The sequence below is a fragment of the Emys orbicularis genome, chromosome 6 (genome assembly GCF_028017835.1).
Source record: "Emys orbicularis isolate rEmyOrb1 chromosome 6, rEmyOrb1.hap1, whole genome shotgun sequence".
NCBI classification, from domain to species: domain Eukaryota; kingdom Metazoa; phylum Chordata; order Testudines; family Emydidae; genus Emys; species Emys orbicularis.
In genome coordinates, this window is record NC_088688.1 from 12300868 (window position 1) to 12445046 (window position 144179).

Below are 144179 nucleotides of genomic sequence, written 5' to 3' on the forward strand. Positions count from 1 at the left end.
CACGTTTTAACCTGAAGTTTCCTTTGTCCTTTTCACAGCCTTCTTTGGTGCCTATCTGGGAGCAGCACTTGCTAATTCCCTCTCTGTGGTAGGTATTTTTTTTAGTGTTATTTTCTAATTTTCAGTTCCCAGGACTGTTCTGAGGCTGCCAGCAAGTATGAGATAGGACACTAGAGAGGCAAGGTGGGTGAGGTAATATCTTTTATTGAAATAACTTCTGTTGGTGAGAGACAAGCTTTTGAGCTACACAGAGCTCTTCTTCAGGTCTGGGAAAGGTACTCAGGGCAGGTCTACACTTAAACACTGTATCGGCACAGCTACAACACTTTAATGAAGGCCCTCTAAGCCAACGGGAGAGAGTTTCTCCCACTGGCTTAGTTAATCCTCCTCCAAGGAAGGTAGTAGCTATGTCAAGAGAAGGTGTTCTCGCGCCGACATAGCACTGTCTACACTGGCACATAGGTTGGTATAACAGTGTCGTTCAGGGGCTTGGATTATTCACACCCCGGAGCAACATAGGTATACCGAAGTAATTTTGTAGTGTAGACAGGGCCGGCTCCAGGTTTTCTGCTGCCCCAAGCGGCAAAAAAAAAAAAAAAAAAAAAAGCCGATCGGCGGCACTTCGGCTGCAGCTCAAAGAGGAAGAGAGGGACTGAGGGACCCACCGCCGAAGACCCGGCCATGCCGCCCCAATAGCTCATGGAGTGCTGCTCCTTTGTATTGGCTTCCTTAGCTGGTGCCTGGAGCCGGCCCTGAGTGTAGACCAGCGCTCAGAGTGTCACCGCTAAATACAAGTTCAAATAGTTTAGCATAAGTAGTTATCACATATTCTAAGGGTCCATTCAAGGTGAAGTGGCCTGTTATCACTCCTGAAGTCATAGGACAAAATGGGGGGTTAGTGAGTTAGATTGTTGTAATAAGCCATAAATCCAGTTTCATACAACGTAGGAACACGAGTCTATTAGGAACTGGATGAGACAGCCAACTCATTTCACATTGGACACTGAGCAGCCATTTGGTCAACAGCAGCCTAAGGCTCTGTAGCCCATCATACAGCCTGTATGCTACAGTCTGTGTGCACGCGCGTACACACCCACACACCCACACCCACACACACACCTCTCCCTCCCTGCCTATTTAACAACGGGCTTGTTTTGAAGCTCCATGGTTCTTTGCTTTGCATCTATCTAAGGTTGAAGAATTAAGAAACTAGAGCGGTCAAAATTGTGAGTGGAATGATCAAGATCCTTTTTCTTTCAGTTTGGATTACCAGCCTGCACCTGGCCTTTCTGCTTCTCCGCATTTCTCTTCCTGCTACTAACTACAGACAACCCTGCCATCTACAAGCTGCCACTCTGCAAAGTCACTTACCCAGAAGCCAACCGAGTCTATTACCTGGCAGTGGAAAGAAACAGGAAGGCAACAGTGATGACAAAATAGCCGTCTAACATGGCTTCCTAATGCAGTTGCACAGCTCTGCTCCAAATATGTGAACTAAATCCTCCTTGGGACATTTCTAAACAAAACAATACTGCATTTTGTTTACTGAAGATGATGATTTTCTTTTGTGTATCATGAAATGGATGTAATTATAATGGATTTCATTTTAGAATTAAGCTGTCTTGCTTAAAGCCTTTACACACTCATTTCCTATAACACAGAGAGCGGTAAGAATGGCTGAGTTGGAATGCTGATTAACTGCTGACCCAGAACATTTGGTCTGCGTCATGCATGGAGATAGGTGAAGGAGGTAATGCTGGACAGATCTGTACTAGGTTGAGATTAGCTTTTGTGAGTGCAAGCATTTGGGCATAGAAATGGCTGAAATAGCCCAAGATCCATTGGTCTCAGGGGATGGTGTAAATCTTACTAGACTAACCATTCTCATGAAGCTCTTGCCTTTCTGAGGTAGAGCAGTAAAATAGAAAATCTTCCCTAGAACCAAAAGGACGGGGACAGCTATATAAGGGGGGGTGATGCTGTATGATTGAATATGACCATTTATATTATTGATATTGCCACTGTTATACAGTTGCAACAAATCTTGTACAGGGTATGTCATGTAAGGTGTCAATGGCAGGGGCGGCTCTATGTATTTTGACGCCCCAAGCACGGCAGTCAGGCGGCTTTCGGCGGCGCGCCTGCGGGCGGTCCGCTGGTAACGCAGATTCGGCGGCATGCCTGCGGGAGGTCCGTCGGTCCTGCGCCTTCGGCGTGCCTGCAGCCGAATTGCCGCCAAAGCCGCGGGACCGGCGGACCTCCCGCAGGCATGCCGCCGAAGGCAGCCTGACTGCTGCCCCCCGCGGCTTGCCGCCCCAGGCACGCGCTTGGTGCGCTGGTGCCTGGAGCCGCCCCTGGTCAATGGAAAAGTTATGATTTGCTAAGTATGAATACCCTGTTTATATGCATGTATCATCTTTGTATTTGAAGTTATGAACATTGGCTATATACTGGCATTATACACATGTGTTGTATTCCCGGGTAACACCCACCTGGTAAAATTTACATAAAGGCCAGACAGCTATGTATTGAGGGCCCATCAAGAACACTTAGCTCTCACAGTGGGCCATAGAAGAAACTCATTCCACCCAGATAGCTCTGTGGATACCTCAAACTCCAAGGGGCCAATGGCCATCCCTTGTGAGTCTTCAAGCCATGTAAGGACATGTGATATGCTCGTGTGACCTTGGACTCCATCTTGGGCCAGTAACTTTCCACAAACAAAGGCCGTGAGCTTTGTTTGAGACAGTAAATTTCCAGATACATGGCAGAAGATACAAAAGACCCCTGAGATATCTCCATTTTGCCTCTTTTCCTGTCCTGATTCTATGGATGTACAACAAAAAGGAGCATTTTGAACTATGGACTCAGGACCTTCCAATCTTTTGGAAGTTACCAGAGGGGCTTTACAAGCCTGCTACAAACCTGATATAAGGACTTTGCAATTATTTGTATGTATATGATCTATTAACCATTACTAACTCTCCTCTTTTCTTTTTTTATTAAACCTTTAGTTTTTAGTTACTAAAGGATTGGCATCAGTGTGATTACCGGGTAAGATCTGAGTTATATATTGACCTGGCTAAATGGCTGATCTCTTGGGATTAGAGTATAGGCACCGACTCTGTGGGCGGTTCAGGGCTCAAGCACCCATGGAAAAAAAAAATTGTGGGTGCTCAGCACCCAACAGCCATGGCTGCTCAGTGGTGCCACTGATCAGCTGTTTGGCAGGGATGCCTATCAGCTGTTCCATGGGGCCACTGATCAGCTGTTTGGCAGATGCGCTCCGGGGAGGGCGGAGAGCAGTGGGTGGGGGGCAAGAGGAGGAAGGGGCAGAGTGGGGGCGGGGCTCACGATGGAGTGGGGGTTGAACACCCATGGAAAAAAATAAAAGTCAGCATCTATGGATTAGGACTATATATTTGATTAAATTTGTTTTCAGTAACCACTCATCACAGAGTCCAGTGTCTGGCTGGTGAGTCAAGAGCTGGAATACCTAAGGAGACTGCATTTTTGGCTTCTTGTTAACCAGTATGGTGAGACAGATGTTTACTTTTGTTACTGGCTTGATATAATCTAATGTTAGAATAATCACCAGTTTGGGGTGAGTCTGCCCTATTTCTCAGCAGTTTGTCCTGAATTTGGCATCCTCAGCTGTAATCCACCGAGGCTCTGTGATGGGGGGCGTTGAATTCACAATTCAGAGTTACTTGGGTTGGTGTTTCTGGTTCGGTCTCATTCTTAAGTAAAAAAACCCAGTTCCAGATTAAACACATGGTTCCACTTTGTAGCCCAGTGGGCCATCTTACCTGTATTATATTCATTGCTTTGTTATTCTGCTTTATTATATTTAGTAGCAATGCAAGGAACCTACAGGCTTTTATCCTGTAAGATTTGGCTTTAGCAGATAGTGTGAGGTTTGAGGCCTATAACCTTTGGAATAGATAAATTTAAGTAACTCATGAGTTATAGGGAACGGAAAGTAGCATGCAAGAGGGGGAATTTTGTCCAGAATACCAACATCAGCCACGCACAGAACATAGCTGACACCAGCATCTGGAAGGTTCCGGACAGAATGTCCGACCGCAAAGGTGCCATGTCCACAAATTGACGTGTATGCTAATAGGGTAACATCATACATATACTAACCTATAGAAAACTGACACCTTAAGAGGAGGAAATACAAATAAGGACCTCTATTGAATATACATTGGACATGGTAACATCAGCATAACCTGCTATAAAAAGTAGCATCCCAGGGGTAGCAAGGAGAGAGATGTAGACCTTGGGAGGGGCCAGAATAATGGCCACCGGGGAAGATGAGGACGGTGACAGTGATAAAAAAGATAATGGTTAACATTCCAGGGTGTAAGTATGGCCATCCAGATGTACTTTCTGTATTATCTCTATCCGCTTTGTTAAGTTTAAGTGTGTGTATAACTTTGCTAAATTATAAAGATAAATGATTTATTAATAAAGAGTTCCTATAATGTAAGTATTAGAGGGGTAGCCATGTTAGTCTGGATCTGTAGAAAGCAACAAAGAGTCCTGTGGCACCTTATAGACTAAGAGATGTATTGGAGCATAAGCTTTCATGGGTGAATACCCACTTCATCAGATGCACGATGCGTCTGACGAAGTGGGTATTCACCCACGAAAGTTTATGCTCCAATACATCTCTTAGTCTATAAGGTGCCATAGGACTCTTTGTTGCTTTTTATAATGTAAGTGTTGCACCTGTGCATATCGGGGTTCCCAAATTATATGTTAATTTTACAATAATCTAACTGGGCCTAATCTTGGGACAACACCCAGTTAATTCTCAAATTACAATTGTATACACCCAACTTTGTATACACCCAATTATATACACCCAATTTTGGGTCAGGCTACAGATGGCACCCCAGATGGGACTTTTGGTGTTTCCACTCTGTGTTTGGGGATGTTTGAATCTGGTGTTTTTGTTCTGGCTCATCTAGAGCTACGAGTGACTGGGATAATGGGCATCCTGAAGCTTCTGACTAGAGCAAAGGAGAATGACGTTAACAAACACTGGCTCCTGAGACTAGCATTCCTGAAATGAAGACATGCCTGATCTGAGGACCCAGTCACATTGGTTGAGCTGGTCCTCAGTCACAGACAGCCAAAAAAGGAATGTGAAGAACAGGGGTTTTAAGGCATTTGAGGGAAAACAGCATTATACCCAAGCCCCATGCATTCCTGCCACATGGCTTTTACCTCATGCAGTAGAGCAGGCCTGCACAACATGCGGCCCGGGGGCCGCATGCGGCCCGCGTGGGCTCACTGTGCGGCCCGCGGGGGGTGAGTAGGCAAGCGGTGGGTGAGGGAGGGGGGCTGAGTAGGCGAGCGGGCGGGCAGTGGCGGGGAGTGAGTAGGTGAGCAGGGGGAGTGGGGGGCTGAGGAGGTGAGCGGGCAGGCAGTGGCGGGGGGGGCAGGTGAGCCGGCGGCGGGGGGGGCGCTGAGGAGGCGAGTGGGCGGGCAGTGGCGGGGGGTAAGTAGGCGAGCCGGAGGGGTGGGGGGCTCAGGAGGCAAGCGGCGAATCGGTGGCTGACCTGTTCTACTGATCTGGTCTGGCTCCCATCCCCTCTCCAAGGGTTGCAGCTGTCTGGAGGTGCCTGCCTTCCATGCCTACCTCATTCAGTCAACAGGGCAATTGATTACAAAGTGCGGGGAAGATCTTATTCTACTTCTAGCAAAAAGACATTTTTCTTTTACCTTAATTATACTACCTTAGGGGCCCGCTATAACATATTACCGAGGTCCAATACTGCTGTTTCGGTGGGGTGATGCTGGGGAAGGAGGGTTTGTGTTTCTGCGGGGCAGGCGGCACTGGGGGGGGGAGTGTTTCGGCGGCGCTGAGGGGGTTGTTTCCGTGGGGCGGGCGGCGCTGGAGGGGAAGGTGTTGTGTTTCGGGGGGGGCTGGGTGGCACTGGGGGGGGTTTTTGGCGGGGCCGGGGGGGGGGGGTTGGCCCTCAGCTGTTTTCTTTGGAGTAATATGGCCCTTGCCGCTTTACGAGTTGTGCAGGCCTGCAGTAGAGGCTCATGCACTAAGCTCCAGAGGTCCAAAGTTTGATCCTGCCCGCCGACGACTGGGGTCTGTCGGTGTTACAAACACACACACACCGGAAGAATACAATGAATACTGGAAAGGGAAATATTTATTTACAGAGGGCTGAATGGAGAAAAACAACAGGGGGAAAGATGGGGTGGTTGGTAAAACAGGGTTACATTCAACACAAGGCCCCACAGACCCAGTGGCACCACAGTCTGAAAAGGCAGACACCGAGCAATGCGTCTGCACTCAGAGTTCAGGAGTCCTCCATAAAGTCCCAGTCCAGTGGTGTGTCTTGGGTGCTCCTGGTCGTCTTCAGCACCAGGAATCTTTCCCCAACAAACCCCTCCATTGCCCTCTTCTACTGTTCTCTGCAAAGCCACACGCGACAACCTTCCCACTTAGCTAGCTACAGCCTCCCTCTTTATTCCCAGTGCAAAGTCACAAGCCCCAGTACTCATGGCCCCATACAGCTCTGGGCAGCAATGATAGTGGGTCCAGCTCTGGTTTGTCATTCTTGGGTGATTCCTCCCTGGCATGGTGCTCTTCCTGGCTCCAGTCCTGGGGTGATCCTGTCGGCCACTATGTCCCTCCCAGGTAGGGTTACCGCCTTTGAAATGCAAAAATACCCAGCACGCCCGCCCTCCTCAAGGCAAGTCCGAGGCAACCCGAACCACAAGGCAACTCCGCAACCCCCACCTTCAACAATCACTTATAGTATCTAGAGAGATAGCACATATAGATAAGATTGACCACATCAATGATAACTCACCAGGGTATGTTTTATCAGCACATTTTGCCATCTAGGCTTTGTAGTCTAGTTTGTTTAACCAGTTAATGGGCTGTTTCTGATGCAAACTTTTTTTCCAGGGGTCTAGTAGGATCACTGGCACCATAGCACTGCTCTTCCATTATTTAATATGCCTTGCACGTCTCCTCACACTCACATGGCCCTCTCTCAACACACATGCAGTGCTCTTGCCTGTTGTTGGGCAGCCAGCTGCTGTATTTTCAACCGTTTTGATCTTCACTTAAACTGTGGAAGTGGGAACACGGCAGCATCTTTAGCTGGACACAGAAACTTTTAACATTAGCTATCTCAGTGTCTTGTGATAATAACGCAAATCCTTACACCCACATTAAAAAAAAACCCGGCAGAGTAAATCATTTTCCTTGCAACTGCAAATCCATAATAAAACCAGCTACACACACACTCTCTCTCTCTCTCTCTCTCTCTCTCGAACAAGCAGCACTTCCTCCCCTCATGATTTAAAGGGGCCATGCTCGCTAAACCCCCAAAGGGTTTCAGAAACAGTCATCCATGGGGAAATCCTGTCACCATTGCTGGAGCAGGTGTTCTTTGCTTGTCTTTGTGTCTTTAGAAGGTACAGAGAAAGCAGGACTAAGGCCTAGATCCTCAAAGGGCTTTAGTCACCTATTTGAGGATCTAGACCAGGCCTGCACAACTCGTAAAGCGGCGAGGGCCATATTACTCCAAAGAAAACAGCTGAGGGCCAACCTCCCCCCCCCGGCCCCGCCAAAAAAACTCTCCAGTGCCACCCAGCCCCCCCCGAAACACAACACCTTCCCCTCCAGCGCCGCCCACCCCACGGAAACAACCCCCTCAGCGCCGCCGAAACACTCTCCCCCCCCCCCCCCCCAGTGCCGCCTGCCCCGCAGAAACACAAACCCTCCTTCCCCAGCATCACCCCACCGAAACAGCAGTATTGGACCTCGGTAATATGTTATAGCGGGCCCCTAAGGTAGTATAATTAAGGTAAAAATGTCTTTTTGCTAGAAGTAGAATAAGATCTTCCCCGCACTTTGTAATCAATTGCCCTGTTGACTGAATGAGGTAGGCATGGAAGGCAGGCACCTCCAGACAGCTGCAACCCTTGGAGAGGGGATGGGAGCCAGACCAGATCAGTAGAACAGGTCAGCCACCGATTCGCCGCTCGCCTCCTGAGCCCCCCATCCCCCCGGCTCGCCTACTTACCCCCCGCCACTGCCCGCCCACTCGCCTCCTCAGCCCCCCCCCCCGCCGCCGGCTCACCTGCCCCCCCCCCGCCACTGCCTGCCCGCTCACCTCCTCAGCCCCCCACTCCCCCTGCTCACCTACTCACTCCCCGCCACTGCCCGCCCGCTCGCCTACTCAGCCCCCCTCCCTCACCCACCGCTTGCCTACTCACCCCCCGCGGGCCGCACAGTGAGCCCACGCGGGCCGCATGTTGTGCAGGCCTGATCTAGACCTATGAGTAGGGCCCTACCAAATTCACAGCTGTGAAATCTGGTCTCCCCTGTGAAATCTGGTCTTTTGTGTGCTTTTACCCTATACTATGCAGATTTCAAGGGGGAGACGAGTGTTTCTCAAACTGGAGGTCCCAACACAAGAGAGTCACGGGGGGGTCACAAGGTTATTGTAGGGGGGTTGTGGTATTGTCACCCTTACTTCTGACCTGCCTTCAGAGCTGGGTGGCCGGTTCTAAAGGCAGCAGCTGTTGGCTGGGCGCTCAGTTTTGAAGGCAGCACCTCACCAGCTGCAGAGCAGAAGTAATGGTGGCAATATCGTACCATGCCACCCTTACTTCTGCGCTGCTGCCTTCAGAGCTGGGCGGACAGAGAGCGGCAGTTGCTGACTGAGGGCCCAGCGCTGCAGGCAGCAGCACAGAAGTAAGGGTGACACTCCCATACCATACCATACCATACCATACCAGGCCATCCTTACTTCTGAGTTGTTGCTGGTGGTGGCGCTACCCTCAGAGTGGGGCTCCTGACCAGCAGCTGCTGCTTTCCTGCTGCCCAACTCTGAAGGCAGCACCAGCAGCAGTGCAGAAGTAAAGGTGGCATTATGGCGACCTTCCTATAATAACTTTGTGATTCCTCCCCCCACCCCCCAAAAAAACCCTCTTTGGGGTCGGGACCCCCCACGGTTACAACACCGTGAAATTTCAGATTTAAACATCTGAAATCACTAAATTAACTATTTTAAAAATTCTATTACCATGAAATTGACTGAAACGGATTGTGAATTTAGTAGGGCCCTACCTATGTGATGAGGTCTTAGTCAGGAGCAGCAGAAGGTCCCTCAAAGTGTGGGGGGGCACTGGCGCCTGACCTGTTTTTCCCCCCTGCATTACCGTTTCTACCTGAGGCCCTGCCTCCCACACCACCCATTCCCCCAAGGCCCCGCCCCCACATCGCCTCTTCCCCCAAGGCCCCATGCCCGCACTGCCTCTTCCCCCCAAGACCCTAGCCCGCCACGCGTTCCTCTCCACCACCACCCCGGTCACTCACCCTTATGGCTGATAAAAAGTGATGGAGCCACGGTCCCCAGCCCCCCTCCCCGTTCTGGTGAGCCTGGGCTGCGAGGCCATGGAAGGGAGCTCAGGACAATGGTGGAGAACAGCAGGGTCCAGGATAGTGATGGGAGGGTTGGGGGGAGACAGGGCAGGGCTAGGGGGATCTGTGGGGGGCAGCAGGAGCCAGCACCAAAATATAACTGTACAGTATTGTTATTATTGTTATTATTGAGTCTGTAAAAAAACCAACCTACATAAACTCCGGCAGATTAGCCAATGGGACCCGTGCCCAGGGGCCCAAGCCAATTGGGCGGCCACTGGAAAAATGGTCACACCCATGTCCCAACCACTTGGTGCTCCTGCTGGGGAGTGGGGGAAGCATCTGTGCCCCAACCCTGCTCCTGACCTTATTTCCCGGCAGGAGCGCTGGGGGAGGGAGTGGGGGACCGCAGCTTGAAGGGGTGGGAGAGGGCCTCCACTTGCTCTGGCCCAGGGCCCCCAAAACCCCTAATCTGCCTCTGTACATAAATAAAGTACAATGATTTGGCCATGTCTGTGTGCATATTTATTTGTTTTTCCTAAAGTTAATTAAGTATTTTAGAAAAAGTTGTCAGAGCGGCCACCAGCAAGAGTTGGTGGCCATACTCTGAGGCCACCAAAAATTTTGTTGTGTGAACCCCTGGTCTCAAAAAATCCAAGACAGCCAGCTAGCCAGCCTCCTTTTGTAAACCTCCAGTGAAGGAGCGTCCACAACCTCCCAAGGCATCTGTTCCATTGTCCTACTGTTCTTACAGCTAGGAAGTGCTTCCTGTCATTTAGTCTAAATCTGCTATGCTGCAGTTTGAACCCATTGCCTCTTGTCCTGCCCTCTGTGGCAAAAGAGACCAACTTTTCTCCATTTTTATGGAAGCCTTTCAAGTATCTGAAGCCTGCTATCATGTGCCCCTTAATCGCCTCTTTTACAAACAAAACATACGTGGTTCCTTCATAGAATCATAGAATATCAGGCTTGGGAGGGACCTCAGGAGGTCATCTAGTCCAACCCCCTGCTCAAAGCAGGACTAATTCCCAACCAAATCATCCCAGCCAGGGCTTTGTCAAGCCTGACCTTAAAAACCTCTAAGGAAGGAGATTCCACCACCTCCTTAGGTAACCCATTCCAGTGCTTCACCACCCTCTTAGTGAAAAAGTTTTTCCTAATATCCAACCTAAACCTCCCCCACTGCAACTTGAGACCATTACTCCTTGTTCTGTCATCTGCTACCACTGAGAACAGTCTAGATCCATCCTCTTTGGAACCCCCTTTCAGGTAGTTGAAAGCAGCTACCAAATCCCACCTCATTCTTCTCTTCTGCAGACTAAACAATCCCATTTCCCTCAGCCTCTCCTCATAAGTCATGTGCTCCAGCCCCCTAATCATTTTTGTTGCCCTCCGCTGGACTCTTTCCAATTTTTCCACATCCTTCTTGTAGTGTGCGGCCCAAAACTGGACACAGTACTCCAGATGAGGCCTCACCAATGTTGAATAGAGGGGAATGATCACATCCCTCGATCTGCTGGCAATGCCCCTACTTATACAGCCCAAAATGCCGTTAGCCTTCTTGGCAACAAGGGCACACTGTTGACTCATATCCAGCTTCTCGTCCATGGTAACCCCTAGGTCCTTTTCTGCAGAACTGCTTCCTAGCCATTCGGTCCCTAGTATGTAACAGTGAATGGGATTCTTCCGTCCTCAGTGCAGGACTCTGCACTTGTCCTTGTTGAACCTCATCAGGTTTCTTTTGGCCCAATCCTCCAATTTGTCTAGGTCCCTCTTCAGCCAAGATGTTAGTCCAGACTCACTTCCACCACCCCCATGAGTCATCTCACTTGGGTTGATAAAAAGCAGGCTGATACTCGTTCACACAGCACGTGTAAGAAGTTATAGCAGTTCAGTAGGGCCTGTGCCAAGGGATATGTATGCATGGGAATTGTAGCTATGCCAGGAATGGCGCATCAGCGTTTACACATCCACACACCGAAGGATTTCACAATGGCTCATGTTGCTATTTTTGGAATATGCCACCAGAGGGAGCCAAAACATCAGAGCATAACAAGACTACCTTAAGGTTGGTATTTTTTTAACCACACTAGATCCTCCGGAATGGAGGTTGTTGGTAACTCTGAAATATCCCTAACTCTGAACAAAACATTATGTTGGTTCTTTCAAAGGTTTACAACTGAACATTGACTTAATACAGTTTTGAAACTTTACTGTGCAGTACTCAGAAGAACAATGCTGCTTTTAACCATCTTTATTCAAATAAAACTAGCACAGAAACAGTTTCCTTACCTTGGCAAATCTTTTATTTAAACTTGCCCTTTATTTTGTAGTAGTTTACATTTAACACAGTACTGTACTGTACAATAGTTGCTGCTTCTTTGGTCTCTGCTGTTGCCTGATTGCGTACTTCCGGTTCCAAGTGAGGTGTGTGGTTGACCGATCCATTCGTAACTCTGGTGTTTGCAACTGAGGTTCTACTCTACAGAAGAAATTAAAGTGCAAATCCACACTAATGACATCCAGGGTTTTCACATCCATTGAAGCCCTTCCCAGCGCACACTGAGCAATGGAGGGAGGGGGTTTTAATATGACGTGCCTCACTGCACCTAAGCACGTCATGCAGAATTGATGTTACAGGTGCACAAGCCTTGTGCTCCATTGAGAAACACACTAAAATCGAGAAACCAGGAACCTCACAGGCTGCTACAATGACCCAACTTGCAATATGGCCTAATGGGAATAATGGACTGTGGTGGATGACCTATAATTGAATGCTTTATTGTTCATGTAGTGAAAAATGACAGCTTTGCAGCCTTTGAATCCACATATAAGCTAGACTCCAGCAGTGCCACACATCGCCCCAACTGCCGCGCTGCCTTCTCCCTGCCATATCTCATCCCATCCCCTCCTGAAACTGCCTCCACAGAGATCAATATAGTGGGGTTGCTGCCTGGGCACTCGGGACATCAAATGATCCAGCAGATTGCCAAAGAGAATTTTATTATGGGCCAGTTTCAAGGGATGGATTCTCAGCCCCACTTACACCAGATTATGGGCACTCCCACTGTATATACATAAAGCACTATTCCCCTCAACAAACACGTGCAGGATTGTGACAGACCTGTTGTGTGCACTTTTTCACTCTGTCTCTGATGTGCTCCTAAACAGAAATGGCTTGCGGTAATGTGGCCTAGGACATGGAGAGCCACAAAGTTGTTGATGGACGCTCCTCTTGTGACATGTTGCATCACTGGTTGTGGCAGCCTGACCTGCCCCCTCAGAGCTGATCATACCACAAGGCCACTGAAAATGACCATCCATGTAGCTATCGTGTGACCTTCCTCAGCGTTCCACTTCTTAGGAGTCTGACTCCATCTGAGTCACATGGGGCAATGCATTAGGCTGGGCATAGTAATACAGCCAAAATGTGACGTCAGCCCAGGCCAGTGGAAATCTACTGCTGCATGCACCCCTCAGAGCTGTTGGTAGCTAGGTGGGATGTGGCGGTAGAGCACTCAGCCCCAAGGGAAGAGATCACAGCACACCTGAAGGAACAGCTTTGATGGCATCTGAGGACGAGCGGGCCAGACTTTATTAACTTATGGTAGGGCACTGTTATAATGGGTCTTTGCGAGCAGGGGATTCCACCTCCTCCTCCTTCTAAAACCGTCTGAGCGCTAGTAATTTCAAGTAAAGCCAGTCACCCCTATGCTCCTGATGATCTCGCTGGTGCCAGTTAACCTGGCGGCTGTGGGGGTGCGGAATGTACTTGGTACAGTCTCTTGACAGCTCATGGGATTGGGGGTTAGAATGGGCAGCTCCACACTGGTTTTGCTCTCCCTTACGCTGGTCTCACGCAGGAGTCAGTGGAGATACGATGGTGTGAAGCTGGCACAAGTGAGATCTGCAGTCACATACTCATGGCTTTTTCAAGCCAGCAGGGACCATTATCATTATCTAATCTGACCTCCTCCATGACCCAGGCCACAGACCTTCACCAAGGCCCGGGGTCATAAAGGTATTAAGGCATTGCAACACCTAGCCCCTAGGCAGCCTGCTGCCCTCTGGCGTTTTCAGCCCAGAGCTGGGTGTCCAGGCTCTCCATTCAGTGCATGGGGAGAGTTAGCCAGCCAGGCAGGGATCCTCAAAAGCCAGCCAGCTGAATGGGGAGCCACCGACGGTAGCCAGGAATGCAATGCCGAGAAGACAGGCTTAGCTGGCTGAGCTGGTGTATCTGGCTGATGGGCTGGAGATAGGTATCTCCCTCTGCTCAGGAGCCTCAGTTGTGAACCCTCTCCTGGAGTTAGGACCTAAGCCAGGTCAGCCACTTAGGTAGCCCATGTCCTACCAGCAAAAATGTCTCCCTCTCTCGCTCTCTCTTCCCCCACCCCACCCCTCCTCTCACCTCTCTCATGCACGCCTTGCATTTCCCCCTTCCTACAGCTGTCTTTTGTGTGGGTGCTGGGCTCCTTTCCTCACCCATCAATCAGCAGCTTGAGTCCGGCCCGCCTGCTGCCAGGTCTGATTGGTAGAAAGTTAAAATGCCGACCAGCAGAAAGTTAGGGGGCTTAGGTGTTTATGAGGTTAGGCAATGGCTCTGAAAATGCCAGTGGTACTGAAATGGTGGAGTTAGGCACCTAGGGCCTTTCTGGCTCTAACCACAAGTGTTTCCTGCATCAACTCTATGCTGTCTGGCTGAGCAAAAACTGATCTTTCCAGACAACATCCAGTCTTGCTTTAAAGACCTCACGTGACAACTAGGTAAGTTGTTCCAGTGGTTAATTATGCTCATTGTGCACCATATTTCTAGTCTAAATTCCTTAAACTTCAGCTTCCAGCCACTGGATCTTGTTAATTCTTAGTCTGTTAGATGGAAGAACCGACTACTGTCAGAAATCTCTTCCCTCTGAAGGAATTTATAGACCATGATCAAGCTACTTTTTGAGAAGATCTTCTATTTGATAGCTAAACAGCTAGAGTCTTGCAAAGACATGTATTCCAGGCATCTGATCATTCTTGCAGCTCTTTTCTGAACCCTCTCCAGTTTGTCACGCTCCCTTTTAAAGTGTGCCTCCGCCCCCCGCAAGACCTGAACATGGTATGCCCAAATTAGCCCTAGAGATTTTTGTTCGGATGAACTTGACAAGGACGCTTGTGAACATTTTGCTGAGAAGTGCATTTCCTCTTTGATTCTCCTTAATGCTAATTAGCTGTCTAGTAGCATAGGGGGTCTGGGGTCATTGTGCAGGGGCAGTCCAAAGGAATGAGGGAGAGGGTTGCAGCACCTTTGTACTCTAGCACATAGTACCTAGGAGGCCTGGGGCAGTGAAAATATAATACAGACAGCCTGCTTTACATTACACCAGGAGCCAGGTTTGCATCTGAACACCCCCAGAATGTGGGAAGTACAAAGGTGGCTTAGAGGTTAGGTCCTGGAACAGAGGTTCCGGGGTCAAACTCTTTATATGAGGACCGTCCGCCCAAATCCTTTTTCTTCCTCTGAGCACCTGGTGTTTGTTGAACAGGAAAGAAAAGGAAAGGGCTCAAAAGGAGTAACAAACAATGAGAAAAGGCAAACAAAATTATTACTGGGCACTTCCTAGAAAAACATCACACTATCTTATGTAACACATGTGCTGTGAGACACAGCTTCAGTTTATCGCACAGTCTGGCATTGTCCCAAGGATGGTGCCTGGGAGATTAAACAGAGAGCAGCTCACACTGATGAATTGAAGCTGACAACTGCGAGCATAGACCCAGCTAAGAAAAAGTAAGAGCATTCTACCGTTAAAAATGTCTTTGTCAGAATACGGTGAATGTGATTCGTAGGCATCCCAGGGATGGGCATCTATAATATATATAAATAGAATACCCTCCTTTCAGTTACTGCAGGGCAAGAGCTTGTATTTCTACGGGTTAGGACGCAAAGCCAGAAAACCAGATGTGGTCTATACTTCAACTACAAGCTGGTGAGCTCGATGCAGGGATCCCTGGGTGAGATACTATGGTCTGTGTTCTTCTGACTAGATAATCACAATGGTCTTTTGTGGCCTTAAAATCTATGAAACTGGGGCTTTAATTCATGTGAAAGATATCTAAGCAGAGCTGGTTGGAATTTTACATCCGAAACAAAGCGTGTCAGAGAATGCTGATTCATCCAACATGAAACCTTCAGTAAATCAAAGTCGGGGTTCCATGGAAAACCTGTCAGCTCATTGGGGTGCTCAGGACCTCCGTTTTCCAGGGAATACAGCTCTGAGGGGACTTCTGGTGCTTTCACACTCCCTGCCATAGAGTTAGGAACCGGAAGCCCTGGGGTGGGCTCCCAGGATCAGCTCTCCTAGGGCAAATCCACCATGCAGACTGCCCCCCGATAACAACAACCGTGAAATTCACAAGAATGTATGTTTCTCTCAGCAGCTGTGAGGAGTAGCTTTTGTGTCAGAAGCACCATGTGTCAGTGTTTCTTAAATGAATTTGTTTTCGAGATTTCCAGTTTGCAGGAAATGTTAAAAAAAAACATTACAATAATAGATTTATTCCCTCGGGCACTGAACCAAAGCAAAATTTCCTGTGAACTGCAAATCCTGCATTTTGGCAAGCTCTAGATCTAAGTTCATGGGGTTTTCACTGTCCTTTCTTGCACTATTCACCCTTCTTAGATTCCCCTCTGGTACCCTCTTTCTACCTTTCACAACTATGTATGTTTGCCTTATAAACGTCTCAAAAATGCCAATGTTCTACTATGCTAGATTCCTCCCACAGGCCAGGGGGTCCCAGTGGAAAAAATAACTTGAATTTCTCAAGTGACTAGAAAAAACCCAGTTCACAAAATAAAGGTCGTAAGTGTGCTAAGCATCTGGAGCAGAAGCGCCGCATGTTACAGGATTGGGCTCCTGGAATGCTGCTGAGAAGCAGATCTGAGCCCAGAGCAGTTTCATATGGCCTTAGAATTTGGGGTTAGGGTGGGAAGGTTTCAAAAGCCAAATCCATATATCGTAACCGGTTCTTATCATTGGACTTGACCAAAGTGAAACCCTGGCTCCGATTCCCTCCTCAGGCTTGGGTGGTTCCGATTTTTGCAATTGATGCCCCTCTCTGCTAAGAAGCCATCTACGCTGATGTGTGTTTTGATGCATTAAAATGCACAATCATTTATTTCTTGGACAAAGCGTTACCACAGAAACAGCCAGTTCAGACTCCTCCGGATTCTTCTTTAGTGACCTAAAAGGCAAAGTAGCACAATTAAGTAATTGGATTTTAATGTGGAGTGGAAAAGCGTAGGAAAGATGGGATTTCTTAAGATATTTGGCAAGAAACCAAGACAAAAGGTGGAGCAGGTGGCTACTGTCTAGCATTTCTTTCCAGTCCACAGTGTAACATGAAATGGTAGGAGGAGTGCTCTAATTTGTTGCGTTATGATAGGAGCTGTTCTAGCTATATAAACTGGTGGGGCACTTGTTCTACAATCTCTAGCTCAGCACACATTCTTTAATAGATAGTCAGATACTGCATAGCAACAGCTGCCTTGCTGGACTCAGCTGGAAGGTAAGAAGAGTTTGTTTTAATGCAGAGCTTGAATGTCTTACGTATCTGTGCATTTTCCCCGCGAATAGGAAAATACAGACAGTTAAAAAAACTCTTGAATGGAAGTAAATGAAAGTAAATAAAGCAGATTAGAGTAAGTGAAACAGCACCTGGGGACTGCCTCAACCATATTCATTACCAGCAGTTTTCTGCTAGGCACTGTAATTACATTTATTAACCCGACTGACTGTACCTTTGATAAATGCATCGTTTCTCTCTTATCTGTTCTGTTTACTGCCTTTTAATTTTGCAAATGAAAAATGACAAGTCAAAACTGATCAGGATGAACTGTGATAGCAAAGCCAGAGATATTCTAATATTGGACAGATCTTTGCAAGGTGAACGATGGGTGGATTTAATGAGTGTTTGATTGTCACAGTTGAGCTACATTTGAAATGTGTGTTTTAAGAAGGCATTTATCTATGAGCAATGTGCTGGAATTTTTAAAAGGCAGCAGGTTTAAAACAAAGAAAAGGAAGTACTACTTCACACAATACACAGTCAACTTGTGGAACTCATTGCCAGGGGATGTTGTGAAGGCCAAAACTATAATTGGGTTAAAAAAAGAACTACATAAGTTCACGGAGTTTTCGATCATCAATAGTTACTAGCCAAGATGGTCAGGGATGCAATCCGATGTGCTGAGTGTTCCTAGTCTCTGATTGCTGAAAGCTGGGCGTGATTGACAGGGGATGTATCACTGGATGATTGCTTGTTCTGTTCATTCCCTCTGAAGCAATTGGCATTGGCCATTGTCGGAAGACAGGATACTGGGCTAGATGGACCATTGGTCTGACCCAGTATGGCCGTTCTTATGGGAAATCACCAAACACCAATTTAACCATAAATTCCTTTATTAAATCCAAAGGCCAAATGATACTTTATGCAGTAGCTCTAAATATATCTAAGAACCTAAAAATGAGCAGTGTCTACACCCAATACAGTAACAGAGTATTCTTAAGTATGTGATTAGTATTCTTACAAGTAGGCCAGACCTTGGGCTGACCCTCTCAGCCAGTACGTGGGTTTACCATGGCGCCACTGGCACCATAGTGCCGGGCCCAGGCTCCAAAGGGGCCCCGGCTCAGCCCGCTCTGCTTGGGCTACAAGGCCCCGAACACTCTTCTCTGCCCCGCCCCGCCCATCGCTCTCTCCTGCGGGGGCAGATGCTTGGTGCTGCTAGCTCCTGGGGAAAGACAGGCTCCGCCTGCACCCACCGACAGCAAAGCTCCCCCGCATCTTCTCCCGAGAACACCACGTTCCCACCCCTTCCCCTCCCTCCCAGCGCTTCCCCCGCTGCCAAACAGCTTTTGCCAGCGCTCTGGGAGGCAGGGAGAGGAGGGCTGCACCCTAACTCCTGGCCAGACCCTGCACCCCAACCCCCAGCCCACTCCTGCACCCTAACTCCCTCCAAGACCCTGCACCCCTGCTCTGACTCCTGCACCCCCCCTCACACACACCCAGCCCCTGCCCTGACTCCTGCACCCCCCCTCACACACATGCACGACCCCAGCCCTGACTCCTGCACTGGCCCACATCCCCACCTACACCCCTCGCACCAAACAGGAGCTGCCCCAAGTAAGTGCTCCACACGCCAACCTCCTGCCCCAACCCTGAGCCCCCTCCCTCATCCTAACTCCTGGCCAGACCCTGCACCCCAACCCTCAGCTTGCTCCTGCACCCTAACTCCCTCCCAGACCCTGCACCACCAATATTTGGAAAGATCATTAAGTGGTCCACCGAGACCCCCAGCGATTTTTCAAGTGGTCTGTGAAAAAATAAGTTAGACTACAAAACAATCAAAGTACCGCACTTTATTTCCATTTACTTGATCAGTTGGCAAGAGCAAACAGGATAAATGCCCGTTTTTGTCAAAAAAGTCAGGATGGCAGGGACAGAGCTTAAAAAGGGAACTGTCCCGGCCAAACAGGGATGTATGGTCACCCTATCTCCAGGCAAGTGGGTCTTGAGGGAGTCCGGCCAGGATGGGGGCAGCCCGACCCTGGCTAATCACGCCACTCCCAAGAGGCCGGAGTGATTCCCCAGCCTGGCACTGGACTGGCCCTGGCCGCGCTGCCAGCTCAGCCTGGCAGATGCTGTCACCTTCCAGCAGGGCCGGTGAGTGTGGCCAGGGGGCAGGGAGTGGGTCTCTGGAGGTATGTGAGGGGCTGTTGGCCAGTGGGGGGTCTCTGAAGGTGTGGGGAGGTCTGTGTGTTGGGATGCTGGGCAGTGGGGGGGCTGAGTAGGGTGCTGTGTAGTTGTGGTGGTGGGCTGTGGGGAAGTGCATTGGGCTGTAGTGATGCGGCTCTGTGGAGGTACTGGGCGGCAGGGGGTGCAGGCCTCTGTGCATTTGTGGTGGAGGGTCTGTGTGGGGGACTGCTGGGCATAGCAGTTCCAGGGGACACTGGGCATAGGGAGTCAGGGGCTGTGTGGCATGGCATGGGCCCACCCCCGAGGGGAAGGGGCATGCTGGCAGCACAGGGCTGGGCGGGCCAGTGTGCGTCTGGCAACTGCGGGTTTGTATACGGTGCCCTTGCACTGGGCTGGGTGGAGTGGGGCCAGCCCCACCATGCTATGCCCCATTGCCCCTGGTTGGCCCCTTGCTCTGGGGACCGACCTCCCCACGCCATGCTCCTTTGCCCCCATGGGGGCCCACAAATATGTTTGGCGCTGGGCCCACAAAAGGTTAATCCGTCCCTGACTCCAGCATGATCAGGTAGGGTCTGACCAAGAACTTTCAGATTCATGGCTCTCTTTATACCCTTCAGCTAACTTGATAGCTTTAACAAAAACCCAGTTTGAGGCCCTTTATCCTTGCCACTTTCCTTCCTCCAAGCCTCTCTTTCTTGTCTTCTCCCCCCATTCTTGCTTGCCAGCAGAACAGTGGAAAAGTTTGGGCTTGTTTCTTTGAAGACAATTTTCCTTTGTCTTGTTCGTGCAGCTCTTTGTTAGTTTTGGAATCACACATTCTTCCCACATTACAAATTACACTACTTATTATGTTCACAGCGTTCTTTTATTTGCTTTTTGAGGCCCTCTCCGTATTAGCCAGAATCCATAAAGCAATTACATTATTTTCTTAACCAAACTTATGCTAACTCTAATTGTTTAGGTTTCAGAGTAGCAGCCGTGTTAGTCTGTATCCACAAAAAGAACAGGAGTACTTGTGGCACCTTAGAGACTAACAAATTTATTAGAGCATAAGCTTTCGTGGGCTATAGCCCACTTCTTCGGATGCATCCAAAGAAGTGGGCTGTAGCCCACGAAAGCTTATGCTCTAATAAATTTGTTAGGCCTGGTCCACACTAACCCCCAGCCCCTTCGAACTAAGATACGCAACTTCAGCCAACTTCAGCTACGTTAATAACGTAGCTGAAGTCGAAGTACCTTAGTTTGAGCTTACCGCGGGTCCAGACGCGGCAGGCAGGCTCCCCCGTCGACTCCGCGTACTCCTCTCGCGGAGCAGGAGTACCGGCGTCGACAGCGAGCACTTCCAGGATCGATCCCAGAAGATCGATTGCTTACTGCCGGACCCGGAAGTAAGTATAGACGTACCCTTAGTCTCTAAGGTGCCACAAGTACTCCTGTTCTAATTGTTTAATTTCATAATTATCCTACATTCACCACCTTAAAACTCTACATAGTACATGGGGTTTACTACATTAAGCATTTTAAACATTCATCTATGATTTTGCAACATCTTGTACAACTAATAAACTTGACAATACAAAATCAAGATTACAATTACCACAATCACGCTGATAACGATCACAGCTTTGAATGACAATCTGCACAATGGATGTAATTCCACTTTGCATGCTTGGTCCCACCAGGTGGAGCTAGTTAATTGCCAAATTCTCTGTGCCTGGCTATTAAGCTTTTAAGATCCAGGTTCAAGTGAAGATAGAATGCCCAAACTTGGGTATTGTTTTTAAAGCATCCTCCTGTAACCTGAATTCAGCCTGTCATTCAGTTACATTACGGAAAATGGGTTTGGGATGTAAAGTCTTTCCATTTATCACTGCAGCGAATTTTGGTGGGGTACAAAACATTGGCCAATCAGAATAACAATTTTTGGATCTATACCGAAAGTGGTTATTTCCAGCCACCAAGCAACATTTACCATTCCCAGCATAAGCAGTTTTTACTTCACCAGTTCCCCAGCATCTCAACCGTACTGTGCAGTTTGGAGATTGTTCCTGCAGAGTGAACTCACACGCCAGCAGCTCTGTTGGTAAGACATTACATGGGCATATGTGGGTGTCTCCCAGGTGCAAGCAACAGGAAAAGGTGAGGGATAGCTCAGTGGTTTGAGCATTGGCCTGTTAAACCCAGGGTTGTGAGTTCAATCCTTGAGGGGGCCATTCAGGGATCTGGGGCAAAAATCTGTCTGGGGATGGGTCCTGCTTTGAGCAGGGGGTTGGACTAGATGACCTCCTGAGGTCCCTTCCATCCCTGATATTCTATTCTAGGGCTTTCCAGATCTTGTCCTTATCTCACAACAGTATTTGAGGAGGAGAATCAAACTTTATAAGTTACTGTATCTTCCAGTACTCCGAGAGGTTTAACAAGGGTTTGAATGACCTGATGTTCTGCAATTTCTGGGATGGATAGCGTAGGTGGGATAAGGAGTCCTGTATTCTTTTCATGGTATTGGAGCCTGGAGAGGTTTTGTTGTTATAGTTTTACACCAATCAGGCTCATCACATTTTCAATTTCTCTGGGGTTATAAAAGAGGGCAATTTCCCTTATTCCATATCAGTGAGAGTGGCCTTGATTTTGTCTAGTACATTCTCTCCCGGCATAGAACAGGGTATGGCTCTGGCCATTGCCCCGCTTTGATAACTTTAATTGGTTTGGTTAACTTGTTCATTGACTTTGTGCTGTACTTCCTTAAACAAACTGCATATTATATACATTCAAAAGTTATTGATTAATGAGTTCTTTCCTGTGCTCATTCCTCGGGCTCAGGATGTCCTGGCGTTGGAATGCTTGGTCATGTTCCCACCAGGGCTCAATGGCTGCGTGGTTTCAGACTGATGCTCTGGCTCCAAACCACCCTGCTACATCACTGGCAGATAGGCTCCATCGGCTTCGCCTTTGAATTGATTCGGGTGCCTTTACTTCTGCATTTGTCTCAACAAAGTCTTCCCAATAGTCCTTTATCGTTTTGCCATACAATTGGCCAAGCTCCGGCAGACAGAATTCTTTTGGCAAAGGCAATGAAATCAAATTAAACAAAGCGGTACATGTCTACATTGAACATCATTGTATAGCACTTCTTTAAGGGGCCTTAAAACCAATCCATTACCGGGTCCTGCCTCTGCCTTGAAGCACTCTGAGTTTTTCTTTTCAATGTACCTTTGTGCCACCCTTATTTCTACCCTTTTCGATACCCAGAAAGGTACATATTGATAAGCCTTTGTTTGCGTAAACTTTACAGGAAACTCAAAACCTGTATAATGCCCCTCAGGCCTAGCATACCCATATGGAAAATTCAAGGTACCATTCCCTAAATAGGGATTGATGCGACAACTGTCAATTCTTACACAATTATCATGGTTTGCTTGTTCTTAGACCACTTACAGAATTGAATGCGATATCCAGTGGCATTGTTTATTTCACCCCACCACTGACCTGGGCTTCTGGCCCTCACCTCAGTGACAGAGACTTCCTCATAGCCCCAAACTTAGATTGTTATTTCTGTGTTTATTGAGTTGCATTTTCCACATACCGCAGTGGTAGACTTCTTATGCACGATGACACCAGCTTCGCCATACACTGACAGTAGCCTGAAAAATCCAACCCAATTTCTGGTGTTCCCTTCATGGGAACCTTTGTGCAACTTTAACTGAGTAGGAGGTAGCCATCGATCCTTGCTTTTAGGTCCTGCTTCTATTTGTACCAAATAAACTGCAGGGCTGAGTTTTTGTATTATATAGTATGGACCTCCCCATCCAGATGCCAAAAATGGGGGGTTGTCTGGGGTTAACTGCACCATCATTCTGTCCCCTGCTTGCCAGTCTACATTTTGGGCTTGTTTGTTAAAGCATGCCCTCATTTTGGCATGATCCTGCCCCCGCTGCTGTGCAATAGACACATACGTGTCTCATAAATTTTCTCCTCGCAGTCTTACCGGCAGAGCTGTGACCAACCCTTCCTTCATTAGGTTTGGCAACAGGATCAGTGAACAAATGTTCTGGGAGTCTCATCTCTCCACCCATTCTGGCAATGAAAGGAGTGACACGGGCTGGTTTACTTTGGCTTCCTCCTTAAATACAAAAGAATCAAAGGCCACTTTTCATCCCAATCTTTGCCTGATTCACACACCACATTGTTTTGATTGTTCTGTTTGTCCTTTCCACCAAGCCAGAAGCCTGGGGCTGGTAGGGTATGTGACATTGTTGCTCTTTTTCCAGCATGATGAATGCACCTTTCATTACCTTCCCTGTGAAAGTTGTTCCTCGATCGCTGTCTACAGCCTGGGACATTCCCACCTAGAAAAGACATGCTCCACCAATAGGCTTGCTGTAACAGGTGCAGTGGCTTTTCTCGTAGGCAAGGCTTCTATCCATTTAGTAAAGGCATCAACAATCACAGGCTATGGCTACACTACAGCGCTTACAGCTTTCCACTGTAGCACTGACAGTCAATGAACAATAGCTTTCCCACCAACATAGCGCTATCCACACCAACGCTTAGGTCAATGTAACTTACGTCGCTCGGGGGGGGGTGGCTTATTCACACCCCTGCGTGACAGAGCTTAGACCGTCTTAAGCTGTTGTGTGTACATAGCCACAAGTAAATATTGGTTGCTGCTTCTTGTCAATGGTAACTCACCTGCACAATTGGCAATCTTTCCAAGGATCCCTGAAGTGCTGGGCCTAGATAAATCCACGTTTTGTATTCCTTGGTGGATTGTTTTTAGCACAAAACATGAAGTTTTACTATTGGGCCACCTTACTTAGTCGCTGATAAGTGGCATCAGCGTTTTGGTGGGCCCCCCAATGGCACATCATGCACCAGTCTTAACATTTCCCTTTGAAGGGGCAATGGTGGAATCCAGAGCGGGTCATGTAAATCATCCCCTTCACTAAGCAACAAGTTTTCCCTGACAAGGAGCCATTTACCCTTCAGCTGGTTTAGCTCCCCGTGAGTTACTTTGGGTGTAAAAGCGGATAGCCCTGGATCAGACTCTTGCAATGTTACTAAATCACTGTTTGCTGCTTGCGCTCAGGTGGTACCAGCAAGGACTGGCTAATTAGGGGCTGGACTCACCCAAAAAGCAAATCCTGGGCACTTCTCAGCTTGGCAGGTCATAGCCCAGCACCTCTGGGCTTGTGGTGTCAGTTATGAAAGCAAAAGAATTGCTTGGGCCCAGCCCCTAATTGCTTGAGCCCCTTCTTTCATTACAAATTAAGCATTGAGCAAATCCTGTGAGTGGGTCCCGGCCTACCATCAGCCGCTCAGGGTGAAGACCTTCAGAAGTTAGATTCTGTACTGCATTGGGATAAAAGGGTGAGGGGGGGCCCCCTGGAGAGGGAATTCCTCCAGAACATTCCTCTGGAGCACCATCAATTAATAGTCCCATGCTGGCAAAGGTGAGGGTTCTTTAAGAGGACAGACTGCAGTTGGCTGCTCTCAGCAGCCAGCGACTGTGTTAAACTAGGACTAGATACTGGCCCGGCATTACAGTTTCACATGTCCCAAGCCCACCCGACATCTGAAACGTGTCCCGGCCCACCGCACAGCCAATACGTGTTTTTCACAGAGGCTCTACTGCTTTTCAACTCCCGTTCAGTACTCTGGAAGCATAAGCAATAGGGTTTTCTCTGCCGTGATAGATAGCCCTGAGTGAACACGGCTGAAATGGCTGGGTCCCTGGTTGCTACAAATAGTTCAGAAGGTTTTATATAATTTGGGGCACTAGGGACTGGAGCTGGTGTCACCTTTTTGAAATGATACACTACCTGGATATGCTGGAGGCTCCATTCCCACTCTAGCTTTTTCTGCTGCAGCGGGGAGAGGGGTGTGTGCCGCAGTGGCTGAGGTAGTCAAGGACAAAAATCCCAACAAAAGCTTGTCATGCCAGTGCTGTTTCTGAGGTAGGGCAGGGCAGCTCCAAAATCACTTTAATATTTTGTTTGTCTCGAGCAGTGTTTCCCAAACTTGTTCCGCCGCTTGTGCAGGGAAAGCCCCTGGTGGGCCTGGCCGGTTTGTTTACCTGACGCATCCGCAGATCCGGCCGATCGCGGCTCCGACTGGCCACGGTTCACCGCTCCAGGCCAATGGGGGCTGCGGGAAGTGGCGCGGGCCAAGAGACGTACTGGCCGCCGCTTCCAGCAGCTCCCATTGGCCTGGAGCAGCGAATCGTGGCCAGTGGGAGCAGCGATCGGCGGGACCTGCGGACGCGGCAGGTAAACAAACCGGCCCAGCCCGGCAGGGGCTTTCCCTACACAAGCGGCGGAACAAGTTTGGGAAACACTGGTCTAGAGCTTGCTGGCTGGGTTGCAGGGTGGTTAGTCCCAGGAAGGAAACCTCCTACTTCACTAGCTGGACGGTTTAGCGTGAGTCGAGCTTTCATCAAAACCTTAAATAGGGCTTCCAATACTTTTAAATGGCTTTCCCTGTCAGTAGGCTGCACCAGCATATCGTCCACACATTGCACAACGTTTTCTTCATAGGTTTAACCCTAATTAGTTGAAGTTGTTTTCAATCTAGGGCATTTTAATCTTTTCTACTGTTGCTTTAGTTTCAATACAGTTATTCTTTTTCACTTACAAAACACCACCATCTAGATTTTTCGCTCCCTAATAACATTTACTTTACACCACAGTTAATCATACTTTTTAGATACGATTTTTCATGGTGAAGCACCATTTTTTTTTATATTTGCTGATCTTTCTTGGCGCTGGGTTGTGGTTCCAAAGCACACAGCAATCTGAAAAAGAAAGCACGGCCTATCATGACTCCTCTCTGGAGCCCTCATGGGACTTTAATTAAGTAGCATGTTTTGTTTACATTTCTTTTACCCCCGCATATGAGGTGGGGAAATGCACATTCCTCCATAATTTACCATATACTGTTTATTTACTATGATGTTCGTCCATCGTTATCGATGAAGACCTCAACAACTCATTCTTTCGATGACCAGGCTTTGTGCGTCCGAAGATGACTGATCAGTCCGATTCGGGCGTGGAACGTCCTGTCACACGTCGGGCAAACATGTAATGGCACTGTCGATGATGTATGAGCAGCTCTGGACTTGCGCAGCTCACGCTTTTTTTCAGCCTCAGCAATACGCCTCGCCTCAGAGGTATTACTGCCTGTGTGAATGAGGCTGTGCCATGCTGAACGGTTCAGTGCGAAGGTTTCCCATGTGGCGGTGTTGATCTCGAAGGACTTCAAAGAGGTCTTCAGCGTGTCCTTGAGTCGCTTCTTTTGACCTCCATGGGAGCGCTTTCCCTGAGTGAGTTCTCCGTAGAAGAGCTGTTTAGGAATGCGTTCATCTGACATTCTCACAACATGTCCGGCCCACCTGGTCTGGGCTCTCATCAGCAATGTGTGAACTGACGGCAGACTGGCTCTAGTAAGGACATCAGTATCGGGTACTTTGTCCTGCCATCTGATTTTTAGAAGCTTTCGCAGACAGGAAATGTGGAAGTGATTGAGCCTTCGTGCATGACTCCGATAGACAGTCCACGTCTCGCAGGCGTACAGCAGAGTTGGAAGCACCACTGCTCGGTAGACCTTCAGCTTCGTTGGTAGGCTGATCCCTCGACGTTCCCAAACATTGAAGCGCAATCGGCCAAATGCAGAGCTGGCTTTAGCAATTCTGCAGTTTACTTCATCATCGATTGACACTGCTCGGGAAAGAATACTGCCCAGGTACGTGAAGTGGTCCACTGTCTGAAGTCTCTGTCCATTTACAGTGATGGACGGTTCTGAGTACGGAGCGTGGGGAGCTGGCTGGTGCATGACCTCAGTCTTCTTGATGTTAATAGTGAGACCGAAGTTATTGCATGCAGTTGAAAACTTGTCCATACTGGCTTGCATTTCTGGCTCAGTACTAGCATTCAGAGCACAATCATCAGCAAAGAGAAAGTCTCGAAGTACAGTTTCCTTCACCTTGGTGATGGCATGCAGTCGCCTCAGATTGAATAATTTCCCATCAGTTCTATACTTCAGGCCTACTCCTTCAGTGCAGTGTTGAAAGGCATCAGTCAGAGTGGCAGAGAATATCATGCTGAACAAAGTGGGTGCTAAAACACACCCTTGCTTGACGCCGTTGGTGACTGGGAAGGCCTCAGATGTTTCACCGTCATCCAGGACACGAGCCATCATATGAAATTGACGTACCATTCGTATAAATCTGTCTGGACAGCCAAATTTCGACATGATCCTCCACAGACCCTGGCGACTGACAGAGTCAAATGCTTTCGTGAGGTCCACAAAAGTTGTGTAGAGTTCACAATTCTGCTCTTGACATTTCTCCTGTAGCTGACGCACAGCAAAGATCATGTCAATAGTCCCACGACCTTTGCGGAAGCCACCCTGTGATTCTGGCAGTAAGCCCTTCTCCAGGTGAGTAATCAATCGGTTCAACAGAACCCGTGCAAGAACTTTCCCCGCTGTAGAAAGCAGCGAGATTCCACGGTGATTGTCGCATACCTGGCGATTGCCCTTCCTCTTATAGAGGTGCAAGATGGATGCGTCTCTAAATTCCTGTGGAATGGTTCCCTGCCCCCAGAAGGACTGAAACAGCTCAGTGAATTTCCGTAGCAGCACGGGTCCACCGACTTTGTACACCTCTGCTGGTATGGCATCTGACCCTGGGGCTTTGCCACTTGACAGCTGATTGATAGCTTTCTTCACTTCGTCCTCTTCTGGTGAAGCATCCATGGAGTCATTGACTGCAACTTGGGGCATCTTGTCAATGGCCTCATCATTGATGACTGAGGGGCGATTGAGAATTGCTTCAAAGTGTTCAGCCCATCTCTGGAGAATCTGCGTCTTCTCTGTAAGGAGCACAGTACCATCAGAGTTCAGGAGGGGAAAGCTCCCAGAAGACTGTGGACCATAGAGTGTGTTAAGGGCTTCATAAAACTGCTTAAAGTCGTTCCTGTCTGCATATGCCTGTATTTCATCTGCTTTGGCGCTCAGCCACAAGTCCCGCATTTTGCGCAATCGGTTCTGTACTGTTCTGCGAACGTTGATAAAGGCGGTCTTCTTTGCCGCCGAGGATGGATCGTTTTGATATGCACGATGCAGGCGGTGCTTCTCAGCAAGTAAGGCCTGGATTTCTGCATCATTTTCATCAAACCAGTCTTGCCGCCTGCATGTGGAGGGCCCCAATACCTTCGATGCAGCTGTATGGGCAGTGTTGCGGAATCGCTCCCAGTCTTTCTCAGCGTCATCCTCAATACGAAGATCAGCAAGCTCATTCTCTAGGTCTTCCGCTAGATTTTCAGTGATGCGGCTGTTCTTCAGCTTCGACACATTGATCCTTTTGAGAGTCTTACAGCCTTGTGGTCGTCTCTTCGGCATGATACGAAGCTTCATTTTGGATACTATGAGCCTATGATCCGTCCATCAGTCAGCGCCACACATAGCTTTTGTAACCCTGACATCTTGTCTGTCCCTTCTCCTGATGATGACATAATCGATCAAATGCCAGTGCTTGGAACGGGGATGCATCCACGAAGTCCTGTTGCGGGTAGGAAGGCGGAAGACTGTATTGCTGATCAGAAGGCCATGTGCTGCACAAGTTTTCAGCAGTAACAGGCCATTGCTGTTGCACTTTCCCACTCCATTTTTCCCGATGACTCCTTCCCAGGCTGCGGCATCGCATCCGACTCTTGCGTTAAAATCGCCAAGCAGAATCAGCCTGTCTGTGCGGTGCACTGACGATAACAGAGTATCTAGTTCTTCGTAGAATTTATCCTTCACATCCTCTGGGTTGGTCATTGTAGGAGCATATGCGCTGATCAAAGTAGCTTGTTTTCCTTTTTGAAGCGGAAGCTGCATTGTCATGAGCCGGTCATTCATACCCTTGGGGGAACTGGCAAGTTTCCGAACAAGATGATTCTTGATGGCGAAGCCAACTCCAGATTCGCGACGCTCATCACTGCTGCGGCCACTCCAGAAGAATGTATAGCCACCACCTGACTCGGATAGCTGTCCTTCATTAGCAAGGCGAGTTTCGCTAAGGGCTGCAATATCAATGTTGTGGCGTGCGAGCTCTCTAGCGACAAGTGCTGTTCTTCTCTCTGGTCTGTCTGCCGTGATGTTGTCCAGTAACGTGCGCACATTCCATGTGCCAATAGTGATCGGTGTCACTCTAAATTTTGTTTTTATTTTTGTTCGACCGCTTTTATGGGATCCCCGCCAGCTGCGGTATGCTGGCCAGGGTAAGGTGAAGCAGGCAATGTTTAGGGCACCTTTTCTAGCCCCCTCCTCCTTCTACGGAGGTGAGCAGTGCAATCCTGAATAGGGCTGCTCAGTCGCTCAAGAAGATGCCGAGCTCCACTGCTGCTTCGGTCAGTGAGGAACGACCATTATGTCTGAGCCGCCTATGTGCAGGTCCGCGGCTACAGCTCCCAGTGTATCCACACCTGCTGCTTCGTCGCTCGCCCATCGCCACAGGACTTGATATGATGTGATATGATATGATATGATGTCGAGACTTGCGCGTGAATTGGATTAAAGTGAGGGAGAGTTGCGCAACGTCAGCCTCACTCTCTCTTCCCAGTTCCTATCTGTATCCAGTGGCAGGACAGAAGTCGAGACGGCTGGAAATAGGACAGGGCGCAGTGGATGACCAGGACGCCTACGTGTCTTGTCGTGCTCTTAAGCGTTCCACAACGCTTGCTGTCACCGCCTTCCTGACCATTGAACCAGGTTGAACCAGGTTGCCTCAGTCAGCCGGATCCAGCCTTCGCATGCAATGGGTAGACAAGCCCTGACTCACCGAGAGTCTCGTACTCATCAGCTACCCTCACCTGGTTTAGCCCGCCAGTCGAGACGGTCTCCGGGGTGTGGCCGCTGTCGCATGCTGACAGCTACTTGGAGCCACAGGTGAGAGCTGGGTGTCAAGTGGGGACCAAAGTGGATGAGCTACTCCTAGGAGTACGACTGCTCCCCCATCAGAGGTACTACCCCTCCCTGACAACCCCATACACCCCCATATTTACTATAACATTACAATAATCATTGCAATATTTACATGAAGTATAACTGCTTATTTTGTGCTCACAGAATTTCCATACACCCTTATCAACGTGACTGTCTGATTACTCAGAGCCACCTTAAGGCCCAGTGTTCCTAATTGCATCGCTTGTTGTCGTGTTTAGATGCTGCTTGTGATTATTAGAACCGGGAGCACTGGCTGTTGGGAGTCTGAAAGAACAGGAAACAAGAAGGAGGGGGGAAGAGTTGAGGAGGCTGGGAGAGTTACAGAGTGTGCAGCTACAGCTTGGAGAAGAGACTTGCATTGTAAATAAAGTTCTGTTGAAGTTGTTAATACTTTGCCTGGTGGATACAACATTTTGGCGATGAGTATGGATCTTCTGCCTCTGAACCCACCTGCACCCTTTCTGCAAAGCCCAGGTGAGCCTCTGTCATAACTATAAAGGGAAGGGTAACAGCTCTCCTGTGTACCGTACTAAAATCCCTCCTGGTCAGAGACTCCAAAATCCTTTTACCTGTAAAGGGTTAAGAAGCTCGGGTAACCTGGCTGACACCTGACCCAAAGGACCAATAAGGGGACAAGATACTTTCAAATCTTGGGGGGGGGAAGGCTTTTGTGTGTGCTCTTTGTTTTAAGGGGTTGTTCGCTCTTGGGACTGAGAGGGACCAGACATCAATCCAGGTTCTCCCCATCTTTCTAAACAGGTCTCTCTTATTTTCAAAATTGTAAGTAAAAGCCAGGCAAGGCGTCTTAGATTTACTTTGTTTTCTCAACTTGTAAATGTACCTTTTACTAGAGTGTTTATCTTTGTTTGCTATACTTTGAACCTAAGACAGAGGGGGGTCCTTTGAGCTCTTTAAGTTTGATTACCCTGTAAAGTTATTTTCCATACTGATTTTACAGAGATGATTTTTACCTTTTTCTTTAATTAAAAGCCTTCTTTTTAAGAACCTGATTGATTTCTCCTTGTCTTAAGATCCAAGGGGGTTTGGATCTGTATTCACCAGGAGTTGGTGAAAGGAAGGAGGGGGGAAGGGTCAATTTCTCCTTGTTTAAGATCCAAGGAGTTTGGATCTGTATTCACCAGGGAATTGGTGAAAAGTTTCTAAAAGCTTCCCAGGGTAGGGAATGGTGGCAGCGGACCAGAACTAAGCTGGTAGTTAAGCTTAGAAGTCCTCATGCAGGCCCCTACATTTGTACCCTAAAGTTCAAAGTGGGGATACAGCCTTGACAGCCTCCAATTGCTTTTACTGCCTGGATCTGTATGTTTGAGACTTATCTGCTTGCAATCAGTGCTACAGAGATTTCTGAAGTAAGAAAGCGTGCTCTGCTAATCCACTGCCTTGGAGCAGAAGGGCAGTGTATATTTTACATTTTTCCCCTTGCAGATGATAAATATGAGACTGCACTCACTGCATTAAAGAACTTTTTTGTGCCAAAAGTGAATGTAGTAGCTAATCACTACAGATTTCGCCAGCGTGAGCAGAAACCAGGGGAGACTATAATGCAGTATATGGCTTCCCTGAGGAGTCTGATTGTAACTTGTGACTTTGGGAATATGGCAGATGAGATGATTAGAGACCAGCTCATTGAGAAAACAACAATGCTTCAGGTAAGAGAACGCTTACTTCTAGAACCACAACTTACACTAGAAAAAGCAATAACCATTGCTACTCAGATTGAGTCAGCTACAGCTGAAGCCAAAATAATGAGCCAGGGTACAAGAGGCCCAGTCCAGGCTGTGACTCCTTTGCAGAAAAGTTCACTATCGCTGCAGACAAACAATTGCAAAAGGAAAACTAATGAAAAGCCACTGAATCAGCGAATGCAAAATAAAAGCATGCTTTCGCTGTGGATCCCCACAACATCTTGCAAGCTACACAGGATGTCCAGCAAAAGTAGCTCAGTGCAATCATTGCAAAAAGATTGGGCATTTAGCTAAAGTATGTCGCAGTAGCCAATTCAATCAACAGGTGCATGCAGTTACAATACCAGATGTTACTGTGCTGAGTGTAGACAAAATCACTACTGCACATATTCCAGAACAGATAAAGTGCACTGTAAATGTTTCTGCCATACCCTCAGGCAAATCACACTCTATTCAGCTAATGTTGGACACTGGCTCAGCAGTATCTATACTACCTGATTCCATCTATTTGTGTTACTTTAAAGATGTGCCTCTTACTGAACCCAAACTTCACTTGGTATGCTATTTGAAAAACCATATTCCAGTACATGGCTGCCTGCCAGCAATAGTTACTTTTGGTGATCGCTGTGTAACTGCGGAGTTCTACATTGTCCACAAAGGCACTGCTATCCTTGGCAGAGATTTATTAGCTGCTTTAAATCTCAGGGTAGTTAATGGATGAATTGATCTTCCTCAGCAAAGCACTCTTGCGGTACACACACCAGTTTCAGCTGGGACCCAACTCCAGGTTGAGGAGAAACTCGGCTGTGCTTATGGGTTTCTGCATAAAGTTAAAATGCGGAATAATGTGTTGCCTGTACGACAGAAATTACGGCGCTTACCATTTTCAGTCAGGGAAGCTGTTTCAGAGGAACTTAGAAAACTTGTTCAAAAGGACATTATTGAAGAGATTAACTCCTCGGAATGGGTTTCACCTATAGTAGCGACGCAGAAGAAGGGTGGAGACATTCGCCTTTGTGTGGACTTAAGGGAGCCAAATAAAGCTATTGTGATTGACAGCCATCCTCTTCCTCAGATAGAGGAAGTATTTGCAGAACTCCGTGGAGCAAAGATGTTTTCTACTCTTGATTTGCAGAGCGCATACCACCAGGTTATGTTGCATGAAGATAGCAGAGACCTCACAGCATTTATTACACATGAGGGACTATTTCGTTTTAAACGTGTTCCATACGGTCTCGCATCAGCCCCAAGTGCCTTTCAAAAAATGATGTCATTGATTCTGAAGAATCAACATGGAGTTCAGTGCTATTTGGATGATATTATTGTGTTTGGAAATACTACTGAGGAGCATGACAATAACCTGCAGTCTGTACTAAACTGCATCAGCAAAGCAGGTCTCAAGCTCAATAGGTCCAAATGCAAATTTAGACAAACTGAACTCTCCTTTCTGGGGCATACAATTTCACAGGCTGGACTAAAACCTGATCCAGATCATATCCTGGCAATTTCAAATGCTCCTCCTCCAACAGATTTGCAAACCTTACGTTCCTTCTTGGGTCTTACCTCCTGGTATGCAAAATTCATTCCCAATTATGCTTCTGTCACTGAACCGTTACGAGAATTACTACGGAGAAGTTCAACCTTAGTGTGGACAACGGATGCACAAGTTAGTTTCGAAAGGGTGAAAGACTTGATTGTACATAGTCCAGTACTTGCATTATTCAGTCCCGCATTGCCCACAATTGTAACTACTGATGCTTCTGATTATGGACTTGGGGCTGTCCTCACACAACTTCATGAGGACAACACTGAGAGGACTGTTGCATTTGCTTCAAGGACACTAAGTAATGCTGAGAGAAAATATTCTACTGTTGAAAAAGAATCACTTGCTTGTGTCTGGGCTACTGAAAAATGGAGAACTTACCTGTGGGGCCGCACGTTCAAGTTGCGCACAGACCACAGCCCTTTGACGACGTTGCTCACCACGAAAGGACTGGGAAGAGCAGGATATCGTATTGCTAGATGGTCTGCAAGACTACTCTCTTTCAATTATGAACTGGAATATAAGCCTGGAAACGAAAATGTGGTAGCTGATTGCCTTTCTCGCCTGCCTTTGCCTTCACCAGATGGTCCACCAGAGGATGAGGATGTAGTAGTTGCGCTTATTACAAGCACTCTTACTGCAGTTACAAGAGAACAATTTCAAGCTGCTTGTTCAGCGTGTCCAATTCAACAAAAACTACGGGAATTTCTGACAAAGAGATGGCCCAGTAACCCTAAAAATTTTGACCCAGTTTTGCTGCCTTATTTTAGAGTTCGGGATGAACTTTCTTTGCTCGATGGCTGTGTGCTACGAGGTAGATACCAGCTACTTGTGCCAGAAGAATTACAGTCAAAACTCATACACCTGGCACACGATACTCATCAAGGAATTGTCAGAACCAAACAACGACTACGGGATCTGTATTGGTGGCCAGGGATGGACTCTCAAACTGAAGCACTCAAAATCCTGTGTCACTTGCCAAATGCATGATAAGACAGCAGTGACATGTAACCCTCCATTACAGCCTGTTCCTCTTCCTGAATCTGCATGGGAAAAAGTGGCGATTGACATTGTAGGACCCTTTGACACTGCTCCAATTGACTGCCGTTATGCCATCACTTTAATAGACTATTTCAGCAAATGGCCTGAGGTAGCGTTTACATCGCAAATTTCTTCTGCTACAGTAATTAAGTTTCTCTCTTCAGTTTTTAGCCGGGAAGGTAACCCCAAAGAACTGGTTTCAGATAATGGTAGTCAATTTACTTCCCTGGAGTTTGAAACTTTTCTAGCAGAGAGGAACATTTTACACAGGAGGTCATCCCTATATTACCCTCAAGCCAATGGAGAAATTGAACAGTTTAACAGAAGTTTGAAAGAGAGTTTGCAAACAGCTAAACTGGAAGGGCGATTGTGGATACGCTTCACTACTGATTTCTTGCAAGCATACCGGGCTACACGACATGCCACAATGCAAAGATCACCCGCAGTGTTACTTCATGGGAAACAGATGACTACTAAACTGAACATTGCTGGATTGTTAAAGGCATGACCTGATGCCCCAAACAAGGATGATGTGAGAAAGACAGTTGAACAGAACCAAGCAAAGTCTAAGGCTTTCACAGACAAACGGCGGGGTGCTAAGAAACCAAAGTTTGAGTGTGGTTCCTTTGTTAGAATACGAAAACCTGGAATCTTACGCAAAGGGGACCATAAAATCACAGCTCCTCTTAAAATCATAGAGAAGAAGGGACCTTACACCTATTGACTTTCTGAGGGGGGGGGAATGCTTCTTATCTTGCACCTGCCTATGCACCAAGAGGAGATTATGCCAATACCCAGTCTGCATTGGATGACTTCACTGTAGAACCAACACAACAAGACATTACACTGGAACCGGGGCTTGAGAGACGGCCTGTCAGACTCAGACGACCACCTGCCTGGACTAAAGACTATGTTATGTAGTATCTACAGTGTTTTCAGTGTAATATTCCTGCCAACAGTATAGTGTCTTGTTTCATATTTGTTCCTGGGGTTAGAACAACAATGTTTATTTTAATTTGGAAAGTTTCTTAAGACAGGAGGGAATGTGGTGTTTAGATGCTGCTTGTAATTATTAGAACTGGGAGCACTGGCTGTTGGGAGTCTGAAAGGACAGGAAACAGGAAGGAGGGGGAGGAGTTGAGGAGGCTGGGAGAGTTACAGAGTGTGCAGCTACAGCTTGGAGAAGAGACTTGCATTGTAAATAAAGTTCTGTTGAAGTTGTTAATACTTTGCCTGGTGGATACAACACTTGTGTACCTCACCCCTGCCATTGCTCCAGAAGGGCACTGTTGTTTTAATTTTTCATTCTTCTCCTGCAGCTCTGAACTGCTGTTTTATTGCTGAAAAAGGATCCAGAGTCTCTCCCCGCTCTCCTGGGTCTGGCTGCCCCTGCCACAGCCATGACTGAGACATTGAACTTTATAAAAACACTGAGATAACCAAAGGGTTAAATGCTAAATAACAAAGCCAAACAACACTAGCTACCTGTGTTTGGCAAAAAGTGTCTATCAGGGTTGCAACTTTGAATGAAAGATGCAAATGGATTTTTACTGGCATTTTTAAAAAGCCAATTCATTTTAAACATACCAAATAGGGTTTTGATAGAATAGAAGTGTTCCTTTAGGTCCTTAAAACCTTACACAAATATAGTTTCACATTTAAAAAAAAATGTTTGCTTAACATCCCTGGCCCTGCTCTAATTATTTTTACACAGTTGTTCCCAGATTACATGCCCTTCTTGTACATTCAGAGGCAGTCAAGTTCCAATGGAAAACCCTGATTTCCTTTTAGTGACTTTGACTAAATCATCCATAGTAAATGATTCAAATCAGATGGTCTCTCTGCCTGCAGCCGCCATTTACAATTGTTTATTTACAGGCGATTCCTTTCGGAAAAGGCCCCATTTTCCTTCAGAACAGCTGTAAAGATTCCTGGGAACAAAAGCATAGTGATGGTAATTTCCAACCCCCCCTCTCCCCAACCTCTCCACTCCCCTCCCGTATAATTTGTTTGACTGCCAGGGCTCCACCCGGCATGACTGTACCGAGTTGTACTGCCATAACTAGGTTTTATTATCAAACCAAGCATTCTCTTCTTATAACACTTTCACTCTACCATTTCCACAACCCCCGAAGCTTTAATTCCCTCCAAACTCTGTAGTGTTAACTGGTGCAAAAGCTCCTTTTAACTCCTCACTCTTGTTCCTTAAATCACTTACTTATCTCCCACAGAGACACACAGTCACCGGACGATTTCTCTCAGCGGCACTGAACTTATTTCTGGGCTATTTTGCACTCATACGGCAAGGTGGTGCTCTTTGCCCGGACAGACTTAGCCACCACGTACAGTCCCTGAAACACAGCTGCCTTAGTCTGTGGTTTCTTTACCTTCAGATTGCTTAAGAAGGCAGTATTGATATTTGTCTCCAGGGTCACCCAAAGGTCTTATTCTTTAAAATTTCAGCGGCATTTAATGGACCGCTGTTGTGCTCTGCCAATAATGTATCTATTTACAGCATTCACCAGACCTTTGCAGGGCTCTTTATGGCATTCAGCAGACCTCGGCCATGCTCTGCCAGGCATTCTTTTACAGTGGTATCCAAAGTCCCTCCCTCTGTTCCCCTGGTGTTACTGAATTTCTCTTTAGGAGAGAATTCTATACTGGCCCCCGAGGATAGATCGCTACCCCTTCACCCTGGGGGTTTACAGCACCTGAAATTCATGTCCGCGGTCCCTTCATGGATCACCAAAATGTTGGAATAATGAATAATAATATGAGAAATCACCAAACACGAATTTAACCATAAATTCCTTTATTAAATCCAAAGCCCAAATGGTACTTTATGCAGTTGCTCTGAACATGTCTAAAAATAAGCAGTCACCACAACCAATATAGTAACAGAGTATTCTTTAGTTTGTGAGCAGTATACTTACAAATAGGCCAAACCTCGGGATGACTATGTGTATTTTTTTTTTAGACTATTTCATTCTGGCATATTCCAGCATGATCAGGTAGGGTCTGACCAAGAACCTACAGTTTCATGGCTCTCTTTATACTCTTCAGCTAACTTGTTAGTTTTAGCAAAAACCCAGTTTGAAGCAGTTTAATCCTTGCTAATTCCCTTCCTCCAAGGCCTTCCTTTCTTATTTCTCTCCCCATCCTTGCTTGCTTTGGGCTTGTTTCTTTGAAGACAATTTCCCTTTGTCTTGTTAATGCAGCTCTTTATTTTATTAGTTAGTTTTGGAATCATACATCTTTCCCACACTCCAAGTAACATTAGTTATTATTCTCACGGCTTTCTTTTACTTGCTGGTTGGGGCCTTCTCCCTACTAGCCATAAAGGATAAAGCAAATATGTTATTTTCTTAACCAAACATAAGCTAACTCTAATTTTCTAATTGCACATTTATCCTACACAGTGGAGCATGTCTAGCAAGCATAATAAATGCATTAGAAGCTTGCCAACATTTGGGATTGTGTGTGTGCGCACACGCATGCACATCACAAAATATGCATTTTGTACTTAATATTGAGCAACATGAACTTAGATACATGGGAACAGATCTTAATCAACGTCAATGGAGCTACATTTATTTACGCCAGCTTGAAATCTTTCACAATAAAAATCCTGAAGGAAGTGAGATATAATGAATGTAACTGCATGCTGGAATAAAAAAGGACCACATGGGGCTTTAAATCCTCTTAAAATTATACAGAAACTTGAAAATCCTCAGGGTCGCATTGGCAACAAGAGAAATTCTAGTGTAGAGAAGAGAATACCTGATTACTTTTCTATCTGCAGACTCGTAGGCGAAGATCAACTCCCTCCTCCCCCCAAAACACACAGGAGAGAAGTTGGAAATCAGCATTATCTGTGAGTATTGAGCTAATAATTCTAATGAAAGTCTCTGGTCCTTTACCAGCTACAAGTAGATACAAGTAAATACAAGTAGTGTATCATAATGTATATTTTCTAATGAATGGACTACTAGATGTACCGTTTTATTTCAACATGTGAAATAATATTTACAGCCCATGCCAGATGTTCCAGGATTCAAACCCCACCATCCACTTCACCACTCTTCAGCGTTAGTGGGTCACTACTGTAGGTGTGGTGACAGCAGAATGCTATGGTTGCAATGTACAGCAGAATGGAATTGACTTGATTTGGGGAGAGGATACATTTATGCAGTACCTAGAGCTCCATTATAAGACATATTGGCTCTGGATAGATGAGAGAGAACAATCAACTGGCTTCTCATTCACTGCAGAAGAATCGCTGCTGTAGCTTAATTTTTGTACAACAGAAATTTATGTCGTTTTTTTTCTTCCAATAGGCTATTTCATTATAACTATGAAATATTTTAACTAAACAGTATTGTTCTTCTAAAAGCTATAATTTACTTAAGGCTACAGTGAGATATCTTACCTAACAGCTCAAAATTCTCAAGGCAAGGGGAATAAAAAAAAAAGCAGTTGAAATTATTGGATAATGAAAACAATGCACCTATTTTGTGTAAATCAGCAGTAAATAGAGTAACTCTGTGATGTGACAGGTCAGAATTTGACAGGACAGTTCCTTGCATCCTGATCGCTTTCTAAATGCAGTTCTTGGGTGTTTATCTCTCACTCTTGAGCTGTATAAAATAAGAGTTGGAGCAGACCCATACATGGAGTTGTATCGTGTTCAAAATGAAACTCCCACAAAATACACATCAGGAATATTCCTTAGCTCATCTACTTTTATTGTAGGTTCTATAGATCAACCAGCAGATTTTTTTTTTAAATGGTTTCATACCAAACCAGTAGGGAGCACATGTTATAAATTATCATTGTAAATCCACAGAGACTAATGGAGTTACTCTGGATTTACGGTGACATAATCAAGAACAGAATTTAACTCTTAACTGGAATCTTAGCACACACACACACACACAAAATTCACAGAATCATGAGAACTCAGAGAGAGACAAAAGAAATTGAAGCCAATTACTTCAGTCACATGTCACTGCAGAATTGTCCCCTGATGTACATTTTCCAGTTCCTCCCCACCTCTAATTTAAAATACTCGTTAGAAGAGTGGAAATCAATGTTAATTTTACTTTAATAGCATATTTATTTATTAAAGGACGAACTGCTGGCCTGAGTAACTATCATGAATTCAAGAGACTTACTCTAGATTTACTCCCATGTAACCTATATCAGAATGTGCCCCTGTGAGCGCATTTTTCAACATAAGATTTCATGTCATTACCTTATAGTATCGTAGACTGCAATGAAAACCGCTGTAAGTCTGCAGTTTCATTAAAAACATTCAAAACCAACTCTGTCGGCCTCAATTTTTCAATGGGTCAGATCTCACTTTAGCTTTCCTTTGAGCACTAGATGGAGTCATCAAATTTTAGTTTACACCTTGCAGGTTGTACAGAATTCTCTGTCCATTTGGGTAGGGGCAGGATTGTTGCTGAGGGAGTAGGAGAGAGGCTCATCTTGTTCTTTATTAATATATTTGTTTATAAGACTATAAAGACCAAATCATACAAGACTCTTGGGCAAAATAAGCTGATTTCCCCATCCTCCAGCAGCAAGCATACTACTAATATCATGGCAAGAAAGCCGGGATACATTACATAGCTATTTTGATAGATGAGCCAGTAATTTGGAAGCCAGGCTGTGATCCTGCATCATTTAAGTCAATGAGAACAGGATCTGGCCCTTAATAATCCCATGACCCTTCCTGAGATTAATCATGAACTCTGCCTATTACATGCCATGCTGCTGTGGGCATGTTTCCTACTGATTTCCTTATGCTTGCCCTTTATCACACATGACACGCTAGGAAGAATGAACGGCTGTTCTCTGAGCGATGTTTGTGACATCTCCAGTAGGCCACTCTTGGCCGACTCGCCTCTTGATGGACACAGGCCTAACGAATCTGAGTATAAGCACCACCTCTGGCCAGCCCACTCTCCAGACCTCCCAGCAAGCGTGCCGCTTTTGGATATGCTGGAAGACCAGGTAGGCATAGCTTTAATGCAGCCTTCTTCTGAGGATGAAGTTCAGGCCAGGGCAGTGGAAGGGCATGTCCAAACAAATGTCACACTCTCCTCTCACTTTACCTCGCTACCCGCTCAGAGAACTGGGGCAATTTCTCCTCTCAGTTAGGTCCATGAAAATCCAGAGCAATTCCACTCAATTCAGTGGAGTCCCCCAGATTTACACCTGCATAGTGGAGAGCAGAATTTGTCCCATAAGATAATTGTGTTTAAATTAATTGACTGTCCCCTTAAGCGTTTCAGAACACATGAACTGATAAACAACATAATGACTAGGCCCTATTGGCGTTCACACACACTCTCTTACATTTAGAACTCCGCATCTTACTGAGGCTTAAAGGATTAATCTATAGCCCAGGGCAAGTGTTCCTTTGAACAGAGAGAGGAAACTAGTGAAAGCTGCCCTAATCATGTTTTTCACCACAGGGCAGGTTCTGCATAGACAGTAAGCACCAATAAAGTTTAAATTTCACTATTAATTTAGGCCCCTATTCAACAAAACACTTAAATCCCTTCTTGGCATCAATGGAATAAGCCCATTCTTAAATTCCTTACTGAACAGGAATGGATTCATGCATGTACAGACAGTTAACTATGTGCTGTCTTGAATTTCGGCCTTAAGCATGTATTATTTTCATCTCTACTATACGACTTACCTGACCAGGTTCGCAGACCCTTCTTCATAGGGACATTATGTTCCCTACTGTGTAACATTTCCAAATTACTTTGATGTAAACCATCTCAGTTAGCTTTCCAGCGGCAAACCATTGTACAGGCAATCATAAAATCTGAGTTTTACAGCCTCTTTGGTACATGCCTCGGTTTTGCTGCCAAGTAGTGTGGCGTCTTTGTATTTCTCCGTGTGTTTTAAAAAACCCGTCCTGGACAGACCATTTCATTTTCCAAGTGTTTACAGCATGATCTCTTTCAGATAAACCGCTCGTGTTTCAGTTTGTCATTTGGGTCCTGCAAGGGACATCACAGGTGATGTTCGTCAATAACCCTATCAGTAGGCTTATCGTGTACACAAATACCTAGTTACTCAATCAGAATGCAAGGAAGCATGTGAGGTATGCTAAGCGCTGAATACATATTGCATTTTTCTGCCAAACCCAAAACACACTTTCTATTGGTTTTATGAATTAGCCAATTTTTTTCTGCATAATAATTAACAGGAAAAAAAATCATTCTTTTGTTTAAATGCTGAGTCATTTGTCTGTACATTCAACCATTGCCCACAAGCACTTTTCTTGGATGGAAAATTCTGATACTTGATTTTTTATACTGGAAGTGGCCAAGTACACCCCCATTCTGAAATGAAAGATTTAAAAAATAATAAAAGTACAAAGCATTTGTTGCAGTGATTATGCCTAAGAAAGTGAGGAAGGTGGGAAGGTTAAACAAAAAACAAAAATGAGTAACAGAACCATAGAGATATGTATGTACAGGCCGTGCTGCACTGAGTAACCACATGATCTTATTATTGTCATCGTTTTCTTCCTTTTTGCTCCCCTTACTTGTCTGTTGATACCCCTTATTGATTGGGTCACGCACCTGAAGTAAGATTGTACGCTCTTCTGGGCAGGGGTCACATCTGCACTTGTTTTGGTGTGGCACCTACACTAGCATAGTTTTGGTTTTTCAAAAAATAAAGTGATTTTTGTATGTCTGGGCAAAAAATGATTTTTATACTTTTTTCAAAGTTGTGCCATAGTCTATGGCAGTAAACTGGTGGGCAGTGTGTGCATGTAACCATGTGCTCCTCCAGACTTAGTCAGAACTGCTCAGCTGTGTGTTATAGGCCCTAAACTGCTACAGCTAAGGGAGCTTTTCCTTTAGTGTAAGTATAGGGCCTGTACTTTTGGAGCATGAGTTCTATCCCTACTGCCGCCATGAAGCGCCAAGTGACCCTAATGTGCAGCATAGTGTTAACTGTTAAGCCCTAAATGGCTATAGACTTATTATAATCTTTGTGTGTAAAATATAATGTCATATTTAAATTATCTACTCATAGCCTTACCAGTGGGGGTGCCCTAGTACATTTTGCTTCCTGTGTAGGCAATAGTCCACCAATCAGAACAGATGTAGCTTTAGTTTGCCATTCACTGCAATGTCTTCTTTTCCTCAACAATTGGCCTGGATGGGTCCTATCACACCAAATAGTGAGTGAATTCCGATGAAAGCTTTGGGGATTTTGAGCTCATGGTGCTAAATTGGAAATTGCTCCCTAAGCACTTGAGACAAGTTTTTCAAAAATAGTGTGTGTGATTAGGATCCTACATTCATACGGTCTTTCCGATGACTTCAACAGGCCTCGGATCAGGCCCCATGTCTCTTAAATAAGTGCTGAGCACTTTTGAAAATCAGGCATTCAGGCCCAGAACCGCAAAGGCATTTAGATGCCTAACTCCCATTGATCTCCATGGGAACTAGGCACCTACCTATCTTTGAGGCTCTGCACCTAAGACCCTAATTCAGACAAACATATAAGAACAAGCTTATCTTTAAGCAAGGGAGTAGTGGTGTGAGGGACTATGCACGTGCTTAAAATTAAGCTTGTGTTTTTGTGCTTTGCTGTATTTGACCTCATTTAAGTGATTAAATATGGACATGTGGTCCTACCTTTAAGCACTCACTTTTGATGGCTGGAAGAAACAGCTAGACAAATTCAAACCAAAAATAAGGTGAAAAAATGTTAACAGTGAGTGTACATATCCATTGGAACAGCTTCCCAAGGGATGTGGTGGATTCTCCATAACATGGAGTTTTGGGACTAAATCTTGGCTCCACTGACGTCAGTGGCAAAACTCCCATTGGCTTCAATAGGGCCATGGTTTCACCCTTTAAATCAAGAATTGCTTTAGTTCTAGAAGGTAGGTTGTAGCTGAACCACATGTTATTACTGAGTGAAACTATGGCCCGGATTACGCCTCAGGTCATTCTAGATGACCATGGTTCCTTCTGGCCTTCAGATTTATGAAACTATGAAAATCTTGACCTTGGGTATTGGGGTGAGGGGCAATACAGAGAACCTGACAGAGATTGAAGACATGACCTTCTCATCCAATGAAGAGCGATACTTTAAAGAAAAGCAGATAGTTCCATAATAGACCACCTTCTCTCTAATTGCTCCCAGTTTCAGAGTGCAATAAATACTAAGTGGCAGAGGGAATAATTGGGGCATCGTAATGCATTGTCTCCTTTCCTGAATTCCTTCAAAGGCTCTGAAAGCACCCATGGAGGGTGTTGAAGTCGAGATAGAAATGAAACGGGAAAGGAAGACACAAAACCAGACTCCAGTGAGAAAATGTGGGAAGCGAGTCTGCAAAGCCGTGGGCTATATCACAGGAGACATGAAACAGTTTGGAGTCTGGCTTCAAGGTAAGCCCATTTCAACTGAGCCAATTAGAGTATATCAGAAAAGCACTGTGGCTAATAAATAGCGACCAGCGTGTTCCATCTGTGTTAACTAATTCAAGGATGATCTGGTTCAATAAACTGCAGAATAGAAATGATAATACTGAACCATTCCTACATTGTAGGGGAAATGCCCCCTTGTGCAAAGAGCCAGCCCAAAGCTCATCCACCACTCAAGTCCAGAGGGTGCATAAGCTGAAATTCACCCCATGTGCCAGCCCCTCTGCAAAGGAGTGAATTTCATCTTGTGAGCATAACAGAGGATGTTTATTTCAATGTTGGGTCGTTCCTTATCATGCTCCCCTTTCTTTCCACAGACTAAGGCTAGGTCTACACTACCCGCCTGAATCGGCGGGTAGAAATCGATCTCTTGGGGATCGACTTATCGCGTCTCGTCAGGACGCGACAATCGATCCCCGAATCGATGTGCTTACTCCACCAGCGGAGGTGGGAGTAAGCGCCGTCGACTGGGAGCCGCGGCAGTCGATTTTGCTGCCGTCCTCACAACAGGGTAAGTCGGATCTGATACGTCGAATTCAGCTACGCTATTCGCGTAGCTGAATTTGCGTATCTTAAATCGACCCCCCCCCCCCGTAGTGTAGATGTAGCCTAAGTTTATCATGCCCAAATGCCAGTGTGAAGTTAAATCATTCAGCCATGGGTTTTGATCGCTCAATAAATCAGCAGCGAGATACTCACCTAATCTGCCATCCGAGATGCAGACATCATAAGTAAGCCAGTTTGTATGAATCTGGCCCTGTATGCTTTAGAATAGGGAACTCTAACAGCTGCGCTATTCGTCTCCGTTAGTCTTCCAGCTGCAAACCATTGTACAGGCAATCATAAAATCTGAGTCGAGTTTTACAGCCTCGTCGATAACGTGCCTTGGTTTTGCTTCCAAGCAGTGTGGCATCCTTGCATTTCTCCGTGCGTTTCCAGAAAACCATCCTGGACAAACCATCTCATTTACCAAGTGTTTACAATGTGATCTCTTTCAGGTAAACCACTCCCATTTCAGTTTGTCGACTGGGTCCTGCGAGGGATATCCCAGGTGATGTTTGTCAATAACCCTCTCAGTGGGCTTATCATGATTGTTGGGTTCCTGGTCCAGAATCGTTGGTGGACACTCACAGGCTGTTTAGGAACAGTTGTCTCAACATTAACAGCACTTCTTCTGAATCAAGACAGGTAGGTTGGTCTTGTGATTTAAAATATTGTGATAAGTGAGAAATAAGATCCACGTTCAAATATCTGCCCTTTGATGTGCTGAGTAGCTAGTACTGCCTTAGCTTAACATATCAATAGAAAGAAAAAGTGCTTCCTAACCTATTCTTATATTGGTTGTTATACTCTGAAACATAACCATGGGGGAATGCTGTCTTCACTAAGAAATACATTTTTCCTACACCTTCAAGGACCGAGCTCCTGAAATCCTAACTGAGGCAAAACAAACCCAGGAGCTAGGATATGTGCACACTGCAGTAGACCAACCTGAGCTAGCTTTGGCCTAGCCAGCTAGAGTAACAGTAACAGTGAAGTCATAGCTGCTGGAGTACATACCCATGGTGCTATGGCTTCACTGCTGCTGTAGTCTGAGCTAGCTCTATCATAGAATTATAGACTCGTTGGGACCTCGAGAGGTCATCTACTCCAGTCCCCTGCACTCCCAGGAGCCTGTGCCCTGTGCCGGCAGCTCCTTCAGTGTGGCTGAAGGGCACCAGGCTCACCAGCAGCTGTCCCTGGTCGCACTAGTCCTGTCCGTGAGCGTGCGAGCCACTTGCACACACTAGCACAACAAGGGACAGCAGTTCTCAGTAAAGTCCTGGTGCTCTGCAGATATCCAATTTATATCTGCATTCGTGGGGGTGGAGCACAGGTGGGGCCTTGGGGAGAGAAGGCCAAGCAGGTGTGGGCCTCAAGGCAGAGCAGGGGGCATGGCCCCCCACTTCTAGGAAGCGTCTGGTGCTTGCACGCAGCCTCCCCAAATTCGGGAGTCACACGCCACCCATGCCTGTTCTCAGAGGTTAAGGAGAGCAAATATTTTCCCTCCTTGTAACAACCGTTTATGTACTTGAAAACTGTTATCATGTCCCCTCTCAGTATTCTCTTTTCCAGACTAAACAAACCCAATTTTTTCAATCTTCCCTTATAAGTCACGTTTTCTAGACCTTTAATAATTTTTGTTACTCTTCTCTGGACTTTCTCCAATTTGTCCATATCTTTCCTGAAATGTGGCATCCAGAATTGGACACAATACTTCAGTTGAGGCCTACTCAGCACAGAGTAGAGCAGAAGAATTACTTCTCGTGTCTTGCTTACAACATTTCTGCTAATATATCCCAGAATGATACGAAGTGTTACACTGTTGACTCATATTTAGCTTGTGATCCACTATGACCCCCAGATCCCTTTCTGCAGTACTCCTTCCTAGGCAGTTATTTCCAATTTTGTCTGTGTGCAACTGATTGTTCCTTCCTAAGTGGGGTACTTTGCATCTGTCCTTATTGAATTTCATCCTGTTTACTTCAGACCATTTCTCCAGTTTGTCCAGATCATTTTGAATTTCCATCCTATCCTCCAAAGCCCTTGCAACACCTCCTCAAAGCTAGCCCTATACCAAATGGCACCGCAGGTGAGGAGCATCTTTGGCATCCCTCCCCCTCCATTTCTTAAACTTTTGAATACCTTATTTTTTATTGCATTTGTAGCCCATTTCATGACTTTGATGCATGATTTGCATGCATGATTTATTCCTGTCACACAAGACGATAAATTTGCACTCTAGGATCTGTAAATCTGTATTTATTCTTGCCATATATAAGCAAATAAACAAAATTATTTCCTCTAAGCTTATAGAAACTTTTTAATTTTAAGAATAATGGAAATGTACTAACATCAAGAAATGGAACTGTGCCCCAACATTGGGTGGACTGGCGTTAAATAGTGTTATGGTAGGTGGCAGCCTTAGAAGAGGTGGGGCCAGAGCACAGCAGCTACGTAGGAGAGCACTTGCCTGCAGTGGCGGCAGGCTGCTCCTTGCCCAGGTTGGGCTTCCGGGGACAGCGGCCAAGCAAGCTGGTGCCCCCCTGAAGTCCCCAGAAGCCAAGCCTGGGCAGGGAGCAGGTTTCTGCTGTTGCCCCTCCCCAGCCAGGGGTAAGCCAGGCAGGTGCTGCTGCGCACAGCATGCTGGGGGGGAAAGAGGGGGTTCCAGCTCGCTCAGCCTGTGTCCTGGAAGCTGAGCCCAGGCAGGGAGCAGGCTGCCGCTACCGCCCCTCCCCAGCCAGGCTGTCTCCCAGACAACTGGCTACGCTGCACAGAGCAGAGACTGGGAGCAGCTCCGTCCCGCTCCTCGCCTGGGCCAGGCTGCCAGGGAGAGCAACTGAACATGCTGGGGGGTCGGAGGCGGAAGCTGGCGCAGCAGGAGGACAGAGCCCCTTCCTCCCCCCCACAGGTAACGTGGGAAAGGGGGGAGGGGGCAGGGACAGTGCAGGGCCCCGGGCTGGGGTTGGGGCAGGGAGGAGACCCATGGGGCGGTCACGTGTCCTCCTTTTTAGCTGGTGCCCCCCCCAATACAGGGAGGCACCAGTCGTCATCGTCGTTCGAAGATAGGTTTTCGAAGCTCAGACTCATTAAAACCTGCACTCATCACTCACGACTGTGACCATCAGCGTAAGCAGAATCCTCAAAGCTATCCACACATTAGGAAAAGTGTCCTTCAGCTCTGCCTCATGAATGAATTGGAGAACTTGGGGTGGAAGGTGCTTCCCAGGTTGCAAAATGTGACAGATGTTGTCCAATTCGACATAGAGGTCTTTATCATTGACATCCTAACATTACCCATGTGTCAGCATCCGGTGAAGGTCCAAGCTTACTAAAGTCATACAAAAAAACCCAGGTCATTTTGGGAGCTTCATTTGTCCCAACCTTTCTTTGATGGACACTTGAGCAGTGTCAATGAGCTAGCAAAAAAACTCCCTCTTGAATTTTTCTTCCAAGCTTCCCATCATCTCATCTCTGCCCTCATAATCAAACTGTCTCTTCTTCCAGTGAGTTTCCTTGAAGACAGGCTCAACTTCTAAGTTTTCCGCCATTTCTCTGGCATAGAAAGTACGCTTATTAAGTTTGCGGATGATACCAAACTGGGAGGGATTGCAACTGCTTTGGAGGACAGGGTCATAATTCAAAATGATCTGGACAAATTGGAGAAATGGTCTGAGTTAAACAGGATGAAGTTTAACAAAGACAAATGCAAAGTGCTCCACTTAGGAAGAAAAAATCAGTTTCACACGTACAGAATGGGAAGAGACTGTCTAGGAAGGAGTACAGCAGAAAGGGATCTAGGGGTTATAGTGGACCACAAGCTAAATATGAGTCAACAGTGTGATGCTGTTGCAAAAAAAGCAAACATGATTCTGGGATGTATTAACAGGTGTGTTGTGAGCAAGACGCGAGAAGTCATTCTTCCGCTCTACTCTGCTCTGGTTAGGCCTCAGCTGGAGTATTGTGTCCAGTTCTGGGCACCGCATTTCAAGAAAGATGTGGAGAAATTGGAAAGGGTCCAGAGAAGAGCAACAAGAATGATTAAAGGTCTTGAGAACATGACCTATGAAGGAAGGCTGAAAGAATTGGGTTTGTTTAGTTTGGAAAAGAGAAGACTGAGAGGGGACATGATAGCAGTTTTCAGGTATCTAAAAGGGTGTCATAAGGAGGAGGGAGAAAACTTGTTCACCTTAGCCTCTAAGGATAGAACAAGAAGCAATGGGCTTAAACTGCAGCAAGGGAGGTCTAGGTTGGACATTAGGAAAAAGTTCCTAACTGTCAGGGTGGTTAAACACTGGAATAAATTGCCTAGGGAGGTTGTGGAATCTCCATCTCTGGAGATATTTAAGAGTAGGTTAGATAAATGTCTATCAGGGATGGTCTAGATAGTATTTGGTCCTGCCATGCGGGCAGGGGACTGGACTCGATGACCTCTCGAGGTCCCTTCCAGTCCTAGAATCTATGAATCTATGAATCTAGTGAAGGCATCTTCAAATCCGTTGTCTCTGTAGGCCACTGTGAAATCACAGCAGCTTCTCATCAAAGTAGTAGCAGTCACGATGTCCACTGACTGAGTTTGTAATCTCTTGCTTACAACATTTACTTGGAACAAGATATCGTGCCAAATCACAACTGAGACCTGAAATTTGAAGTCAGTGATGTGGTTTGCCAGGCTTTATGCCTCGTGTCAGATTCTGGCTTCGGCTTTACTCGATTATGCCAGTTCCATCAGGGCATTGTAAACCTCAGTCACTGAGGCATCTCACTGGCCAGTTACACTGTCAATGTGCTCTCCCAGCGAGTATCACTGATTTGTAATATTGACTGTGAGGATCTTCCACCTGATAGTTGATGCTGAAAACAGGACGTTTATCCTTTGCGGTACTCCGAAGAGAGATACTGAATCTAAAGCAGATGACACTGCATCTGACAGAACCAGGTTGAGGGAATGGCAGCCACAAGACATGAAGAAAGCTCTTGGATTCATCACAAGGATCCTAGCCTGGACACCACTGTTGCTTCCCTTCATGTTCGCACCATGGTCATAGCCTGGGCCGCGGCAGTCCTGACACTTTATTTTATTCTCATTCAAAAGGTTCATAAACAGTTCTGTTAGGCCTTTTCCAGTAGAGTCATCCACAGACCAGGAACTGGTCTTCTGCTCGTTTTCCATGTCTATGCATTTATTTAGCTTGAGCCTGGACTTGATCTCCATCCGTTGGGAGTACGCCGTAAAATGACCTGGTGACTTTTCATGTTGCTTCAGATCATCAGCTAAGTTATGCCAGTAATTGTACCCAGAAAGTGCAAGCAACGATTAAGCATTCTTGTAAAATATTTTGCAACAAAAACAGAACACATTGTCAGTTGATTTCAAGTAGACTAGCCAACACTGAGTCAGTTTCTCACCATTCTTGAGCACTCTTTCACAGTGTGACTTTGAGAAGTGTCGCTTCTGCTCATTTACTGGAAATGTCATATCCTTGATTTTGCCCAGCCCATTCAAAATTGTACGATCAGTATCGGCAGAGTTTAGGATCGCTGGCCATAAAACAGGATCTGATTTATCGATTTGTGGGGTGCAATTTTTCTCACTGCTGTTTTTGTCATCATGCGAGGCTGATTCTTCTTTATCATTTCTCTCCTTTTCATGTAAACCAGATTTTTCTTTGTCATCTCTCTCCTTTACACCGCTAGGAAAACTGGACGATTCTTCACCACTTTCCTCACATTCCCATTACTTATCTTTAAGTAAAACTGCTAATTCCTTAGTAATAGGACTTCCATCATTTACACTTTACTCCTCAATTTCTTCTGCACTGGAACGATCACTAGTGCCTAAAGCTGGTCTGTGTTGTTCTGTTTCAGATATGTTCCCATCAAATTTGCCCCTTGCTGCAAACTAGATTGCAATTGAGCTTTTCACTTCCTATACTGAGCTCCTGAAGGCTTCTTTGGGGGCATCTTTTATTTTCTATGGGGGAAAACAGACAGTATTAGGGAGAGCAAACCTCTATATTCCACAGTCTTGTTCCGCAGAATGAGGGGTTCAGGGTGCGGGAGGGGGCTCGGGGCAGGGGGTTGGGGTGGGGGGGTGAGTGAGGACTCCAGCTGGGAGTGCGGGCTCTGGGATGGGACTGGGGATGAGGGGTTGGGGGTGCAGGAGGGTGCTCCAGGCTGATCGAGGGGTTCAGAGGGCGGGAGAGGGATCAGGGCTGGGGCTGGGGCAGGAGGTTGGGGCCCGGGAGGGGGTCAAGGGTGCAGGCTCTGGGCGGTGCTTACCTCAAGTGGCTCCCGGAAGTCGCCGGCATGTCCCCCCTCCGGGTCTTATGCAGAGGCTCTGCGTGCTGCCCCGTCTGCAGGCGCCACACCCGCAGCTCCCATTGGCTGAAGTTCCTGGCCAAAGGGAACTGTGGGGGTGGTGCTTGGGGCGGGGGCAGCGTGCGGAGCCCACTGGCTTCCCCTACGTATAGGAGCCAGAGGGGGAACATGCCGGCTGCTTCCCGGGAGACGCATGGCGTGGAGGCTAGCAGGGAGCCTGCCAGCCCCACTGTGTGGTGCTGCCAACCGGACAGACCAGAGCCACCAGGATTCCTTGTCGACCGAGTGTTCCAGTCGAAAACCAGATACCTGGTCACCCTAATTGTGCTAGGCACTGTATATACACATAGTAAGAGACAATCCATGCCCCAAAGAGCTTACAGTCTCAATCGACATGACAGGCAAACGGTGGGAGAAAGAAAGTTTCATTTTCCCTATTACAAATAGGGAACAGAAGCCCAGGGAAGTTAAACGACTTGCCCCTTGTCACCAAGAAGCCTGTATCATAGGTGAGACTTGAATCCAGATCTCTCAAGGATCAGTCCAGTACCTTAACCACAAGACCAAGGAACTGGGAGCCAGGACTTTTAGGTCCTGATTCTTCCCTCACACTGGTTTTACACTGGTATAATTCCACTGGTACACAGCACGCCTGGAAATTACATTCCAGTACAAGTATCAGAGGGGTAGCCGTGTTAGTCTGAATCTGTAAAAAGCAACAGAGGGTCCTGTGGCACCTTTAAGACTAACAGAAGTATTGGGAGCATAAGCTTTCGTGGGTAAGAACCTCACTTCTTCAGATGCAAGTGAGGTTCTTACCCCCGAAACCAGTACAGGAAGCAGTGATTCACCCCAGGTGAAGGGACAGAGTTAAGTGATGATGCATTTCAACAACAACAAAACCTTCAAGTCAATTGTCTTTCTCCCACAGATCATCCATAGCAGCGGGACTGCATGGCTATAATGGGGTCCTGGTGGGACTGCTCATAGCAGTATTCTCTGACAAGGGAGACTTCTATTGGTGGCTTCTACTGCCTGTTGCTCTTACATCCACGACATGGTAAGTCGCACACTTTTAGGCTTCTGTGAAAGCCTAAACAGTTCTGTGTCGTAGAATTTAAAGGCAGAAGGGACCACCAGATCATCTAGTCTGACCTCCTGCATATCATAGACCACCAACACCCACCCAACTAAACCCAACAATTGAAATGAGATCAAAATATTACAGTCCCCACAGACTAGACTCCTATGTGCCACAGGCAGAGAATAAGAGGGACTGAGGTGCACCAGTGCTTGGATTCTGATTCCTTCTGTTCCTGAGACATTGGTTGTCATATGTTGTCTTGCATAGATTTTTAAACTAATGAAATCATGCTACTACTACTCCTGGGGGAATTCTGGGCCACTGTGCACATCTAGAATTCATGTCTCCCACAGATTTCTTTGCTTCTCTGCAGAAAAATGACTTTCTGACAGGGAAGCAAAGGGAAGCCACAAGAGCAGTCATGCGCCCCTCCCCAGCAGTGCAGGCAAGTCATTTCAGCTGTCTGGAGCAGCTGGCAGAGAGGTAAATCATGCAGCAGTGCGGGGGTGGGAACGCCCTGGTTGGTGGCTCCTACCCTGCGCTGGGCATAACTCCTCTTCCCCTGCAAGGAGCGGCTAGGGCTGAGTCAGAACCACCCCCAGAAACCTCAGGCTGCAGGAAGCTGCACACACACACACACACACACACACACACACACACACACACTTCCTGCCCCCATCGCTCCTCAGCCATGGGGACAGGGGTCTCTGTACAGGGAGCTGCTCCCCCGTCTGCCCAAACCCTATGCATCTGGATCCCCCCCATACCCAGACCTCCTGCCAAGCCCGACTCCCCCCACATCCAGAACCCTCACCACCAACCACCCACCCCACCAAGCCTCACCTCCTCCCTGCACCCAGACCCCCCCGCCAACCCCCATCTCCCCACCCGGACTCCCCTGATCCCCACCCTCCCTGCATCTGGACCCCCACCCCTGCACCCAGACATCCCCCACTGAGCTCCCTGCACTCAAACACCCATCCTGGTGAGCCCCATCCCACCTGCACCTGGACCACCCGGATCCTCACCCCACTGAGCCCCAATCAGCTGCATCCAGACCCGCACCCCACCAAGTCCCACTCCCTCCCTAAATCCCCCACACTCAGACCCCCTCTGCTGAGCCCCATCCCCCCACACCCAGACCCCCCTGATGAGCCCCAACCACCTCCCCCTGCAGAGTCCCATTGTCCCCCAACGAGCCCCTGTGCATCCAGATCCGTCCCCCGCACCCAGAACACCCACTGAGCTGCCCACACCCAGATTGCCCTACACAGAGCCCTCTCACCCTACACCTGGATCCCCCCCCCACTAAACCCCTCCATACTTGGATCCTGCCAGGCTGAGCCTCCCCAGCCACACCTGGTGTGGAGGAGCAGGTGGGTCGGGTGCAGCCTCACCGCCAAGTCCAGGGCCAGGGCCGGGGGCTGCAGGGTGATCTCCCACCTCTGTGCAGCCCGTGGCCTCTGTTCCCCACAGCCATTTTAAAATATTGTGCGCAGAATTTTGGGGGAGGGATGCAGAATTCCCTCCGGAGTATACCACACATGTATTGGCTTCTAAAGCTGTGATTTTTTTACTATCATTTATCTTTATACATTTTAGATTAAGCCTTTCTAAAATAAATTCCCAGTTTACATGTAAATTCCACATTTAACTGAAATTAATTCAATGTCCTAAATGTTAGCCACATGGCTGTTTGTCAGTTGCCCATTGTAATGCGGACAGCAACATTATTTTCACCATTTCCCTGCCCTTGTAAACCACAATTTTTTCATTTATTCTTTTACTTGTATAAATGGGTATTGTAAAAATGTTATAAACATTTACCAGCCCAGGCACAAAACCTACTCACCTGCCCTTAACCATGATGATTGATGATCATGAAAACAACTAATGATATTTTACTGGCCTATCAAACAATGATGTGCCCAGGCAGATTGGCAATCGGTCTTTTGAACTCAGGACATTTTGCTGGAAAGGGCTGAAATGCATAGATTCTCTTGTCTGCCTGAAGTTCAGGTGGCGAATTATAACCAATTTTGTTGCTGTAACTCAAATGGCCATAGGCTTTGTTTATTGTTTTAATTATCCAGGGTCCCAACCCATAAGCTTGGATAGACTCCAAGCTTTCTCCCAGCTCAAGGCTTGGCTCTGGTCTGATTTGGGCCCCTCTCTAGCTCTACTAAATTAAGGGCCAGATCCTCAGCTGGTGTAAATCAGCTTCATTGAAGTCAATAAAGCTTCATGAGTTCACACCAACTGAAGATCTGTCCCTAAATATTTTTAGGGTAATGAAAGCAGGGAGGAAATCTGTGTATTGCTGATTGCAATGCACAAGTAGGGATGAGGGACTTGCAAGATAACCTAAAATAAATCTGATTGTATCAGAAGGACCTCTGGAACTCAAACAGTTCCTAACGAAAACCAAAAGGCATGAAGAGTATGCATTTCCTAAATTATTTGTCAGGATAATGGATAGTTTTTACCTGGCTGAGTGATCTGAGGAATTAATCTTCACAAGCTTCTAATGAGATAATTTTGTTTTTCTCTTTCAGCCCCGTTTTCTCCAGTGCTTTAGGCTCAATCTTCAGTAAGTGGGAGCTTCCTGTTTTCACCCTGCCTTTCAACGCAGCAGTGACATTATACTCTGCGGCCACTGGACACTACAACCTTTTCTTCCCTACAGTCCTCATTAAACCTGCAACATCAGTGCCCAATATCACCTGGTCCAACATTGATGTGCCAAAGGTAAGAGTCATTAAAGAAACATTCCACGCCACTTACACAGTAAGCCAATAAAGAGCCATGTCCTTTTATTTTACATGACAAAGACAGAGCCCCATAATACAATTCTGTATTTACATGGTAACAAGTAACCGATATGTAATACTTTACTATGGCAACTGTCTGTTTTGGTGACTTCAATTTTAGAGTTTCCAAGTATCTTAAGCATACAACTGAACCTAAATACATGTTATAATCCTCAGTGAATCTCTCTGGATTCTCATAATCCATTACCATGGAGACACTGGTCATGGCTCCATAGTTCTGTTCAAATTTTCATGTAATGCTGGGATTACACCTTTGTATCACACATGATTAATATAGTCTATTAAGTTTTTTAAAAATCACCTTTCTGTTAAGAAATTGGCACAGACACTATCATGATGGGCTCATTAGAAACTCATGTACAGGCAGACATGCAGATTTTTTTATAGCCAATATTTATGCTGGACCTACACAAAAACAATCTTTTATACTCTAGTGGTCCCTCTACTATTAACCAACCAGTGCTATTTCCAAAATTGTGCTGCCATCATTAATTAATGCCAATGTATAAAAAAAGCTTGTAGAAATGGGTATTTCCATTTTAAACTTGTTAAGACAGATAGGAAAAGGAAATCAACCTTTGCCAAGTGGAGAACAACAAAGAAAAAAAACCCCAATGATAATAGATGTTATTTATAAGCTTCTATCAAGAATTTTAAATATATGTAGAGCAATAAAACAAAGTACAACTCCACAGGGCACATCATCAAACGAGAGCCATAGAACCAAGTCAAAACTGAAAATTACCATATATACTCGTTCATAAGCCAAATATTTTTGGTTAAAAAGTGCCTCGTCAAAGAGCGGGGGTTGGCTTATAAACGGTCTACACCAAAATTTGATGATTTTAAACTCTATGGAATCATTGAATTGAATATCTAATACATTGTTGTTTTGTTTACCTGGAGCGTCTGCAGGCATGGAGCCCCTCAGTTCCCTGTGGCTGCGGTTCACCGTTCCCAGCCAATGGGAGCTGCGGGAAGTTCCCACTGGCTGGGAACAGGAAACCACAGCCACTGGGAGCTTAGGGGCTCCGTGCCTGTGAACGCCTCAGGTAAACAAAACATCCAGGCCCGCTAGAGGCTTACCCTAATGGGCCAGGAGCCAAAGTTTGCCAACCCCTGAAATATAGGGTCGACTTATGAAAGGGTCATACAGTTTTTGCTATTTTTACCTAACCATCTTGGGGGGTCGGCTTATAAATGAACGGGCTAATGAACGAGTATATACAGCACTCTATATGTGGCTGGTGACCTCCCCAACACTGCGTTCCTTGCACACCTCAAATGCCTATTGATTCCAAAGAGAGTTTGAGGTGCAAAGGAAGGAACAGATTCTCTGCTGAGGGAAATGAGCAAAACTCCTTTGAAGTGAATGGAAGGAGGCCCATTTATGACAGCAAAGAATTTGGCCTGGGCCTTTACTTGGAAAATACCTTAATTAGAGACCACATAAATCCTGCTTCAGTGGAGATTTATTCATATTAAAGGAAAGAATTAGAAACATCTTCTTCACAAATGACTTGAAAGGTGAAAGAGAAGATCATCTAGAAATGCCAGCTGGCTACCCAAAACTGTAAGAACTATCTGCTGACAGAAAGAGCCGTTTCCATGGAACTGATGCTCATTAAAATGAGGCCTTTTGGGGAGGTGGGGGAGGCCAAAGCATTAGATTTCAGTTTATTCTGTTATCGATATCTGAACACAATATCAGTCATGAAAAAAAATGTGAGGTTGGAGACTTCGCCTTACAATATCTAATACTTAAAAGGAAGTCCGCAGACTGAAGCAGAAAAAGGTGAAAGCTGTCAGTACTTTTGAACGAGTGACTACCAAGGCTCCAGGGCCAGTGCAAGGAAACTTCCACCTTGCGCCACCCCCCCGCCCCAGCTAACCCCGCTCGCCGCGGCAGCTAACCCAGCCTGCCCCCCACCCGGGGGGCGGCCGCCCCCCCACACACAGCAGCTACCCCCCCTCTGCAGCTAACCCCGCCCGGGGAGCCTCCCTCCCCCCCCCTGCGGCAGCTAACCCCGCCCGGGGAGCCCGCCCCAGCTCACGTCCGCTCCGCCTCCTCCACTGAGAACACCGGCGCAGCTCTAATTCTCCTCCCCTCCCAGGCTTGCGGCGCCGATTGGAGGAGAATTAGAGCAGGGGCTGTGTGCTCAGCAGAGGAGGCAGAGTGGAGGTGATCTGGGGCGAGGAGCGGTTCCCCTATGCCCCCCCCCCCCCGTTACTGCGGGTGGCGCTCTCCGCGCCCCCCCGCTCCAGCTCACCTCCACTCCACCTCCTCGCCTGAGCGGGCTTTTAGGCGCCCTCAAGCACTAGGCACCCTAGGCAGTTGCCTAGTGGTTGCACCGGCCCTGCAAGGCTCACCATCTATGTGGCTCATTTCTGGATTACTTTTTAACACATCCCTTGGTTAGGTTTGCACAGAGCGAAAAATCCTGCAGGACAATAAGAGGCACCCGAGTAAGTGACAAAGAGTCACGATCAGGCATGTCAGCCCCCTGGTACGCCCTGAATAGAATTCCCGCATTGTCACAAAGTGAAAAGAGTGATAAGTGTGAAATCGCAGAGCCTGACTTTGACAAGAGGTCTGAAGGAGCTTTGGCCTATTTACACTAGGCTAATTTCTCTCCTGTGCAGAAGAAACAAAAGGCCAAAGACAATGTTGAGGTGCTGATCTAGAATGCTGAAATGCAAGGGCAAGGGAGAGACTACAAACAGCCTTCTTCAACTCCAGGGACCATGGGCCTGATCCGACGCTCATTGTGGTCAATGGAAAGACTCCCATGGACTATAATGGGAATTAGATCAGGTCCTATGCTATCAGATGCAATTTAAAATCCCCAAGAGATCCAGGTGGTGGCAGCCATGGAACACGGACTGGTAGTAAGCACTGGGAAAGCCTGAGACCTGGCTTTGAAATACTCCACTGTTTAAGTTTCAGCTTTGCTGCCAGGACTTCACTCTGACTAAACTCTCCCATAAACTTTCATATGGAATTTTTTTTGGCGGGCGGTGGGGGTGCTTTTTCTACAACAACACAGCATGCACTGAAGCAGTTGCATTAGGACTGAGAGCAGCAGTTGCAGTGAGAGACTTAAGGAGCTCAATCTGTTTAGCTCAGGGGTGGGCAGGGGTCCCAAAGGGGCCGTCAGGGAACAGGCAGGGTTGGATGGGGCAGGAGTCCCGGGGGGGGGGGGGCAGATAGGAGGTGGGGGCCGGCCATGACCCCCTCCCCTAACCGACCCGCCATACAATTTACTAAACCCGATGCGGCCTTCAGGCCAAAAAGTTTTTTCCCCCCATGGTTTAGCTGATCAAAAAAGAAAATCAAGAGATGGCTTGATCATGGTGTATAAGTCACTTCACGGGAAGAAAATACCAGATAGTAAAGGACTCTTTAACCTAGTGGAGAAAGGCATAATAGGAATCAATGGCTTGAAGTTAAACCCAGACAAATTCCACTTACAAATAAGGCATAAATTCTTAACAGTGAGGTTGATTAATTACTGGAACAAACTACTAAGGAAAGTGGTGGATTCTCTGTATCTTGATGTCTTCACATCAAGACTGGAGGCCTTTAGTCAAACACAAGTTATTGTGCTCAATTCAGCAGTAACTGGATGAAATTCTATGGTCTGTGATAAAGAGGAGAGCAGACTAGATGGTATAATGATCCCTTCCGGTCTTAAAATCTATGTCTCTATGAAGATCTGCTGCATAAAGGAGGACCCAGCACAGATAAAGTCAAAATCCTATCCTCTGTGCATCATGGTTAAAAATTACATGGCTCATCACAGGGGTTAAAGGAAGTGGATGGGGCAGGAATGTGGCCATTTCCTATGGAAAATCCCTGTAGAATTTAATAGATGCATTTTCTACGTGTGTTTTCTACTGAATTCTATAGGATGATCCAAAACTATATCCAGGCTATAGAATTTTGTAGGCTGATTAAAAAATTAACGATTGACAGGTTGTTAGAGTGACAAGGTGGGTGAGGTGATATCTTTTATTGGACCAACTTCTGTTGGTGAGAGAGACAAGCTTTCCAGCCACACAGAGCTGCTTCTTCCTCCCCCACCGCATCTCTCTAATATCCTGGGACCGACCTGGCTACAGCTACACTGCATAGAAACAGGTTGGCATTTTTATTAAATTCGATAGGTATTTGGAGGGCTTTTTATTGAATCCCATTAGCTTCATCCCTGTTAAATTGTACAGGGACCTTTCCATTAGTGGGGGTACAAGTCCAGTGCAGATTCATGGGGACACAAAATAAGTGGGAGGGATGACGAATGTGGGCTCTATCTGCTACTCCACTCCATAAGTACTAGTAATGCCCTCCTCTCAGATGCATAAGGCCCTAGAAGTGAGAATTTCCTCCTCCTAATCCCTGTGTCATTACTATGGGAAATCCCCATGTATTTGGGTTTTGTTTGTATGCTCAGAATAATGAAATAAGAAACTCTTTAACAAGCTGAGAGACAAAATGGGTGAGGTAATATCTTTGGACCAATTTCTGTTGATGAAAGAGACAAGCTTTCAAGCACCACAGGGCTCTTCCTCAGATCTGGGAAAGGTCATCAGCGGGTATGTCTACACGGCAATTAACCACCTTCAGCTGGACCCAGTCAGCTGATTCGGGCTGCGGGGCTGTTTAATTGCCGGGTAGACATTTGGGCTCTGAGATCCTCCCGATTTGCGGGGTCCCCGAGCTCAGACTCCAGCCCAAGCCTGAACGTCTACACAGTATACAGCCCCATAGCCCAAGCACCCCTAGTCCAAGTCATCAGATCTGCGCCAGCCACGGGCACTTAACTGCAGTGTAGACATACCCCAAGTGTCACAGTGAAATACAAAGTGGAACTGATTGTTAAACATAAGAAGTTAACACATGTTGCAAGAAAATATTCAAAATGAAGTGGGCATTAACACCTCAGAAGTAGATCCAATAAAAGATATCTAAAAGGGTGTCATAAGGAGGAGGGAGAAAACTTGTTCACCTTAGCCTCTAAGGATAGAACAAGAAGCAATGGGCTTAAACTGCAGCAAGGGAGGTCTAGGTTGGACATTAGGAAAAAGTTCCTAACTGTCAGGGTGGTTAAACACTGGAATAAATTGCCTAGGGAGGTTGTGGAATCTCCATCTCTGGAGATATTTAAGAGTAGGTTAGATAAATGTCTATCAGGGATGGTCTAGACAGTATTTGGTCCTGCCATGCAGGCAGGGGACTGGACTCGATGACCTCTCGAGGTCCCTTCCAGTCCTAGAATCTATGAATCTATGAATCTATATTACCTCACCCATCTTGTCTCTTTTATATTCTGGGACCAACAGCACTGCAAACAATATATACTAACCTCTCCTTTACAAATGTCTGTAGCTGTTACAATCCATTCCAGTCGGCGTCGGCCAGGTGTATGGCTGTGATAACCCCTGGACTGGTGGCATCTTCCTGGTTGCTTTATTCATCTCCTCTCCTCTCATTTGCTTGCATGCTGCAATCGGATCAGCAGTGGGGATGCTGGCAGGTATTACAGACTATTTCTCTCTTACAGATGTCATACATGATCACATAATATGAAAATAATTAAAGCCGGTGGAAACATTTGCAATCTATATTTGGGTTTCCTGATGGAAAATGGCTTTTTTGACAAACAAGAAAACTTTTCCAACAAGCATTTTGGTTGAAGTTTTGATTTTGTGATGAAAAATTTCAAGTTTTCCAAAAAAAAAAAAAATACATTTTGTTGCAGTGAGGGGAGAAAGCCACTTTCACTTCTCCTCTCCCCTTTCTTAATGGACAAACAGTTAAAAAAAAAAAAGCAAGCGAGAGAGAGAGCGCACAAATGATTTTTACACACCAAAATGAAACACAATTTTTCAGATGTCTTTTTTTTTAATTTTGTTTAGAAATTTTTCATTGAAAACATGAAATATATTTTGTGGTATAGTTCAAATAAAACAAAAAAAAAGGTTCAATAAATATACCAACCTTTTTGACCAGCTGTGCAAAGAACAAGAGATTTCTGTGGTTCTGAAATGTAGGGTTCTGGGAAAGCATTTAGGTCCAGATTCACAAAGGTACCTACATGGCTAACTTCCCCTGGGAGTTAGGTGCTTAAATACCTTTGTGAATCTGGGCCTCACAATCCAAATCTGCCTTCATTCATCAACTTCCAGTGAGGTCATAGAGACAGGGATTCTGTCCTCAGTCACCCCAAGGAAGTCCAGAGTAACTCCACTGGCTTCTCTGGATTTACACCAGTGGGAGTGAAATCAGAGCTTGGCCCACTGGGAGTGATATCTGCTAATCCTTTACAAGTCTGATTCATTCCAGGGCCGGCTCCAGGCACCAGCTGAGCAAGCAGGTGCTTGGGGCGGCCAAGGGGAAGGGGCGGCACGTCGGGCTCTTCGGCGGCAATTCGGCCGAGGGTCCCTGTCCCTCTCGGAGGGAAGGACCTGCCGCCAAATTGCCGCTGAAGAAGGTGGTGGAGCTGCTGCTGATTGCGATCGCGGCTTTTTTTTTTTTTTTCCCGCCACTTGGGGCGGCAAAAACCCTGGAGCCAGCCCTGATTCATTCCAGTTCTTAGTTTCTTTTATCCCTTAAGCCCAGCAGTGAGATTTTTCTGACTTCCTTTACAGCACTGAGCCTAGCAGCACCTTTTAGCAATATCTATGCTGGCTTGTGGAATTACAACAGTTGCCTCGCATGCATCGCTATCGGGGGCATGTTCTATGCGCTGACATGGCAGACCCACCTGCTAGCAATTGCCTGTGGTATGTACCTGATGGGTGTCCATTACTGGGGTCATTCCTTCTGAAAACGAAAATACAGGAGGCTTTTGTACTAGAGAGGGGTGAAGCCACAAAGTTCACAGCTAGGTCTGCAGATGAACTTAGGCGAGGCTGAAGATTATTTCTGTCAGAGGTGCTGATCCCTCTAATTTATGCTGTCAAAACAAAAATAATACATTTGCCTTCAGCCGTGCCAAAGGAAATATCTTTCAAGAGCTGTTTACCTAATGACTCTGTCACTTATGGATAGATGTTTTGATGTATAAAATGTATCTGTTCAATGCTCTTCAACACATCATGCTGGTATAGCTGAAACTAGGGATGGACCCAAACTATTTCCCCAGATATGGACATGCCTAAACTCTGGAGACAATCAGTACCAGACTGCTTCAGATCCATCTCTACCTGAAACTACATTGCACAACTTACTATCCCTATTTAAATGGAGAGTGGAATTGTGAGTTAGCTCAGAGTTCTTTCAGAAATGCTTTTATAAAGCAATTCCATGTCAGGTTTCAGTATATCCGCATCATATAGATTTCAGAATGGACCCTTTGCTCATTCAATAAATGAGATTTGATTTCTTCACTGGCTCACATTATAGTCTGGTTGTGTCTAAAGACAGAAGAGATACAGGGGGAAACAGTGCTTTCCATACCAGCCTTCGAGGTGCATCCTTGCAATTTCAGCAGACACATTTCCAATTATTCTCTTTCCACAGTCGTACTCTTAGACTTGTAAACTTTAAGGCCAGAAGGAGCCGTCGTGATCATTTAGTCTGACCTCCTGCTCACCTCATGAACCTCACCCGCCCACTCCTGTAATAGGCCCATAACCTCTGGATGAGTTACTGAAATCCTGAAATCTTGATTGAAAGACTTCAAGTTACAGAGAAGCCACTATTTACAGTAACTCAAACCAGCAAGTGACCCACACTACAGAGGAAGGTGGAAAAAAAACCAGTCTCTCTGACCTGGGGGAAAATTCCTTCCTGATCCCAAATATAGTGGTCAGTTGAGACCCTGAGACAAGGTCATTAATTAACATGTTAAATAAGATTGGTGGCAAGGCTGATCCCTGAGGAACTCCACTAGTAACCTCCCTCCAGCCTGATAGTTCATGACCCATTGTAGACTCCCATTTAACCAGTTCCTTACCCACCTTTCAATTCTCTTATTGATCCCCATCTTCTCCAATTTAACTAATAATACCCCATGTGGGACTGCTTTCCTGAAATCCAGGTAGATTAGATCTTTTCATTGTTTAATTTCTATTGCTGGGCATGACCTATTGTGCCTTTTGCATGGTTGGAAGGAGCACGCACTCTCTGTGAAAACAAGTTCAGAATGAGACTAATCCTTATGCTCTCATGAATGACAGGACGAGGGGACTGTAAAGTGCAGTGGCAGGGCTTGCCCAAGACCGCTGTCCTTACTCGTTTCTTCAGTGCTGTGAGTAATCTTATTTACCAGGAATTGTCTGTCTGTCTTTTCACAGCATTCTTTTGTGCCTATCTGGGAGCAACTGTGGCCAATATGTTTTCTGTGGTAAGTTTTTAATAGCTCGGGGCCAACTAATAGGGAAGTGAGATATGTTTCTGAAGACAGATTTAAATTTAGTTTCCTAATCTCCAGTGTGGTATAAACAGGTTATATATACAGAGCCATCCCATCCCATTGAGAAGGCATCCCTGAACCCCACCAAAGCGGGAACAGGTTTTGCCACATGGGACAGTTGCACTGCTCATTAAAATATATTATAAATAACTTAGAACTTTTCATCTTCAAAGTGCAGGCCCTACATTAATCATCCCTCAATATCTCTGCAAGGTAGGGCTCATTAGCCATATTTTACAGCTGAAGACACTAAGGCCTGGTCTACACTGGGTGGGGATCAATCTAAGATATGCAACTTCAGCTACGAGAATAGCGTAGCTGAAGTCGACGTATCTTAGATCGACTTACCTCCCATCCTCACAGCACGGGATCGATGGCCGCGGCTCCCCCGTCCACTCCGCTTCCGCCTCTCGCCCTGGTGGAGTTCCGGAGTCGACGGGGAGCGCGTTCGGGGATCAATTTATCGCGTCTAGACGAGACGCAATAAATCGATCCCCGATAGATCAATTGCTACCCGCCGATCCGGCGGGTAGTGTGGACGTACCCTAAGGCCCCGCTCACTTAGGACGTACCCTAAGGCCCCTAGGTATGTAGGCGCCTAACTCCCACAATGGGAGTTAGGCACCTGAATGCCTTTGAGGATATAGGACTAAGTGACTTGCCCAGGTAGACCACCTTAAGGACCTAGCCAGAGATTGATCCAGATGGCACTCAATTTGCAAGGAAGCCAGGTCCCTTTGGGATTTGTCATGATGGTGATGATGACAACAACAACTTGCCCAGGTCCCCAAAAGGCATTGGTGCAAGAACCAGGGCAGAGTTAATTTTCTGGCTTCTACTCCTGCATTCAGATCTGTAGCCAGCTGGCCACATTCTGCCCGGCTTCACACTTGACCTCACTAGAGTTGCATAGGTGTGACAGAGGGAAGGATTTAGTCATACACCATTCTCTGTGCAGCCCGTACTTATCGTATGTGACAGGTCCCATAATGTTACAGAGAGTCCTGTGACACCTTTAAGATTAACAGATGTATTGGAGCATAAGCTTTCGTGGGTGATTACCCACTTCGTCAGACGCATGGTATTCATCCACGAAAGCTTATGCGCCAATACATCTGTTAGTCTTAAAGGTGCCACAGGACTCTCGGTTGCTTTTTACAGATCCAAACTAACACGGCTACCCCTCTGATACTTGGTCCCATAATGTTGTTACCATCCCACAAGCAAATGTCTATGCTTTGGTAAAGAGGAAAAAGGCAGCTACCCACTTGGGAAACAAGACTCCTCTGAGAAGGCTCATCGCAGACCTCCTAGCTTTGAATTATGTTTAAGGCTGGAGGATTAAGTTAAGGAGGGTCCCAGAATGATTAAAATGATGAATATTCTCTTCTTTTCAGTTCGGATTACCAGCGTTTACCTGGCCTTTCTGCTTGTCTGCACTCACGTTTCTGTTACTAACCACAAACATCTCTGCCATCTACAAGTTACCTCTTGCCAAAGTCACTTACCCAGAAGCCAACCGAGAGTATTACCTAACAATGAAGAAGCAGTACCGGGTTTACGATGGCGCCAGTGGCGCCGTGGCGCCGTGCCCAGACTCAGAAGGGGCCCCGGCCAGCCTGATCACCCGGCCAGCTGAGCCAGCCAGGAAAGCTGTCTCCGCCCCTGCTCTGCCCCCGCCCCACCTCTTCCCAGCCCTGCTCCGCACCAGCCCCGCCCCCACTCCATCCCCTCCCCTAAGCTATGCGTCCCGGGGGACTGCAGCAGGGGTTGGGCACACCCTGCACTCAGCGGGTGGTGGGAAGTGGAGTGACCCAGCCCCAGCCCGCTCCGCTCTGCTAGCTCCTAGCCGTGCCACTGGTGAGTGCCGGAGGGCAGTTCCCCCCTACCCCGCAAGTCCCAAGGCTGGGAGCCAGGGGAGCAGAGCAGAACGGGTAGGGGCCAGGTTACTCCACTTCCCCCCACCCCGTGAGTGCGGGGTCGGGCCCACCCTGCAATCACCGGGTGGCAGGAAGTGGAGCGACCCAGCCCCACCCCGCTCCGCTCCGCTGGCTCGTGCTGGGTGGCGGTTTACCCCCTGCCCCACAAGCCTGGGGAGGAGATGGAGCAGTGGGGAAGGGGCATGGGATGGGGAAAAGCAGGGGATGGGGGAAGCGGGGGCAGGGGGAAAGAGGCAGGAGGGAAGGAAGGGGGTGGGATGTGGAGGAGATGGAGCAGTGGGGAAGGGGCATGGGATGGGGAAGAGAAGGGGATAGGGGAAGCAGGGGCAGGGGGAAAGAGGCAGTGGGGAAGGAAGGGGGTGTGGTGGGGAAGAGATGGCGCAGTGGGGAAGGGCATAGGATGGGGAAGAGAAAGGGATAGGGGAGGCAGGGGCAGGGGGAAGGAAGGGGGTGGAGTGGGGAGGAGATGGGGCAGTGGGGAAGGGGCATGGGATGGGGAAGAGAAGGGGATGGGGCAAGCGGGGGTGGAGGAAAGAGGCAGTGGAGAAGGAAGGGGGTGGGATGAGGAGGAGATGGAGTGGTGGGGAAGGGGCATGGGATGGGGAAGAGAAGGGGATGGGGCAAGCGGGGGTGGGAGGGAAGCTGGAGCCCAGCATGCGGTATCCCCTTGGCAGAAGCTGAACCCTCACCCTGACAAGCCCCACCTCCCCTGCATCTGTACCACGCCGATGAGCCGCCCCAGACACCCTACCCACCGAGTCCCAACCACCTGCACCCCCACCCAAATGAACCCCACTTCCCCTGCACCTAGACCTCCCCGCTGAGCCACAAACACCTTCACCTGGATCCCCTGCAGAGTCCCACTGCCCCTGCACCTGGAACCCACCAATGAGCTTCTGTGCATCCAGATCTCCCACTGAGCCGCCCGCACCCAGATTGCCCCACAGAGAACTTTCTCACCCCAACCTGGATCCCCCCCCCACTAAGTCCCTCTGCGCTTGGATCCTGCTGCTGGGCTGAGCCTGCTCCCCCACACTTGGTGGGTGTCTATGAGGAGCTTCTCCCAGGTGTGAGGGGGCCACATGGGAGAAAGCACAAAGGGTATTTGAAAATGTAACAATGAAGGCTGATACCTTGGGCCGACTGGCGGCAAGATTCAGCATCTTGAAACTGAATGAAAGATGTGAGGTAGGGTGGGGATAAGCTCTGAAGGGCCTTGAAAGTGAATGCAAGTAAGTCAAGCGCCAAAAGAGAAATATTCAAGGTGACCAGGCAGTATTTTCCTGCAAATTTTTTATTGATTTTTCAAACTGGAATATTTAAATATGAACAATGCTTCAAAAATCACTTGAAAAACGATACCGTTTGCCATGCTTTACTTGCTAAAGCTCTGCACAGCATTTTGTGGTGTTAATAAAAAAATTGCACATCTAGGTTTCAGGGTTTCATATATGCATTTGCCTTCTCTGTTTAGTCCCAGCATTTTTTCCAAAGGCGCACATTGTTGAAGTGATCGTAAAGATAGCAAATAGACTAAAAAGAGCTTGGAGAAGTAAGTTATATGTGAAGACAAGCAACAGAAAACTCAGCGGCGTGCCAGATTTTTAGGAGACTGTAACCAATGCCTGATGCAATATTTAGGGGTTGGTTTTACAACTCAGACGCTATTTGTGCTCGTGCAAATTTACATCGGCAATTAATTGCATCTAAATTACAGCGGTGCCACACAAATCAATGATTAGATGCCCAAGTGCTAGTGTTCGCACCTGCACCCGTGAGCACAGTTAGCTGACGGCACAGTTTTGTGCCTGCAGGCCTGGAGGCCAGGATGAGGTCCTTAATATCAGGGCATAAGAGTCCAAGCCAATTCTCTTTGAAGTCAACAGGTCCCTTCAATGGGTATTGGTTTGGGTCATATTTTGTCCGGAGGATGCGTATGTTTATATTTCTCTGTACATCTATATTCCTATGGAAAGTGTTAGCTATCACTGTCTGAACCGAAATCTACCTTGTCAAGGGAATCTGCACCAGAGAAGGTAAAAACCACAGAGGAAAGGCGAAGACCGGATTTCATTGATATTGCAAAATCTAGAGAGTTATATGGAGCATACATTTTAAGGGCCTGATCCTTAGCTGGCGGAAATCAGCCTCGTTACATTGACTTTGACGGAGTTATTTCAGTTTATACCAGCTGAGAATCAGGGTTATTATAGCAATACTGAAGCAAGACAATCAGAAAAAAAATAGAAACGAAATGTGTCTTCTTAAGTCATTCATAAGATCCTATATGTCGCTTATAGTGAATTGTGCCTTAGACGATATATATCAAATACAGAAGTGCCATTTGTCTCACTATGACAAATAATCTACTCCACACTGTACATATTAGACAGACTTTAATTTCAGACAAGTTATCACAGAAATGTTATCCAGGAATCCCTGCCATTCACTGTTGCATCTACACGTACCTATTTTGTCACTGTTTCCCAGGATAACGAACAGCTCCATCCTTACTTACAGAAGTAACTTACCTTATTATTGAAGCTACGTTGTTACGTTTCTCTGTGTCATTTATACCAAATAAACTATACTCGGAGTTCACAAATTGTGCGAGTTTTCAAGCTGTCTTTTGCATTCTCATTTTTTTGACACTGAAATATGAGCAATTCTGGGATTGTGAGAAATGTCTCCAGTATGAGGGAGCTGTTCACTCTGAGCGTTTTCTGTCCTACTCCTTACACAGCCCCCATAGCTGTCAATATCGCATCACAAAACCCCCCAGCTACAGTAAAAAGTTACATTTGAATAAAATTAGAATGTTTGCATCAAGTTCTGCTTGATGACAAAAGGATTCCCATCTCCTCCCGAAAAACATGGATGCTAATTAATTAATTGTGTGTCTCCTAATTCAGTCTCACATGTTCCCCCCTGGCTCTCGTCCTACATCAGTTTAATTCTGCACCCCTACACTGTCAGATAAGCTACCTCTGAAACCTCACCCGGCTCCCAACCCCACATAAATGACCTCTGCATCCCATCCCAGACAATAATCCTACATCAATGAAATTTGTGACTCCCCCAACTTGTATTTGCTTCTGTCACCCACCACATCACCGCTCCTGCTGCCAGTTGGCGGTTCTTCAACAACCATCCAACCTCCTTCAGGAGAAGGGGGACACTTCTTCCCTTGCCCCCAATCTCAAGAGGCGAGTGAAGGCACTGACAGTCATTGAGCGTGAGTGGGCACAGAGCCAGCAAGGAACACAGCTGGCTCTGAGAATACAGAGATCAGTGTTTTGGTAGCACTCCAGTCCTTTGTGTGCTGTGGGAGGTGAGAGGAAATAGCCTGCTCTGCCTGCTGAGGCAGGAATCTACCCCTGGGGAAGTACCGTAAGTGCAGGAACCACCCAGGCTGGTTAAGTGGTTCCCAAATCCCACACCCCTGGGGAAGTACCGTAAGTGCAGGAACCACCCAGGCTGGTTAAGTGGTTCCCAAATCCCACACCCCATGCCTGGGAACTCCACTTGCGGTGACTCTCTGTACCTCAGGGAAACACCCAGCACCCCCATGTTTTGTTTTTATTTCATTTGACCAAATCTGACTTGTTATGTTTTGACTTATAATCACTTAAAATCTATCCTTATAGTTAATAAATCTATTTGTTTATTCTACCTGAAGCAGTGTGTTTGGTTTGAAGCGTGTCAGAGACCCAGGCTGCTTCCCAGATCCTATGCCCCGTGCCTGAGAACTCCACTTGCCTCTGACTTGGCCCGAACCCCATTGGGACCCTTCCACAGCCCTTGGGGTCAGAGTGGCACTGGAACATTTTTAGTAGTAGGGGTGCTGAAAGCCAGCCCCCTTACTCCTGTCCCTCCCCCACCCCCTGGCTGGGAGCAGGGCTGTGCCTCAGGGAGGGGGGGACCCAGACAGGGGAAAGGGGGCCGAGGCCACAGCTGGGGGTGGGCGTAGGGCCAGGAGCGGAGCCCCAGGCAGGCACCAGCAGCCGGGGCATAGGTGTGGGGCCAAGAGCAGAGCCCCAGCTGTGGAGCTGGACGTGGGGCCCTGGGCACAGGGCCAACAGCCGGGAAGCTGGGCCAGCGGCCAGGGCCCCAGGAGCAGAGACCCGGGCGCAGGACCAGGAGTGGCGTGGGCCCTGGGAGCAGAGGCCTGGGAGCGGAGGTGGAGCCGCTACCCAGGACCCAAGCCCCAGGTGAGATGAGGGGTTGGGGAGCAGAGTGCGGGCGGAGGACCAGGAGCAGGGCATAGGCACAGGAAACATCCCCAGGTTTTATGTGCGGAGCTAGTGGCTGGGGAGCAGGGCGCGGGGTCAGTGGCCCCGCATAAAACCTAGGGGTGCTGGAGCACCCCCTGCACCGCTACTTCCCACGCCTATGCTTTGGGAGGCAGGAATAAGCCCCAGAAACAAAGACTGCCAGAACAGTTTCATCAGAACAGAGTAGGCAACGAGGTTTGTTAACACCACTGGCCATCACATACAGCCCCTAGCTAAAACCTCTCCAGCACATCCTCAACGCTCTACAACCTATCCTGGAAAATGATCCCTCACTCTCACAGATCTTGGGAGACAGGCCAGTCCTCGCTTACGGACAACCCCCCAACCTGAAGCAATTACTCACACACCACAGAAACACCAACCCAGGAACCAATCCCTATAACAAACCTTGTTGCCTGCTCTGTCCCCATATCTACTCTAGCGACACCATCAGAGGACCCAATCACATCAGCCACACCATCAGGGGCTCATTCACCTGCACATCTACTAATGTGATATATGCCATCATGTGCCAGCGATGCCCCTCTGCCATGTACATTGGCCAAACCGGAACGTCTCTACGTAAAAGAATAAATGGACACAAATCAAACATCAGGGATGGTAACATACAAAAGCCAGTAGGACGGGGGTGGGCAAACTTTTTGGCCCAAGGGCCACAAGGGGGTTGCAAAACTGTATGGAGGGCTGCATAGGGAAGGCTGTGCCTCCCCAAACAGCCCCCTCCCACTTCCCACCCCCTGACTGCCCCCCTCAGAACCTCTGACCCATCCAACCCCCCCTGCTCCTTGTCCCCTAACCGCCCCCTACCGGGACTTCCGCCCCTAACCACTCCCCGGGACCCAACCCCTATCCAATCCCCCTACTCCCAGTCACCTGACCCCTATCCACACCCCCATCCCCGACAGGCCCCACGGGACCCCACGCCTATCCAACCCCCCCTGTTCCCCGTCCCCTGACCCCCCCCACCCGCAGAACCGCCGCCCCATCCAACCGCCCCCTGCTCCCTGTCCCCTGACTGCCCCCCATTACACCCCGCCCCTTATCCAACCCGCCCCGGCCCCGGTCCCGGCCCCCTTATGGCAGTCGCACCGCCAGGCCGGAGCTAGACATGCTGCTGCTCTGCTCAGCAGGAGCTCAGAGCCCCCCCACCCAGAGCGCTGCCCGCGCAGTGGCGTAGTTGCAGGGGAGGGGCCAGGGGCTAGCCTCCCCAGCCGGGAGCTCAAGGGCCAGGCAGGACGGTCCCGCAGGCCGGATGTGGCCCGCGGGCCATAGTTTGCCCACCTCTCCTGTAGGAGAACACTTCAGTCTCCCTGGACATTCTATAACAGATTTAAAAGTAGCCATACTTGAACAAAAAAGCTTCAGAGACAGAAACTGCAGAACTAAAATTCATTTGCAAACTTAACACCATTAATTTGGGCTTGAATAGGGACTGGGAGTGGCTGGCTCACTACAAAAGCAATTTTCCCTCTCCCAGAATTGACACCTCCTCATCAATTACTGGGAATGGACCACATCCATCCTGACTGAATTGGCCTTGTTCACACTGTTTCTCCACTTGTAAGGTAACTCCCTTCTCTTCATGTGTCAGTATATAATGCCTACATCTGTAATTTTCACTCCATGCATCTGAAGAAGTGGTTTTTTACCCAGGAAAGCTTATGCCCAAATAAATCTGTTAGTCTTTAGGGTGCCACCGGACTCCTTGTTGTTTTTGTGGATACAGATTAACACAGTTACCTGCGATATTTTAATAATACAATATCACCACATGTAATCAGTTGATGTAACTGATTATTCCTGGGGTTTAACACTCCCTGCCCCAGGTTAATTCCTGGGGTTCTCCCTTTGGGATGTCTGGACCCTCATTGTCACAGGAGTCCATATTACCAGCAGCCCCAGCCTCTCTGCCCCAAACAGTCATGAGCCAGACACCACCAATCATGAGTTTAGGTTAAAAAATAAAGAAAACCTGAAGTCGCATTTCTTTCGGTCTGTCTTTTGATTTTCAACTTCCCCTTGCCCAGCTCCAAAGGGTTTGGCTGCCAGTCACTGGTGCTCACGCATCCAGATGTATTGAGTCAAGGCATTTTCAGCTCCTGCTGCAGGAGCTCTCACCCCCACATCTGCCCATCTCCTGCCCAGTAAATAATTCTGCTCCCACCCAGGCTCTCTCTGATCAGCTTACCCACTGCCCCTCATCCATTCAGTCCCCCACCCCCACCCCCCGCCGCCTCACCTCTGCTCCTACTGAGGTTCTTCACCCTCTCTCCCAGGCCAGGGGGGAGGTGCATCAGGGTCCCCTTGTGACATTCTATACCTTGGGGAGCGCTCTGTAACCCCCATATTCCTCATTTATATATAATTGATCATATAAAGCAGGCCGTGTGAGGTATCAAGGGAAAGGTTATGATCTGCTGAAAGTCATTTTTCTATCTAAATATATATATCATCAATGCATATGAAGTTATGAGAATGTGTTGTACGGTTGTCACTAAAATACGCTGTGAGTTTGGGGGGTGCCCAGATACTAGCTCTCCAGAAACAATGACAAAGGAGGTAACCAACATCTGGGTGGATGCTGAACAACCATTGTCCAGCAAGGGAGCTACAATTCAATGACTCACCTGCATAAGGCCACACCAGGGGAATTGCTCAACCTTGCCTGGGGACTCAGCAATGCCCACCAGACATGCCTGGACTTGTGTTCTACAAGCATATGGGACTGAGGGTATAAAACAGAACACAGGCCCACATGCTTGGCCTTTCTCCTTCCCCCACCTATGCTGCAAGCAACGAGGACACTCTGAAGACTCCAACAGAGGGGACTGGCCCACGTTTCAAGGGTGAAACCTGTGTACTATGAACTTCAATATCCAGTGGGGGTGAGGAAAAACTGCTTAATCTAGATGTTGCCCAGTCTAATAGGTTGAGAGGTTAGACTGCGTGCTTATATTTTATTTTATTTTGGTAACTAACTCTGATGTTTTGCCTATCATTTATAATCACTTAAGATCTATCTTTTGTAGTCAATAAACTTCTTTTACTGTTTATCTTTACCAGTGAGTTTGCCCGAAGTGTGTGGTAAATCTGCTCAGGTTTGCAAAGGCTGGTGTATATTCACTTTCCATTGATGAAGTGGTGAACTTATTAATAAATTTGCACTGCTCGTCTTGAGCAGTGCAAGATGGTACATTCCTGGGGTACAAGGCTGGGAGCTAGGGGGATTTGGCTGGTGTCTTTCTCTTTGATTCATGAATGGCTCTGGGAGCATTCATGCAAACTAGCTGGGTGTGGAGCTCCACATGCTGATGGCTGAGTGATAACAGAGCCTGGAGGGGTTTGCTGCTTGTCAGTAGCAAAGCATGGTGAGAGACAGCCCAGGCTGGAGAGATAAGGGGGCACAGTGGTCTCAGAGTCCCAGCTGCCCCCCAGGGGATCCCGTCACACCCCCTCCCCTGTCCTTGTTTTGGAGAGAGATTTCTCCCCTCTGATGGGCAGCAAGAAGTCAGTGGGTGGTGTTTCCACCTTGTCCTCTAGGCCCAGCTCCCCTGTCTGCCCATGCCCTCACCAATCAGGGCTCTGGGAGACAGAGCTGACCCTTCTGTATTGTAGCCACTCCACAGCAGGATTATGGGCAATACCAGATTTATAATGGCACCACTGGCACCATGGCGCCGGGCCCGCAGTCGAAAGGGGCCCCGGCACGCTCTTCTTCCCCCCCACGCTCTCTCCTGTGTGGGGTCAGAGCTTGATGCTGCGGGCTGCTGTGGCTCCGTGGCAGCCTCTGCCGGCAGCCTGGCTCCTGCCCCGCCCCTTTCCCCAGCGTGCGACGTTCCCTCCCCCCCAGCCCCCCGCTGATCAGCTGGATCAGGAGGGGGAAAGGAGGAGGAGGGAGCCGTAGCACGCCGCTCCGGGGAGGAGGAGGAGAAGAAGAGGCGGGGGTGAGGTGTTGGGGAAGGGGCTGCAATTGGGGCATACCCCCTCCAGCCCCCTGCGTGAGCACCCCCATGACCCCAGCCCACCCCCCCAGCCCCCTGCCCTCCCTAACCCCTGCACTCCCCACCCCCTGCTCCCCCTCACATACCCTGAGCCCCCTGCCCTGACTCCTGCACCCCCCCACACACACAGCCCCCTGCACTGCCTCACACACATCCAGCCCCCTGCTCTGACTCCTGCACCCCCCTACACACACCCAGCCCCCTGCACCCCTCATACATCCTGAGCCCCCTGCACTCCCCTCACACCTCCTCAGCACCCCCTCACACACCCCCAGCCCTCTTCCCTGACCCCTGCACCCCCCACACCTCCCCAGTCCCCTGCCCTGACTCCTGCATCCCCCTCACACCTCCCCACCCCTGACCTCTGCACCCCCCACACCTCCCCAGCCCCCAGCCCTGCCTCCTGCATTCCCCCCTCACACACCCCAGCCCCTGCCCTGAAACCTGCACCCCCCTCACACACATCCAGCCCCCTGCCCTGACTCCTGCACCCTCCCCCACATCCCCACCCCCATCCTGAGAACCAAATAGGAGCTGCCCCAGGTAAGCGCTCCACACCCCAACCTCCTGCCCCAATCCTGAGCACCCTCTCTCACCCTAGCTCCTGGCCAGACCCCACGCCCGAACATTTTTTTACAATATTTGGAAAGATCATTAAGTGGTCCATCGAGACGCTCCGTGATTTTCAAGTGGTCTGTAGAAAAATAAGTTAGACTACAAGAACAATCAAGGTACCTCACTTTATTTTCATTTACTTGCTATTACTTATGGGAGGAGGATGAAGAAAAAAAGAATGAAAAACGGGGGCGGGGGGAGATAAGAGAGAATGTTCTTTTTCTTGACTGGGTCCCAAGGAGGAGCCCCAAAAATGAAGCTAAGCACAGGGCTGGGGGGCCCCACTAACTCTAAATCCACCACTGGCTGTCACGTCACCTAGGCAGGGGATACTGTCAGGGCCGGTGTAACCACTAGGCGAACTAGACGACCGCCTAGGGCGCCAAGACTTGGGGGTGCCAAAAAGCGGTGCCCAAAAATTTTTTTTACACTACAGTGGAGTTACACTACAGTGGGTTAGGTTCTAAAGTCACCGCGTAAGAGGAAAATCGTGTATAGTGAAAATTACCATAAAGTACAGTATACACTGGAACAGGGGTCCTCAACCTACGGCATGCTAATGTTAATGGCAGGCTGCGGGTCGCAGCGGCCGCTGATCCTGCTGCTGACCTGGGGTTCTGTTCACTCAGCTGGCAGCGGGCTGAGCAGGGCCAGCAGTGGGCTGGCTCCTGCCAGCCGGGGTCCCAGCCACCAGCCCCGCTCAGCCTGCTGGGGTCCCAGCCAGCTCCGCTCAGCCTTCGGCCGGCCTGAGTGAACGGAACCCCAGTCCGGCAGCAGGCTCAGTGGTGGCCGGGACCTGCAGCCTGCCATTTAAAAAAAAAATCAGCTCGCGTGCCACCTTTGGCACGCATGCCGTAGGTTGAGGACCCCTGTTCTAGTGTAGACAGTGTATCCTGTGTATACTGAGTGTACTGTAGTTTATGGTAATTTTCACTATACGCGATTTTCCTCTTACGCGCTGACCTTAGAACCTAACCCCCGTGTAAGATGTGACTCCACTGTATTCATTTTTGAAAATTTATAATAAGCGATGCTCCGGAGGGGAGGGGGGGGCGCAAGGTGGACGTTTCGCCTAGGGTGCAAAATATCCTTGCACCGGCCCTGGATACTGTGTCAGCTGATCCCCACAGTATCCAACCTACCTGGGCAGTACAGCAGACATGGCCCTGCCCACTAGCTCCTCTCCACTCCCTAGACCACCTACCACTTGTGTCCCGTCCCCCCCACTTAAGGCTTAGCCCTCTTACTTTTAAAAATGATTGCTTGCCCCTCTCCCCTCCTCAGGCTTTTCTGGCAGCCCTGTTGACAGGTATCCAGTTTTAGACTGGAAACTCCAGTAGAAAACGGGACCTGCGTGTCCGGTTAGCAGTGCTGACTGGAAACTAAATGTCCGGTTATAGGAGTAACCACATTAGCCTCCGCTCCTCCCACTCCCAACATCCACCCCAAAGGACTGGAAGAGAACCTGTGCTGCTGCTGCAGGAGGAGGGGCAGCTCAGTGCAGAGAGAGACAAAGAGAATGGGCTAGAACCAGGTAGGTACTCACTCCATGTGGGCAGGGGCGGGGGGGATCCTGTTTACCCCCTCCCCAGCCCTGCTGCACTTGCAGTTTACCCCTGACCCCTCCCTAGCTCCTGCCTGTTTGGCGCCGGGCCCACAAAAAGTTAATTCGGCCCTGATTATGGGGGAGGGCAGCAATTTCCTCATAGCTGGATGGGCTTCCCCACAGACCTACATGAGCCTACAAAGGAAGCCTGCAGTAGTGGTAGGTCTGCAACCCAGTTCCCTGGCACAAGCTCAACAGGGCTCTTACCCTGCAGTCCAGACACTGCCCTAGGTTTATTACCCAGCCCTTGTGGGCTTGATCCTGCAGCTCCTCCTGGTGCAAAACTCCCCGTAAAATCAAAGGGAGTCTGACATGCACAGGGCATAGAGGGGCCTTAGCAGCACTGCTAGAAAAGGGAGGAACACTCAACTCCCACAAAGAGCTCAAGGAATCAGACGCTGAGGTGATGAAACATGTACCCACGCACACATACACACACACACACACATCCTTGGCAGTGCAGCCCCCAGGGTAGCTGTTACTTTTATTGGGCAGTTCCTAGAATTGGAGTTGTGAAAGGAAGGTGCCAATTGTGACATTCCCTCCCCCACACACGTCTTCTCTAATCCTCTCTGTCCTAGCATGTCAAAGTCAGGGTGTAGCCCTCCCACACCCCTGCCTGGCAGGCAGGGAATATGGAGGACTGCCTCCATGGCTACTCAGCCAGGGAGACCCACCCAGTGCATAAGTACCATGGAGGCTCTGCAGCATAAACAGGATTGTTGTACACACTCTCCATCAGTGGATGGATTTAATCCAGAGGGAGCATGAGTTCACAGGACCTGGACACCAGAACTTTTAAACCAAGAGGGTATCCTCGGGAATCCCACGTTCGGAACCTCTGTAAGAAGGCAGGTGTGTGGGAATCAATGGAACATAAACATGGTTTAAGACCCACCATCCCTTCCTCTTAGCTTGGGTTCTGGGCTGTCTCAAGGATTTGGGTGCTAAAGCGCACATCCTGCATTGGTTAGAGATAGGCCCGAGCCACTGACTTTCAATCCAGATCACAACTTCCCCAGAGCTTGTGGCTGTTTGTATCAGGGATTTTGATTTGACCCAGAGACAACACATACCTGTCAATACGGGGGAGGGCAGGCAAAGTGAGGGTAGCAGCTTCCGCAGACATTACTGAGCACGCTCAGTCCGTGCAAGCATGATCGGTACAAGCCAAGCAGCAACTTGCGGGAGGAGGACATGTGACCCCCCATGTGCCCTCTTCTTCCTCCCCCAGTCACCTCTGATTTAACCTATTGCAGAGTTAGAGTCTTGCCGGGAAGTTCAAACCTGTTACGGAGGAACTGATGGCCCAGTTCATTCCTGGGAATGGCTGCAGAGGAAAGTTCATGGGAACTGGCAGCCCATGGCTGTTTCACATTACTTCTTGCAACAAAGTTGGGTAAACAAACGACATGCAGGCTCCAGCCAGAAGCTGCCAATTGGGACATCGTTTAAGGCACATGGAATTGCTGGCTGGACACTGGGCTGTGGCTGAAATAGGTTAGCATGAACTCCATTAATGGACATTTTTGAATCAAGAGGGGATGTTTTTTCTAAAAGATCTGCTCTATTTCAAACAGGAATTAATTCAGGGAAGTTTTATGGCCTGTGTTATTCAGGAGGTCAGACCAGATGACCAGAATGGTCCCTTCTGGTCTTAAAAAAAACCCTATGAGTGTATGAGCAAAGAGCAGAAGTGGGGAAAAGTAGAAGATACAAGCATGGGGAGATAAGGGGTAGGAATACTGTAGAGAGATGACAGAGTTGGGCAGGAACGAGACTCCTGAAAGGTCGCTCATGACAACACGGAATTTGCTTTTGTGGTAATGAGATATTGTTATTTTAGAGAGATCGAAAGCATGAGCATGCATGGTAGCCCATGTCAGGGTTGAGGCCCCACAGTGCTAGGTGCTGTACAAACACATAGGAAGGCATGGTCCCTGCCCCTAAGAGCTTGCAATCTGGAAAGACACCCCCTAGCAGGGGCGGCTCTAGCTTTTTTGCCGCCCCAAGCATGGCAGGCAGGCTGCCTTTGGTGGCCTGCCTGTGGGAGGTCCCCGGCATACCTGTGGGAGGCTTCGGCATACCTGCCGCCGAATTGCCGCTGAAGCCGCAAGACTGGCGGACCTCCCGCAGACATGCCGCCGAAGGCTGCCTGACTGCCACCCTCACAGGGACCGGCAGGGCGCCCCCCACAGCTTGCCGCCCCAGGCACGCGCTTGGAGTGCTGGTGCCTGGAGCCGCCGCTGCCCCCTAGGAGGGGGTGACAGAAGAGGATACGACAAACAAGCACAGTGCCGAGGGGAGTTAGGCACGAGGCATAATTCTTTAAAATCTTGGTGGTTTCAGACGTATTTGTTAAGCTGTGTGGTTAGGGGAGCTGGGAAGGGAGGGGGGATATTGGAGTAAGAGAGGCGGTGGGTAAAGGGAGAGAGAAACTGATGTGAAGGAGGTAAATGGGCAGGAGAACAAGGCTGGGCAGCTGATGGGATGTGGAGGTAGGAGAGGGGCGGGATGAAGGGGGCCAGCAACCAATGATAATATAGCAAAGGGGGAAGGGAGGGTGGAATCCAGAGTCCAAGCTTGAGCTAAGTAAATGCTGATGTCAGGAGGCTGTAAAGTCTCCTTCCAGATGCTACTTCCTACATGGAGTGAGGGAAGGGGAGGAGGAAGGCATAGGCATGGAAAGCCACCATCGGGGTCAGTGCTCCACTGTGCAATAAAAACAGCTGTAGAAACAGGAAGACATGGTCCCACTCTCTGCCCTGAGGAGCAATCGAAGGCCCATCTCCTACAATTGTGGGTGGGACCTATGGGCACTGTATCTATCTACCTAAAATAATCCATCTAATTTGATCTAATTTAGCTACTTATAAAATGCCTATCAACTTAGTATCCCTGAAAGTCAGTGGGGTGGCCCGATGAGACACACAACTCTCCTGAGTGAGGGCTTCAGGATCAGATCCATAACATGGATTTATAGAGTGATTTTCATACAAAGATCTCAGACTACCTTAGAATTATTGTTTAACTAAGCCTGGCACACACCTGTGAAGTAGACAATAATAATGGTAACTCACCTAATAGCTTTCTTTGACAAGATAACAAGCCTCATGGATGGGGGGGGGGGGTGGTAGATGTGGTCTATCTTGACTTTAGTAAGGCTTTTGATACTGTCTCGCATGACCTTCTCATAAACAAACCAGGGAAATACAACCTAGATGGAGCTACTATAAGGTGGGTGCATAACTGGTTGGAAAACTGTTCCCAGAGAGTAATTATCAGAGGTTCACAGTCATGCTGGAAGGGCATATCAAGCGGGGATTAGTTGTCGGTCCGGTTCTGTTCAATATCTTCAACAATGATTTCAATAGTGGCATAGAGAATACACTTAAAAAGTTTGCAGACGATACCAAGCTGGGAGGGGTTGCAAGGGCTTTGGAGGATAGGATGAAAATTCAAAATGATCTGGACATACTACAGAAATGGTCTGAAGTAAATAGGATGACATTTACTCCACTTAGGAAGGAACAATCAGTTGCACACATACAAAATGGGAAATGACTGCCTAGGAAGGAGTACTGCAGTACTCATAGTGGACCACAAGCTAAATATGAGTCAACCGTGTAACGCTTTTGCAAAAAAATCAAATATCATTCCAGGATATTTTAGCAGGAGTGTGGTAAGCAAGACACAAGAAGTAATTCTTCCGCTCTACTCCGCGCTGCTTAGGCCTCAACTGGAATATTGTGTCCAGTTCTGGCCACCACATTTCAGGAAAGATGTGGACAAACTGGAGAAAGTCCAGAGGAGAGAAACAAAAATGATTAAAGGTCTAGAAAACATGACCTGTGAGAAAAGATTGAAAAAATTGGGTTTGTTTAGTCTGGAGAAGAGAAGATTGAAAAGGGACATAATAGTGTTCAAGTACATAAAAGGTTGTTACAAGGAGGAAAGGAAAAAATTGTTCTCCTTAACCTCTTAGGATAGGACAAGAAGCAATGGGCTTAAATTGCAGCAAGGGCAGTTTAGATTGGACATTAGGAAAAACTTCCTAACTGTCAGGGTAGTTAAGTACTGGAATAAATTGCCTAGGGAGGTTGTGGAATCTCTGTCATTGGAGATTTTTAAGAGCAGGTTAGACAAACACCTGTCAGGATGGTCTAGATAATACTTAGTTCTGCCTTGAGTGGAGGGGACTGGACTGGATGACCTCTCAAGGTCCCTTCCAGTCCTATAATTATATAGTGTCTTTGATGCCAATGCATTTTTTAAAAAATCCTTAATAAACTAATATACAATTTATATCCAGGGACCACTAAAACACAGCCATGTCTAAGGTGAAACATGATAGTTACACAACAACGTCTAGCTTTCTTGAACTCAGAGTTAGCTACCACAAAAAGTAGTGTGGCTAAGAAAGCATTAAACATGAATGTGCCTCTCACATATTTTCAGAAGAGTTCCAGGATTTATGTTTTTGGTTTATAAAATCCTCCCTTTATTATAAATACTTTAGCTTGGCTTGAGGATTTAATATAAAAAAGAACATAGGGTAAACATTTCAAAAGTGCCTAACTGACTTCAGAGCCTAAGTCCTCATTTATTTTCAAAGAGACTTAGGACTAGATTTTAAAGGTATTTAGGAGCCTAAAATGCAGATAGATGCTAGTGGAATTTTCAAAAGCGCCTAGGTGCTGAACACCCATTGAAATCAAGCATCTATATTCATCTTTAGGAACCTAAATACCTTTAACAATCCAGCCTTTAAACTCCTAAATGCCTAAATCACTTTTGAAAATGGGACTTAGGCTGCTATCTCACTCAAGCCAATCACAGCAGTAGTCAGTTAACCCAAATATCTTGGTTATATTTGTTTGTGGTTATGGTTTTTGTGGGGTATTTTTAATTCCACAGGGAGTCACTGATGGAGCCAAAATAGCATGAGATCCATGTGGTCTGCTCACGATATTTACACCAGCCAGGAACTGAAATACCATGAGGAGAGCCTGATCTCATGTTTACTTTGGGTCCCTAAATGGCACCTTGATAACATTAAAGAAGTCTATGACAAAACAAGTACAAACACGAGAGCCCAGTCTAGGTTCAGGCTTTTTCTTCAAGGTGCTCAATGACCTGGGGCTAAAAGATCACCTAAAACTCTGGGATAAAGATTGTGTTCAACCACTCCGCTCCTAAACCATAATGGAACTTCCTAGCATACTGGTAAAACTCATCTGTGCAAGAGAGAGAGCTTTCTCAGGAGCTGGGGACCATGAAAACCTCACCACTTTCCACTCCAAATGCAAGGTGCATTTCTTTGCCCTTGCCTTCTCCAACAAACGTGGAGACACCTGTGTGTATATACACTAAAAAAATCAAATTCGAAACCAAAATACTCCACTGCACACACTTCTCCCCCTGGGGAAAGGATAAGAGAACAAATAGCATGTGAGGGATGTCAGTCATGTGGCATATTGCTCAGTGATGATCATGGTATGAGAACCTATACAGAATAGAGTGAGTAGTGATTTCAGCATCAGAGCAATTATTTGCACTTGTGGGCCTGGATCCTGCAAACTTGAATGAGATTACTCATTTGAGTAAAGTAAAGCTCATGCACGCATGTCTGCAAGTTTAGGGTCTTAAACCCAAACATGCTCAGTGAAAAAATGCATTTTCCTATCTTTTGCCCCCAAATAAAAATATAGACATTGGAAAATTAATGGGAACCCAAAGACTTGGGAAAAATACAGATTGGCTCTAAAAAGCTCCTAGATTTAGATTAATCTCGGATCAGACTGTAATTTAATCAGATAAATGTGAGAACACCGGGGTTCAGGGTCAGATTTGTTGATTAGTATAATTGAAAAAATAATGCTACAAAAGTGTACTCTTGGCAGCTTGCTCTGGAAAGGAAAAGCAAAGTTTATGAGTGGAATTTTCCAACCTTCTTTGCACATAGTTTCAGTGCCTCAGAACCAAAGGAAATTGTCAACTTGCTATAAAACATGGTTTGAGACACAAGTTTTCTGTGGGAGAGTACTGTAGCCCTATAACAAAGGTTTGCTACAACAAAGCGGACATTCAAGACTAGTTCACTCCAAAAAGCCCTTGTAAATGGAGCCACTGTTAATACCAAAATATTGGAGACAGCAGTAAGTCTGCAAAGTGAGAAGACCAAGGGGATTTGTGGTTTCTAAGTGAATTGTATAACGCCTTTTAATGATCTTCTAAAAACAGACTCCTTCTGATTTTAAGAACAGGTAAGTCAGGAGGAACAGAGACACCTCTTTCTTACCTTTGGGCTACCAAGCAGCCCTTTAAGATGTCTCTCTCCAAATCCTGCTTTCTGCAAAGCTTGCATCGATTACTCTATAAAGATGATTTACCGTTCCATATGCACTTATTTGGAATGAGACCCAGCGGGGAAACACTAGGATGCCTGTAAAATACAACCATGTGTCTGACGAAGTGGGTATTCACCCACGAAAGCTTATCCTCCAATACGTCTGTTAGTCTATAAGGTGCCACAGGACTCTTTGTTGATTTTAATATATTTTTTTGAGATGGGGTGACCAGAACTGCACACAATATTCAAGGTGTGGGCATATCATAGATTTTCTATTATCTATCACTTTATTAATGGTTCCTAACATTCTGTTTGCTTTTTTGAGTGCCATTGCACATAGAGTGGATATTTTCAGAGAATTATCCACGATGACTCCAAGATCTCTTCTTTGAGTGGTAACAGGTAATTTAGACCCCATTATTTTGTATGTATAGTTGGGAGTATTTTTTCCAATGTGCATTACTTTTGCACTTATCAACATTGAAGTTCATCTGCCATTTCATTGCCCAGTTACTCAGTTTTATAAGATCCCTTAACTATCTTGAGTAAGTTTGCATCAGCTATAGATTTTGCCACCTCATTGTTCCAGATCATTGATGAATATGTTGAACAGCACAGGTGTCTTCCTGCAAGGAAAGAAAAAGGAGGTAGAAGATTATGTTCCCTTGGACATAGCAAGAGAAATACGTTAAAAGATGGGAAATCTGTGCGCCCATCTAAATAGAATTAGGTGGTGGAAACAGTGTGTCTTTATTGCCCTTCAAACAAACAGAATTACCTGCTCATAAAAATAAAATGTTGCCTGTTTTTATAGATGGGGGGAATAAAACCATGTTGATTTCTTCCCTTTCAGATGTAAGACCTAGCACCTGAGATTCACAGCAGCCAGGCTGAGTTTTTCCAGAGGAGCTCTGATGAGATGATCTGTCACCTGATCGGTGGGCTGCAGATGGCATGGGGGATGTGCCACATCCCTTGCTAGCTACATCCGCAGCAGCTGCCATTGTGACACTGGGGCCAATGGGCCTACTTTCATCATGAGTAAAGACGATTCATATGGGTAAAGCAAGTGTTTGTAGATTAGGTCCTTAGATTGTTAACTCCCCAGGGTGAGAGCCTGTTATTTAATTGTCTGTAAAAACCCTTTTGCACAAGTGCTATATAACAAAAATAACCAATAGTAGATGGCTACTCTGACAATTATCTCATAATGAAGGCCATGCTGCCTATGTATTCTTGTGTCTGCATAACTGATCCATGCTGCAATATACGGTGAGATGACTCAGTGGAAACAAAACCAGTGTGTCTAGGATCCTCTCCCAGTACCAAACAAACAGTAAAGCGTGTCTCTCTGCTTTTTTATTATTATTTTCATTGTGGAGTGAGACCGCCTGGTTTTTTGCTCCTGTCACTCAGATATTGTCCCTGACTCAGTCCAGGAGCTGGATGCATTTGCAGTTATTGGCTTTAAACATGCAGCTGTAATTAGATGTCTTATACTTGCTGTCTCTCCAGAGTGCAATGCTCTAGAGAAACAAGGAGCAAGAGAACCTGGTTCTAAAACATGTTTGCACACCAGCGTGCGCAGGAATTTAAATTTGACCACTTTTGGATGGGCACGTTAGAGTAGCGGCCAGGGGCTGGATCAGCGATCTGGGCAGAGTCAGCAGCTGGGGCTGAAGCAGCAGGCAGGGGTTGGGGATGGGCCCGAAGCTGGGGGTGGAGCCAGAGAAGCGACTGGGGCCAGAACCCGGGCAGCGGCCGGGGCTGGGGCCAGAACAGTAGCCGGGGCTGAGGTCGGAGCAGCAGCCGGGGCTCAGGCTACAGCCAGAGCAGTGGCCAGGGCTGGGGCCAGGGCTGAGTCAGCAGCCAGGGCTGGGTCCGGAGCCAGAGCAGTGGCTGGGGCAGTGAACAGTGGTCAGCGATCAGAGCTGAAATAGCGGCGGGGGCTGAAGCAGCAGGCAGGGGTTGGGGATGGGCCTGAAGCTGGGGGTGGAGCCAGAGAAGCGTCTGGGGCTGGGGCCTGGGCAGCAGCTGGAATTGGGTCTCTGCCGGAGCAGAAATACATATTTTTAGAATAATATTGAGGTGTGCCCCTGCTTGCCCCCCTTGTGCATGCCCCTGTTTGCACATATAAGCGTTGGGGATAGGGAGCTATCAGTTGTTATGTTAAAAATAGAGATGGATGAAAATCTTCTGTCAAAACGTTCTTAAACCAAAAATTCTTCGTCACTTCAATGGAATTGTTCATGGAAAACATCTCTTTGCAATAAAAAAAATCTGATTTTCATAGAAAACTTGAAAAAAAAACATTTTGGCTGAAAATAAAAATGTTTAGGTATTTGTGAAATATTTTCTGTAGTCTGGTTTTCAATTGAAACCTCAACATTGTCATCAACATTTTTTGTTCACAATGAAACCATTTTCATTTTCATTTTGGACAAGAAAAACATTGCTTGACCAGCTCTAAAGTCAACCCTGACCTCCACTTATCTCTGAGACACAACCTGTCCAAGTTTTCCAGAAAAACAACGAAGAGTCTGGTGGCACCTTAAAGACTAACAGATTTATTTGGGCATAAGCTTTCATGGGTAAAAAACCCCATTTCTTCAGCTGCGTGGAGTGAAAATTACAGATGCCGGCATTATATACTGACACATGAAGAGAAGGGAGTTACCTTACAAGTGGAAAAACAGTGTGAACAAGGCCAATTCAGTCAAGATGGATGTGGTTCACTCCCAATAATTACTGAGTAGCTGTCAATACCCAGAGGGGAGAAATTGCTTTTGTCGTGAGCCAGCCAGTCGCGGGCCAGTTCCTATTCAAGCCCAAATTAATTACATTAATTACATTTGCAAATGAATTGTAGCTCTGCAGTTTCTCTTTGAAGTCTGTGGTAATTGTTGAAATCCAGGTGGAATTCTTCAAGGGCCTCCTTCCCGTGCATCCATATGATGATGATGTCATCAATGTAGCGCAAGTAGAGGAGGGGCGCTAGGGGACGAGAGCTGAGGAAGCGTTGTTCTAAGTCAGCCATAAAAATGTTGGTATACTGTGGGGCCATGCGGGTACCCATAGCAGTGCCACTGACTTGAAGGTATAAGTTGTCCCCAAATCAGAAATGGTTGTGGGTGAGAACAAAGTCACAAAGCTCAGCCACCAGATGTGCCGTGGCCTCATCAGGGATACTGTTCCTGACAGCTTGTAATCCACCCTCATGTGGAATGTTGGTGTAGAGAGCTTCTACATCCATGGTGGCCAGGATGGTGTTTTCAGAAAGCTCACCAATGCATTGTAGTTTCCTCAGGAAGTCGGTGGTGTCTCGATGCATGGTGTCAAGTAATGTTTTTCTTGCCCAAAATGTCAATGAAAATGAAAATGGGTTCAATGTCATCAACATTTTTTGTTCACAATGTTGAGGTTTCAATTGAAAACCAGACTACAGAAAATATTTCACAAATACCTAAACGTTTTTGTTTTCAGCCAAAATGTTTTTTTTTCAAGTTTTCTATGAAAATCAGATTTTTTTTTATTGCAAAGAGATGTTTTCCATGAACAATTCCATTGAAGTGACGAAGAATTTTTGGTTTAAGAACGTTTTGACAGAAGATTTTCATCCATCTCTATTTTTAACATAACAACTGATAGCTCCCTATCCCCAACGCTTATATGTGCAAACAGGGGCATGCACAAGGGGGGCAAGCAGGGGCACACCTCAATATTCATCTAAAAATATGCATTTCTGCTCTGGCAGAGACCCAATCCCAGCTGCTGCCCAGGCCCCAGCCCCAGACGCTTCTCTGGCTCCACCCCCAGCTTCGGGCCCATCCGCAACCCCTGCCTGCTGCTTCAGCCCCCGCCGCTATTTCAGCCCCGATCGCTGACCACTGTTCACTGCCCCAGCCACTGCTCTGGCCCTGGCCCCAGCCCCGGCTGTTGCCCTGGCCCCAGCCCCAGCCACTATTCCAGCCCCGATCGCTGACCACTGTTCACTGCCCCAGCCACTGCTCTGGCTCCGGACCCAGCCCTGGCTGCTGACTCAGCCCTGGCCCCAGCCCTGGCCACTGCTCTGGCTGTAGCCTGAGCCCCGGCTGCTGCTCCGACCTCAGCCCCGGCTACTGTTCTGGCCCCAGCCCTGGCCGCTGCCCGGGCTCTGGCCCCAGTCGCTTCTCTGGCTCCACCCCCAGCTTCGGGCCCATCCCCAACCCCTGCCTGCTGCTTCAGCCCCAGCTGCTGACTCTGCCCAGATCGCTGATCCAGCCCCTGGCCGCTACTCTAACGTGCCCATCCAAAAGTGGTCAAATTTAAATTCCTGCGCACGCTGGTATGCAAAAATGTTTTAGATTCATAGATTCATAGATTCTAGGACTGGAAGGGACCTCGAGAGGTCATCGAGTCCAGTCCCCTGCCTGCATGGCAGGACCAAATACTGTCTAGACCATCCCTGATAGACATTTATCTAACCTACTCTTAAATATCTCCAGAGATGGAGATTCCACAACCTCCCTAGGCAATTTATTCCAGTGTTTAACCACCCTGACAGTTAGGAACTTTTTCCTAATGTCCAACCTAGACCTCCCTTGCTGCAGTTTAAGCCCATTGCTTCTTGTTCTATCCTTAGAGGCTAAGGTGAACAAGTTTTCTCCCTCCTCCTTATGACACCCTTTTAGATACCTGAAAACTGCTATCATGTCCCCTCTCAGTCTTCTCTTTTCCAAACTAAACAAACCCAATTCTTTCAGCCTTCCTTCAGAGGTCATGTTCTCAAGACCTTTAATCATTCTTGTTGCTCTTCTCTGGACCCTTTCCAATTTCTCCACATCTTTCTTGAAATGCGGTGCCCAGAACTGGACACAATACTCCAGCTGAGGCCTAACCAGAGCAGAGTAGAGCGGAAGAATGACTTCTCGTGTCTTGCTCACAACACACCTGTTAATACATCCCAGAATCATGTTTGCTTTTTTTGCAACAGCATCACACTGTTGACTCATATTTAGCTTGTGGTCCACTATAACCCCTAGATCCCTTTCTGCCGTACTCCTTCCTAGACAGTCTCTTCCCATTCTGTATGTGTGAAACTGATTTTTTATTCCTAAGTGGAGCACTTTGCATTTGTCTTTGTTAAACTTCATCCTGTTTAACTCAGACCATTTCTCCAATTTGTCCAGATCATTTTGAATTATGACCCTGTCCTCCAAAGCAGTTGCAATCCCTCCCAGTTTGGTATCATCTGCAAACTTAATAAGCGTACTTTCTATGCCAATATCTAAGTCGTTAATGAAGATATTGAACAGAGCCGGTCCCAAAACAGACCCCTGCGGAACCTCACTCATTATGCCTTTCCAGCAGGATTGGGAACCATTAATAACAACTCTCTGAGTATGGTTATCCAGCCAGTTATGCACCCACCTTATAGTAGCCCCATCTAAATTGTATTTGCCTAGTTTATCGATAAGAATATCATGCGAGACCGTATCAAATGCCTTACTAAAGTCTAGGTATACCACATCCACAGCTTCTCCCTTATAAAAGTTTGGAGACCACTGATATAGTCCAACCCCCTGCTCAAAGGGGGACCCATCCCCAGACAGATTTTTACCCCAGTTCCCTAAATGGCCCCCTCAAGGATTGAACTCACAACCCTGGGTTTAGCAGGCCAATGCTCAAACCACTGAGCTATCCCTCCTTCCAGGTTCTCTTGCTCCTTGTTTCTCTAGAGCATTGCACTCTGGAGCGACAGCAAATCTAAGACATCTAATTACAGAATAACAGAACTTCAAAAACAGACTTCAAAGAGAAACTGCAGAGCTACAATTCATTTGCAAATTTAATGCCATTAATTTGGACTTGAATAAGGGACTGGGAGTGGCTGGCTCACTACAAAAGCAATTTTCCCTCTCCCAGAATTGACACCTCATCAATTATTGGGAGTGAACCACATCCACCCTGACTGAACTGGCCTTGTTCATACTGGTTCTCCACCTGTGAGGTAACTCCCTTCTCTTCATATGTCTGTATATTTATGCCCGCATCTGTAATTTTCACTCCATGCATCTGAAGAACTGGTTTTTTTATCCACAATGTTACCAGATGTGCCCATTACTTTGGGGTACGCTCATTTATTCGGGTTACTCCTCTGGGGAAGGGGGTTCTGTAATCCTGTCAATGTACTGCTTGTGTCACTTGTGTTTTCATATGGAGCTCTACTTCTCCCTTCTGCAAGTCCCCTCCCAATGGAGCTTTCCTGCAGGACCTAGGGTCCCTAGGGCTGGGTTACTCCCACCCCAGAACCGGATGAACACCCACACCCCCACACGTACATTAACAGAGCAAGTCTGAGCAGACCGGGTCAATCAGCACTGTCAAGCTGACCCCTTATATGTCTCTGGACTCACTGGGCTGGAGGAAGCAGCACTTTCAAGCTGACTCTCCTTATATGCCCCTGGGCTCCATGGACTGGGTCAAGCAGCACTTTCAAGCTGTTACCCTTATGCGTCCCAGTTTCAGCACGTCCCTATCCCCACTCCCCCAACACAATTGTACTGGGAGTAACCTACTCGATGAGCAAACCCCACAGTATTTTGGGCGCTGCAGGGATCTTTAGCTTAGGTAAAAGAAGCGTTGCTGTAGAGTGAATGGGGGAAGCTAAAAACACAACCGAGTAAAGTTCAGCAAGAGAGAGAGAAGCAACCAACTTAACCATAGAAGTTATTTATTGAATAATAGTGATAACTACACAAGGAGGACTAAACCAACCTAGCATACATGATTAAAGGTTAATACCTAAGGTAGGGAGGAAAACAGAGAGAGAGAAAGAGGGGGGGGGGGATCTCACCCACTCCATGAGGCTTGAACTGGTCGGGGTTCCCAGGTGATGGTGGTAGCTGAGGGTCCTGAATGCTGGAGACAGGCAGAGCCCCCAGCACGATCAGTCAGGAGATGGAGTTCCAGTGGAACTGACGCATAGTTTGGATCTAAGCATCAGAACCCTGACTAGAGGGTGAGTAGGGATTTTTGTAGAGAAATTACAATGGTTCAAGGGAGAACACTAGATTTGTTTATAGGTGAGCTGATGACTCAAGGGTTTTCTTTAGACTAGACAATAGGAGCTGATCACTCTGGGCTATGGGTGGGGTTTTCTTCCAGGGAGCTCACAATGCAACTAGGCTGCTTCAGTATTTGGATCTCAATTAAGGATTCATTACTAGAATTGGTCTGATAATTGCTGAGCTGGGTGTGTGCAGACATAGGTTCATTAACATCTGGAGCAGAGATTCCCATGATGCAGTGCTTCCCTGCTTTTTCTGGTCCCAGAATTCAGTGTGGTTCTCTGTTCTCCATTCTGTATGTAAATTGAGATGTCTTCCTGTCCCATCTTTCATGCAGATGAGGCTTGGGGAGTTGTCTCTGCTCTCCATTCTGTATGCCAATGGAGATGTCTTAATCTTGTCACCCTTGTCAGGAGGGGTCTAGGTGTGTCTCCCAACGCCCTTCACTGGTCTCTGCAAGTTTTTTTCTCTGATGGGTTTTGGTTTAAGCAGAGGCTGGGGGTGGGGGAGGTGTGTCTTTCATGAGTCAGGCTGGATACTGCACCCTGGTTCCCCAAGAACAGAGGTGTCTGGTATCAACAAAAGCTTATGCCCAAATAAATCTGTTAGTCTTTAAGGTGCCACCGGACTCCTCGTTGTTTTTGTGGATACAGACTAACACGGCTACCCCTCTGATACTTGGCATCATGCAAGTTTTCCAGAGTTTTCAAAAAGATGAGCTAATTGCTTTTTTTAAGAGGTGGACCCAAGCTCCCAAGTTTGCATCCTGTGACCAGGATCCCAGTAGGGGCCAGCTGAGGTCACTCAATTAGGGTGAACTGCAAAGAATAGGGCAGACAATCCCCAAAGCTGGTGGATTTTTCAATACTTAGATTTACCAAGCCAGCACAAAACAGCTTCTTTATTATCTCACTGGTTGCCCAGAAACCAACAACAGTTCCCTTAAAGTAACCCAGCCTCAGGCCTCCGTCCAGGTACCCAAGTCAAATATGATGAAGATTTCTGAAAATCTTATTTCATCATATAGAAGAAAAGGTTCTACCAATCCCAAAGGATTGGGCAAATTACCGTCCAGATTAATGAATATTCCAGATCTTACCCAACTACACACTCACAGTCAATTCTTATTAACTAAACTAAAATTTATTTTAAAAGAAAAGAGAGAGTATAGTTAAAAGATCAATATACATAGAGACAGGAGTTCAATTCTTGAGGTTCAGATACATAGCACAGATGATGAGCTTTGTAGTTGCAGAGTTCTTTTAGAATTTAGTCCATAGGTTATAGTCCAATGACCAATATCATATCCAGGGTGTACCAGATGATCTAGGATCTCATCTTACGACTCAAACTTCCCCAGATGAATCTTGAGCAGATCTGAGATATCAGGATCAGGACCCAATGGCCTTTTATACAGTTTTATAGCAGCCACTTGACCCTACCATCCTGGGTAAACAATAGGCTTTTGATGTAGCCTTCTGCTTCCTAAACACCACCAGTAATTAGTTACACAAATTAACATAGGGCAATTTATCCATTATGGAGTCTATCACAAACTTCAAAGAGACATATATACAATGACATTATTTCACCCAAGATTCATCTAAATGTTAATATTCCCTTTTGATCTTGGAATTAATAGTTATAGTGACAGACAGGAACTGTGTGTTTACATGGCTTACATTTATGAGTTCACATATACAATTAGTACATCTCTACCCCGATATAACGCTGTTCTCAGGAGCCAAAAAATCTTACCGCGTTATAGGTGAAACCGCGTTATATCGAACTTGCTTTGATCCACTGGAGTGCGCAGCCCCGCCCCCCCCGGAGCGCTGCTTTACTGCATTATGTCCGAATTCGTGTTATATCGGGTCGCATTATATCGGGGTAGAGGTGTATCACTTCTAACTTCTAACAACATAGGTTTGCATTTCAAAGTTCTAGCCTATTTAGCATTGAACGGCCTTAATTACCATTCACATACTTTCTAACATGTCTTTAAAGGTTAGATTTGGGTCATTCAGCCTGCAAGCTGTTTAACCCTTTCTGGCCATGTATTATACTTTGTATAAGATTTGTTGCAATTATATAACAGTGGTAGCAATAATGATTTGCATGGTTATATTTTAATTAGGCAATGTCACACATCCTAACTAGTTTTAAGATGGAACTAGATAACTATATGAACAGGATTATATGATGGGGTTGCCTGCGATAGAAGGGAACTGGACTCGATGATTCAAGAGGTCCCTCCTTCCAGTCCTATGTTCCTATGAATCCAGGTTTTGGATCAGCCTGTCACAGAGACTGGGGAAGGCCTAATTGCTCAGATCTAGAGCCCAATTTCCATGAAGTTTGGGGCTGCTCAGGGCTGGGGTTTTGGGTCAAGTCCATCTGCCCTCCTTCCCCGCTCCCTTTATTTTTAAAATAATTCTCATGAGCCTCTGCATGAATTAGATTATCCTCTTCACCCACCACAGGATTCACATCAAGTCAATAAAAATCAGCTCAATCCTCCACTGAATGACAGTGAAAAAAATCCCTCTTGCAGATTGATTTCTTCCCTGTGGTGATGCCTACACAAGCTGTAGAGAAGTCCTTGCATTTGTTGGTGATCTCTGTCCCCTCCAGTAGTGAGCCTGGAGAAGGGTTTTGTGGTTCCTATCCATCTCTCTCTAGACTGTGCAGTAAAGAAGAAGTCTCTCCAGGGATGGGACTATCGCTAATTAAAATAGAAACCACTAGAGAATGGAGGAACAGCTGAGATGATATATGAAACCCAAAACCCACCATGAAACTCTGCCGTAATTACTAGATTTTGCCTGACTTCATGTCAAAACTCTATCAAACTGAGTTCCTCATGGCTTCCACTCAGGACCCCAAAACGCAAAGGCAGAAAAGTCGGGAAGGGATCTTTACCTGGCTAGGCTGGACTATTGCAATACAGCCTCCTGAGAACTAGATAGTAGCCCAGTACAGGGACTGACTGATCGGAGAACCAAGACACGGCTTCCCATGATGGAGTGTCTGCTGCAACCCAACAGAAGAGTGAGGGACAATACACAGAAGCAGTTGTGAGAATGCTAAGTTAAGCAGCGAAAGTAGCCAGGGACCTGAGGCCACTACACAAAAGGGAGCAGTCTTGGTCCAACCACTGACAACTAGCCCCATACAGAAATGTCAAAAGGCAGCAGCCCAAGCTGCAGCGTACAAGGTAGTTGCAGACTCAGAACATCAGTGGAGGAAAAAACAATGACAACTGCAGAATACTGGCAGACAGCTGGCATCTGGGACACAGGTCAGGACGAGGATGACTCAGAATGAGCCTCAGCCATCAGCTGGCCTAGTGTAGGAGAGACAGGAGCATGGGGTTTACGGACAACACAAAAGACCACAGGAAACCACTCAGTTAAAAGAAGGCAGCCACAGGGTGGCAGCAATTCCTCTACCGACAGTGGTAACACAAATAAGGAATGGGAGACTCATTCGCAGGCCAGCATATTTGAAGGAATCTGAGGTCTAAGAGACTGTAATGAGATGGAGGTAAAGGCTATGCCCCCATGGTGAGCTATGTACTGGGATCCTCTCGCCACAGCAAGCTCTTGTGAAAAAGGCAGGCGTTTGGGATGGAGTAGCACATCTTGAAGGACAGAATTGCACCTGGAAGTTAGTCTGTGTACACATGACTAGAACACTAAGCTCCAGTTACAGCAGCTCTGCAAATAGTTGCTTTAATAAAGAGCCATTACTCAGCACATAATACATAAACCGCGCCTTCTCTACAGCCCTTTCAAAGGCCAAGAACCTCCAACCACTAGCCTTAGTCATCCAATTGTCAGTGCATAGGGCATCATGGAGAGTGGCGTATTATCTTCTTGTCTCTTCTGGCACACTCTGGCTGAAGCTGCCGCTCCTTCTTCCTGCAAAGGTTGTGAGGCATTGCCCTCGCTCTATTTGTTTTGGATGCCAGTTTCAATGGGTGGCTTTTTACTGGTGTGTCATATTTTACTGGCCTTGCACTGCATTATGTTGTATTGTGTATGTTTTATTGTATTGGTTTTTTATTACAACAAAGCACCTCAAGCACTTCATGGGGGAGGTACAGGCATGCATGAGAGATAAAATTTTGCTGTCACAACTGTATACATGCTCTCCTTGAACCGCAACTTAGCTTTTCAGTAGCAGTTTTCATGTGGGACTTTCAAAAAGCACTCAGCATTAGCCTAACTCAGTTCCAACTAGAAGTTATTGGTAAAATTCCCATTGACTTCACTGGGAGTGGAGAAAAAAACAATACTTTAACGTATGTCTCTGGTCAGTCAGTGAGTGTTGTGCTCCCGTTCTGTGCCTGACTTGCAGAGGAACTGGAGCTCTTACAACCTAAAGCTTTACCATCCGCTTAAGCTGTAGCAAGTTGTGCTTTTAGCTCTGCAGGTCTCCGGTTCAATCCCCAGTATTGGCCAAGACGACAGTCACCAAAAATGCCCCTTCTGTAGGACTTTTGAATGCAGGTCAACTTAGGAGTTTGGCTATGGGAGAGAGAAATCTTAGATCCACCCTACTTTACATATTCTTGCCTCACCCCAGGTTCATTATTGACTTTCAGGGAGGACATGAAATAGCTTGTTTCACATCTTTCTCCACATTATGTTTGAACTTATCTCATTCTTTTTGGGAAGGATAGGGCAATAAGGAAACTGATAGTCTTCCAAATCACATCTCCCGGGTGATTTCATTGGGATTGCAGGGGGGCACGTCAGGAAAGAATTCAGACCACAGTACATGGCTTTGGATGGAATTATTATGTACACCGTCCTATTGTATTGCAATGGAAGTGGGGGGAAAGCCATTGGGCAACTATATTTTGTCCCAGACATGTCACCTTAAAAAATATTTTTCCTTGCATGTTCCCCATCCTCACCATCTCTCCTTATTCTTCCCTGTTTCTACAAGCTCCCTCTCCTAATCTCTGCCGCTCATATCCAACCTCTGCTGTTCTCACACAGCTTCCTCATACCTCTGTTTTCTGTGCTTACTCCTACTGGCCTCTTGTGACACCTGCCCTAACCTTATTCTTCCTTGGAAAGCCAAACTTTCTCCTCTCCCTCCCTTTCTCACCTTCTTTGGGTCCTCTCCCTCTAATCGTCACAACCTCTACTGTCCCACTACTCTCTGGGATTCCCAATGAACATTACAAACCATGCCCTTTTCTCCAATCCATCTGCTGGAGCTCAACACCACCTGTATGGTTCTGACCCAGTTTCTGGGGCTGCTCTCACTCTGCACCCCAGAGGTCACTGGGGTTGGTTTCCCAGTAAAGGATAACTGCTGTCTCTTAATATTTTTACATGTGCAGATGCTCCAGGGATGGGATCATTAGAAATGCCTGGAAGAATCCTAATGTTTTAAAATCTGCTGATGCAGTGCATTTGATTAACTCGGTTTCGACCATGCCCTGTTCTAGTACATCCAGGGTCAAGTGAAGGCATTGAATGAAGCCCAGATTTAGGGTTGAGTTGGTTTTATTATTTGTTTGCAATGTTTATTGCAGCAAAACTGGATTATAACTTTATATTTCTTTGGAGAACTTTCAAACTGTTTGTAAACAAAAAAGTTACAAAGTAAAGGGAAAGTAGTATTTGGCACATGCCAGTTTTGGTTTGGTTTTTGGGTGGGAACTTAACGTGAGTTCTACCTAAACTGCCACGTAGCACAAAACTGTCTTTTGGTTCCATTTACAAGAAAGCTGAGGCTAGTTTTAAATGTGAGACATGCCAGTCAGTCAGTGTGCTGACGGCAATATTTCTAAATGCATTTCAACACAGGAGCTTGTACCCGAATGAAAGAGGTGATGCTCCAAACACCAGAACTCTTTAACCTCTACTTCATGCCCCCGCATTCAACACAGTTTCCATGCGGGCTTGCCTATGTTCTTATATTGCTCAGAATGGAATAACATAGAAAACTATAAGAAAGTAGCTCCATTTGAGACAGAGAAGCAGAGGTTAACTGATTCAGCTTTTAATATTTGGGAGGCAACTGATGTAGTTCATAATATTTTGGCTACCTCAGTACTATAGCAATAGGAATACCTAGCCCCTGGATGCCTTTGTGCTATGTGCTACACAAACACAGAACAAAAAGACAGCCCCTTGCCCTAAAGAACTGACAATCAGAGTTAAGAACATTACAAATGCATGGACTAGTTACAATATCTTTTTAAATCTGGCCATGCTATGCACTTGATGAGCTGTGTTTGATGGAGGTCAGTGCTGTTCTTCACATCCAGGGTTACGTGAGGACAGATATTGGATCCTAGGTTGGAGCTTGGAGTTTGTTTATTTTCTTTGCAATGTTTATTATAGCAATTAACTGTGTCTATTCTTGGAATGCTTTTAAAAGATCCCCACACAAAACACACACAAACAGAAGGTAAAAGAGCGGCAGTACAGGGCACACACTTTTTTAGTTTATGGGTTTTTTCCCATTGCCGATCACCTTTTAGATTTTATCTCGTCACGGTGCAGTAGAAAGCAAGCTAAATCCAGCCACTTGCATGCCTTCCACAGACACACCCCCTTCGTCCAAGAATAAGTTTGCACGATCAAATTCTCCTCCACCCACATGAAAAGGAAAACAAACATAACCCTCAGTGTCTCCCAACAATCCCAGCTTTCTCTGCTCTCTCTCAAATGCCAGATGTGTTCTCCTTCTAACCATGAGCTGGAGGTCCCCGCATTTCCTTAGTAAGGTAAAAAGATATAAAACAGCAACCTCCTCCACAAGGAGGAGCCAGAACGATACTTCTGGAACTGGAAGATGATACCCCTCTAAAATCATTGTCCACCTTTGTTATTCACACTAACTTAACACAATATAGCACTTATCCTCGAACTTATCAAAAGCAATAGGATGACTCAGCCTTTGGTCTGGTCTACACTTAAAATTTAAGTTGACATAGCTGTCAGTCAGGGGTGTGAAAAAACTACACCTCTAAGCACCGTAGCTATGCCAACCAAACCCCGAGTGTAGACAGCGCTAGGTCAACGGAAGAGTTCTTTGACTGACCTAGCTACCACCTCCCAGGGAGGTGGATTAACTTCAATGACAGTAGAACCAACCATTGCTGTATTGAGTGTCTACACAGAAGTGCTACAGAGGCACAACCGTAGTGTTGTAAGCAGGGCCGGTGCAAGGAAGTTTCGCGCCCTAGGCGAAACTTGCACCTTGCGCCCCCCACCCCAGCCCTGCGGCAGCTCCCCACCCCCGCCCTGAGGCGCCCCCCCTCGCGGCAGCTCCCCCCCCCCAGGAGCTGTGCGGCAGCTCCCCACCCCAGCTCACCTCTGCTCCGCCTCCTCCCTGAGCATGCCGCCCTCACTCTAATTCTCCTCCCAGGCCTGCGGCACCAAACAGCTGATTGACGCTGCAAGCCTGGGAGGCGGGAGAAGTGGAGCGGCGACTGCGCGCTCGGGGAGGAATGCTGTAACAAAAAAAATTGGGGGCACCGCTTTTTGGCGCCTCCAAATCTTGGCGCCCGAGGCAACCGCCTAGTTCGCCTTAATGGTAGCACCGGCCCTGGTTGTAAGTGTAAACATAGCTGAAAAATTACTTACCTTCCACTGCTCTGCTTCCCAAATATGTTGGGCCATGCCCCAGTACAGCCCTGGACTGAAGCATGGTGCTAAAAACTGTGGTCGGCCAGTTATCATACTGCACCACCAGGGCCAGCTCCAGGCACCAGCACAGCAAGCAGGTGCTTGGGGCGGCCAACGGAAAGGGGCGGCACGTCTGGCTCTTCGGTGGCAATTCGGCAGAAGAACGAAGTGGCGCGGTGGAGCTGCCACCGAAGTGCCGCCGATCGCAGCTCCCCCCCCCCCCCCCCCCCCGGCCGCTTGGGGCAGCAGAAACACTGCAGCCGGCCCTGTGCACCACATAAAACAAATTGTGGTCAGAGAGGATACATATGCTACTGTATGCTAGTGCTGCAGCAGAGCTAAACCACACTTTAGGTAATAAAAGGAAAATACATTGTATTCAGCCACCATTTTATAGCATAAATGATAAGGTATTGGGACGGACTTGTTACTGTTAATAGACTGACAGATTTTTAAAGCTATAACTTAAAGTTCATATGATGCAGTGGCAGATGAACTGTTTAGCTAAGCTGGGCAGGAAAAGGTTTTCCTGTCTCATGGAAATTTTGAGAGCTGGAAAATTTTTACCTTCCCAAATTAGGCCAAAAAGTTGAAATATTGAAAAATGTTCACAAACGGGAAAAAAACACACAAAAATTTGGTTCATGTCAAAGCATTTAATTTCAATAATTTCAAAGTGTTTCATTTAGATTTTGACCCTTTTTTCCATTTTTTTAACATTTGTTCAGTCTAATTTAACTTAAATTTTGAAAGTAAAAGTCATTTAGAACCAGAAAACTGGATTTTTTCACTTAGAAAATGTCAAAACTAAACGTTGACAATTTAATATTCAAAAAAAAATTTTAGTCAGGAGATTCAGGGAAACAAGTCCTGTTTTGCCAACAGTTTAAGTTTCAAGAAATCAGCATTTTTCAACAAAAAAACTATTTGTCAAAGTAAGAACGGCCATACTGGGTCAGACCAAAGGTCCATCTAGCCCAGTATCCTGTCTTCTGACAGTGGCCATTGCCAGATGCTTCAGAGGGAATGAACAGAATAGGTAACCATCAAGTGATTCATCCCATTGCCCATTCCCAGCTTCTGGCAAACAGCAAAAATATTCCCCAGCCAGATCTCCTGATTAGCTCTGATGTTACCTGGGGTTTTTAGAACCCAAAATAGTGGTACTTAATTGTTTCATTCCAGGTGGTGTCAGGAATAAATCAATGGGAAAACAGCAATTCTGTCTGATAAATTATTAATACAAGTAAGCATGCTTTTATTTAAATCTACAATTTATTAGATATTAAGTACACACAGACATAAGAAATAGGTTTAGGACATCCCAGAGATAGTTACTCACAGTCTGAGATGGTTTTGAGTAATTACCAGCCGGACTTCCAGGGGCCCTCTTTCTGTCCAGCTGATGAGGAGTTTAGATGTCAGCTCCTTGCTGGAAGAAAAGTTTCCTCAGACTTCTCCAAGGTATTTACTTTTACCTAATTTTTTTAACTAACTTTAACAAAACACATAACCTGTAGTGACTCCTAATGGGTCAACATAATAACCTTTACTAGGTCACTAATTCTTTTAATTTCAATAAACTATTCATTATGTTAAAACATTTCTAGTATTTCTAGCCATAACAACAATAGGTCAGAGGCACCTAAAATCAAGGTCGCTATTCACTCACTCTCTTCCATAACTTTCTGTCCCATCCTCCCATTTTGATTAACAAACTGCAAGGATGCAGCTGTCTGACCTTGTCTCAGAAAGGCCTAAGATTATTCCTAGCAATGTGATGTTTGGTTTTCAGCCAGCAGTGGCTGAACATACAAAATGGCTGACTTCAGTACTGTCAAGTTCTGAGGTATACGCAGGAATATCAGTTTCCGAGGCTAACACTTGAACAGGCATATAAACAGCTAACAAGGTGAACAGAAAGATGTCATGAATTGGAGATCATGCTAGGGCCTGCAAGTAGAATAGCAAGGAACTGACCAAAAAAGGACATGGATTGCTTCACCTCTTTCTCCTCTGTCACTGAGTGCACATACCCTGATTGATATCCATGTACATTGGCTGGAAATAGATCACAGAACTGGAATATTTCAATGGTTTGTGTACCTGGGAGATGCACTGGTTTTATGGCTGGGTGTTTGGGTTTTGATCACAGACTATTGTAAGTTTTATGGTGGAAGAGTTTATTTTTTAATGTTTTGTGTACACTGGGAGTACAGACAGGGATTACTCTCCTGCTCAGAATCTGAGTCTGTCTCTTCTCTGATAGAAACAAACCAAAGTCTCTATTTGTTTGCATTTTACAAGGAAAGTATGGCACCACAACATCAAAGAATGAATGAAGCTGGCAGAGGCTAGTAATCTCAAGGTTCCAATCTAAATTATTCCAAATTTATGGTCTGGAGAATGGGCCTCTCTTGTTGATAACACAACACCCTAGCAACTGCTTTTCAATATGCCTTAAAATCATTGCCACAAGCATTTATTGCCAGGCCCCTAGTGATAATGCTGCATAAATCGAGTGATTTGAAGCCCAGCCATATGAGGCCTTTCATGTGTCTCCTATTAAATACAGACAGAAAAACCAGAAATGGGAAATCATTCATGCTACTACACATGGCAGGACCAAAGGCATTGGAGCGCTACAATACATTCTAGCACTAAGAAAAGGAGGGGTAGCTCCTAGACAAAGTCATTCACAAAAATCAAGACAACTATGGTCAATGTAAGAACATCACTTGGGAAAGAAACATTTCCTTTATGAGAAATCAGCTGGGAAAGGAACATTTCCTTTATGAGGAATCAGGTAAAACCATTGATCTGTATGTTACAGACCTACTGTACTTAATAAAGCTAAGTTGTGTAAACAGTTAACAGAGGGAGTCTTTAGAGACTGGATTATTTGTGGTATAACTGATAACCAGTCAAGGCAAGGTTATTGGAAGAAATGGACTTGGCCGTTCAAAGAATAGTGGCTATTTGCTAGACTAGTGAAAACTGTGCTTTCCAGATTAAAGTGCAAAGAAGCAGTGGAAGAAATGAAGTGCATCTAAATTCCTTTAACTGCAAGGAGAGGAGGATCAGGCCTCATTTGTATGCTCATCGGATATAAGATTTTACACAGACTTCACTTCATGCACACCAGGGTAATTAGCAAGCTGTGCTGGAGAGGATGTGATGCAAAAGCTGCTTTCAGATATGCGATGGAACCATCCAAAGAGTAAATTCTTCTGGGCACTAATCCAAATACACATTCAAGAAATAATCGAGATGCAATTATCCATTCAATCTGTAGAGCTTTTGTAGAATGATCAAGCAATAAACTACTATTTACAAGAGATAAGCTTTAAAACAATAGCAACACATGGAATGTGTCCAGTCCAGACCTGCTACCTGATAGAAACTGAGATGGGCCTGAACCTAATCCCCAAATACAAACATGTTTCATAAGCAAGCTCACTTTACTCTTTCAACACCTTATAGAATTATAGAATTGTAGGACTGGAAGGGACCTCGAGGGACTAAGTATTATCTAGATCAGTGGTTCCCAAACTTTTCGGCATCACACCCCCTTTTTAATTTTCAAGAAACCCTCATGCCCCCCACCTCTCCTTTACCATCATCCAACCCCCCGGACCCTTGTCCCCTGACCGCCCCTTCCCAGGACCCCACTCCCTATCCAACCCCCCCGCTGTTATCCCCATTGTACAGACGGGGCACTGAGGCACAAACAGACAAAAGTCCAGATTTTCAAAGGTATTTAGGCACCTAATGAGATTTTCAAATGCACTTTGAAGGTTTGGTAAACCGCACTAGATATCTAGCTGCATCTTTGGGTGCTTAAAAACCTTTGAAATTCTGTCCTTAAAGCACTGGCCAGATAGGGGTCAGACAGGAAGTCCATGGGGGGAGTAGAACCCAGGTCTTTCAGGGCTAGCTCCCTATCCTGTAGAGCAGCCTCTCTCTCTATTGCTGCATGTTGCAAAAAGAGAGGACTCTGATCGATGGGAGCAAAACCAAGGCGGTCAGTTCTCTGAGTCTCCAACAAATGGTCCCAGGATGGATGTCATGGTTGAACCATGAAAAGCAGCGCAGAGGTTAGGAAGGATGGAGAATGAGAGTCAGATGAGAGGAGATCACTTAACTCCCAAGGAGTGGCAGGTCCTGCCCCATGCTGGGTTGTAAAGCAATGGCTGCTGTGCAATTTTACACTTTAACTGAAAACCATTTTGTCGTCATTTTTTGTTCTGAGTCTGAGAAAAGGAAGGAATGAGAAAGTGCCATATAAGTATCAAATGTGTTTATGCCTCAAATTCGTAGGGTTTCAGCTTTATTCAGGCCAATTCCAGAACAAAGAACAGAAACAGAGTCCATAAAGTCAATGATTACTGTCATGATTTGCATTATTCATTGGGCACCATCTGTGTAGTCAGCACTGTTCAGAATATGCCAGTAAATCCAGTCCCTGAGCCAACGCATATAAGATGTGTAACTCTGGATAAGATGGCTCCGATATTTAAGTATGAAGTGTATAATTATTGACAACACATGTTATCACATGTTCACTGTGATGTTTATTGCGGCAATTTCAATCTTCAGGAAATTTGCTGTTTAAGAAAGCTGGCAAAGGTTGAAAAATTCAGCTAATACTAGTTGAAACTGCAGCATTCTGAATTTACAAGGGTTATTCCTGACATGTGCCTTTAAAGAGTTGTGTTCATGTTTGTTCTTGCTTGCAATCTGAGTTACATAAACTGCTATGCAGGCACAAAATAATGTTCTCAAATAGATTTATTGGCCCATTTATCTATAGCACTATAATCTGCCAGAAGATCGGAGAAAAAACTTTATTAAGCTATGAATGTCACCTCCCTTGCGCATACAAGGTGCCAACAACTCAGGCCGATCAAAAAGAGGACCTGGCTGTGTCTGGTCAGCACTGCTGACAGGACACTAAAAGTCCGGTTCCCAGAGTACCCCCAATCGGTCTCTGCGCCAGGAAGGCGGGAAAAGCAGCTGCCTGGAAAGGCTGCAGCTCAGCTAGAGACATAGGTGTTGGAACTAGAGGTGCTGAAGCACCCCCTGGCTTGAAGTAGTTTACATCGTACACAGGTTTTACAGTTGGGTTCAATGGCTCTCACCACCCTCACTATACAAATTCTTCCAGCACCCCTGGCTGGAGAGAGAGAGAACTGGCTCCGAAGGACCCGGTTCCAGCAGAGAGAGATAGGTACACCACCCCGGAGGCGATCCTGTCCCTTCCCCAGCCCGACTGTGCTTCCCCCCGGCTCCTGCCTCACTCTGGGGACCGACCCCCCAAGCCCACCCCCGGCACAACAGATGAACTTCTGGATGCATATCCGAGCCAAATCTTGAGTTTCATCCATCACTCATTATCATTTGTGGTGGCCTATTTGCACTTTAAACAAGAAGCTACTTAATAATTTCAACACCATTACTGCTGTAGTGATCGAGCACAGGGAAACAAAAGAATAATAATAACCAGGGCCGGCTCCAGGCACCAGCCGAGCAAGCTGCTGCTTGGGGCGGCAGCTTGTAGGAGGCGGCATTCCGCCCAATCCTAGGGTGGCACGGCTGCTTTTTTTGTTTTTTTGTTTGTTTGTTTTGTTGTTGTTCCGCTCCGGCCGCCCTGTAGGGGGCAGTGGCGTGGAGGACAGGAGCACCCTGCAGCAAGCCCGGCAGGGCAGCCTGCGTCCTTCCCTCCCAGCCGACCGGAGCGGTGCGGAGCCCTCCCGGCAGGGGGCACGACGGGAGGGGCCGCGTGGCAGCGCCCCGCTGAAGCCCTGGCCGCCCCCCTTCTCTCTCTCCCCCCGCTCCCTCCCCCTCCCCCCCTCCCTAGCCGGGGCACATCCGGGAGTCCCCCTGCACCCTGGCTCCAGCCGCGCCGCGGGTTTTTTTTTGTTTTTTTTTTTGCTTGGGGCGGCCAGAAAGCCAGAGCCGGCCCTGATAATAACTGCTGTGAAATGAGTTATAGCCTTTCTACGTTTATAAACATTATTGGTTTGTTACACACTCTCTCTCGTTCCAGTTACATTCATCTTTTCCACACAAGGAATACAAATTTAGGCTATATTTTCCAGATGACTTTGCTTCCTTCTTATCGCCTTTCACCACATAACGTTCTGTAGCTTTAAGAAAATTAATATTTCCAAGTATAAATGTTTGTCTGAGTTAGCAAAGCTAGTACTGAATTGATGACACCTTTTATGCCCAAGGGTGAGGACAGTCACAGTTTACTAACCTTTTTTTTCCCCAATTTCCCGGCAGATTATAGCGCTATAGATAAATGGGCCAATTAATCATTTTGAAAACATTATTTTCCATATGCATAGCACGTTATGTAACTCAGATTGCAAGCAAGAGCAAACATGAACACAACTCTTCAAAGGCATATGCCAGAATAACCCTCGGAAATTCACAATGCTGCAGTTTCAACTAGTATTAGCTGAACTTTTTAAACCTTTGCCAGCTTTCTTAAACAGCAAATTTCCTCTTGCTGAACAGGGTCTCCATTTGACTCAAATGAAGTTTGAAATTGCCACAGTGAATTCATAAAGGAATTATTTGTCTCAGTCATTCTATATTTGTATTGTAAAGTTTCCTATTAGATAGCTAGCACAATATGCAACCTGGCACAATGCTGAGATATTTTGACTTCTCTCAATATTTTAAGAATTAGCAGATCCCAAAGTAGAAATTAAGGAATAGTGATAGATGAGGGACACCCCACATACACACACACACACAAAGAACCCAGACCTCTTCAGCGCAGTGAGAAGAGCATTAAACATGACTTTTCTATCGTTGTTACTGGAAGTTGTGCATTTTATCCTCTCTGCAGACATTAAAATCTCAAGGATTTTAATTCTAATCCTGCTCTGATATATACAAAATATATAGCTTTGTTTTATAATTTAACTATTAGGTAGAATTTGTTACCATGTCCAGAAGTCTTTGATTTTTGGATACCAAAGAAATTAAACACTCATTTATCAGATTAAGACATTATTTAGTAATAAATGTAATTAAAGTCTGGCTTTAAAAAAGTGCCATGCACTGAGTGGTCAAAAACTGTATGGGGTTGTGAAGGATCAAACTAGGTTCATTTATGGGGAAAAGTCTCATGCATGGTTATGCCTGCATTTCTTGGAAGTGGATAGTTGGTCCACATAAACATGTTTTCTTCTTTATCAGGTTTATCAGAAAGGAAGTATATGGACATATAAAGGCAAAGCATACAGTGACTTCATTCACTTTGCTTAAACCCCTGGAGGGGGAGAAGGGGGAGACGATCAAACGATGGAGAAGGGAGGGGGGAAAGCAGGGAGCCACAGAGGTGGGCGGGGAGAGGAGCAGGGAGGGGGTGGGGCCTCAGGGGAAGAGTCGGAGTAGGGGAAGTTTCCAGCACTCCTGCCGTAGTGTCCGGTTTTCAGATATTGGAAAGTTGACAACCCTATTTAGGATGGGGGTGGGTCGGTCCCTGTAGCGAGGCAGGGTCTTGGGGCAAGCACAGTGGGGCAGGGCAGACAGAATCCCCACCGGGGCGGCATAGTGCCAGTACCTACCTCTCTCCACCGGAACCGGGTCCTTGGGAGTCAGTTCTCTCTCTCTCTCCAACTGAGCTGCAGCTCCTCCAGGCAGCAGCTGCTCTTCCTGCCCTCCTGGAGGGGAGGCTGATTGCGGTTACTCCATAACTGGACTGTTAGTGTCCAGTCAGCAATGCTGACTGGAGACTGCCAGGTCCCCTTTTTGACTGGACTTTCCGGTCGAAAACTGTTCGTCTGGCAACCCTACTGATGGGAAATGTAGTCCCTGCTAGCCAGTAGAAAGGGGATGTACAGTGGGGAGGAGGCTGATGGGATTTGTAGCTCCCGGCTTTGCAGAGTCATCACAGTGAGTTTAACACCTAGAAAGAAGAAAACAGAAGTGGATCCCCCTTCCTCTGCAAGCAAAAACGACTCCTTCCTCTGGGCCTCCAAGGGCACTAGAGGTTCACTCCTCTTCATTAATTTTTTTGGCCTGCTGGGAACTCTAAATAATAATTTTTAAAAGATTGTTTCAGGTCTGTCATAGATTGTCCTCTAGGGCGCCCCTTGAGGTGAGCATGGATGCTTCTCTCGTCGCAGGTGTGGGTGCTGCTGTAGCACTGGTTTGGAGTAGGGTGACCAGCTGTCCTCGTTTTCCCAGGATGGTCCCTTTTTTTTTAGGGAACTGTCCCAGGAAATCCATACATCTCCCCGGGACATCCAAACTTTTTGTCAGTCACCCTCTGATGGCTCCTCCCAGCCACTAGAGACAGTGGTGGTGGGAGCCAGGGGGTAGCGGCACCGGCGCAGAGGGAGCTCTGGCTCTGGGCTGTCTGGGAGCTATGGGGATGGGGCAGCTCGGGAGCAGTGAGCAGGACAGGGAAAGCTGGGGGTGGGCAGTGCCCAGTCACCACCGTGTAGGTATTGCCTGCATGGAGGTCACTGCTGGATGGGAGCGAGGTGGATCCGGCCAGCACTGCATCCTGCTTGGTGAGGTTGGTGCCTGGGGCAGCCCTGTGAGCAGGACTCCATGGGGGGGGGGGGAGCAAGCAGTAGCACGGTGTGTATGTGGTGAAGTGTGGGGGGCACGTGGCTGTCCCGGTGTTTTGCCCCTCAGAGGTGACAACCCTCGTTCGGAATGCAGGGCGCAGTCTCCTGGCTGTAAGCCACCACTGCCTTATCCGCATGGCCGCAACCCAAAAGAAGTAAAAAACAAACAAACTAATCCTGCAACCCACAAGGCAAACGATAAATAGTCTCAGTGAAACGGGCGGGGTTCCTAACCCCCAAGTATCTGAGGGCCCCAGGCTGCGCACCCTGGGCTCTACCGAAAAAGCAAAGGAAAGCTGGTCCCTCAACCTCTACAGGGGGTCTTGTCAGCAGACGTTCTTCAGCAGCTTTCTGGGTAAGCAGCCCCTGCTCAATAGGGCTAGGGAGCTCTGTTCTGTAGCTCTGCTTCCCTCTGAGGATATGTCTACACTGCACACTAAGCCCAGTTCCTGACTTGGTTTGAGCCCACGCCTCCTTTCTGTCCACACACAAATCAGTCTGACTTGGGTCAGCAAGCACTCAGGACCTGAGTCCCAGGACCCTGCAGGGAGGGTGGGGGGTTCAGAGCCAGAGTCCTGCTGTGACTCAGGCCCAAGCTGTGTAGACGCAGCTCAAGCCATAGACCTGAATCAGGTGGCCTGCACAGTGCAGCATGGATGCGTTAGCATGGCTGTGAGACCCAGGTCCAGCAATTGCATGCACCAGTTTGGAATATCAAGTGCGCAAGCCCAGGTGCCACAGACCCGGGTTTACAATGCAGTGTAGACATACCCTGAACGCCATCCAGCACCGAGCAGGGATCCTCCCTTGCCAGGGTCTGCCCGACACCAGGCTTGAAAACCTTACAGGTACGCCGGGTTGAGGTGGATTGTGCCCAGAGGAGCTCTTTAACCCTTCCCTGACTGGGGTGGGGAGTCTGCCCCGTCAAACTGAAAATGAACATTTCAGGAGTTTTCAGCACATCACAAAGTGAAAAAGAAGTCGTTTCACACCGAACAGCCCATTTTGTTTTGACCACATCAAACAGCTTCATTGAGATGGCGGCCATTTAAAAATATTGTGGACAGTTCTTTAAGTAAACGTATAGGACGTTTTGAAACCGAGATTTGTTTCAAATAAAAAAAATTAAAATGTTTCATTTCGAAAATGTCAAAACAACACAGACTTTTTTCTGAATTTATTTTTATGTTTCGTTTGTTTTTGCAACTGAAACAACTCAGCAAAACCGACACGAATCTGCAAAATCTGTCACCAATCTGCATTCTTTACCGAAAGATGTTTTGGCTGAAAATTTCATGCAAGTCACGTAATGTGGTCTACTGCACTACTGTCTCTGTCTTACCCAGGTCTTCCTTCCATTAGGGAAGCAGCAGGTGGTGCATGCCCAGGCTGTGCTGATCACTCAGGTGAGGGCATCCTCTTTCAACAGTCCCTGTGCTCTCCCTTAAGCAAGCCATTTTGGCTGCCTGCCCAACCAACGCCTGTGGGTATTCGATGAAGTTGATATCAATGGCTGTGGTCTCTTTAAATGTCTCTTTACAAATCAGTCATCTCTCCCCATCAATCAACTGAAGATTTAACAACAGTATTTAAAATCTTGAGATGAAGAATCCAAGCCTGTTGTTGAACACAACCTGTTTCCTGGGATCTGTATCCAAAGGCATCTCTCATCCTTGTGAGGGTCACTGACATAGGGTGGAACTGGCTCTTTAAGAGGAATGAGGCCAATGCTCCTGTGACTCAACTGACCCCACTGGGCTTAAAAGAGGGCACCTGGGCCCTAGAGGGGGTGAGAACCAGTGAGACAGAGCAGACTATTTCAGTCAGGAAAAGGGCAGGTGAGAGCTGTCTGAGACAAGGCGATGGACCCCAAAGGAAGCTGTAGGGGGTTCCTGGGGGAAGCTGAAGGCAGGAGAACAGCAAGTGGGGTTTGCCAGCTGATCTCCCCAAGCCAGAGGGCCAGGGCTGGAGGGCTGAAGACAGGAGAACAGCAGAAGCAGTTGCCTGCTGACTCTTAAACCAGAGAAGGCTGAAGGTAGGGAAGGGCTGCTGACATCTCCAGCACACTGGAGCCAGAGGGCCAGAGAGGGCTGAGGGCCAGGGGGAGTGAAGGATTCTCCACTGGTGAAGATGAACTCCCAGCAGAGAAGCTGCAGGGCTCCCAGCTGGGAAGCATGGGGTTGTACTCCGGCTGGAGTGGCTGTCCTGGTGAAAGGATCAGTGAGGGCTGAAAAACCCAGGTGAAGCAGAAGACACCAGAGTATGGTACGGGGGGGGAGGGGTGCTGAGGGATGCGATGTCTTGGGATTTTCAAGCCCATGTGCATGGGGGTCATAAATGGACTATGTTTGGGACTTCTGTAATAAACTGGCCCAAGGAGGGGCTTGCTTAAGGAAAGAGAGCCTGATGTGGAGTTAATGGGGACTCTGAAAGAGGGACACAGAGGCAGGCATGTGTATTCTGCTGCGGGAGGGGGCTCAAGGCCCGGCTGCCCTATAACAGTCACCATACGGATTCCATTGCTTGGACAAAGCTGCTCCCAGTGTCCTTTCCTCTTACCTTTCCCGGCACTGAGCAGACTTCATGTGTCCTGTGTGTTCTCGTACCACACTGACACCTGGAGAACTTGGTGCTTTAGCCAAAGACAAGTTACTGGGCTCAGGGCCGGCTCTAACTTTTTTTGCTGCCCTGCCGAACCAAAAACAACCCCCACCTCCCCAGCACCGCCCCGCCGAACCAAAAACAACACCCCCCCGAGTGCCGCCCCGCCGAACTAAAAAGAAAATCAACCCACCCCACCCCCCGAGCGCCGCCCCGCCGAACCAAAACCAACGCCCGCAGCGCCGCCCCGCCGAACCAAAAACAACCCCTCCACAGCGCCGCCCCGCCGAACCAAAAACAACCTCCCCCCAGCGCCGCCCCACCGAACCAAAAACAACCCCCCCCAGCGCTGCCCCGCCAAACCAAAAACAACAACAACAAAAAAACCCAGCACCGCCCCGCCGAACCAAAAACAACCCCCCCCCCGAGCGCTGCCCTGCCGAACCAAAAAGAAAATCAACCCACCCCTGCCCCCAGAGCGCCGCCCCGCCGAACCAAAAACAACCCTCCCCCCCGAGCGCCGCCCCGCCGAACTAAAAAGAAAATCAACCCACCCCTGCCCCCAGAGCGCCGCCCCGCCGAACCAAAAACAACCCTCCCCCCCGAGCGCCGCCCCGCCGAACTAAAAAGAAAATCAACCCACCCCACCCCCGGAGCGTCGCCCTGCCGAACCAAAAACAACAAGAACAACAAGAACAACAAAACCCGAGCGCCACCCCGCCGAACCAAAAAAAAAAAAAATAAAAAAAAACCCCGAGCGCCGCCTCGCCGAACCAAGATTGGCCGCCCCTTACAAGGTGCCGCCCCAAGCACGTGCTTGGTCGGCTGGTGCCTGGAGCCGGCCCTGACTGGGCTCAACAGAGGAGTAAATGGGTAAAATTCTATGCCCTGTGTCATACGGGAGGTCAGACTAGATAATCTAATGGTTCCTTATGGTGTTAAAAATCTATAAACCTATGCTTTTATGTGATCTCTTCTGAATGTATCTGCTTGGATTTAAATAAAGTAACATAAAATAATGCTGATCCCTTCCCCCACATACCCACCACCAGACAGCAAAACCTCTTACAAGTTCAACCAAATCACTGTACTCCTTTGTTCACAAACTGTATTGTCAATGGCTTGATTACACTTTGATTCATTATGAAATAATAACAAGAAACTAAATACCCAATATTAATTACTTTTATTGCTGCAAGTCAACAATGGTATAAAGGTTCAATACGATGTCAGTTTTCAGGAAGCCAATTTGTGCAGCGTTGTTAAATTTGCCTGACACAGGAGTGCTTTCGAAGTTACACACCTCAGCTAGGAGTATTTATTTGATGATTTTACAAGTTATATAACTTTTTATATGTTGCTATAATCCAATTCATTAGTTTGTACCAGTGCCTTAACTTGTTGTGCTCTACCTTTACCCTCCCTAGCTTTGTCTTGGATACTAACATTCAAGGTACTGATCTGTGAAGGTACGTCCCCAGTTTGTATTGAACTGTAGAACAAACATATTTTGATTTGGACAGTTTTCCTATCTGCGTATTCCAAACACTGAGTTGTACTGTTGCAGGGTATTGTGGGATGTAGCTTAGCATGAGTGAACAGAACTCTGGGAAAAAACATAGGCCATTTCAGCCCTTATAACTGTCAGGCATTTGTATAATGTGGAATATGGTAACCTAACATATATGTGTTGGCTGACACCTTGCATTCCTTAAATCTCCGACAACAACCCAATTCCTGTGCCCTTCCCCAATCCACTTTAGACAGACAGGCCTCACAGAATGCCTGGAAAGCCAACACTGTATGGTTCTGCCTCACACTGAGAAAGTCTCGGGCTGTTGTAAAGACCCTGAGCAGGCACCTGCTTTAATATGTGTGCTCAAAGACTAGCGCTAAATCACAGTTTTCATTTTCAATACGTTGTTTCTGTGGCAAAAGGAGGCAGAGGGAAGTCAAGAACCTCATTCTGATATGGACCTTCATGATTACCAACTCCCAGCTGTCAAACCCATCTGCAACCTACAGAAAAGCAATCTGGTCCTGGCCCCTCAGTTGGAAAACCAGCCCCAAACACTCACCCCAAAAACCTACGTCTCTGTGATGGTGTGTCTACTTCACACATGCCATGAAAAGGTTAACCTAGGCTAGGGGTCAGCAACCTTCAGCACGCGGCCCATCAGGGTAATTTGCTGGCGGGCCATGAGACATTTTGTTTACGTTGACCGTCCGCAGGCACAGGCCCCCGCAGCTCCCAGTGGCCGTGATGTGCCGTTCCAATGGAAGGCTGCCAACCCCAGACCTAGGCACAAGGTTAATCTAGGCGGGAGAGCAGGGCTTATTTCTAGGGAGAGTAGGGTGAGCTCATTTGGAGTGGAAGGAGACTCAGAGGAGTGGAGGGACAGAATCATGGAATCATAGAAGTACAGGACTGGACGGGACCTCGATAGGTCAGCTAGTCCTGCCCCCTGCACTGAGGCAGGACTAAGTAGTATCCCTGAAGGTATTTGTCCAATGATGGAGATTCCACAACCTCCCTAGGTAATTTGTTCCAGTGGTTAACTCCCCTGACAATTAGGAATTTTTTCCTAGTGTCTAACCTAAATCTCCCTTGCTGCAATTTAAGCCCATTGCTTCCTGTCCTGTCCTTAGTGCATAAGGAGAACAATTTATCACCCTCCTCTTTATAACAACCTTTTAAGTACTTGAATACTGTTATGTCCCACTTCAGTCTTCCCTTCTGCAGACTAACCAAACCCATTTTTTTCAATCTTTCCTCACCGGTCGTGTTTTCTAGACCTTTAAAATTTGTGTTGCTCTTCTCTGGACTTTCTCTAATTGTCCACATCTTTCCTGAAATGTAGTGCCCAGAACTGGACACAATACTTCAGCTGAGGCCTAGTCAGTGGTGCAGTAGAGCAGAAGAATTACTTCTTGTGTCTTGCATACAACACTCCTGCTAATACATCCCAGAATGATGTTTGCTTTTTCTGCAACAGTGTGACATTGTTGGCGCTCATTTAGTTTGTGATCCACTGTAGCCCCCAGATCCTTTTCTGCAGTACTCCTTCCTACGCAGTCATTTCCCATTGTGTATGGGACTGTCTGGGAAGCCAACAGAAATAATGCTGAGAAGGAGAGTAGAGAAGAATGACTGAGGAGGAAAGAGGCTAGAGCAGTGAGGTTAATCAAGCTACAGAAGGCTGTGGTTAGAGAAGGGGACAGTTTAGAGTAGCAGAGACAAGCCTGCCATGAGGTGCCTGACAGCTGAGTCCAACTGGGTAAAGGCCTCGAGGTCCTCCAAAGGGACGGGACTCCATAAAGTGGTCTGGCTGGACGGCCAGGACATGCCTACAACCAGAGTAGGCCAAAAGAAGATGGGGGTAAACTCACACAAGGTTCTGCAATGCTACAGCTAGGCCAGGAAGGGGCAAGTTGGGGTGGCAACTTTGCCCACTCACAAGTACGGCCACTGAAAAAACAGTAAAAAGCAAAGAAATCAGGAGAATTCATAGGGCCTGATATTTATTATCTGTTAAAGCGTGGTAGCACCTAGAATTCCCAGTCATGGACCGAGACTCCATTGTGCTAGGAACTGTACAAACACAATAAAAAGTTGGACCCTTCTCCCAAAGAAATTGCAACTGAGTGTAAGACAAGAGACAACACGTGGCTACAGACAGACAGTGGAGCACAGAGAAACAATAAAACAATATTGGCTAACGTAATGGGCAGCCGTCACAGCACACCAGCTGCCTAACCGTTTTCAAAGTTTCCAGCAAAGGGCAGATTATAAGGTTTGTCCTGCAGGAAAGGAGGAACTCTCATTAACTTCATAGGAGTTATTGATACAAGACTTAAGTGGACCGTGAATGAGAGAGGCCAGGGGTCAGCCAGGGTCTACATGAGGGAAGCTCCCTAACAATCCCTGCTTCCCCCCCAAAAAACTGTCCCATACTTTTCCTACCATACCCAACAACCCTCCAAGTTCACACCCAGGCTCCTTCCCAGCAATAACTTCCCTCTCCCTCAGCTCCTCCATTACCACTGACTCCCACAAGCCTTTGTACTGCTTCTGAGGGGTGCGGGAAATATGTTTCTGGGTTGTAGTTTAATGAATTATTACTCAGAGTTCTGTATGAATATGCCTAGTACGGAATCTGTTTGTGAAAAACCATTTCCTGAATCTTTTTTGTTGTCTGTATTGTTACAAACTGAAATAAGTTACCAAAATAATTGAAACTGGCGTGATTATATTGGGTTATTTTGTCAAATAAAATATGCAGAATTTTAAAATCTTGTGCGCAGAATTTTTGGTTTTTTTGGTGCAGAATTCCCTCAGGAGTAAAACAAGGAAAGCCCTCAGCCAGGCGCAGAGCTGCTCCCAGCACTTCACATTGACTAAGCAGACATCCTAAGCTTCAGGGGGCAATCCTGGAATCTTGGTGTACAGATGACAGTAACTCCTAGAGGCCCCAGCTGAGCTCCGTCATGTAGGAAGGGTGGTCCAGGGGTGAGGGTGCTAGCTTGGAACACAGGACGCTGGGGTTTAAGTCCCTGCTCTGCCATGGACTTCCAATGTGACCCTGAGCAATTCACTGAGGGGAAAGATTTCAAAAGCACAGAAGTGGCTTAGGATCCTAAATCCCTTTTTCAGTTGGGACTGATTTAGGAGCATAAGTCCTGGCTACAATCGCTCCTGCCTTGTTGCGTACCTTGCCGTCACTCTAGGTTACCGGTGTTGACCTCTGCCTCTGCTTTCTGACTTGAGCTCTGGCACCTGGACTCTGACTCCAGCACTCACCCTGGGCTCCAATTCCTGACTTCTGCTCCAACCACTAGGCAGGAGCATCTATATCCTGGTAACTGACAGCCTGCTTGGCATGCGCCACATACTGTGATGAAATGTAAGAAACCAAAGGTACAAACCCAATAGCCGATTACTAAGGCTAAGAGTTTGTCACGGATATTTTTAGTAAAAGTCACAGTCAGGTCACAGGCAAAAAAGAAAAATTCACAGAAGCCGTAACCTGTCCATGACTTTTACTAAAAATATCCATGAGAAAATGGGGATCTGTGGGTCCCCACACTGCCTGAAGCAGGGCAGCTGCACAGGGGCTAACACCTGCCTGCAGCAGCTGGGGGCTGTGGGATACCCCTGCCACCTGCAGCTCCGAGGGTCCCCCACTGCGTATGGGGGCCAGGAGCTGTGGGGTGCCCCTGCCTCCCAAGTCAGCCGGAAGCTGTGGGGTACCCCTGTCACCCCCAGCTCCAGGGGCCCGCAGCAGCCAGGAGCTTGGGGTTCCCCCAGGGCACACAGCGGCTGGAAGCTCGGGGGTTCCGCCACCACGACCGGGCGCTCTGGGGGTTCCCCCACCACCCATGGCATCTTGGAGCTACGGGGGTAGCCCGCCACCCATGGCAACCACCAGAGATGTGTACCCTGCAGCTTCCTGCCCCAGCGCATGGCGGGAGACCCTGCAGCTCCCAACCACTGAAGGCTGAAGTCACAGAGTTCGCTAGAAGTCACGGATACCATGACTTACTGTAGTGAGGCGGTGTGGCTCCCCGCCGCCCCGGAGGGGGAAGAGCCCATCCGGAGGCCAGAGTGGGCGGAGCTAGGGAGCTCTGAGCCCGCCCCTCAGAGGTTCAGGCAGTGACCCAGAAGTATAAAGGCTCGCCCTCAGAGATCAGTCAGGCCCCAGCCACCGGAGAGACCAGACGTCTCCAGCCTAGCTCGTGACTGGGAAGACCCCGCGGCCCAAGGCGGCCGCCAGGACTGGTCGGGCCTACCCTGCGTCCGCTACCCGGAGGAGTTGCCAGGCCTACCCTGCACTCGCTACCCGGAGAAGCTGCCGGGCCTGCCGCCTGCCCACTACCCAGAGGAACCCATGGTACTGGACCCCCCCGGAGGACAACACCCAGATCCAGGTACTACCCGAGGGGGAGTCTGGAAGTAGCCCCGGGGCAGCCGACCCTAGTCTGGCTGCAGCACTGCCAGAGCCCATGTCAGTGTGTTGCGGCCAGGATCCCCACTGACACAGCAGCGGGTCTTCTGCCGCTGCTAGGGCCCCGGGCTGGGATGCAGTGGAGTGGGAGGGCCTGCGTCCCCCCTGCCACCCAACCCGTGGGTGGCAGTCTCCCCTTTGCCCAGGCCTTTGGAGGCTTGGAGCCTACTGTTTGTTGCCCCACCCTGACCCAGGGCCTGAGCTTAATACTTGTACTTATTTGTTGCTCAGCCCTGACTGAGGGCCAAAGCCCTGACTTAGCATTGTTGCCCCGCCCTGAGCCAGGGCCGGGCTTACCGTGTTTCTTCCGGCTACAGCAGGAGGTGCCGAGGGAGACCCCACGGCTGGACGAATCCCCCCAAGCTCAACGGGGTTTAGTGAGCCGGTGTGGCTCCCCGCTGCCCCGGAGAGGGTCGAGCCCCGGCAGACTCTTGTACACGTGGTACCAGAAGTGGGGAGTGATCCCTTGGCCCCTGTGAGAAGGGGCCTGAGGGGGAGAGACTCCCCAAGAGAACCATGGAGATGGAGCGACTGTTTAAGCTTCTGGCCGAGAGTCAAGAGCAACAGCAGGCCGCCCACGTAAAGCAGCAGCAGCAGCAGGCAGCTGCCCAACTCCAACATCAACAACAACAGGCCGCTGCTCAACTCCAGCAGCAGCAACAGCAGCATGCCGCTCAACTCCAGCAGCAGCTCATTCAGCAGCTTGGAGACCGGCTGCAACAGCTGGTGACAGCATTGCCGCACCCCGTAGACCCACAGCCACAGGACGGGGCTGGGTCACCCCGCACTGCTGTCCCGGTGCGACTAACCAACATGGGTCCCAACAATGACCCCGAGGCGTTCTTGGTAACGTTTGAATGGGTGGCGCTGGTTGCTGGGTGGCCCCAGGACCAATGGGCCACCCTTTTGGCCCCCTACCTAACAGGGACTGCCCAGACGGCATACCGGGGGCTGGCTACGGAAGAGGCAAGGGATTATAGCCGGGTAAAAGCCGCAATCCTGGATGCCTTAGATGTCAGCCCAGAGACTTTTAGGCAGCGGTTCCGAAGCCAGACGTACCCCACGGGCACCAGACCCCGGCTGGTGGCCCAAGCCCTGAAGAAGGCGTGTAGATGGTGGCTACAGCCGGAGACGAGGACAGCGGAGGAGGTTACGGAACAAGTCATCCTAGAACAGTTTGTGCACATCCTCCCGACCCGAGGACCGGCCTGGGTGCTCCGCCACTGGACGGCGACATTAGCCACGGCCATCACGCTGATGGAAGACTTCCTCGAGGCCGAAACGCCAGTGGGTCCCGCCCTCCAAACTCAAAACCCCGGGCCGGAACACCCTAACACTGAAAGAAAAGGGGACGCCCCGACCGGGCCACGGAGCCTTGGCTGTGGGCAAGAGGCTTGCCCGGGACCTCGGCTCAGACGCCCGGAACCTTCCCCTTGGCCCGGACCGGTCACCCCAGTGCCGAGTGTCGCAAGGGTCCCACGGGGTCCCCCCAGGAGTCCGAGGGGAGCCCCCTCCTGGGGCGGTCGCCCTGAACTCGGGCCCTGCTTCCATTGTGGGAAGTCAGGACACCTGCAGCGGGACTGCACAGAAATGGACTGCAGCTTCAGTCAGGTCTGTGCAGGGGACACCATGGCCCGGCTACCACAGGCTCCCAAGTTCACGGTCCCGGTAGTTGTTGGAGACCACACCACCCAGGCCTTGATTGACTCCGGCTGTAGCCAGACACTGGTTCGCCAGGCTTTGGGACCCCGGGCGGACCCCCACCTGGGAACAATTCGCCTGCAGTGCATCCATGGTGATGTCCGGCCTTACCCTAGTGCCTGGATCCCGTTAACAGTGGCTGGCGTCACCCAACGAATCGTCGGCTTAGCCCCTCGACTTGCATACCCGGTGATACTGCGGTGGGACTGGCCCGCATTTGAGGAGATCCTCCGGTCGACCCCAGCGTTGCAAGGAGAGTGCCAGGAGGCCCTACCGGAAGAGGAGCACGGGACCCCAGAACCCGAAGCAGGAACCGAAGAAGCCGACAATCCCCTGCCGGGGCCCGCGGTCAAACCCCTCCTCCATACCGATTTTTGCCGTGACCAGAGAGCTGACCCTACCCTTAGCCGGGCCTATGAACAGCTTACGGCAGTTGATGGGACCATCATCGCCCCCCAATGCGCAACCCAGTGGCCCCACTTCGAACTATGCCGGGACCGTCTTTACCGGATCGACCATGACCCCCGCACGAAGGAACCCCAAACACAGCTGCTGGTACCGTGGTGTCACCGGCGCGCCGTGATGAAGCTTGCGCATGACATCCCGGCTGCTGGGCATCTGGGCCAGGAGAAGACCCTCGCCCGGATTCTAACGCGGTTCTTCTGGCCCGGTGTTCACCAGGAGGTGAGGAACTATTGTAGCTCCTGCCCGGAGTGCCAGTTAGCCGCTCCGCCACGAGTACCCAGGGCACCCCTTGTCCCCATGCCTATAATAGAGACGCCATTTGAACAAGTGGCCATGGACCTGGTGGGCCCGCTCCCAAAAAGGGCTTCAGGGTTCCAGTATGTCCTGGTCATCGTGGACTACGCCACCCGTTTCCCAGAGGCTATTCCGTTGCGGAGCACCACCACCCGGACCATCACCGGGGAACTGGTGAAGGTCTTTGCTCGGGTGGGCCTGCCCCGAGAAATCCTAACAGATCAAGGCACCAATTTCACCTCCCGGTTGTTACAGCAGGTCTGCGAGCTCCTGGGGGTTAAAAAACTACGCACCTACACAGACGGACGGGCTGGTGGAACGATTCAATAGGACCCTCAAGGAGATGCTGCGGAAGTTCCCCCCGGAGGAGCTACGCCGGTGGGACCAGTTGCTCCCTCCCCTGCTGTTAGCCATCTGGGAGGTACCCCAGTCATCAACCAAGTTCTCCCCGTTTGAACTGTTGTATGGGCGCCGTCCATGGGGCCTGTTGGACTTAATGCGGGAAACTTGGGAGCAGTCCCCCTCTCCAACCCAGGGCCTCCGGAAGTATGTCCTCCAGCTGCAGGAGTACTTTGCTCAGGCTGGGGCCCTGGCTCGTGAAAACTTAAAGGCTGCACAGGACAGGCAGGAACAAACTTATAACCAGGAGGCGCAGGTGCGTGACTTTGAACCCGGGGATCGGGTCCTGCTCCTCCTGCCCTCGAGCGAGTTGAAGCTACTGGCCCGTTGGCAGGGACCCTACGAGGTAGCTCGGAAGGTTGGGCCTGTCACCTACGAGATCCACCAGCCCAACCGGCGCAAGAAGACTCAGCGATACCATATGAATTTGTTGAAACCGTGGCCGGAGCAGGAAGGCCTGCTGATTAACCCTTACCCGCCAAAGCCTGAGTTCGGTCCCCGAGCGCACCGGACCGAGGACCCCGCTGCTCCCCTGCTCGGCGACACTCTCACGGAGGAGCAGCACAAACAGGCCAAATGTCTCCTGCAAGCTTTCCAGGGAACCTTCATGGCCCTACCCGGGTACACGACACTGGTCTATCACTCTGTCCAGACCGAGCCAGGGAAGGTAATCTGAGAAACGACCAGGCCACTGCCGTACCGGATGCACCAGGAGGTGGAGGAAGAAGTACAGGCCATGCTAGCCTTGGGGGTCATCGAGCCATTTCAGAGTGAGTGGCGTAGCCCGGTGGTCTTGGTACCCAAACCCAACGGCACCCGACGCTTTTGTATAGACTTCCGATGGGTGAATGCCATCTCACGGTTCGACGCCTATCCGATGCCCCGTGTGGACGAGTTGCTGGGCCGCCTAGGGGAGGCCCAGTTTATCACCACCCTCGACCTCAGTAAGGGGTACTGGCAGATCCCGCTCGATGACCCCTCTAAGAAAAAGACGGCGTTCGCCACTCCTACGGGACTGTACCAGTTCACACGGATGCCGTTCGGCCTCCATGGGGCCCCGGCGACGTTCCAGCGACTAATGGATCGCCTTCTACGGCCCCATCAAGACTATGCGGCAGCTTATCTGGATGATGTCGTGATCTATAGCAGCCACTGGAAAGACCACCTGGAACGGGTAGCAGCGGTCCTAAGTTCCCTGCGACGGGCGGGACTGACGGCCAACCCGAAAAAGTGCTGCATCGGATGGCAAGAGACCACGTACCCGGGATACACTATAGGGGGAGGACGAGTGAAGCCCCTTGTCGGGAAAGTATAAGCCCTGGCAACCTGCCCGACACCCACCACAAAACGCCAAGTCCGACAGTTCCTGGGGCTCGTCGGATACTATCGGCGGTTCATCCCCCAGTTTGCTTCCATCGCAGCGCCCTTAACAGGACTGTTGACGAAGGACAGCCCCCGGCAGGTGCGGTGGTCCCCAGACTGTGAAGATGCCTTCCGGACACTCCAGAGGTGTCTCTGCCAGGAGCTGGCCCTATACAGCCCGGACTTCCACCGGGGGTTCATCCTCCAGACGGATGCCTCAGAGGTGGGGCTGGGGGCTGTCCCATCCCAAGAAGTTGATGGAGAAGACCACCCGGTTCTATACCTCAGCCGAAAACTATTTCCCCGGGAGAAGAACTACGCCGTAGTTGAGAAAGAGGCACTTGCCATGAAGTGGGCCTGTGACGCCCTATGGTACTACCTCCTTGGGGCTCCGTTCACGCTAGTCACGGACCATGCCCCCCCTCCGATGGTTGATGAAAATGAAAAATAATGACCGATTACTGCAATGGTATCTGGCCTTACAGCCCTATGCTTTCACTATCCGGCACAGGGCTGGTAAGGAGCATGCGAACGCAGACTTTGTGTCCCGCCTAGGAGGGATGGAAAAGCCTGGCCCCGACGAGCAGGGGCCTGACTTGAGGGTGTGTGTGTGTAGTGAGGCGGTGTGGCTCCCCGCCGCCCCGGAGGGGGAAGAGCCCATCCGGAGGCCAGAGTGGGCGGAGCTAGGGATCTCTGAGCCCGCCCCTCAGAGGGTCAGGCGGCGACCCGGAAGTATAAAGGCTCGCCCTCAGAGCTCAGTCAGGCCCCAGCCGCCGGAGAGACCAGACATCTCCAGCCTAGCTCGTGACTGGGAAGACCCCGCGGCCCAAGGTGGCCGCCAGGACTGGCCGGGCCTGCCCTGCGCCCGCTACCCGGAAGAGCTGCCGGGCCTACCCTGCGCTCGCTACCCAGAGGAGCTGCCGGGCCTGCTGCCTGCCCACTACCCAGAGGAACCCATGGTACTGGACCCCCCCGGAGGACAACACCCAGATCCAGGTACTACCTGAGGGGGAGTCTGGAAGTAGCCCCGGGGCAGCCGACCCTAGTCTGGCTGCAGCACTGCCAGAGCCCATGTCAGTGTGTTGCCGCCAGGATCCCCACTGACACAGCAGCGGGTCTTCTGCCGCTGCTAGGGCCCCAGGCTGGGACGCAGTGGAGTGGGAGGGCCTGCGTCCCCCCTGCCACCCAACCCGTGGGTGGCAGTCTCCCCCTCTCCCAGGCCTTTGGAGGTTTGGAGCCTACTGTTTGTTGCCCTGCCCTGACCCAGGGCCTGGGCTTAATACTTGTACTTATTTGTTGCTCAGCCCTGACTGAGGGCCAAAGCTCTGACTTAGCATTGTTGCCCCGCCCTGAGCCAGGGCCAGGCTTACCGTGTTTCTTCCGGCTACAGCAGGAGGTGCCGAGGGAGACCCCATGGCCGGATGAATCCCCCCAAGTTCAACGGGGTGTAGTGAGCCGGTGTGGCTCCCCGCCGCCCCGGAGAGGGTCGAGCCCCGGCAGACTCTTTACACTTACCCATTACCATTGGCTGAGGATTAGACAGAACCAGCCTGAGTTATGATACCACTGTCTTCTCCTGTGCTTGCAAAATTCTAGGATGAGGCTGCATGACAGATGGAAAATGTAAGGCCCTTTTGCCGTGGTCTCATTTTGATGCCAGAAAACAGCTCTTCCTAGAAACCAGATAAAAAGCAAACATATGGCAGAGTTGTGGGTTGAAGGTTTTCTCCTCAATCTTAACAGCAAGCAGTTATCTTTGTTTAAAAAAAAAAAAAAAAGCTGAGACTCTACAGAACAAATGAGAACTGTTCAGAGCCCCTGGCTAGTCTTTCATGTCCCCCCACTCCCTTAAAATTTAAATCTAAAACATTGAAGCTGTAGAGTTTCCATTTCCTTTTATTAGTACCATATTTTGTTGAAGGTGGTTTGTGTTTCTTGAGTGATGGAAGCCATAATCCTTCACTGCCCCTTATTTTTTTTAACCTGAGATAATATATTGAGATGGCTTTTGAGGGTCAGAGGTCTTAAAGTTCATGTTGCCAACCTAACACTCTGAGTGCTGGTCACTTGAGAAACCATTGCTGCATCACAAGAAAAAAAATCATCACAATATCTTACAGCAGAAATGGACCACATCTCAACAGAGAGAGGGGAGCTTCATGTGCTCTTTTTCTCCCACTCCTGATCACTCAGACCACTTCCCCCCCACCTCAATCAAATCACCTCGATCGAACAACATCCCTATGGCAACTATGTGACAGAGGAAAAGCTTTAGTGTACACTTTAGCTTCTTTTAATGTAATTTAGGTGGTGGAAACAAGGAAGAGGAGACAGCCAACCAGCCAACTCTCTGCAGACCATCAGCAAGTGTGTCCCCACTGTCTAGGCTAGGATGGCATGACACTGCAGTAACTCCATTGTAAGGGGGGGAGGGATAGCTCAGTAGTTTGAGCATTGGCCTGCTAAACCCAGGGTTGTGAGTTCAATCCTTGAGGGGGCCACTTAGGGATCTGGGGCAAAATCAGTACTTGATCCTGCTAGTGAAGGCAGCAGGCTGGACTTGATGACCTTTCAAGATCCCTTCCAGTTCTAGGAGATGGGATATCTCCATTAATTAATTTATTTTAAGCAGGAGGCTTTTCGAACAGTATTGGGTTGTTGGTTTTGTTAAACTAAAAGGCTGAAATGAACAACTGCTGTCTGAGCCTTTGAACCCTGTGAATTTCCATTTTGGATCAGCCCGGAGCGGACGTGGCACGGACCGTGTTCTGCGACTCTGCTAAGCCGCAGTAGCCAAGCTCAGAGCCACATGCAGGAATGCTGGCTGACCTAGGCTGCCCCGAGAGGTTTTTCTGCTTGCACTTTCGGTGCCTCGTATTTCTCCAGCTGTGTAAGGATCAAACAAACACACAGGGGAGATTGGCAACCCAGCCTTAAAACCATAGCAGGACTCTAAATGATTCAGCACAGTACAGCCTTGGCTGACACTGGCAGGGAAAATTCCCTTGGCCTGTTGGATTCACTTCCCGGCTACCTCAGAGGTCCAGTCTCCTAAGGGAACCAGGCCAAATTTTACAGAACATAAGGTTTTTGCCTCTGCATTTGTGGATTGGCACATGAAAGGGGGAATGGCAGGATCTTTACATGCCATTGAAATAATTAAAGTAGAACACCATGGAAAGATTAAGATTCCAGGGGAAAAGGGAAACAAACAACATTCAACGCTTCACTCTGACCTTATGCTACATGGGAGTGCATTGCCAGCAAAGCCACAGGTGTGTACATGAGCAGAGGAAAGCATTATTATTTGGAAGCACAATGCAGTTATCTTAATCACCTCTCCTACTGCGGGCTGTGGTGTGTGCGTACCCTGCTGACCTCTGCTGGACAGGAGATACATGATTATTAATGTGACTATTGTAATACATTCACTGGTGGTGAAAAGCATCACCTTAAACACCCAGAGGGAGTAGTGAACAAGGAGTTGTTTGATAAGGGGTGAGCATTCGAGGGGTATCCATGGAGGGATGAGCCATGGGGGGTTACACACTTCTGAGTCTCCCACCATTCAGTGTGAGAGGCTGCTGGCTTCTCTCAGAGCCAGAGGTTAGTTACCTCCACTCTTTCCTCATAGACTGTATCCAGATGGGCAACTGGGGGTTCCACAAAGAGCCATTTTGTCCCCTGCTATATTCAAAGTCTATGTCAGGACCTAACAGATGCCACAGCCTTGACAATGCCTAGGCTGCTAGTGAGTTGAGACCAATGCCTATCATATTGACCAATATTGTCTCATTGTTTCCTTGTACTCCCCATTGGTCTGTCAGTCTCCATCCGTTGTCTCTTGTCTTATACTGAGGCGGGAAGGACAAAGATTGTCTTTTTGTTGTGTGGTTGTACAGCACCTAGCACAGGAGAGTCCTTGTCCAGGACTGGGGTCCCTAGATGCTACAGTAGTACAAATAAAGAAATAAATGCTAGCAATAAACAGATAACCCACAAGGTCATCCACATCCTCCTCACATCCCCTCCTGAAGGCCAATATCAACAAGAAATTGGCCAATTCACAGTGGAAAAGAGTAGGGGACATTTTGGATACTTTGTATGGCTAATTTAAAAAAATGGATTAGCAAGGTGCAGCCAGTTACCACCTTCATCAATTAACGTGTAGGTGATGCTCCTTTCCTCCCTACCCCTTGCATATCTGATTGTCTTTTTGGACTGTAGGCTGTTGGGGGAGGGATTGTACCTTACCATAGATTTTTACAGTGTTCCTAGAAACAAATCATAATTGCAGCATAAAAAATGGTTGCATACCTGTTCTGTAACTGTTGTTCTTCAAGCTGTGTTGCAAATGTCCATTCCACTTTGGATGTGTGCTTGCCCAAGGCACCGAAGCTGAAATTTTTTTCCTCATAGCATTACCCATCAGGATGGCACACGCACCCTCCACATGCTCATGCCACCAGCTAATAGTATAAAGGGTAGGGTAGGCTTTGATGCATGGGTGCATGTGCACCTGAAGTGGAATGGACATATGCAGTCGAAGAAGAATAATCAAACCTACCTGCACACCTCCTTCATCTCAAGAGAAATCACAGCATCGCCCATCTGTCCCAGTGTCTGAAGGGATCAGCTTCTGGATTAGGAGCAGCTGGATGAAAGTGAACCCAGGAAAGCCCAGGGTGATACAAGTGGCTCAGGGAGACACTTTATAGAACTAACCAGCATTGCACTATAGGTGCCACTGTCAGAAACTAAATGAACATGCTAAAAATGTGCTTTTTAAACTGGCCCCTATATCTTCTTTGATGGGTTCCCAGGGTGCAACCTGGAACTGGGGTACTGCTGAGCCCTCTGGCTCACCAACATGGGCTCCCTCTCACATTGTGATGCTGTGACACACTGCAAACCTCTGCAGGTACTGCACTTACACAGCCATCCACAGGCAGGGACACACACCCAGCTGAGTTACATGAATGTTTTCATCAGTCACTCATGAACCAACAATAGAGAGCTTCCAGCCAATTTCCATCGGGGAAAACCCAGAAACCTTGATCCCTGCTTCTGACTAATACCTAATTTAGCAGACGTGGTGTTTTTCCGTTGCACAGGAAGGGGCCAGGAATTGGAGAGCCCATGTAACCAAGCTCTATGATTATTTTCTCTGCAGGAGCACTGAGGCAGGATTGGAGGACAGAACAGTGGGTATCATGATATATGAAGCTACAGTTCTTCTTCAGAAAGAGATTATTAGGGAGATCAGCAACATGTGATGAACAAAACAAGATGGCTTCCATCTTACTCTGGGACTGGAGACTAAGCCTTTTATGGAACTCAGGTCTAGTATTCTGAATCAGTGAAAGACATGATGGCACCTGGCCATTCAAAAAAGAAGTGGGCAAGGAGAAAGAAGAACAGTTAAAAGTAAATTATTTCCTTTTATCTACATTTTTGGTCAAAAAACAAAGAATCAGTGAAGCACGGATGTACACAGCACAAAGCAGCTAAGCAAAGTGCAGGGGTCTCTGTGGAATGCTCACAAGACAAACAAAGTATCAGTTACAAAGCCTCAGACAAATGCCTAGTAAAACCCATCCCAGATATCTTAACTTGACCTACAACTAGCCTCTGTTTACATCCCAAGACACAGCACCACACACACTACAGTATTTCAGCTGTTCAACAAAATATTAACCCTTAATGACCACAAAGCACATTCTAGGCTAGCGTTTCAAAGACACAATATTGCATAGCTTGTAGTGAGCAGAGCTGGTCAAAATTTTCAGAACAAAAAAATTAGGTGTTAATAAAAATGGGCAGGTCTTGATTCAAATACTTGGGGGTTTTCCCCTCCAAATTTTTCATTTTTCTGGAATTTATTATGAAAACTTTTGATAAAAATGGTTCCTTTGCCTTTTCTTTTGGTTAGTTTTCATTTTGTTGTTTGCTGGCTGTTGGGGAGGGTTGTTTGCTTCCTAGCTTGGGTTTATTTTTATTTATTTATTTATTTATTTTGTATTGACAATTTTTAGAAGTCAGTTTAGTCACATGGTAGGATTTTTTTTCAAAATTAAAAAAAAATCATATTCAAGTGTTTTTGATTTCCAGACTGAAAAAAGTTTTGTTTTCAGAAGTGAAAAATATTTCAACAAAAAAAGTCCGTGGAATATTTTGAGAAAAGAAAAAATCAGTCTGTTAAAAAAACCAAAAATGCTTAAACTTTTCGCAAACTTTTGTTTTAAGTTTTTGACGAGCTCCAGTAAAAAGTTACAATTTTCAGCAGCAAATTCTGGGAGTCGGGAGTATTCTACAGCAGTGATCTAACACACTTGGGACAAATTCATTCCCCATGTTAACTCCATTAAAGTTAATGGCATTACGCTAGGCTAGAATTTGGCTCCGCAGCACAATATAGCAGTAAATAATACTTTGCCTTTCTATATTACCTTTCAGCCAAGGATTTCTAAGCATTTTATAATCATTACGGGCCTGAATCCAAAGCCTTTTGACATCAGTGGAAGTCTTTGCAATGACTTCAATAAGTATTGGATCAGACTCTAACCAATAATGCTGCACGACAAGCTATAAGATAGGTATGGGTGATATAGTCCACTTGTCTTGGCTATGTCTACATCACAAGCTGCATCATAGACGCTTCCTACATCAACAAAAAGGAAGTTTTCCATCAATGTCGTTAATCTGCCTCTCCAAGATGCAGTAGTTAGGTCGACAGAAGAATTCTTCCAGTGGCCTAGATGCATCTACGCTGGGGGTTAGATTGACCCAACTGAGCGTACACTGGAAATTAAGTCGACCTAAATACAGCTCTGAGGGTGCAAAATTTTTCACACCCCTGAGCGATGCAGCTAGGTCGATCTAATTTTTAAGTGCAGACCAGGCCTTTACAACTACCAAATTTCAGATGTTGGGCTAAATCTTAGGGTATGTCTACACTACGAGGGTAGTTCGATTTCTCTTAAATCGAAAATGTAGAATCGATATTGCAAAGTCGAACGTGTGTGTCCACACTAAGGACAGTAATTCGACTTTGTGAGTCCACACTAACGGGGAAAGCGTCGACATTGGAAGCGGTGCACTGTGGGCAGCTATCCCACAGTTCCCGCAGTCCCCGCTGCCCATTGGAATTCTGGGTCGAGCCGCCAATGCCTTCTGGGTAAAAAAAAAGGGTCGAGGGTGCATTTGGGTAATTGTCGTCATCCGTCCGTCACTACCGCCCTCCCTCCCTCCCTGAAAGCGCCGGCGGGAAATCAGTTCGCGCAATTTTCCGGTCAGTGCCAGCGCGGACGCCACAGCACTGCGAGCATGGATCCCGCTGCGACCATCGCTGCAGTTGTGGCCGTTGTCAACGCCTCGCAGGTTATCATCCACCTTTACCAGAGGCAGATGCAGATAAACCAGGCGAGGAGGCTACGGCATCGCGGTGAGGGCCTGAAGTCTGAGAGTAGCACAGGCCTGTCAGAAAGCACGGGACCCAGCGCCGAGGACATCACGGTGACAATGGGTCATGTGGATGTTGTGGAACAGCGATTCTGGGCACGGGAAACAAGCACGGACTGGTGGGACCGCATAGTGCTGCAGGTCTGGGACGAATCCCAGTGGCTGCGAAACTTTCGCATGCAGAAGGGGACTTTCATGGAACTTTGTGAGTTGCTGTCCCCTGCCCTGAAGCGCAATGACACCCGGATGCGAGCAGCCCTGACTGTCCAGAAGCGAGTGGCCATAGCCCTCTGGAAGCTTGCAACGCCGGACAGCTACCGGTCTGTCGCGAACCACTTTGGCGTGGGCAAATCTACCGTGGGGGTTGTTGTGATGCAAGTAGCCAACGCAATCGTTAAGGTACTGCTCTCAAAGGTAGTGACCCTGGGAAACGTGGAGGTCATCATAGATGGCTTCGCCGCGATGGGATTCCCAAACTGCGGTGGGGCTATAGATGGAACTCACATCCCTATCCTGGGACCGGAGCACCAGGCCAGCCAGTACATTAACAGAAAGGGCTACTTTTCAATGGTGCTGCAAGCACTGGTGGACCATCGGGGACGTTTTACAAACATCAACGTCGGATGGCAGGGCAAGGTTCATGACGCTCGCGTCTTCAGGAACTCTGGTCTGTTTAGACGGCTGCAGGAAGGTATTTACTTCCCGGACCACAAAATAAGTCTTGGGGATGTGGAGATGCCTACAGTGATCCTTGGGGACCCAGCCTACCCGCTAATGCCCTGGCTCATGAAGCCCTATACTGGCGCCCTGGACACTGAAAAAGAACTGTTCAACTACCGGCTGAGCAAGTGCAGAATGGTGGTGGAGTGTGCTTTTGGCCGTCTCAAGGGGAGATGGAGAAGCTTACTGACTCGCTGTGATCTCAGCGAAACCAATATCCCCATTGTTATAGCAGCTTGCTGTGTGCTCCACAATCTCTGTGAGAGCAAGGGGGAGACCTTTATGGCGGGGTGGGAGGTTGAGACAAATAGCCTAGCATCTGATTACGCCCAGCCAGACAGCCGGGCGATTAGAAGAGCCCAGCGGGACGCGCTGTGCATCCGGGAGGCTTTGAAAGCTAGGTTCCACAGTGAGCAGGGTAACCAGTGACTTTTAAGTTTCTGTACAGAGAAGCTGAACCTGCCCCCGTTTCTTTACCCAGTTAATGTTGACTATCCTCTCCAGTTACAGACCCCCTCCACCCCCTTCCAAAAAAATAAAATCAGTTTTATTTTGTTAATGAACACCGTTGTCTTGATTACTGTTTTCGCGGGAATGTTTTAAACCTGGGACGCAGACTGTGGTGGGGAGCGGGTGTAGTGTACTGATGCAAATGATCCTTCTAAACTCCAGGAATGACAGGATTCGCAGTGGCGGACTGGTTGTTTCAACGGAGCCTGCCAGCCCTCCTGAGCGGGACTGCGTGTATGTGGGGGCTATGTGACTTTATGGCAGGGGGAGGAGGGTTACAGATCCCCTGCTGCGTGGCTCTGTGATCCAGGACAAGGACCGCTGCATAAGTTCTGTAACTGCCCTCCCCCGCCACAAAGTCACAGAGCAACCCCCCCCCCCACGCACAGAACATGAAAACCACCTCCCAGACTGACCAGGGTAACTAGTCACTGCACTGTGTATGTGCCCTGCTTCTGGACCTGCCCCCGCCTCTGTACCCTGCTAAAGGTGACTGTCCTGTCCAATTACCAAGCCCCTTCCCCCCCTTGAGACAGACTCTCCCACAAAAGAACATGATTGAAACAGAAATGAACAGAAACGTATTTTTTATTAACAACCACACATGAAACTGGGGGGTGAAACTTGGACGGGGGCTTGGGTGAGGCAGGCAGGAAAGGACTTTTCAAATTTTGGGGAATGACAGCCTTCTGGTGCTTGAGCAGTCTGCAGGGGTCGAGTGAGAGTTTTCACGGACTCTGCCGCCCCTCCTTCTTTGGACTTTGGGCGAGGGGGGTATGGGACTTGGTGGCGGGGGAGTGCGGTTACTGATAGACTGCAGCGGGGCTCTGTCCTCCTGCCTCCGTTCCTGCAGAACATCAACAAGGCGCCGGAGCGTGTCCGTTTGCTCCCTCAGAAGTCCAAGCAGCGTTTGAGTCGTCTGCTGGTCTTCCTGCTGCCACCTCTCCTCACGTTCCATGTGTGTCCGGTGCATTTGGGACAAATTCTCCCTCCAATGGTTCTGCTGTGCTGCCTGGGCTCGGGAGCAGCCCATTAGTTCTGAGAACATGTCCTCTCGCGTCTTCTTCTTCCTCCGCCTAATGTGCGCTAGCCTCTGGGAGTGTGATGCCAGGCTGGGTTGGGAGACAGTCACAGATGTGGCTGTGGGAATGAGAAAAAGGTAGTGAATTCCTCCGAAACATAAATGTAGTTGTGAACAAAGAACATAGTCTTTCTCTGTGAACAAGCCCATGCACCGCACCTATCACATGCGCACTCAGGACAAGGTCGAATTTTCGGACCTCGCCTTCAGTGCCTGGGGTCTTGCACTGCCGATCTGGGAAGCGGGGCAGGACACCGGAATTTCTGTAGCAGGCAGACATGGTAAGCCGTAGACTTGTGGCTGCTTAAAAGTTTAGTAGTACCACTGGCCTCCTTTCACATTGAAAGCAATGCCAGTCTCTGCTGCCAGCAATCAGCCAAGCATGAACTCTGGCCCTGTCCCACCCCCTCGCGGATGTCCCAGGGAAAGATCCCTGTATGCTGCCCCTCTCCCGCCTCCACCGCGTGGCTGTAAACCAGCGGTTACAGTTCTGTAAAGGAACTTGCAAGCAGTCCCAATACTAACAGTCCCCTACCTAATTCAAAGCAGGTCATCATGAGCGACATAACAATAATGAGGATCTCGGACAGCGATAAGGAAAGGATGCTTCGGGAAAGCCTGCAAAGACCAGGGCCCTATGCCGCCATGCTGTGCAAGGCAGTGATCCCGGAGTACTTGAGGATCTCCTGGCGCGGGAACGTCTCCTACTTCGGAGGACCCAATAAGGCCGCTCTCCCCAGGAACCTGATGAACAGGCTTTCCCATTACCTCCAGGAGAGCTTCCTCGAGATGTCCGTGGAGGATTTCAGCTCTATCCCCGGACATATAGACCGGATTTTAATATAGCTGCAGTGGCAGGGACTAAAGAGTGGAGCAGCTTGGGCAGCAGAATCATGCACAACCGGACACTGTTAGATTTTTTTTAAATAGTTGGAACTGATTACTTAAGCGCCCAGGGTAAAGAAATCATGAAGAACACATTGTTCTTATTCTTAATATTCCAGTTTTGTTAAAAATAAATGTTTAGATGTTTAAAACACTTACTGCTTGATCTTTCCCCTGAATCTGTGTCCGGGGTAACGGATGGGGACGGTTGGTAGGGGATCTCGGTAAGGGTGATGAAGAGCTCCTGGCTGTCGGGGAAATCAGCTTGGTAAGCGCTGTCGACTGCCTCGTCCTCCTCATCTCCTTCCTCATCTTCCCCGTCCGCTAACATGTCCGAGGAACCGGCCCTGGACAATATCCCATCCTCAGAGTCCACGGTCAGTGGTGGGGTAGTGGTGGCGGCCGCACCAAGGATGGAATGCAGTGCCTCGTAGAAACGGGATGTGTGGGGCTGGGATCCGGATCGTCCGTTTGCCTCTTTGGTCTTCTGGTAGCCTTGTCTCAGCTCCTTGATTTTCACGCGGCACTGCGTTGCATCCCGGCTGTATCCTCTCTCTGCCATGGCTTTAGAGATCTTCTCATAGATCTTTGCGTTCCGTCTTTTGGAGCGCAGCTCGGAAAGCACGGACTCATCGCCCCACACAGAGATCAGATCCAAGACTTCCCGATCAGTCCATGCTGGGGCCCTCTTTCTATTCTGGGATTGCACGGCCATCTCTGCTGGAGAGCTCTGCATCGTTGCCAGTGCTGCTGAGCTCGCCACGATGTCCAAACAGGAAATGAGATTCAAACTGCCCAGACAGGAAAAGGAATTCAAATTTTCCCGGGGCTTTTCCTGTGTGGCTGGTCAGAGCATCCGAGCTCGGACTGCTGTCCAGAGCGTCAACAGAGTGGTGCACTGTGGGATAGCTCCCAGAGCTATTAGCGTCGATTTCCATCCACACCAAGCCTAATTCGATATGGCCATGTCGAATTTAGCGCTACTCCCCTCGTTGGGGAGGAGTACAGAAGGCGAATTTAAGAGACCTCTATGTCGAACTAAATAGCCTCGTGGTGTGGACGGGTGCAGGGTTAATTCGATGTAACGGCGCTAAATTCAACATAAACGCCTAGTGTAGACCAGGCCTTAAAAATAAAGAAACTGGAAATGACAGGGACTTTCAATTGGTCACTTCAGCCTTAATTCTGCAATACTTACATTTAAACTCTGTTTAACTGTATGTGCTTAAATCCCATTGAGACTCATTGTACAAATACGTAATAAGAGACAGTCACTGTCCCCAAAAATGTCCTGAATAGGAAACGTCAAACAAAGGGTCTGAAGGGAAACAAACACTCATAGGTGAAGTCACTTGCCCAAGGTAACAGTGGCATCGCTGAGACTAGAACGCAGGTCTCCTGGCTCACTAAGGGCTTGTCTACATTACCTGCTGGATCGGCAGGCAGCGATCGATCCAGCAGGGGTCAATTTATCCCGTCTAGTCTAGATGCGATAAATCGACCGCCGAGCGCTCTCCTGTCAACTCCAGTACTCCACCAGGGCGAGAGGTGCAGGCGGAGTCGACGGGAGAGCGTCAGCCATCGACTTACCACAGTCAAGACCCCCCGGTTAGTAGATCTAAGTACGTCGACTTCAGCTACGTTATTCACGAAGCTGAAGTTGCGTAACTTAGATCGTTCCCCCGCAGTGATGAGCTGCCAAAATATAAACAACGGGTTCCCTCCTCCTCACCCCACGAGGGGGTCGTGCCCCACCCCGGACTCCTGCCCCATCCAACCCCCCATGTTCCTTGAGGCCCCCCCCCCGGGACCCCTGCCCCATCCACCCCCCTTCCCTGTCCCCTGACTGCCCCCTGCTGCCCCATCCAACCCCTCCTCGCATTCCTGATGGCCCCCTGGGACCCCTGCCCCATCCAACCACCCCTTCTCTCTGTCCCCGACTGCCCCTGACTGCCCCCCACTGCCCCATCCAATCCCTGCTCCTTCCTGACTGCCCCCCGGGACCCTTGCCCCATTCAATCCCCCTGTTCCCTGCCCTCTGACCGCCCCGACCACTATTCACCCCCCCACAAACCCCCGAACTCCCTTGCCCTCTTCCAACACCCCCTCCCTGCTCCCTGCCTGGAGCGCTCGGCCGGGTCCGGGTCTGGGTCCTCTCGGCCGGGACCGGGGCCGGCGCCGCGGGGCCCGAGCCGGGCTGGGCCGGAGCCGCTCGGCCGGGACCGGGGCCGGCGCCGCGGGTCCAGAGCTGGAGCCGGACTGGGCCGTGCCGCGCCTCCCTGGAGCCCTCCTTGCGCCCCCCCCCCCCACCCCAGCTTACCTGCCTGCCTGCTGCTTTTTACAGGCTTCCCGCGAACATCTGATTCGCGGGAAGCAGGGGAGGGGGAGGAGAAGGGGGGCGGAGCATTCAGGGGAGGAGGGGGAAGTGAGCTGGGGCCGGGGCCGGGGCCGGGGCCGACAGCTGCCCGACCCTTTGTTAAATTTAAAAGCCCTTTTAGAACCGGTTGTCCCGGAACAACCGGGTCTAAAAGGGCTTCTAAATTTAACAACCGGTTCCTGCAAACCAGTGGGAACCAGCTCCAGCTCACCACTGTTCCCCCCCCCCCCCCCAGTATAGACCAGGCCTTAGTCATGTTGCCTCTGCAACTCAGATCATGTGATTATTCAATCTGAACAGGCTGAGTTTTTAAAATTATGACTCGACTCATTTCTTGCAGATATCACTGAAGAAGCAAGTCTTGTTTTATCTGTTCTACTGTAATCTGAGTTTGGGACTGTGTTCATACAGCATCTTGCACAATGCGGTCCTGGTCCAGGACTAGGTGCTATTGTAATACCAATAAATAATAATAATGAATGTGAGAATAGTTACTATGCTGTGTTGTATTGCTAATAGTCATTTGTTGAAATATTACTGCCCTCTGGTGGTTATTTAGCTAGCCATATCTACCACACACACTAATAATAATGTTATTATCCACATTGTATCAGAGCCTCTAGCAAAGTGCTCAGGGCATTGTATAACAATAAAAATAGAGAACCCATCCCTTTAAAATACAAACCCATGAAGATCAAGGCGTGGGTCCACTTTTTAAAAAGAAAAGAAAGGGATTGGAAGGAGAGAGAGAGAAACTAAATACAGAGGCATCAAATCTTCAAATCCCTCCTCAAGTAGAAACAAAAAGGAGTCCAGTGGCACCTTAAAGACTAACAGATTTATTTGGGCATAAGCTTTCCTGGATAAAAAACCCACAAAAGCTTATGCCCAAATAAATCTGTTAATCTTTAAGGTGCCACTGGACTCCTCGCTGTTTTTGTGAATACAGACTAACACAGCTACCCCTCTGATACTTGGCTCCTCAAGCAGCACTCTCTATAGAGAGAAATAGGGGTCAGAGGATATAAGAGGAAGAAGCTACAGGGAGGAAGAGATTGGAAGAGAAAAAACGGTTACTCACCCTTTTTGTAACTGTTGTTCTTCGAGATGTGTTGCTCATATCTATTCCAGTTAGGTGTGTGCACGCGCGGTGTGCACGGATGTCGGAAACTTTTCCCTAGCAGCTACCCGCGGGCCAGCTGTGGAGCCCCCTGGAGTGGTGCCAATATGGCGCTCTATATACGACCCTGCCGGCCCAACCCCCCTTCAGTTCCTTCTTGCCGGCAACTCCGATAGAGGGGAAGGTGCGGGGGAATGGAATAGATATGAGCAACACCTCTCGAAGAACAACAGTTACAAAAAGGGCGAGTAACTGTTTTTTCTTCTTCGAGTGCTTGTTCATATAAATTCCAGTTAGGTGACTCCCAAGCCTTACCTCGGAGGTGGGGTCGGAGTCAAGGTATCGCAGACTGAAGTATCACTCTGCCAAAGGTCTCATCGTCTCGTGACTGGTGGACGATGGCAGAGTATGACGTGAAGGTGTGCACTGAAGCCCACGTGGCAGCCCTGCAGATTTCCTGGAGGGGTACATGGGCCAGGAAGGCTGTTGACGAGGCCTGAGCCCTCGTGGACTGAGCCGAAACAACAGGCGGAGGGACCTTCGCCAAGTCATAAGTGCAAATACATGCCATGATCCAGGAGGATATCCGCTGGGAAGAGACCGGCAAACCTTTCATCTGCTCCGCTAGAGCGACGAACAACTGGGTTGTTTTGCGGAACGGCTTTGTTCGGTCCATGTAGAAAGCAAGCGCCCTTCTAACATCCAGCGAATGCAGCTGCTGTTCACAAAGACTGGCGTGCGGTTTTGGATAAAAAAACGGCAGGAAAATATCCTGGCTGACATGGAAGCGGGACACAACTTTTGGCAGGAAGGCTGGGTGAGGACTAAGTTGCACCTTGTCCTTATGAAAAATGGTATATGGGGCTCGCATGTGAGGGCCCGTAGCTCAGAAATGCGTCGTGCCGAGGTGATGGCCACTAAAAAGGCAACCTTCCAGGAGAGGTAGAGGAGTGAGCAGGAAGCTAACGGCTGAAAGGGAGGGCCCATGAGACGAGAAAGGACTAAATTAAGGTCTAAGGCAGGGACAGGGGACTTCATTGGGGGATGGATCTTTTCCAGTCCTTTTAGAAAACATATCACGATGGGGTGTGCGAACACCGAGCGCCCGGAAACACCTGGGTGAAAAGCCGAGATAGCCGCGAGGTGGACTTTAAGAGAACCGAATGCCAGGCACTGGTCTTTCAAATGCACCAGATAGTCCAGGATGCACGGGATTGAAGCCTGGAGTGGGAACACCTGCAGTTGAGCACACCTGATTAAAAACCTTTTCCATTTTGCTTTGTAAGTGGTCCTGGTAGAAGGCTTGCGGCTTTCCAGGAGCACCTATCTCACCGGGTCCGAACAGGCAAGCTCTGCCTGGTTTAACCATGGATCCTCCAGGCCATGAGGTGCAGTGACTGAAGGTCTGGAGGAGACGACCGTGATTCTGGGAGATGAGGTCGGGAGGGAGAGGTAGACGCACCGGGGACCAGACCGACAGGTCCAAGAGGGTGGGGTACCAGCACTGGCGAGGCCAAGCTGGGGCCACCAGTATGACGTCCGCCTTGTCCCTGCAGACCGTGAGAAGCACTTTGTGGATGAGTGGGAATGGCGGGAAGGCATAGAACAGTTGACCAGACCATGGAATCAGGAAGGCATCTACAATCGAGCCCGGGCTGTGACCCCGGAAGGAGCAAAAAGTTGGGCACTTCCTGTTGTCCTGCGTGGCGAACAGATCGATTTGGGGAAACCCCCAACTGCAGAAGATGGAGTGGATAATGTCCAGACGAATCGACCATTCGTGTGTAAGGAACCGTCTGCTCAAGCTGTCTGCCAGTACCTTCTGAACACCTGGCAGGTATGAAGCTTGGAGAAGGATGGAGTGGGCTAGACAGAATTCCCACAGTAGGAGGGCTTCCCAACAGAGAGATGATTGGGCTCTGCCTTGCTTGTTTATATAAAACATGGCCGTGGTATTCTCCATCAGCACCGCTACACAATGGCCTTCAAGCGGGACAGGAATGCCTGGCACGCGAGGCGGATAGCCCTGAGCTCTTTGATGTTGATATGCAGAACCAGGTCCTCTACTTGCCATAGGTCCTGAGTCGTCAGGTCCCCAAGATGTGCTCCCCAGCCCAGCACGGACGCATCCGTTACCAGGGTCAGAGTGGGCTGGGGAGGGTGGAATGGAACCCCGGCGCCCACCATGTGGGGGGGTCTAGCTACCAACATAGGAAATCGAGGGTATGCCCCAGAACGGTCAGCACCATGTCCAGACTGTCGCAGCTCGGGCGGTACATGGACGGGAGCCATGCCTGCAGAGGCCTGAGCCGCAACCTGGCATGCTGCACCACGTAAGTACAGGACGCCATGTGGCCCAACAACTTGAAACACTGCCTAACCGTGGTGGTGGGAAAGCTGTGAAGGCCTCTGATTATTTGAGCGAGGGCTAGCGTCGAGCCTCTGGGAGGAAAGCTCTCGCTTGGTTCGCATCCAGGACCGCCCCAATAAATTCTATTGATTGAGATGGGGTGAGAACAGATTTACTGACATTGAGAATGATGCCCAAGCACTCGAACGTGTCTCTGGCCGTTTGCACCTGTGATTCTACCTGCTGGTGAGATTGGCCTTGTATGAGCCAGTCGTCCAGGTATGGGTAGACATGCACGTGATGGCGGTGAAGAAAAGCTGCCATGACCACCATGCATTTGGTGAAGACGCGAGGAGCCATGCACAGGCCGAATGGGAGGGCCGTGAACTGATAATGCATCTTGTTCACCACGAAGTGGAGAAACCGTCTGTGAGCCGGAGTGATTGAAACGTGAAAATATGCATCCTTCATATCGAGGGCGGCGTACCAGTCTCCCGGATCCAGGGAGGGGATGATCATGCTCAAGTAGACCATGCAGAACTTCAAGCTGACGATGTACTGGTTGAGTTCCCTGAGGTCTAGGATGGGCCGTAGGCCCCCTTTTGCCTTGGGGATGAGGAAGTAGCATGAGTAGAAACCTTTGCCTCTGAGCTCTTGGGGCACCTCCTCCACAGCTCCTACAACGAGGAGGGACTGGACCTCCTGGATGAGGAGCTGCTTGTAAGAGGGGTCCCTGAAGAGGGATGGGCAAGGGAGGTGGGAGGGCGGGAAGGAGCAGAAGTGGATAGAATAGACCGCCTCTACCATGTGGAGAACCCACCGGTCCGATGTAATAAGGAACCATGCACGGTAGAAGCAGGATAGACGGTTCAGAAAGGGAGGGAAGCTGGCCGGGTTGTGGACTGGTAAACCATCCTCGTGCGCATCTTCAAAAGGGGCACTTAGGGCCTGGAGGGGGCTTGGACTGTCCCTGTCCCTGACCAGGAGGAGGGCACGACGGCCTATGTCAAGTGTATCTATTCCTCCTGTGGGAGAAGTCCTGCCTGGGTCTAGCGGGGAAAGACCGCTGTTGGGTGGGCTGGCGTTTGAATGGCTCTCTTTGTGTCACCGCGGTATGCATGCTGAGAGACTTAATGGTGTTACGTGAGTCTTTCAGGCTATGCAGTCTGGAGTTGGTTTGTTTAGTGAAGAGGCCCTGACCATCGAACGGGAGGTCCTGGATCTTTTGCTGACCCTCCGGTGGGAGACCCAAGGACTGAAGCCAGGCGTTGCACCGCATGGCAAAACCGGACGCCAGTGTATGCGCTGCTGCGTCCGCGGCATCCAGAGAACCTTGGAGAGAAGTTCAGGCCACTAGTCTGCACTCCTCGGCAATGGCTCCCAGCTCCGTCTGTGACTCAGATGGAAGAAGCTCTTTGAACTTCTGAACTTCAGACCACAAGTTGTAACTGTATCTGCTAAGGATCACAAGATGTTTAGCGATTCTCAGGGAGATGCCACCTGTAAAATAAACCTTTCTCCCAAAGAGATCCAGGCGTTTTGCGTCTCTTGATTTGGGAGCGGGTCCCTGCCTCTCTTTCTCGTTCACCGCTGTTACCAGATTTGCCCATTACTTTGGGGTATGCTTATTTATTCGGGTTACTCTTCTGGGGAAGGGGATTCTGTAATTCTATCAATGTACTGCTTGTGTCACTTGTGTTTTTATATGGAGCTCTACTTCTCCCTTCTGCAAGTCCCCTCCCAATGGAGCTATCCTGCAGGACCTAGGGTCCCTAGGGCTGGGTTACTCCCACCCCAGAACCGGATGAACACCCACACCCCCACACGTACATTAACAGAGCAAGTCTGAGCAGGCCGGGTCAATCAGCACTGTCAAGCTGACCCCTTATATGTCTCTGGACTCACTGGGCTGGAGGAAGCAGCACTTTCAAGCTGACTCTCCTTATGTGCCCCTGGGCTCCATGGACTGGGTCAAGCAGCACTTTCAAGCTGTTACCCTTATGCGTCCTAGATTCAGCACGTCCCTATCCCCACTCCCCCAACACAATTGTACTGGGAGTAACCTACTTGATGAGCAAACCCCACAGTATTTTGGGCGCTGCAGGGATCTTTAGCTTAGGTAAAAGAAGCGTTGCTGTAGAGTGAATGGGGGAAGCTAAAAACAAAAAAGAGTAAAGTTCAGCAAGAGAGAGAGAAGCAACCAACTTAACCATAAAAGTTATTTATTGAATAATAGTGATAACTACACAAGGAGAGCTAAACCAACATAACATAAATTATTAAAGGTTAATACCTAAGGTAGAAAGGAAAACCGAGAGAGAGAAAGAGGGGGGGGGATCTCACCCACTCCATGAGCCTTGAACTGGTTGGGGTTCCCAGGTGATGGTGGTAGCGGAGGGTCCTGAGTGCTGGAGACAGGCAGAGCCCCCAGCACGATCAGTCAGGAGAAGATGGAGTTCCAGTGGAACTGATGCATAGTTTGGATCTAAGCATCAGAACCCTGACTAGATGGTGAGTAGGGATTTTTGTAGAGAAAATACATTGGTTCAAGGGAGAACACTAGATTTGTTTATAGGTAAGCTGATGACTCAAGGGTTTTCTTTAGGCTAGACAATAGGAGCTGATCACTCTTGACTATGGGTGGTGTTTTCTTCCAGGGCGCTCACAATGCAACTAGGCTGCTTCAGTATTTGGATATCAATTAAGGATTCATTACTAGAATTGGTCTGATAATTACTGAGCTGGGTGTGTATGCAGACATAGGTTCATTAGCATCTGGAGCAGAGATTCCCATGATGCAGTGCTTCCCTGCTTTTTCTGGTCCCAGAATTCAGTGTGGTTCTCTGTTCTCCATTCTGTATGTAAATTGAGATGTCTTCCTGTCCCATCTTTCATGCAGATGAGGCTAGGGGAGTTGTCTCTGCTCTCCATTCTGTATGCTAATAGAGATGTCTTAATCTTGTCACCCTTGTCAGGAGGGGTCTAGGTGTGTCTCCCAACGCCCTTCACTGCTCTCTGCAAGTTTTCTTCCTCTGATGGGTTTTGGTTTAAGCAGAGGCTTGGAGGGGGTGGGGGGGCGTCTTTCATGAGTCAGGCTGGATACTGCACCCTGGTTCCCCAAGAACACAGAGTTGTCTGGTATCAAGTCCCCCCATTGATGGGGTGCTTGCGCTGAGCGAGTATCCCCATCACCTCCTTCCTCCTTGGTACCGGGTTTGATCTTCCATCCATTGCAGCCGCCGCATCAGTCGTTGTATCCAACAAACCAGCAGAACCAGACCAATTGCTAGTCTAATTTGGAAACCAATGATCACCACAATGGGGTGAAGCATGATATTCAAAAGATCTGTTGCACTGGGGCTCCACCCAAGCAAAGTCTCCCACCAAGAGTGATGGCCTGCGTTTTTACCTTAATGGCAATGAGACCCATTCCCAGTGAAATGGGAAACCTCCTTGTAGAGCTCAGGATAGGCATTTAAATGTTGTACAGTCCATATAGGCACAGTAAACTTAATATCACAACTAACAATGGTGGTTACATTGTAGAAACAGCGATTAACATAAGGCACCATGGGTTGGACCCAGTGTCCATTAATTAATACAATATTACATCTTGTTTTTACACACACACATGCTTTACCAACATAGACAATAACAGATCCCTCTGCCTGGACAACATCGAAGGAACAGTGAGACTTATTCCCAGGTTACCCATTCATCCCAACCCTTATGGCTAGTTCCAATGAAGGGAGCACATGCAGGTGCAATGTGAATTTAAACCAAATTGCTGGCATGAACTTGTCACCATGTGTGCCCTTTAATGGAATTACCCAGTCTGGAGGACCTTGCTGAATCAAGTCATGTCCAGCTAAAGTCCAGCTCAGCGGTTCCCAGTTTACGAGGAACCGTGTGATGTTTTTGCCTGCTGGTGTGATCAGAGACAGCTGCAGTTCATCTCCGGGTAACGGGAGTGTCTGAGTTCCAATGACAATGATGACACATAGGGGCATGGTTGTTCCCCAAACAGTGGAGGAAACCAGGGCTACCCTACACCTTCCGGCACCCAGGAGGCTGTCACTGGGTGTGTTTGAGGGTGTACATCCCGTTCGAGACCACAATGGCTTACAGAAGAATTGGATGGAGTCTGGGGTGGTCTTAGTTTTATAACAAAATTTGAATGACTCTCCGGTGGCACTCTGCGTGCAATTGGCAATGCTTTCCCAGGGGCAACCCGAGGAGTTGCCAACAGCGTAGAGTGATGCTGCAGGGCCAGCGGGTTGCTTCCATTCCCATAGAATCCATGCATGTGGCACAGCAATTTTACTTTCTGGGCTCCAGCTGGCAAGCAGCTCCAGAGGCTGAGAGGGATCACAGGTACAGCATAGAGCCTGGACAGCATCAGACTCCAGACACTTATGAACAGCAAGGTGCTGGTGCAATGGTGGGATGTCATGGCTCGTGTACAGGACCTGTGAGGGGGCAGAGAAGAGAGAAAAACTTCCCACACTCCCCCCGTATATACTGGGAGAGACTGGGACCAATATTACAGGGTGAACATGAAGCAGTGACCTACGTGAGGGTGGCCATAATAAGTTAAGGACTTTGCTGGCCTTTTCCTGTCTGAACATCGGGGTAGGCACTGACCAGCCCACTCGATGCGTATTTTCCAACGGCTCAAAGCCGTTCCTTCTTGCTGGCCAAGAAGGGTGGCCGAGAGGATGGAGAAGACAGTCTTGAGGGTCAGGTGGTTTATCCTTCCATTCTTTGAGCTGTGAAGAATGAAAACATTTTCGCCAGGGTTTTCCATTTTTCCCATTCAGGATTTTTATCTGACAAACACTGGGGCTGGCCCGATTCACAATAGAGCTGCAGCCATCCCAGGTGTGTGTAAAGAGCTGCTTAGCAGTGACAGAGGCAGTGTTGTTTTTAGTAGGGATGGCTTCCACCCTGGATTTTTCTAAAACAAAGTCAGTAGATTCATATACAGTTGAGAAACGTTGGCAGCTAGAAACTGAACCAAAATCCTCAGCACCTACTGTTGCTTGCTACAGGCAAGGATTCATTCTGAGCTAACTCAATCAACTCACTTCCACACCCTTCAGTTGCAGCAAACTGCTTGCAAAAGCTAGCATGAGGTTTTACTACTTCAGCACTTTTAGGCAACAATTCATTTTCGCCAGAAATTTTGTCCTTTCCCTTTTCAGCTAGGGGTTGCTCTACAGAAACACTAGAGGGTGAATAGGGATTTTTGTAGAGAAAATACAATGGTTCAAGGGAGAACACTACATTTGTTTATAGGTGTTCTCCATTCCATCCACCACAAAACGCCAAGTCCGACAGTTCCTGGGGCTCGTCGGATACTATGGGTGGTTCATCTCCCAGTTTGCTTCCATCACAGCGCCCTTAACAGGACTGCTGACGAAGGACAGCCCCCGGCAGGTGCGGTGGTCCCCAGACTGTGAAGATGCCTTCCGGACACTCCAGACGTGTCTCTGCCAGGAGCCGGTCCTATACAGCCTGGACTTCCACCGGGAGTTCATCCTCCAGACGGATGCCTCAGAGATGGGGCTGGGGGCCGTCCCGTCCCAAGAATTTGATGGAGAAGACCACCCGGTTCTATACCTCAGCCGAAAATTATTTCCCTGGGAGAAGAACTATGCTGTGGTTGAGAAAGAGGCACTTGCCGTGAAGTGGGCCTGTGACGCCCTACGATACTACCTCCTTGGGGCTCCGTTCACGCTAGTCATGGACCATGCCCCCCTCCGATGGTTGATGAAAATGAAAAATAATAACGACCAATTACTGAGATGGTATCTGGCCTTACAGCCCTATGCTTTCACCATCCAGCACAGGGCTGGTAAGGAGCATGCGAACGCAGACTTTCTGTCCCGCCTAGGAGGGATGGAAGAGCCTGGCCCCGACGAGCGGGAGCCCGACTTGAGGGGGGGGGTGTAGTGAGGAGGTGTGGCTCCCCGCCACCCCAGACGGGGAAGAGACCATCCGGAGGCCGGAGTGTGCGGAGCTAGGGAGCTCTGAGCCCGCCCCTCAAAGGGTCAGGTGGCGACACGGAAGTATAAAGGCTTGTCCTCAGAGCTCAGTCAGGTCCCAGCTGCCGGAGACACCAGACGTCTCCAGTCTAGCTTGTGACTGGGAAGACCCCGCAGCCCAAGGCGGCTGCCAGAACTGGCCGGGCCTGCCCTGCGCCCGTTACCCGGAGGAGTTGCCGGGCCTGCCCTGCACCCATTACCCGGAGGAGTTGCTGGATTTACCCTGCGCCCGCTACCTGGAGGAGTTGCCGGATCTACCCTGCGCTCGCTACCCGGAGAAGCTGCCGGGCCTGCCGCCTGCCCACTACCCAGAGGAACCCATGGTACTGGACCTCCCAGAGGACAACACCCAGATCCAGGTACTACCTGAGGGGGAGTCTGGAAGTAGCCCGGGGGCAGCCGACCCTAGTCTGGATGCAGCACTGCCAGAGCCCATGTCAGTGTGTTGCGGCCAGGATCCCCACTGACACAGCAGCGGGTCTTCTGCCGCTGCTAGGGCCCCGGGCTGGGACGCAGTGGAGTGGGAGGGCCTGCGTCCCCCCTGCCACCCAACCCGTGGGTGGCAGTCTCCCCCTCTCCCAGGCCTTTGGAGGTTGCTCAGCCCTGACTGCGGGCCTGAGCCCTGACCCATTGTTGCCCCGCCCTGACCCAGGGCCTGGTCTCCCTACTGTTTATACTGTGGTTGCTCAGCCCTGCCTGAGGGCCTGAGCTCTGACTCTGCATTGCCCCGCCCTGACCTAGGGCCTGGGCTTGACCCTATTGGTATTGCTCAGCCCGGACTGAGGGCCTGAGCTACTGACTCAGCGTTTGTTGCCCCGCCCTGACCTAGGGCCTGGGCTTAATACTTTGTACTCACTTGTTGCTCAGCCCTGACTGAGGGCCAGAGCCCTGACTTAGCATTGTTGCCCCACCCTGAGCCAGGGCCGGGCTTACCGCGTTTCTTCCGGTTACAGCAAGAGCTGCCGAGGGAGACCCCACGGCTGGACGAATCCCCCCAGCTCAACAGGGTGTAGTGAGCCAGTGTGGGTCCCCGCCGCCCCGGAGAGGGTCGAGCCCCGGCAAACTCTTGTACACGTGGTACCAGAAGTGGGGAGTGATTCCTTGGCCCCTGTGAGAAGGGGCATGAGGGGAAGAGACACCCCAAGAGAACCATGGAGATGGAGCGACTGTTTAAGCTGATGGCCGAGAATCAAGAGCAACAGCAGGCCGCCCACATACAGCAGCAGCAGGCAGCTGCCCAGCTCCAACATCAACAACAGCAGGCCGCTGCCCAACTCCAGCAGCAGCAGCAGCTCATTCAGCAACAGCAGCAGCTTGGAGACCAGCTGCAACAGCTGGTGACAGCGTTACCGCACCCCGTAGACCCGCAGCCAGGGGATGGGGATGGGTCACCCCGCACTGCTGTCCCGGTGCGACTAACCAAGATGGGTCCCGACGATGACCCCGAGGCGTTCTTGGTAACGTTCGAACGGGTGGCGCTGGTCGCTGGGTGGCCCCAGGACCAATGGGCCACCCTTTTGGACCCATACCTAACAGGGACAGCCCAGATGGCATACCAGGGGCTGGCTATGGAAGAGGCAAGGGATTATAGCTGGGTAAAGGCTGAAATCCTGGATGCCTTAGATGTCAGCCCAGAGACTTTTAGACAGCGGTTCCGAAGCCAGACGTACCCCACGGGCATCAGACCCCGGCTGGTGGCCCAAGCCCTGAAGGAGCCGTGTAGGCGGTGGCTACAGCCGGAGACGAGGACGGCGGAGGAGGTTACGGAACAAGTCATCCTAGAACAGTTTGTGCATATCCTCCCGACCCGAGGACGGGCCTGGGTGCTCCGCCACTGGCCAGCAACGTTAGCCGCGGCCGTCACGCTGATGGAAGACTTCCTCGCGGCCGAAACGCCAATGGGGCCCGCCGTCCGAACTCAAAACCCTGGACCGGAACGCCCTAACACTGAAAGAAAAGAGGACGCCCCGACTGGGCCGCGGAGCCTTGGCCTCAGGCAACAGGCTCGCCCGGGACCTCGGCTCAGACGCCCGGAACCTTCCCCTCGGCCCAGATCGGCGCCCCTCGTGCCGAGTGTCGCGAGGGTCCCCCGGAGTCCCCCCAGTTGTCCATGGGGAGCCCCCTCCTGGGGCGGTCGCCCTGAACTTGGGCCCTGCTTCCATTGTGGGAACTCGGGACACTTGCAGCGGGACTGCACGGAAATGGACTGCAGCTTTGGTCAGGTCTGTGCAGGGGACACCAGGGCCCGGCTACCACAGGGTCCCAAGATCACGGTCCTGGTAGTTGTAGGACACCACCCCACCCAGGCCTTGATCGACTCCGGCTGTGGCCAGACACTGGTTCGCCAGGCTTTGGGACCCCGGGCGGACCCCCACCTGGGAACAATTCGCCTGCAGTGCATCCATGGTGATGTCCGGCCTTACCCTAGTGCCTGGATCCCGTTAACAGTGGCTGGCGTCACCCAACGAATCGTTGTCGGCTTAGCCCCTCGACTTGCATACCCGGTGATCCTGGGGCAGGACTGGCCTGCATTTGAGGAGATCCTCTGGTCGACCCCAGCGTTGGAGGGAGAGTGCCAGGAGGCCCTACCGGAAGAGGAGCACGGGACCCCAGAACCCAAAACAGGAACCGAAGAAGCCGACAATCCCCTGCCGGGGCCCGTGGTCAAACCCCTCCTCCATACCGATTTTTGCCGTGACAAGAGAGCTGACCCTACCCTTAGCCTGGCCTATGAACAGCTAGCGGCAGTCAATGGGACCATCATCGACCCCCAACGCGCAACCCAGTGGCCCCACTTCGAACTACGCCGGGACCATCTTTACCGGATCGACCGTGACCCGCGCACGAAGGAACCCCAAACACAGCTGCTGGTACCGCGGTGTCACCGGCGCGCCATGATGAAGCTGGCGCATGACATCCCGGCTGCCAGGCATCTGGGCCATGAGAAGACCCTCGCCCGGATTTTGACGCGGTTCTTCTGGCCTGGTGTTCACCAGGAGGTGAGGAACTATTGTAGCTCCTGCCCGGAGTGCCAGTTAGCGGCTCCGCCACGAGTACCCAGGGCACCCCTTGTCCCCATGCCTATAATAGAGACGCCATTTGAACGAGTAGCCATGGACCTGGTGGGCCCACTCTCAAAAAGTGCTTCAGGGTTCCAGTATGTCCTGGTCATCGTGGACTACGCCACCCGTTTCCCAGAGGCTATTCCGTTGCGGAGCACCACCGCCCAGACTATCGCCGGGGAACTGGTGAAGGTCTTTACTCGGGTGGGCCTGCCCCGAGAAATCCTAACAGATCAAGGCACCAATTTCACCTCCCGGTTGTTACAGCAGGTCTGCGAGCTCCTGGGGGTTAAACAACTATGCACCTCCATCTACCACCCGCAGACGGACAGGCTGGTGGAACGATTCAACCGGACCCTCAAGGAGATGCTGCGGAAGTTCCCCCCAGAGGAGCTACGCTGGTGGGACCAGTTGCTCCCTCCCCTGCTGTTAGCCATCCGGAAGGTACCCCAGTCATCAACCAAGTTCTCCCCATTTGAATGGGCGCCGTCCATGGGGGTCTGTTGGACTTAATGCGGGAAATTTGGGAGCAATCCC

The 144179-nt window shown here is 48.6% G+C and overlaps 2 protein-coding genes across 2 annotated transcripts in view; both read left to right on the top strand.

Moving 5' to 3' along the window:
* LOC135880675 (urea transporter 2-like) overlaps positions 1-1440 on the top strand; it is a 14089-nt gene extending 12649 nt beyond the window's left edge. Inside the window, exons 6-7 of the mRNA XM_065407028.1 lie at positions 39-88; positions 1261-1440. Coding sequence (XP_065263100.1) covers positions 39-88; positions 1261-1440 — 230 coding nt within the window. The remainder of the gene's footprint in view (positions 1-38; positions 89-1260) is intronic.
* A 30130-nt stretch (positions 1441-31570) lies between these two features.
* Positions 31571-113760, top strand: LOC135880347 (urea transporter 2-like). Its single transcript, XM_065406613.1, has 12 exons — positions 31571-31803; positions 38226-38297; positions 43701-43860; positions 44895-45084; positions 51689-51817; positions 54397-54589; positions 60059-60206; positions 61321-61455; positions 62971-63020; positions 64487-64744; positions 106549-106608; positions 113488-113760. Exons 1-12 carry the CDS (start codon positions 31696-31698, stop codon positions 113758-113760), a joined length of 1776 nt encoding a protein of 591 aa, XP_065262685.1. The 5' UTR covers positions 31571-31695.
* The last annotated feature ends 30419 nt before the right edge of the window (positions 113761-144179 follow it).

Bases quoted from the DNA above. Each gene is read 5' to 3' on its own strand.
- LOC135880347 (XM_065406613.1), top strand. From the start codon at position 31,696: ATGCAGTATATGGCTTCCCTGAGGAGTCTGATTGTAACTTGTGACTTT. The intron at 38,298-43,700 runs GTGAGTATTGAG...ATTCCTTCAAAG, and splicing joins GTTGGAAATCAGCATTATCT to GCTCTGAAAGCACCCATGGA. The intron at 51,818-54,396 runs GTAAGTCGCACA...TTTCTCTTTCAG, and splicing joins GCTCTTACATCCACGACATG to CCCCGTTTTCTCCAGTGCTT.